This window comes from Uloborus diversus, chromosome 3 (assembly GCF_026930045.1).
Source record: "Uloborus diversus isolate 005 chromosome 3, Udiv.v.3.1, whole genome shotgun sequence".
NCBI classification, from domain to species: domain Eukaryota; kingdom Metazoa; phylum Arthropoda; class Arachnida; order Araneae; family Uloboridae; genus Uloborus; species Uloborus diversus.
Window position 1 is genome coordinate 122,415,559 of NC_072733.1, and position 114,114 is coordinate 122,529,672.

General features: G+C 32.0%; 1 long non-coding RNA gene across 1 annotated transcript; it reads right to left on the reverse strand.

Annotated features, from left to right (window-relative positions):
- Positions 1-28,347: 28,347 nt before the first annotated feature.
- Positions 28,348-94,018, reverse strand: LOC129218307 (uncharacterized). Its single transcript, XR_008580313.1, has 3 exons — positions 93,935-94,018; positions 45,733-45,803; positions 28,348-28,444 (listed from the first exon to the last, which is right to left on the reverse strand). It is a non-coding gene; the product is annotated as an uncharacterized LOC129218307 (long non-coding RNA).
- Positions 94,019-114,114: the final 20,096 nt, after the last annotated feature.

The following is a 114,114-nucleotide window of genomic DNA, read 5'->3' on the forward strand; positions in this document are numbered from 1 at the left end:
ATTTGTCAAAATAATCGTCAATTATTATAAGTGTTGCAGCTTAATGTAAAGCTCGTTTAGCGTATATTTTCATTCATATACTTGCCCAAATGGTTTTCAGTCCAAAATAGTGAATTTAGACACGTTTTTAGCACTCCAGGGACAACTGTTTTATTTGTATTTTAAGTTCGTTTTTTTTTTTCCTTTTCTTTTCTCCCGTCAGAAAAGGACATTCGCTTTTTTCTCTTCATTTACATTAAACTGTTCAATAAAAAAAGGCATGATTTTTTTGTTTTAAGATTTTGGAAGATATGTTGTTACTATATAAAGTTTTCCCAAAACTGGGGCGCATTGCCCCCCATGTCTCCCCTTATAAATCCACCCATACCCTTCTGAAATATTCAAAAGAGAAAAAAAAATATATTTTTTTAATTTTTGGAAGATGTGTTGTTACTACATTAAGTCCTCCCAAAACTGGGGGGCATTGCCCCCCTCTGCCCCCTCCCCCATAAATCCGCCCATGGATGAAGTTAAATCAGCAGCGCAAGAGGCCTTACAGGAGGTTGCGAAAAATGTCTTCCAGGAGTGCTTCTAAAAGCTATACGAACGTTGGCAGAAGTGCATAGTCGTTCAAGGTGACTATTTTGTCGATAGATATACATACTTCGGTAATGTGAACTATTCAGGGTAAGGTTTTATACAGTTTATCCTCTAACTTTTAGATCATACTATGTACGTATGAGTTTTCAACTTACTAGTTCATAACGATTTTGAGTGACCTAAGTTTACGCGCATGAAGACATCACAAGACAATTTGCGATAATTAACTGAGGAAGCGTTCAAAATGGATATTCCGATCATCTATATGTTCTTAGGTACATATGCATGTACAGTGCCGAAAAAACTTGTGAAGTTTTAATTGGGTGATCGCAAAATAGAAATTTAGGTCAAAATCTGATTTTTTTTTTTTTTGTGATTACAATTCCTTATTCGTAGAAAGGAAATAAAGTGAAATGAATCAATGATCCTTTAAGTCCCTGACAATTTTATCAATTTATTTCTGTTTGATTTTTTTTTTTTGCCATCGGCCAACGGCATCGGCCATCGGCCATCGGCAATCGGCCATTTTCAGAAAAACAATCGGCCATCGGCCATCGGCCATCTTTGAACAATCGGCCAACAATCGGCATCGGCCCATCGGCCAAAAAATGCCATCGGTCGAGCCCTAATATTTAGTGCATCAAATTAAATATATCATAAATTTAATGGCTGTCCTTCAGTGGACCCTAGCAGGGGTGGCTAAACTGTGCCGAAGAAAGTAAAAATGTGTCATGTTTGAGGCCTTCTATTTCCATGTACTGAAGTTCAACCATAGCTTTTGCGAGCAATTTGTGTAGTGATATATATACATTATTAAAAAGGCTCATTAATGGCATTATTAATGTTCACTGCTGCGAAAAAATAGCAGTTTTGTCATCAAATTATTATAAAAAGTGTACTTTTTAGGGGGCTTTATCTCAGTGCACTGAGGGTCAATGTGGAACTTACTGCCTGCATTTTATACTAGAGTATGTGTATTTTCACAATCAAGTGACAGAACTATGGGCAAATTCTATTCAAGAACACAATACGTATTTCAAAACAGTAAAATGAACTATTTAGTTTTCAATTCAGTCAACATATCCGGGTTTAAACTTTCCTCCGAGGATTTCCAGATACTATTTATAAAACTAGTATGATGAAACATTTACCTTAAAAGAAGTATAGACTTGCAAATAGACTGATTATGCTTACTCGCATACTTTATAATATGATAACTGGAAACAAAGTGAAAAAAAAAAAAAAAAAAAAAAGGTTGTTATTACGGTAAAAACGTAAGTTATTTGTAAGACAATTTTTGAAGGTTTTTTAGGTATATTTGTAATTATTTTTATTAAGATAGCGTTTTATCGTTTGTACTGTACATTATAGTTCGTTGCCTTCGTTTAGGCTGTACATTATAGTGACAAAAATATTTTCTCTGCCCTAAACTACCATGATATCAAACAATTACTAAGTCATATTTGATTATTTATGATAAAAGCAATATTATGCCATTATAAAACAAGGATATAGTAGCCTAACTGACTAGTGGGACAGTAAGAAAATGCAAGACAAATCATTGTAGCTTGAGTACAACTAACTGGATGCGTCGTTAACTCTTATGCGATTTCCTTATATTGAATTTCCTTTTATGAGCCTGTAGAACCATTGCCCATTGTTATGTCACTTGTTTGTGAAAAGACATACACTCTTCGTTTGAAATTTAGGCATCAAGTTATATACTATCCCTCAGTGATTGGAGATACAAACCCCTAAAAAGTACATCTTTTAAACAGATTTTGATGTTTTTCTTTCACTTTGCTTCTAGTTGTCACATTATATATAATGCGAGTAAGCATAATCTGTCTATTTGCAAGTTTATAACTCTTTTATGGTAAGTTTTTGATCATACTAGTTTTTAAAATAGATCTGGAAGTCCCTGGAGGAAAGTTTAAACCCGGATATGTTGACTGAATTGAAAACTGAATAGTCCATTTTACTCTTTTGAAATACGTACTGTGTTCTTGAAAAGAATTAGCCCATAGTTCCGTCACTTGTTTGTGAAAATATACACACTCTCGTTTTAAAAGCAGACATCTGGTTCTACACCGATCCTCAGTGCAATGAGATAAAGACTCATGAAAACATCACTTTTTAGCATTTTTCGATACAAAACTACAATTTTTTGGCAGGGCAGAGGATGAGTCCCGCAACTAATGAAGGTATTGAATAATTTTTATATATATATATATATATATATATATATATATATATATATATATATATATATATATATATATATATATATATATATAAAACCAGAGGGCCTCAAACATGGCACTTTTTCATCTTTTTTGACAAAGTTTGGCTACTCCTCAAAGGATGTACTGAAGGTCAGTCACAAAACATACGATATATTTCAATTTAGGTACTAAATGTCATACTGTCAACACAAGATTTTTTTTGGCTGATGCTTAATACACAGAATTAATCGGATCTAAAAAAAAACGCCGATTTGGAAAAACCTCTACGTTGGGCTCCAATTTTTACAGGCCCCCAAAAATGTTTTTGGAGGAAAAGAAAAAATACATGATTTCGAAAATCTTAAAAAGAATCCGCCATAAAAATTTGAGCAAAATCAAAAATGGTGTATATTCGAACACCCCATTTCTGCCTGGTTCTTATAAATACTCATCAAACTGATCAAACATGCAATTTTCGCGTTTTAAGCACGACGTTTTAACCAATTGAGTTTCAGGCTTCACTCGTGCCGCGTTCTACATAAAAGTAATGCGTAATATAAATCAGAACAAACCTGGCTTTTTTTTTTTTTTTTTTTTGAAAAACAGCTACAAAGTTAGTTTTGTGTTCATATTTTATTTCAAGTTCATCTGACCTTTCTTGGTAAGAGTACTACACCGAGTACATGCTACCACTCCGCAAACAAAAAAGGAACTTTACGGGTTCTTTTGATAGCGTTTCATAGTGAGCCACATGGAACTGCATTGGCTTCTCCAGATGTGTGCTTGTGCTGAAATACACCATTTTGAGCTTTACAGATTAATGAGGCTCATTTTCGGCAAGTACAGTTTTGTTCAACGCGATCAAACAAAAGTACATTTGACGATTTTTATTTTTAGCATTTCCTCGCGAAAGATGACGATGATGTTGCAAAACTTTGTAATTCACTTTTTCCCGTATTCCTTACTGCTTTGGATAAAATTACGCCAACTTCTAAGTTTGCCATAAGGTGGCCCTGTAAGTGGTTTCCTCGCGTAGTGCAATGCAACATTAATACATAAACACCATTTTTTTACAACGATAGTCTTGCCGTTCGGATAATATTGGGATATTAGGTGGCAACGGATATATATATATATATATATATATATATATATATATATATATATATATATATATATATATATATATATATATATATATATATATATATATAAACTTCTCGACATTGAAAATGCAACACCAAGAAGGAGTGGTTCGGAAGGAGTGAAATTTGGAAAAAAGATAGACAGCAAGGAGCAATAAGTGATCTTTGTTTCGAACCGATATTTAAATTACAAAACGACAACAGCGTCGAATCACTATTCAGTAGAACCACCGCGAACGGTGATGCACGAAGAAAAACGTCTAGGTACAGAGTCAATAAGATATTGGATGATTTCCTTCATTCCCTGTCAACCATTTGTCAAAGAGTTTGCAAACGGCGTCCATTCTCATCCCACATGTGTTCGATTGGTGGCAGATTAGGAGAGTACGGTGCCCACGGAAGCATTTAAACACATTGTAGTGCATGTTCTAAGATGCAAGCAATGCGTGGTCTGGTATTATCCTGCTGAAAAATTACACAGGGCTCCCCCTGAAGGTAAAGGAGTTGCCACCGGCTGCCGATTCTGCACGCATCGTTCGACCGTCATAGTGCCCTGAATATGAACTAGAGGTGACGTGGCATGATACGCAATAGCGCCCTAAACCATGATAACCCGTTGTCGAGCGGTAGGGTGCTCCACAGTTGTTGCCGGATTAGACCTGTCTCCACGTCGACGCCACACTTGTATGCGGCGACTATAACAGGAAAAACAAAAAAGTGACTCATCTGAGATCAGGACGTTCCGTCATTCCGCCATCCAAGTCGCTCTAGCACGGCACCATTTCAAGCATTAACGTCTATGCTGTGGGGTCAATTGCAGTCTTCTGAACAGACGCTGTGGGTGCAAGTCGCTTGCAACCAATCGACTGGAAATAGTTCTGGGCGATATGAGATGTTATCAGAATGGAGACACACGTGGCTTGCGGGGCTGCCCATCACTTGTTAGTGAATGTGTCGATCCACGCGTGCTGACGTCACTCTGGCTGCACCTGCAACCCTCAAACTTGCCACATTTCCTTGCTCCAACAATTTTCGCCACAGCCGATGCACCGTGAACGCATCCATGTTGGTATCAGCTGCAGTTTGACATAAGGTCCAACCTGCCAATCTCAGTCCAATCACCATACCTCTCGTAAAATCATCTGCTTACTGGAAGTGCTTCCGTGGGACGGCCTGGCATTATCTCCTAATACACGTATTCTCCGAGACAAAAAAAATGTTTTTTTTTTCGATGCCTCGTCTGGCAGAATTAACGGCACGAATATTGCCCGTTCTTCAAGTTCCTTATTTTATATTATATATAGTTGGAAACCTGCGAATTTCACATCATTTGCTTGTCATTTCATGCAAAATCAACAAATTTTTAGAAATTTTCGTGCCGTACCATTTTTGATATTGATGAAATTTGGTAGGTAATGTGTACCAATATTCTGTACTCCCAAACTGTTATATTTTTTTTCCTGGATTTTTTTCCCCTGAGACATGCTATTTTTTTTTTTAGCTCCGCGGATGAGTAAAATTTCGCATTTTAGATCCTTTTCAAAAAAGCTCTAGAAAATTTATTTAAATTAGTAAGAAGATCAAACACATCTTATTTTAAAGGTGAAAGAATAATCTTTTATTTGTGCATAAAAATAAAAATAAATAAATTAAGCCTAATTAGAAATCTTTGGTTGTCAATTCATTTGTGAAAAAATCCCGTTTCCGTCACTTCGAGCCTAAAAACGTCGACGAGGGACTTTCAGTAGAAAGGTAATTTTTTTTCCTCTTGTAGTTAGTTTTACTTACTAGAAGCGCAGAAAAATAGGTTGATACAAATAGTCCTTCATTTGGAAAAAATTGCTTAAACTTAAGTAAAAATGAAAAATGGGCTTTTTCACAGTAAAAAACTAGATGTTTGTAAGGTGATGAAAATTTGAAAATGCTAAAGTAAGAAGCCGTTACATTGCCTTTTAAAACGAAACAAAAAGTGTCTTGTTTTTTTTAGGTGTAGAAGAGATATAAACCTTTAAATAAAACATTTGTTTTTGGTAATTAACATTGAAAGCTATTTGTTGTTTAAAACTTCATTTTGCAAATGTATTTCAATGAAACATGGTTATATATTATTTTAAAGGTATTTATCCAGTCAACTTGGCCTCTTTTATGTAATGTGCAAAGTTATTATCGTATTACTTTAAAGACTTATATCTCTAGTACACTCTAGAAAAACAAGACAGTTTTTGTTTTGTTTTAAACGGCGATGTAACTGCTTCTTACCCTAGCATTTTCAAATTTTTATCATCTACCTCGCAAATCGCTTTTGGGGAGTAAAAAAAACCCATTTTTTCAGTTTTTCTTAAGTTTGAGCAATTTTTTCATGACTGGACTACCAATAACGGATTTTTTTTCTGTACTTCTAGTATGCATAATCAACTGCAGCGGGGAAAAAAAAGTTTCCTACAGTAAGCCCATTATCGGTTTTTTTTAGGCTCGAAAGGACAAAAACGGCACTCTTTCAAGTTTTATTTTGTTATTTTTTTCTAGTTAAAAAACTAGAAAAAAAATAATAAGTCGTCATTTCCAACCTAAAAAAGCCGATGATGAATTTACTATAGGAAACTATTTTTTTTTCTTGTTGTAGTTGAATGTGCTTACTAGAAGTACAAAAAAAAAACAAGCTGATACTAGCAATCCTTCATTACGAAATAAATTCTTAAACTTAAAAAAAAACTGAAAAAACGTTTTTTTTTCACACCTCAAAAGCGACTTGTGGGGTAGGTGATAAAAAGTTGAAAATGCTAGGATAAGAAGCCGTTACACCGCCCTTTAAAATAAAACAAAAACTGTCTTGTTTTTCTCGTCCGTAGAGAGATATAAGCCTTTAAAATAGGGTAGATCGGGGGATCGCCGCCTACCCTGATAAGGGTAGATCGGGGGATCGCCGCCTACCCTGATATTTGAGTCAAGGAAAGCGGATAGCCGGCCCGACAGCTCCTGACCTGTAGCAATAGATGCTACAACCAATGCCCCAAGTCGATGGCAGCCATGCACGCGTTGTTTTTTTCTTATAGTGTCGAACGTTGTTTTGAAGAAGTTTGATGTTATTTTTCTACTTTAAATAAAAGCTGTGAAATGTGGATCATTCCATGTCAAGTGATCCAAAATTTGAGAACTTTTTTAACTCAAGCTTTTGTATTTCTTTGAAATTAGGCTTATCGATTGTACCCTTCAAGGTCATTGAAAGTCCAAATTGTTAGATTTTTATTTCTTATTTTTTGTTTATGAGACTTTGAATTTTAGAAAAACCCTCTTTTTTTCATGGATGCTTGAACATAAAATTGACTATAATTCAACACCAAATATAGATAGAAAGATTTGGTAAAACGCATTTTAAAGTACATTATTTCCTGTTTAATATGGCATGCAACCTGACTAATTTTATTAAAAAAATATTTTTAAAATTTTAAATTAAATTTAAATTTCTCAAAAACATATAATGAATTTAAAAAAAATCTCAACAAATTTTGGGTCTTTTGTCCTCATTTGAGCAAAATTTCAAGTAGAGATCTCAATAGGATCATATTTTTATGAGTTTTTGAATAAAATTTAACTTAAGAAATAATGATATTTTTCAAATTTTATTTAGTTAAATATGGGATTCTCTTGCTAGGTGATGGTCAATAGAGTAGCAAGTAAACATGACTATGCTATGCTTAAAATGAACTGGCATGAACTTGAAGATTGGCAAGCCCCTCCCCCCCCCCCAAACCATCACCACTTCTATTCTTTTTTTTTTTTAAGTTTTCAAAGTGTAAAAAAAAATAAAATAAAGAAAAACAAAACAGTTAACAATTTAACATTAAACTTATTAAAAGGTGGTAAATGTTCTTTAAAACAAGACGAAGTATATCCCCCAACCCTCCCACGCACCCAAACATACGATTAACACTATACTAGTATCACGCCTCACCTGAGGATTGAATTAAGAATTATTTTTACCTCAAATGTTTTCTTCTTTTCTCAGACCAAATCTTTCTTCTAAGATCATAACTTCAGAAAGTGTACTTCATTAAATCAATATCTGATAAGGAAAGTTATTATTCATTTCATCCCCTACCCCAGCACCAACCTTCAATTTTGGAAGAAGAAAAATAGTTAGCCACAAGATCAAAGCAAAATAGTGTTTTTTGCATGTTGTTTTAATGTTTTTCATTCTTTTCAAGCAAAACTACAAATAAATCAAAGTATCAGACCATATGTCTGTTCACATATAACTGTCTTTCTACAACATTTGGAGTGCAGCTGTTTTATTTTCTTGTCTTTATTGATTGTTTTCTTTTTAATTTCTGCTGTAAAAGAGATTAATACAACGAGATATATCTATACATGCATTAAAAGCAGTTAAAGATCAAACTAACTTTGCGCTTTCGAGCATAACCTTTCATGTTGTTAAGAGTTATTTCAGATCACTCCCCTCCCCCCTCACACTACCATCACACTTTCCGAAAAAAAAAAAAAAAAAAACATTGCTTCAAATGAGTGGTTCTATTCAGTGATGTTCAATATGTGTATGCATCATATACATAATATGTATAAAAATTGTTAGAGAGTATACGACGTATATGGAGCTTGCCCCTGGTTCTATTTGTCTGTTAAAGTTTTCCCGAATTTTAGTGTTTGTAATTCCCTCCATCTCCCCTATATAAGCCTCGGCCAATACTGATGTTTGGCAGTGTTTGTTATGCTTATTACTCTTACCCACCAGCTTTTTTTTTATTTTGAAAACAACTTTGAAAAAAAAAATATAAATTGGTGGTTCGGGGGGGAGGGGGGTCACCAATCTACAAGTTCATGTCAGCTCATTTCAAGCGTAGTCATGCTTACTTGCTTACTTACTACTCACTAGATGATCACCCCCCAGTAAGAGAACTCCATATTTAACTAAATAGAATCAGAAAAATATCATTATTTCTTGTGAGTCAAATTTTATTCAAAAATTCATAAAAATATGATCTCATTGAGATAACAACTTAAAAATGTGCACAAATAAAGACAAAAAGTTTTGAAAATTGAAAAAAAAAAATCATACATATTCTGAAAAATTTAAATTTTAAATTTAAATTAAATTTTTTAAAAATATTTTTTTATAAAATTAGTCATGTTGCATATCTTATTAAACAGTAACTAATGTACTTTAAAATGCTTTTTACTAAATTTTTCTATCTATATTTGGTGCGGAGTTATGATCCATTTTATGTTCAAGCATCCGTGAAAAAAAGGTTTTTTTCTAAAAATCTAAGTATCATAAATAAAAAAATAAAAGAGATAAAAATCTAAAAATTTGACCTTTTGATAACCTTGAACAGTACAATCGATGAGCCAAATTTCAAAGAAACACAAAAATGTGGTGGAAACACTTTGGATCACTTGACATGGATTGACCCATGTAACTTTAGATACTACACTGTCAAAAAAAATCCCTTTTTATACGCTAAATTTTCCCTCATTTTGCGACGAAAAATATCTGTCTTTCGAAAAACCGTATTTATCTGTCATTTCTCGCAAAAAGACAGAAACTTTCTCTCAAGGCGGCGCGCATGCGTAGTTGACACTTTTATCGTTCTTCACCGTCTAGCCCGCCAAAGCCAAACGCCTGCCGAAGAGCTGATGCTGTAATCGGCAATGTAAATTCGGGACTTCAAAAATAATCTTCAGCAGGACTAATTTATCCGTATGGTTATTGGGTGAGTACTTATTTTAGAATTTGATTCCATAAATATGTATTGTTCCTCTTTACTTGAAAGCAGTACGTAATATAGATTGAAAACAAAAAAAAAGTTTCTTAAATTCGAAGATGAGTTTACACCGCCATATTTGAATTTGTATTAAAACAAAGCTTCTATTTGTATTGTGCAGGAACATAACAGGGCTTATGCGAAGCTTCAAACGTACTTTTATTTGGGCTTACTGAAAAAGATTTGCATTAAACCTCTTAAGGATTGTTTTGGTAGTCAAATCGGGGTTGAGACCACGGCATTTCGATATTAAGAGTTCTTACGTAAATTGATTTTACAGTAGCGAGACAAAAATGTTCCTTCTGTTAACTTTCCAATAAGCCTTGAGAAAGGTTTTTGTTGAAAAATTTTAATAAAAACAGTGTAATTTCGTTTTATTAAAAAGTTGTCATTGTTGAAAATGATAGTAGAAATTCGTATGCTAGTGAGAATAATTCTTTGTTTCTATTACTTGAAATAATCTATAAATTAAATTATTCAAATTGAATTGTTCAAATATTAATTCTTTATTTGAAATAATTTATATTTGAACGAAACTTTTAAATTTCTCTATCGATGAAGATATTTTCCTTATGTTATGAAATTTAAAATATTCTGTATCATAGAATTTGATTATTTTCATTTTTAATTCACAGGCCTGGATCTACAGTGGCTCCCAAAAGTCTTCGTACACCTACGACTTTCAACGAAATAGGCCCCAATCCATTGGTTAGAATTATTATTTCGGAATAGGTATTTAATTATAAGATCTATGATCAACTTTTAACGAAACTACATGAAAAGTTTTTAAAAAATATTAAAACTTAATTTTTTAAAAATCAAAAACCAAAAAGTGCCGGAAATTTTATCTCACAAAACTCTTCGTACACTTTATAAAATGTCTATATATTATTGAATAATCTAACTTTTAATTAAGTTATTGATTAGTAGAATATCATATAGTATTCATAACACTTTTTAAACGTCTGGGAATAGATTTCAATCTTTTTCTTTCTTTTTTTTTTTGCGTAATTTCTGAGTAAGTGTTCAACCACACTTGAGTCTAGCTGTTTCTAGCTCTATTTTCGTCTTAAAGCCCTATTTTCGTAATCTAGCCTCCAGATATCCCTAAATACGTTACATTAAGTTAAAAACTGGAGATTGAGGGCGTATTTTCTAAACTTATAAGGACAATTTTTGAGGCACTAGACGCAAACGTTGAAAACCGTGTGCTTCTTATCGTTATCTTGATAAAAAACAAAGTTGTTTGAAATAACCAAATTTTTGGCTAAGAGTTCAAAATTGGTTTTTAAAATATTTAAAGGAACAGCATGATTCATTATTTCATCAAAAAATTACAAACTACCAAGTCCTGATGCTGATATGCACCCTCACACTAGAACACCTCCACCGTCCTGATTAACTGATCCAAATAAGTTCTTAAGATTAAGTTCCTAATTTTTTCTTCTACTTACAGTTATACAACAATTTAAACAAAATGTTGAATTAATGTTTATCTGTAAGTAAGACATGATTCTAAAACGATTTTACTTATTTATCATTGATTTTGCGACGAAAAGCGTAAGCTTTCTGTTTTAAGTACGACGAAGAAAATTTCTGCGGGAAGAGGTCCCATTTATTCCAACTATTCAGAGAACTTGGCGAACAATTTTAGGTGAAAATTAAATGTAAAATGTTTCATTTAACTCTGCAGAAACTTTTACAGCACTCAAATGTGTATTTTTCATAATTTTTTTAACTTTAAATCTTCGATCATGTTTTGTTAACTTTGCTGATTGACGTTTTCTTACTTTGTTTTCGGTCCGATTCCTTTCTTTAAAGCATTTTATCAAGCACTTTACTATACAAACAAATAAATTAACTAATTTAGAGATAATTCAAACCAATTTACCACTACTGTGGGAAAAAAATTCAAATTTTGAATGGTGTTTGCGGTTTTTTACGAATACCAGCCTTTTTACAGTAATAAGCACAATATTAAGAAATAAATAAACAAAAAAAATTAAAGCCAAATGACTTATGAGGGTCAACACAATGCAAAAAATATTAATAAAACGACATATGATAATTTTAATCATGAATTTATTCGAAAATATTTGAGTGTACGATGACTTTTGTGGCGTGTTATTTCTTTGTCTCTTCGTTTTCTGACCGATTTTAAAAAGAAGATCCGTCAATATTTTGAAAAAAAACCAATGGGTTGTATTTAGAATGACATAGGAATGATGTGAAAAAATATTGGACTTCATATTCGAATTCAGTTTCGAGTTATTTTGGTTTTACTAAAAAATTTCAAAGTGCACGAACACTTTTGGGAGCCACTGTATAAATTTTGGGCCGCAATGCCAAAAATCTGTAGGGCTCCCTAACCGCCCACTAAGTTGCTCTATTCCCCCCCCCCTCCAAGAGTGATAATTGTACGTTTTTAACTGCTTCATTATTTCTACTTAAATTTCAAATTCATTTATTTAAATGTTTTATTTATTATTATTATTGTTAAAATGTTTTTAGCTTGTTTAAATGCTTTTGGGTAGCTGTGTGGAGTTTTTATCCAGATTTTTAGAAACTCATTTTATTAATAAGTTATATCAGCAAGAAAACAAGTGTGTCATAACTTTACATTGCCCCACTCCCCCACCGTCCTTGCTTATATGCTTTAGTAAGATGTGATGAGTTTAAATTTTTCTCACATTTGTACCAAAACATTGAAAAATATATTGAACTGTTAAAACACTTTATCTCAGATTTTAATAATTTATATTTTTATTTATTTGGTTTCTTGGGATGTGGTTTCCTCTGAGACGTGCCCCCGCCCCTCCTCCTCCCCCCCCCCTTGCTGTGGGATCTATAGGTAGATAGATCCGGGCCTGGCAATTCAAGCGAGGGTGTTATTTTTTAAACTATAGACTTGCTGAAAATGAATATAGCTAATACAAATGTCGTTTTCTGTTTGTGATAGAGGCTTTAACAAGAGAAACTTTCTGTTTTTAATATTTTTTTTTATATAGGATAGAATAAATATAATTCTTATTTTGGTGCGCTTTCAGAGCTAGATGCCATCAACACTTAATATTTTTGCCTCAATAGCAACTAATATTTTCGTGTCATAGTAAAATTGCAGTTGGAAATCAAACAGGATATTAATTTGAAATGAATTGAATTCAGTTCAAATGAATTAAATTTCATTTAGCATTATATTTGGTTTCAAAACTTGGTTTCAGAAATTTGCGTGTAAAACAAATATGCATATGTAGGTGAAAGCTCAAATTAGCGATAATTGTTTAAGTAATCGAATGATGTGATAATTAGAATAGAAATACTACTTACTAGAATGTTAGATAGCATTTTAAATAAAAATCAAAATGTAGCTAAAACAGTTAGAAAAGGTCCATTTCAGCCAACAATTCCACTGTGTTATAAAACATTACTATTTTTGGCTTCCTTAACTGGTTTTCCATCTCCAGCTTAGTCACTTTCTTATGCCGGGCTGATGAGTGCTAATAAGCACGAAACTGCAGTCCTCGGCTGGAAATGACTGAGCTGGCGGTGTATTTCATGTATTATTACTATTTGTGTCAGTGATACTTTTTCAGAATGTTAGGGGGAAATTTTTATGGGGTTAATATCCAAACCCCTTTTTGGCCACATGTTGGTTATTGATTTTTGCATTGAAGTACTTTGCTAGCTTTTTTAATATTCAAATTTATGGAAAAACCAGGTAATGTAATGTTGAAACAGCATCAACTGAATATTTATAATTTTAGCATCCTTATAGATTTTTAACTAGGGAGGCACCAAATACTCGATTTTAGTCTAACAACCCATTGATATTACATTAACTTTACTATAACTAATTCATTTAAAAATGAAATATTAACCAGAAAAAAATAAGTTTGTATCATACTATTAACTGTTCAAAAGTCAATTTAACTGCTAATTTTGTCTATTAAATGTGCTACCGAAAATACCTCCATTTCGTAAATAGTAGAAAAATTGATCAATAATATTTGGAAGGAAACATTAAATGTTGCAGTATTTTAATTTTTGAAGTTTTAGTCATAGGAAATATTAAGTAGAGATGCACCAAATATCGTTTTGGTAGGGTACAGAGTACTCGACCAATTATGTTTTGAATGAACCATTGACATAGGACTCGATAAATTTTGAACTCATATGAATAGCTATATAGACCTCCACATAATAGTTTTCAAAACAAATTCCAGCTAAAATTCGATTTTATTTAAAATGTTATGTTTATGTCAAATTTTACGAAAAAGTTTTTTTTTTTTTGATTAAAAACAAATAAAAGGTATGGTTAATAAAGTTGGAATTAATACAAATTATATGAATCTATTATAGTTCTAGTCGTCCGCCAAACATGAATAATGTTTTTAAGCAATTAAAACAATGTGTAATATAAAGTAAACAACAAATAAACATTTGTATTTTTAAACACAAATGTTCAGGAGCACTGCTGACACATGTTTCGGTGTCACAAGCAATGGTTTTTTTAATTCACAAACGGTAATCTTATCGATGTAAAGACATCCATCTTTTTTTTTTTTTTTTTTTTTTTTTTTGTCGTTAAAAATACTTTGTACTTTTTCATTCATTGAAATATGTGTATTGAACAATATTTAATTTTTTACAACTACCTGGTATTGACCAAGTCAGTGGCATACATAGCACCCTCGCAAGGGAAGGGTGCACGCTCTAAAATAAAATAACACTATGTTAAAAATTTTAAAAATTCATACAGAACCGGAGGGGGGGGGGTCAAAGAAATCTATGTACTCTACTGAGCCGGGTACATCATCAACATCAAAATTTGGCCAAGTATGAGTATTTGGTGAATTGGCCAAGTACTCGGTACGTCTCATTAAAAACTCAAAATTATCTTAGAAAAAAAGGTCTATTATTTTTTAAACAATTAAATATTGAAATGAAACTATCAAGAACAATTTGTGCTAAAAAGTTGATTATTTACATATTGATATTCTGTGTTTTAGATTTTCCCGACATTGATGATGTGTAAAATTGTGTGTGTATCCTGTTAACACCTTTCTTCTTAGGACCTTTTGGTAAGCTCATATTATATTTAAGTTGGAACTCAGCACCGAAGTTGGACAATGTCTGAAAATAAATGCCCACAACATGAATGGACCATGAGCAAATATGCCAATGGGGTCGCTTCCGAAATTTTAAAAATATTTTTTCTAAAAGAGCATGCTAAAAGCATAGGAACTGACCATTTTTTAAATACATAATTTCAAAGTTTAATATTTAAAAAAATATTTTAACCAGTGCGCAGATTCAATTTCAGTTTTTTCGCTTCTGTTCATAACATCACAAATGATGAAATGCTGTTCACTGATGCCATTAGCGCAGAGCGCAATATATCGTTCACATCTTTACTCACATACTGATATGGTTGAAAAGCAAGCATAGAGAGCAATATTCAATTAACTTCTGAATTATCATAACCTGAAAATGAAGTCGACGGCAAGCATCAGCATTCAGTACGCCACTGGAGTACGTGTCAAATTTGATCATTCGGGACATCATAAAGATCATGCCTTGTTTGAAAAATCGTACCTTTTATTTTAAAAAAGTGGAAAATTAACCGTTTTGTAAATAAGATTTTCCTTGTTCCATTTTTTTTTTGCTCATTCTATCAACTTCAGTGGCAAAACGTATTACTTTTGACTGATGGAAACAACCCCATTCCGAAATTTATTTTCGGAGTTAGTGCGTTTAAATTTCCTCAATCACAATCATGCAAATTGATAGTGACCCAAGTCTGACTTCATATTTAAAAGATGGGTGAAATACTCCTTACATTTCTAACTAAGCCAAATCGATGTCAGAAAAGTCATTTTTAACTCTAAGGTATTTGAGTTAAATTTTCACTTTAACGATGTCTATTGAATATTTACAGTTAGAAAAGCATGTTCAATTGTCCATAGTGAGAAATTTTGTTCTAATGTGACTTAATTTTATTCTTCTGTGAGCCAGGGTTGGCTTTCTGCCGGCAGAAACTGGTAAAAACTGGCAGAAACTTCCAAAAACTAAAAAGCATCTTTAATTACTTAAGTGATTGCTAAATGATATTCGTTTAAGTAAACTAAAATATTAAACTTCATTTCATCATTTAAAAAAAATAAAATCCTATGCTAATGCCCTTCATTTTGTTCGAGAAGGGAACTTTTCAATTGCAGATGCTCGTAATGTTTGGATTAATCTAACAAAGGACGAAAAAATCATATAGGTGCTCATGAAAGAGGAGCGACATACAAAATTAAAAGGCATTTCTGATTTTAATTTGTTCACTTATATGCTTCATCTAAATTGTTTGTGATTGAAATTATCACGTGCTTCAAGAAGAAAGTGCCAGCATTGTACTTGCCAAATATTAACATAGATTTTGTACCTAATGTCACAGCTTTGCAAAGCAAATTGGCCCTACTTCTCGAAACTTATTTTTCCTATTGAATTTCTCCCACTACCCCAGTTACTACATGGTGGACCAGTTAAAAAAAATATACAATAGATGAAAGCTTCACGAACATTGCTTGTTCCTTCATGCATTGCTTGCTAGCTCTTCTGTTGCAGGAATACTCTAAAGTTTCTCATTTGTACATATTAGATTGAGAAACTGTTTAGATTTTAGAAACCACCTTTTCTAAGAAGCAAATGCAGGGTCCAAACAATGTAACGTTTGATTTTAAATTGTGGTAATATCGTAATTAAATTGTGCTTTGGTTAATAATTATTTTTTCCATACACTTCCTATTGCATGTCAATAATTTAATTGTTTTTCATTTTGTGAGTTTTTGCCAGTTTATGCCACAAATGTGGCAGAAAGTGGTTTTTGCCATGCCGGTTTTAACCGGTTTCTACCAGTGGTTTTAACCGCCTCGGCAGAAACTTGCCAACCCTGTCTGTGACTGAAATTCATATGAGCTCAATAAATAACTTCAAGAAATTTCGTCAATAGTTTTGTCAAAAGTGTTTCTGGGTTGGGCCACAACTTGCTGTTTTTTTAATTTCAATTTTGATATCACAAATAGTTAATACATCATACTTTTTTAGTCTTCTAGAGTCCTTAGAGATGAGGGATTGCTTTTTTTTTTCTTATCCACACTGATTTTCCCTTCTGTTATTCTTCTTCTTCTTCTTCATCAGCACAACAGCCTGGTGCAGGCCAAGGCTTTCTCTGTCTGCTTCCTCCAGGCGGTACGACACGTTGCCAGGTTTCTCCACCTGTTCCCTTCTGCTATTAACTTGTCTCAATTATGAATGTTTGGGTGTTTCGCCAATCTTCCAAGAATAAAATTAGACTTGGATCACCACTCATTTTCCGGATCGCGAATTTATCAAATTCAAATGCACCGATTCTGAAATAATGTAAATTTTCGGACTCGGAGCATTTGTCAATGATCCATTTGTGTTATAAGCAATGTTTTTAAACATTGTCGGATTTCCCAGTTGGTTACAACCCCAGTAGCAGAAACTTTCTAGCCAGTCTGCGACATTATTTTGAGCAGTTAAATAATCTGCAGCATTATTATCAGTTTTATTTTAAGTTTTCATAAAATACACAAGTAAAGGTCCAGACTCAGTAATTTTCCATCTGGCCACTGGCCGCTAGACCTGAAAAACTTAGTGGCCACCACTGTCGCCGAGTTTTAAAAGTGCAAAAGAAAAAAAAGAGGGGGGGGGGCAGTTTTCACTACTCTCACAAAAATATATAGAACTCTGCGCATTATGAAAATCAATTATTCAATACATATTTATTTAAATGTGGAAAATTTAAGTAAAAATAGGTTTTTGAATTTTTTTCAAAAAATGAATAAATTAATTTGTAAATTAGAAGTTGGCAGGAAACTACATTTTAGATGAATGTTTTTAAGTTTTTAGGAAAGCTTTTAAAGCAAATACAATTGTGCAGGTAATAATTCAAATTTTTTATGAAAATCATTTTAAATGAAACATGATTTATTGTATATTTTATAAAATCTTCAATAGTTTCTGTGAGGTAAATGTCAAATTCTGTTTTTGGAAACTTAGGAAAGTAAAAGTCTCGTCTATTTCAATCTTGCAAATGACAGAACATGAAAAATTCATGATTCTAAATATATTTTTGAATTTGTTACATAAAAGTAGAAATAAATTCAAAATCCTTAAAAAACTACAATTTAGATGAAATAGTCAGTTTTTAGCACATTAGCCTCTAAAGCAATGAAGATAAGATAATATTCTAAAGATAAAACTTTGCAGTTTTCAAGACAATAACTAAGAATTATCCGAAAAAATGGCACATTTTTCATAATTTTCAACCCCCCCCCCCCCCAGTTTGCATTGCAATAAACATCTCATTCCGTTCATGAAAACATAGGCACTTGAAATGTCTTGCTTACCAACATTTTGGGAATGGTTAAACATAGCGACTACACCGAAAATTTGAACTTGTTGCAAAAAATAATTTAAAAAAAAAGATCTTCATGAGATTACACTTTAGTTAAAGTGTTTAGCGCTTTTGCGTCCAAAGCAATGAGGATAAGGTGAAATTTTAAATATAAAACTTTTCATTTCTCAAGGAAATTACTTAAAACATTTAAAAAAAAACGATTTACTGCACATTTTAAGTTATTTTCATTAATTTGCAGTTAAATAAAACATCCAATTCTGCTTTGTTTTTGAAAACTTATTCACTTAAGTATCTTACCTAATTCGATCTGGTGAATGGTCAAATATGGTGACTATGTTTCTAGCTGAAAGCATCGATCGCCTTTCCAGTCAAAAAACGATCTCTAAACCATGTTTGCCAAGTTGTATTTCATTCTTTTTTTCTTTTATTTATATTGGTAAAAAGGAAGAATTCAATTCAGGGTTAGAAATAAATATCATTGTTGCGAGTTCATCCTATGTATATGGCAGTTCAAAGCTAGATAGACTTAAGAAGAAATTATGAATGTATTTTCTTTCTTTTTTTTTTTGATAAATGCTAATGCATCTTAATTTTTTAAAACGGCTCTCATACACCCTGCATGAAGTGGATAGAACATGTGTATTATGCATGCGCTGATCAAAAATCTGTTTATTTGGGCCCTAGTCTACATGACATTCAGTTTTTAAAGATATATACTTTTTGCTATAATTCTCTTCTGCCAAAAATATATAAAAATAAAATAGTAAAGGAAATAAAAACAGCTGTGCAGCAATTGTTTGCAGAAAAAGAGGTAGGGGTAAGGAATAGAATATGATATTTTTGATTTTTCCCCTTTCAAAAGAAATGAAAAATATGTCAACCGGGGGGGGGGAGTATTCCCTCCTCCTCTCAAATTGCAGTTCTGTGGTCCGGGGGGGGGGGGTGAAGGGTATCATAGCTTATTGAAATAAAATAACTACAATGAGTTGAGTTAGAATCCAACTATACACACTTGTATCAAAAAATATATTTAGAGCAAAACTTAAATAGGTTGTCCCCAGGAGGGAAGTAATTTTATTTTTATAGTCCTTAACTTGAGTTGTGGTCTGAGCATTACCTTGTTCTTTCGATACTAAGAGTCAGTTTGCTTTGTGTTTTTGTTCAGTGAAGTTGGATTAATTCTTGCACATATAATTTTTAAATTTAATCACTAACTTTTTGCTTTAAAATTGTAAATAGTAATTTGTTTTATTTAAATGCCACGGAAAAGGAAATTCTCTTCCTTGTGGTTCACACAAAAATGCATGCAAGATCAGCACAGATGCCATTCAGAAAAGGATCAATTTAAAGCATTTTGTTCTGTTTGTACACTATCTTTCCAATATTGATAATCAAGAATTTTCACAGATACAGTCTCATGCTGATGTGGCGAGACATAAGAGGTTGAAAGTAGCTTGAAAAATCAAACTGTATTTTAAATTCGTCCTCTACTAAAAACAAGTTAGTTGCAATGAAGCAATCCAAAGTTTTTGTGCCAAATTCACTCCAATATAAAATTTTTAAAGCTGAGGTTTTCTTAGTTTTGGTTGCCGTAAAAAACAATTATTCATTTCATCTTTAAATGATTTGTCTGTTATTTACAGCTATATTTTTGATGATTCTGAGATGGCAAAAAAAGTATCAAACTATCTGATAAAAGTTAAGTACACAATAAATTTTTGACTTGCACCCTACTTTAAATCCCTCCTTATTAAGGATATTTCTTTCTCATTCTTTAATTCATTTTGATGAAACAATAACAAGGTAAGTAAAGAAGCACTTGGACATACATTTATTCTACTGATATACTATGTTTCTACTTCATGATGTGTCACTCTGTTAGATAATAAAAGATTGAATGCATTCTGTTGTAGTTTTCAAGAATTTGAAAGGTTTTATCATCCACTACGAAAATCAAGCCAATGAATTACGTTTAAATGTTAAAAAACTTGATATTTGTTGTCATAAAAATATACTAAAATTGTATCAAAATTGTGTCCTAAAACTTTTGAAATCACCACTTGTATAATTTTAACAAAATACATTTTTTGTTTGTTTAAAGAGGACGTTATTAAAATACAGAAGAGTTTTTAATATTTTTGGATGGAAAGCATCAATACATGCAAGTAATATATTTTCTGCATTAGTTCATTCAGCGGTATGTTGTTATTGTCATGCATGTGTGACTTAATTTTAATAACTTAAGTAAGTTATAGTTAATATTTGGGTATGTTTGTTTGGAAAGTATTTACCAAAAACCCATCAAAAAAAAAAAAAACACTTTTCTAGTAAAAGAAAAGCATTCTTCAAGTATGCATTTAACATTTATTTAAAAAAGAAATTTGCAATCGTGTTTTGTTGAAAGAGGTTGATAAAAAAAAAACTTCTGTCCAGTAGAACTTTATCTACGTGTTCTAGCCCGTCATTGTCTCTTACGGAACAGTTTTTCAATCTCCTAGCACATCTTTATTACTATTACAGGTGTAGGAATTGTTCTAATTAAAAAAAAATCATATAATTCTTAATATCTTGAAATTTATACTAAATATACTAAAATTTTCATAACTTTACCTCACATTTTTTCAAAAAAAAAAAAAAAAAAGGAAAATTACCTGCATTAAATTGTTTCAAACTTTTTTATTAGTCTTGTTTACAGTCGAAAGTTGCATGTGGTATGATGTAACTTCAGAAGATTAATCACTGGCATATGAAACCTCAAATGGGAGACTTTAGAATTCAAGTTTTTAGACAGTGCCAAATTGACTTGCAAAAAATCTAGAAATATGTTTGAGTGATCTCAGTACCAGTTTGACTACATGAACATTCAAGTAAATTAATGACAATGTCTCCCCCCCCCCTTTTTTAGTAAATTTAGATTTTTCACTTTTGCAATTTGTTCTAAGGTGAATGGTGGGGCACCTATGAACAACATCTAAGGGAACATGTGAGTAGTTCCCATATCCTGTCCATAATGTTAATATTACTGTAGCATACTGTAAGTATTTTTAAAAAATGCATAGGTAAATACAACAAAATTACATCACTTTTGGAATGATGATTATTTATGGATGGTTGCAACTATGTTAACATTTTTTACCTTCAATTTTTTTGTCACTTAAAATAGAAGCTAATTTTTTAAAATATTTTTTTCTTATTTTTAAATAGAATGCTCACTTTTAATTGACTCAAGGTATGGAAAAGGGCAAGAATTCATTAAACAAATAACAGGCATAGTTCTGCACCCTTCTCAGTTTAGTTTTATTGTCTTGTGATAATTTCTTTTCTTTTCTTTCAGTGTTTTGCAGAAATAAACCGGGAAAGAAGAACCAAGAGCCCAGAAAAATTAAGCATTCTTTGGACTTTTACTAATGTTTTATTTTTATGCTATGTCTTTAAAGTTCAGTATATTCTCATATATCTGGAAAACCTTAATATGATGAAAAATTATTTTCCCCCTTGATTTTACGTATTTATCTAATGTTATTTTTTATTCTTATGTCGAAGAGTTTTTAATCAAAACCTTGTTATGATGAATATTTTTCCAAGTCAAATATGATTTTTCTGGAAAAACCGCAGTTTATTGTTTTGAAGTCACTAGAGGAATGTTTCGAAAAATTTGTCACCCCCTTCATTATTTCTCTCAGGGGTTAGGAATGATTCAGAGAAGCTTATCTACTGTCACTTTCATTGTACAGCCTGGGGGATTCAGGAAATTTAAGTCCTAAGAAGCCCAAGAAATGTACCCAAAACATTTCGCCCCCTTCTCACGCCATTTCGTTGGACCTTTTTACCGTATTTTCACCTCCATAAAAAGGGGAGATGAACTTTGAAACCATTCTGTAACTTAGTAATTCAAATCTTTGATCAGTTAAGTCATGGTAAATCACTACATTTTGCTACTTCTTAAGAGAGTTCTTTTTTCTCTATTATTTTTGGCTCATTTAAAACAAAAAAAAATTGTTATTGTATTAAGACTTTTTTTTAACTTTCATTACATATTTCTCCTTATTTTTAACTATAGTGACTAATTTTTAAAATTTTTTTTATTATGATTATGACCTTGTTATCTTGAAAACTCGATATCTCGAACTGTTTTACCTTGCAAATCATGCATTTTTTAAAAAAAAATTACAGCATTAAAAAAATATTCTTAGTGGCACAGAACTCACAAAAATATTTGAGGTTTTACACAAGACCCTAAGTTTTTTTTTTAAATAGGTTTTTCTTGCTTAAACAAGCATTATGTTCCCTGCTGAAACTAATAAAATTGGAAGAAAAATGGATTCGGCTAAAATATAATTGAAATGAATAAACATTGATGTCAGAAGTCGCTATCTAAATGCTAATTTTGCTAAATTGAAAATTATTGCTGATAATTATGTATTACTTTACAGTTTATTATGGGATTAGCTTTATTTTAATTACCTGCTATTACAACTAAAACTACATTATTGGTTCAAAGGTAATGGATGCATAATACTTTTAATACTTTAAATTACTCTTCAACATGTATTATCTCCAATTTGTTGCTTTGTGAAAAGAAATTCAGCTGCACAGAAAACTACAGTGATAAAGATTCAAACTATATGGGCGGTATTGTCATATCACTATAAAGCTAAAAACAATATAAAACCGAAGTATAGATCAAAGGTACTTTACTAGAAATATTTTGCTCAAACAAGCAAGCAAAGAAAAAAGTGCCTGGTCATTTTTATACTTTGCTCTCGCCTATTTTTCAAAATTGTAATATTTTTGCATAATCTTCGGGATGTCTTAATTAGAAATTTGGCTATTCTCCTGTTTCATTATTCAGAAAATTATGTATAGAAGCTTACATTTATGTTGTAAACTTTAATTTCAGAAATTAATATTTTAATTAATTAAATTAAGCTTTATTATTTATCTAGTTTGTTGAATTTTTTTCATTGAAAAATAATGTAAAATGACTTTATCATATTTTGAACAAAATCTACAACATACTCTTTGAACAAATAAAAGAAAGTCTAGAAACTATCTTCTTATTTGGGGTGTAAACCCATTTATAAATTATCTAGCTTCAATTTTTTTTAACAGAATTAAATCAATTAAATTGTTATCATATAATGCCAATTTCAATTCTTTATTTTAGTCAATTGTTCATATCCATAAAGGTGGTAGTCGATGCAAGAATATAAATAAAATTAATTGAATTTGAAGAGATTTTATTTTTTACTCACTTGCAAAAGATAAATTTTCCAATGAAATGAAATTGTTGCTGCTGTTGTTAATATTATCTGTATGTATAAATGCCTATGAAAAATAAAGTTAATTCTACTTTCTCTTACTATAAATCCATTCTTTTTGTATTTTACTGAGTGATACTACACAAATCTCTTAATCTTCTTCCAATGCTAAGCTTAGCTTTTTGTTGAGATTCTTTATGTTTTACAGCGTGCATTCTATAGGTTCTTATTTAAGAACTTCAGGAAAATACCAGAGTGAGTAAATCTCAAGTTTACCAAGCATCGAATCAATTTTTCATAATTTTGTTTCCAGCATCTGAAAGTGGTTATCTCATTACAGGAAATGGCCGTTTTTCACAAACTAATTTTCATATTCTTAAAATTTTTATGAAGTTGATGAAAATTTGAAACTTTCACCATTTGTTGTCTTTCATGAAAGAAACCTGCATTTTGAAAAATGACCACAAAGTAATAAGATACCTGCTTTCAGGTGATAAAAATATACTTTGGCTAAATATATTTAGCAATGAGGAATCAATCTAATTGTGAACTTTCTTGTGGAATTTTTAGGCGTATTTGTGATTCGAAAATTTTGGGTTGCTGTTTCCGACAATTTTGAGCTGACAACATACTAAAACTAAAAAATTAAAAGTTTTTTTCAAATAAGTTTTATAATGATTTCAATGATTTTTGTATGCATATTTGGAGTTTTTGCTGTAACAGAAACAAAAAAAAAAGGGGCGGGGGGGGGGGGGGTTCTTCAAACAACGAAATAAATTATTCATGGGACAAACAAAAATAACGAGCGTTTCTTCAAATAACGAAAAGTTGACTTCCATGTAACAAAAACGACCATAACGGACGTTTCTTTAAATAACAGACAATTTTCCTTCTATAACGAAAAAAAAATAAGAAGGACGTTCCTTCATTTGACAGGAGAACATAGAAACGGAAATCCGTTAAATATCGTGAAAGGTCCGGCAGCAATGCAGCCAAGAGAATTTCCGTCAATTGAAGGAAGAATTTTTTAAAGTGTACAGTGGCAGCTTTTGCTATGAACAATCTTTAAATAGATATTTTAGCCTACATATTACTCACCAATATTGATCACTTCCGTTTGTTTTGATGTCTTTAATCTACATTTCTACCATCTTGTCGGATCGGGGTTATGAACCCACATCTAAGGGGGTAATGCCGCCATGGTGGCGACATTAACTCTGGAAGCATATATCCACTATATAGGTCAAAAGCAACTTTTTCAAAGGAACGAAAATACGCTCTCGTAAAATGTGCTTAGTAAAAGGACTTAGTTAACAGAAGTTAGTCTTAAAAGAAGAAACTGGTGAAGAAAATAATATTGTAAATGCGAGCAATACGTCTGAAGGTGAGTTTCTGGATGTAGCACCTTGCTCATTAAAGCCCGTTCAGAAAGTGCTTCAAAAAACATTTCTTCAATCTCAAGAAAAGTTTTCACCAATTCCAAAATTGGCAGCACAAAGAGTAGAGGACATTCTTAAAGTAAAGGCCTCTCGTCAATTCTAATGGGAACCCCAATGAATGCAGTTTTGGAAGAAAGAGTAGCTAAAAGAAAGGAAAAGACATTGGAAAAGAAACAAGACGAAAGAAAATCTGCAGCAAAGGTTTTGGGAATGTATATCAAAACTGAATCCAAATGCACAGAAAGAGAAAGCAGTGACAACACGGCAAAAGAAAATGAAAAGAATCTGTTAAGAAAAGGTGCAAGCGGTTTTTTAGTTTGGAACACTCTTCAGACGAGGAGGACATTGACGTCAAAATTTTCGTGGCGACGACGAAATTGATGACCTTTTTGATCGAAGCGATCCAAACTTTGTGCTATATGCATTAAATATGGAACGAACGAACTGTGATACAGATGCACTTGCTGTGGCAAGTGGGTGCATTCTGAGTAGCGATGCTGAAACAGCTGTAAACTACATTTGTGATTTTTATAAATTATACGAAAGCAGATGAATTCAAAATACTGTTTTTTCACTCGTATAAACTAAAAATATCATTTCTTTTGTTTTTCAATTCTTATATTGTAATGCTAATTGCATATAGGATTTTCAATAAATTTTCCTTCTTAGTCTTTTAGTCACATTGCTTAGTTGCGGGATTATCCCAGGTCCGTGGCGGGATTACTTCAGCTCCCTTGGTAATACCGCCACAGTGCAGCGGTTGACAAATGGATGGTTGATGACTATTTCTTTTGTAGATTTATTAATAACAAATTTTGTATACATTCTTCAGATGGAGTACAATAATCCAAAATATTGATCTAGCTCATAAATTATTTTTGATGTGTTCAAAATTAAAGATAGCGGCATTCCCCCGGTCTACCCTTATACCATAATAGCTTTTTCACATTATTAAAAGGAGGCCAAGTAGACTGGATAAAAATCTTACAAAATACCATATAACCATCGCCATATAACCATTTTTCATTGAAATACATTTGCCAAATGTAGTTTTAAAAAACAAACAGCTTTCAATTTTTATTAACTATATTTACAAAACATATTGTTTTACCAAAAGCAAATGTTTTATTTAAAGTTTTATATCTCTTCTACATCTAAAAAAACAGGACAGTTTTTGTTTCGTTTTATAAAGCAATGTAACAGCTTCTTAATCTATCGTTTTCAAATTTTTATCACCTAAAAAACATCCCGTTTTTAGATAGTGAAAAAACTCATTTTAATTTTTTCCTAAGTTTAAGCAATTTTTTCGCCATGAAGAACTACTTTTTTTTTTTTTTTTGTGCTTCTAGCAAAAAAAAAAAAAAAAAGCTTTATCTCAGAAATCAAAATTTTCCAAGAAAAAAAATATAGCAGTTTAGGGGTGCAGAATATTAATACATATTACCTACCAAATTTAATCAAAATCAAAAATGATGCGGCAAGGCCCATTTACTGACTTAATATGCAAGAATTAAGGACGAGACGGTTTTTTCAAGATAACTTTGTACAAAAGCTTTATAAATCAACACATTTAATACCGTAAGATCCCCAATACGTAAGGACATGTGTAATGTATATATAAGCAACACTTACTAAAAGAGAAATCAGAGGGATAAAAAGAAGCTTTATTGAAAAAGTAGCATGGAGCGCAATGCGACTGAAGGCCGAAACATCCCTGTGATGGGTGTCCAGCAAGAAACATCCGGTCTTTAGTAGGGGATATGATCTCCCCTGACTGCTAGGCAGGTTTCACAGCGTCTGCCCATGCTGAGAATGAGGGTGTCAATGAGTTGTTGAGGCATTGCTGCCCATTCGTCTTGCAGCGCCAATCGAAGCTCCCGAATCGTTACTGGTGGTATGGTACGAGCTGCCAAGCGTCTGCCTAGAAAATCCCATGCATGCTCGATGGGATTGAGATCCGGAGATCGTGCCGGCCAATCCATACGTTCAATATCCTCACTCTCTAAGAGCTGTTCGGCAGCTACTGTGCGATGACATGGTGCATTGTCGTCCATGAAAAGGAACTGCGGACCCAATGCGCCTCTAAAAAGACGCACATATGGAAGAAGAATCTCGTTACAATAACGGGTCCCATTGACTGAACGTGCGTCGAAGATGTGAAGATCTGTACGACTACCAAGCATGATTCCTCCCCAAACGAGAACACCGCGACCTCCATACCTGTCCCTTTCAATGACTTTCGAGGGATGATTGCGGCTTCTCCGCTCTCTCCAGATGAGTATGCGATGAGAATCGCCACTCAGACTGAATCTGCTCTCATCTGTAAAGAGTACTCGTCCCCATTCATTGTCTCTCCAATTCCGGTGTTCCCAGCACCCACAGAGAACGCTTTCTCCGATGGGCAGGCGTTAGAGGTACACACCGTATAGGGCGTCGTGCAAACAGACCACTACCGTGCAGTCTTCTGTCCACGGTAAAACGCGATATCGGTCGTCCAGTCGGCTGTGTCGTGTGTCTAGCGACTTCTCCCGCTGTCTGCTGCCTGTTTCTTCTGGCCTGTAAGACAATATACCGGTCATCTGCGGGTGTGGTTCCTCGTGGTCGACCACTACTGAACCCCCGGATAGCTGTTCCTGTAGTTTGAAATTGTCTCCAAAGTCGTGAAACGATGCTGTGAGCAATTCCGAACTCTGCAGCCACACTTGTCACACTGCGGCCTTGCTCCAACTTCCCAATGATTCGACCTCGGGTAAAAGCATCCAGATGTCGTCTAACAGATTGATTATTCGCCATTTCTCGTTGAGGCAGCAACTCGGTGTGATTTTAACTGCTATACGGCGTGCAATCTCTTTGCCAGAAATACTGATCTTACACCGACAACATGCTTTATACTACTCACACACTCCCCCATTACGTCTGCCTGCATATCTGCGCATGTGCTACCGTACATCACCTTACTTAATCTCCTGATTGGTCTTTCTGTCCGCTCTGCCTCTTCGTTCAGCTGATATGCTAATTTTTCGACTTCGTCCTTAATTTTTGCACACCAGTGTATATATATATATATATACGCAAAATTTTAATTAAGTCTGCTATTCAAACGTTGATTTCAAACGTTGGAACTACCGTATTTATTATTGTCATTATAATTTTGAAAAATGATTAATAGCAGCATAATCCTAGTAATTGATTGTTTATCAAATACAAACATTGATTTTGAAACGACATTAAGTACAACAAGGTTCAAAGAACACAACATTGCTATTTCTTTCTTTTTTTACAAAAACCGTCATCTCGGAAACAACTTGATATTTTCGTCCCTACATATTATCTCTCTTTATTCTCCTGCAATAAAATTCAGCAATATCAAGCTGTTTAGACTCGACGAAATCAAATATTGCTGGAAAGATAAAGCGTACTCTAAAAGAGAATATTTCCAATATATTTTCTGCTTACCATATCTATTAGCTATGAAATCAACCGCTTCTATGAAAACTTCTTCAAGAATTTCATTATCGTCTTGGGATACTAGCTCTTGTAAAGAGGAAATTTCTTCTGGCGGTTCCTTTTTTAGTTTGATATTGTGCCTAGGGAATAAAATGAGAACATCATTCATCCAAAACAGGTTTCCACTTCAGTAAGCTTTAATATTTTAAACAATATTTACAAAAGGAAAAAAAAAAACATCATTTCGTACTCAAACAAAATGCTTTACATATTTTAAAAATATTTCGTACATACATTTTTATTGATACCTAAAGCTTGTGCTCCGGAAAAATGAAACAAATGTGTAAAAATAAATTTTTACTCTATCAGGTATATCTGTTTGCTTTTTTTTTTTTGCATTTTTATAATGCTTGAAGTAGAAAAAGATGATTTAAAAGATAGTTCAGTACTTACACTGAAAATTGAATCTAATTTAGAAACCTTTACTATAATAATATATTAATCACAAATATACAAACTGCTATAATATTCTACTTTCTAAATCATCTGACGTATTGTTATAGCAATGCTGAGTTTACACTTTTGATCATTTTAAGAAGATAAATACAAGTAAAAAAAAATTAATACATGAAATAACGCAAATAAATAATTCAGTATAGAAATAAAAATAAAAAGACATAAATCTGAAAAATAGTGCTTTGTTTTATAAGCATATGTTTACTGTGAAGAAAATATACATTAAGTATTTTAATAATATTTGCTTGAATAATTGAACACGTTGGCTAGCTAATTAGTAAATAAATTAATAAATTAGCGGAATTAAATATTTTTTCTTTAAGGGATGTTAGGGCTTGTAGGAAATAGGAGCGTATTGAACTAGTCCGAGTTATTTAAATATTATTTTTTTATTTTTAGTTATGGCCAACATATCAGGTCTGGTGGGGGAAAGTGGTCAATGGGGCAAAGTGGTCATAAATCAAATAAAGAGCTATATATTTGTAATAAATGAAAGAATGGGGTAATTTTTTTTTAATTTAGATTTTAACTATTAAAAACGATATTCCGAATTTAAAATTTAGAAATTGACAGCATTTTATTTCGTTAAAAAAATTGTTTAGCTTGCATATAAAATATTTTAAAATCTGAACACCTCTTTTAACATGTTTGTAATACTTTTTTTATTTAAGTTTTTCCAAATTGGTTGTGCAGGCAGCTTCTCGGATGTCTCTAGAACACGTCTGAATAAACGGCTAAGCTGTATTCCTTTTATCTCATCAAAAACAACCCTCTTGTAAAAATTTCCACGGCAAGAAAACCTTTTAACTTTTCCGCACAAAAAAGAAAACCTGCATCCTAATCTCAAAAACCCTCAGCCTTAAAAAGTTATAATATCTAGTTTGTCCACCGAGTATCTACCAAAATATCATCCTCCCTCTTCTCTTTCATCACAGCTACTTCCATTAGAACCTCTTAACACCTTCAACTCCTCAGAAATGTGGGCGGGAAGCTTTTTGCTCACCAAGCAACCACTTCACTTTGAAAAGCTTCCCGCCAAACAAGATAAACAATTTAAAAGATCTATCCATATTTCTGAGAAGTTGAAGGTGGGATGAGGTTCTAATGGAAGTAGCTGTGATGAAAGAGAAGAGGGAGGATGATAGTTTGGCAGATACTTGGCGGACAAACTAGATATCATAACTTTTTAAGACTGAGAGTTTTTGGGTTTAGAATGCAGGTTTTCTTTTTATGCGGAAAAGTTAAAGGTTTTCTTGTTGGGAAAATTTTTACATGGCGGGTTGTTTTTGATGAGATATCACATCTTTTTGCATTGATATTATTACTTTGTCTATATTTTTAGAAATCAGAACTTCAAGTCAGAAAACTTTCAACTGAAACAACGCTGTTTTGTGTTTTTAAGGAACAATAGTGGTTAGCCTAATTTTACGTCAAGTTATTTTCTGACCATTAAGATTCTATGTTCGTTTTGCGAGAATTGGGCGGTATAAATTTTATTGCAATCCTTGTATATTCTCTGTTGCAAGGAAAACTTCTTGGATAATAAAATAATATTTATTTTAAATTATATTGTTTTCGAGTATTTTACAACTTCGCAATAAATTCTATTACAGTTTCTTTATTTGACAGATTATTCAATATTTTCATGAAGGTTTCTTTAAATGTTTTACAGCTTGAGGGCTATTTTAATCTAGCTTTTCACTTTTTCTTTAATTACATTTTTTCTTAAATCGTGGATTATTTTACGTTTTATGGGATAATTTTAATTGTTCGGTGGTTTATCTTTTTCTTGATAGAAGTCTTTGTCTTGTTTAATACCTAGTTTTGTTTAAAAGTTCATTAAAAAAAACAAAATAACGCATGTTATCAACAAGCAAAAAAAAAAAAAAACTAAGACATTAAATATTTTAAATGTGAATGTGTCAGAAGATCTGTACAACTACTCGACGTCAAATCGCGAATATCCCAAATTTGCCATAGCGAATGCGCATGATGCGCGCGGACTAAGTTCATAAGTCTTGCTGAAATTAATTGCAAAATTTTTTTCAGCTAACAAATTACAGCAAAGCACGGATATCCACACACGTATTTCATATATTTTCAATTCATTATGTGTTGTTTTTGAAAAATCCATTAATTTAGAAAATAAGCAAAACAATAAAAAAAGGTGCTATTTTTCGCTTTCAATTAAAAAGTTATATGTGCCGTATTCATATGCGTACAGTTTCATATAATTTGTCACGCGAAATATTGTAATGGTTTAACCCCAGTTTCGCGCCGACATTTAAAATTTTTTCCCCCATTAAATATATCAAAACTGAAAAACAGGGGAAAGGACATTTCGTATCGGCAAAACTTGGGTGGGGGGAGGGGAGGACAGCACGATAATCTCATTCAATAATTTGTTTCTCTGCGTAAGTATAAACAAACAACATGGAATCTGAAAACAGAAAACCCAATGAGCTAACAAACAACATGGAATCTTCAAACAGAAAGCCCAATGAGCCAAGTCCACGCGCATGCACAAATTTTTGATATCCGCGATTTAACATCTAGTTTCAACTGTTGGATATGTTTTAGTCTTGATTGAATTTCATTTCCTAAGACAACTTTGAAATAACTGTTAGATCTGTTCTAAACTGGCAATTGCAGTCCGAGATAAACAAACAGTATGAGCTAAGAGTAAGTACATAAGAAATTAGGGATTTTCAATTTTTAATTAGTCCGGCTTATGATATCCCTGGGGGTTGAATTTTTGTATATGTACTCAATGGCCCCCCAAGAATATGTATACAAAAAATCATTACCATAGTCCCCCGGGGGTTTGTGATAGAACCCCGGGAAACTACAATTTGGGAGGTAAAAACGAGGGGGAAGAGGAGGGGGTCGAAATGGCACAAAAGGCACATCAGTAGGGCACAGGGAATGTGTGTGCGAAATTTCAGCTTGATTCCTTTTTTCGCCTGGGTTGTAACCCTGTCAAAGAAAGCGAAAACGTTTTGAACAGCGATTTTCTAACTTAAATTCCTCCTCCCCCTGATGGTCCATGGTATTGTATTTTGGTTTACGTCGTCAGGGGCCACTAGAGATTGAGTATACCAAAAATCAACTCCGGGGGTCTTCATGGGGCTGAGATACAGAGGGGAGAACAACCCAGAAAACCGCAACTTGTTTTGTTGTGTAAACTTGTTCTTGGTCGCTTTTATTTTATTTCGTCTTTGGCGGTGAATTTGCTTTTGTTGGCTGCTGACGTTTGTTTTCCTTGGCGGCCGGGACGCTCCCGCGTCCCGTGATATAGTATTTTAGATATCTTAAGTAAGATGGGGTAAAGTGGTTATAGATTAGGTTTAACAGATATTCTTCATCTAAATTCATTTAATCTTCACTTAAAAGGCAGGTATCAGTTAAATATTAAATATAGGGTTGGTTACGGGAATAAGGTCTCTGGGGTTAGCGGGTCACCCCCCTAAAACTGAAATACGAATTAAGTTTACAAGCTTTTTTGCATTTGCGAGTTTAAGCAACATTTTTCAAAGAAGTGTTTCCAGGCTAGCCTTTTTTTTAATGATAATTAATTTTTCACGTGTAGTTTAACTTACTACTCACGTGTAGTTAACTTCATACAGCAACAAGAACTTTTGTATAAAATATTATTAATAGGTGTTAAAATAGAGGCGTCTCACGTACCCCGCAAAGGTTTGCTGTAAGGGGTAAGTGGGTCCCCTATTATAATGGGGATTTCAAAATCAAAAGCAACTATGCTTAATATTTGTATTGCTGAAATACAAGACAACTATGATGACTTAGTAGAAGTTGATAGTTCAGCTACAAAAACTGCAAAAGCTGGTGATTATGTATTTTTGTGAAACATATATGAAAGAAAATCATTAAGATTTAGGTAGGTCTAATGTTTAAAGTTGGTGTTGCAAATTGAAAAATACTGTTGAGCAAGAACGAATAGAAATGGTGACACTTTATTGGTATGGTGCATATGATATTGAAATAATTACTAAGGATGAAGTCCAGTATGATATTAGTTCTTCCTTAGCACACTTTAAACAGACGCATCCATTTAGTGTTTACAATTTCTTTTTCAGCTTATAGTTTTAATGAATTTACCAAAATCATAATATAGCTCGTAAATAGGTGCGTTTGCAAAAAAATAATTATATGCTTGATTGAAATTTAAATAAAGGGGGGGGGGGAGGCTGACCCTCTTACCTTTTATTATAGGGTAAGTGAGACACCCATCTGATTTTAGTAAAAATACAATCGTTAAGAGTATTTAAAAAAATATTTTAGAAAAATATGATGAACTATAGTTATTTTTTAATGTCCAAGATAAAATAAGTCTATAAGTTTAATGTTTTTTGTTTCAAAACTTTTGTATTATATTTCAAAAACGAACTGTTCTCAAAAGGGGTCCCACTTATTCCACCAACCTCAATTTTAAATATCGAAATAACTATGGTCTTGCTTTCTTTTTTTTTTTTTTTCATAAATTTAATGCAACTTCTGAGCTTTCTTATTATTTAGGGGTTCCACTGCCTACTCGTTTTGATCGCAACCCCGTTCGCTACCTACAGTGATTCAACGCCGTCTGCAGCGGGTGACAATCTTTTAACCCCTGGATGTCTTCATAACATCCTGGGCTCCAGGAACTTTATCTTCGGCCCCTTAAGCAAAACTATAATGTAGATATAAACTTACCCTGACGTTCTGCATGAAATTTTCAAATAAATTGTTCTAATTGCAGTTCTCCTGATTCTATAGGGAGTCCTACTCGTACATTTTCGCCTTTAAAACACTAAACTGAGATATCTTGTTAATACAATCATACCAGAGATTGGTTGATATTCTTGTTCCAAAAAGAAACTTATTAGTATGAAATTTCAGGATGACGAAATGCTCTAAATCAATCAAAGTTGTTTTATTTTAATGTTTTATGATTTCAATATCCATAATTAAATGATTAAGCATCAGAAAGCCCATATAGGGGTGATCCGCCTGTAATTGAACATTTAGTGGAAGATTTTACTACTTCTATTCAGTCTCAGAAGAAAAAAACAAAATGTGTAAAAGTCAATAAAACTATCAGTATTAAAAATTATTAATTCTTTTTTATCTCGTGCTACCTACTTTTCAAGTTATTTTCCATAGTAAAAAAAAATCATAATAATAAATGTAGAGGTTGAAATTTATTTTAATTCTTTTAATTGCTAACTTCAAAGATCATGCGCCACGTTATTGCATATATATATATATATATATATATATATATATATATATATATATATATATATATATATATATATATATAATTTAATAATCGCAAAATTGATATCGATATTTTTATGAGTAACGTACTTCAGAGCTAAAGCGAGCTCCCCGCAACTAATACGAGATTTTTCGAAGCCAAGCGCAAGTATCGGCTTCGTTATTGGCTACTAAATATTGGCTCCGTGATTTGACATTCATCCCTTTAGAACCACTGGAGGCGAAAGTTCCCCACTGACCGCATCAGTTTGAACCTTGTTTTGTTGGCGTGTATGAATAACAGCTCGGTCTTCTCCATTTATTTTATTTTTCTTTATAATTATACGGATAATTTAATACATTAGCATCTAGGCGCGCTTCTTCTTCTATAGCTGGGGAAGGAGAGACGAGAAAGTTAAAGAAAGATTTTGTGCATAATACGACTATTTTATGCTGAACAACAGTTTTTTTTTAAATCTTTAAACTACAATAAAAGTTTAGTTTTTTTTTTTTTTTGCTTCGTTTTACAAAAAAGGAAGTATTGTTTTCGCGAAAAAATTTTCACTAAAAAATAGACCTTAATTTCCATTTTACTCACTCCCGAATAAATATTGAGTTTTTTTTTTTTTTTTTTTTCGACTCGACCATACGTGGACGCCTAAGAACGTATAGACACGCGAAATATTCATAATAACGATTCCCGAGTTAATTACAACGAATTTTTTCGTGACGTCTGTATGTACGTATGTATGTCGCATAACTCAAGAACGGTAAGTCCTAGAAAGTTGAAATTTGGTAGGTGGACTCCTAGTGAGGTCTAGTTGTGCACCTCTCCTTGTGTTTGCATTCGGGTGTTTCTAAAGGGGTCTTTTGTCCCTTTTTGGGGGATACCATTGTTAATTTCAATGTAAACTCAAGTGGTGTTATAATTTGGCGGACACTTGGCGATATATCACTATTCTTCTGGCTGCCAAGTTTTGTCGCCAAATTGGCGACAAATTTGGCGATTTTTTTAAAAATCGTTTCAATTTGGCTAATGTTAGTGATACTTAGGGAGTAAACTATTGAATCGCATTAAATTGCCAGTATCGGTGAAATGACATTAAATTGGAGTAAAAGGAAGTCATGTGATGCACACATCAGCTCTTTTTTTTTGGTCACAGACTAACAAATAATGAAAATATGGTTTATGACAGTTTGAGGAATATTAAACTGTCTTCCGCGAGGAAGCTTTGAGCGCATTACTCACGTTAAGTCAGGACTCCCCATGTTTATCCTTTTATATTATTTCTGTAGACTGTTTTTGATTTCTACGCGAGATCTTCCTCAATTCTTGATCGATTTCTTTGATTTAACCTTATTTTAAAGCTAATAGTGCAGGCTACTGACGAAAAATAGACCCACGGCCTAAAAATTGCTTTTTTCTGTCAAAAAAAAACGGTTTTAAAGAACCAGAATGAAGTTTTTGGTTAAATTTATAACTTTAATTTGCAGTGAGACCGACGGAGCTGAATAGCTTGATTGGCACAGCGTTCGACTGGCAACCAGGAGAATGAGTGTTCGGGCCTACGTCCAAACAATCTGCATCAAAAAATTAGATAAATATCGCGCATTACACGAACACTTAATATCAAAGAATAACAAATATGAGGGAGTAGAATAAATGATGGAAACGGTCCTTGCTGTTATGAAAACTTGATGCAACATTAAGCTAAATTGATTCTTAATTGTATGGCTTTTTTTTATACAAGCTTTGGCTCCGGTAAGAAAATTAAAGCATAATGTAAGCGAATATATAAGTATCAGGTTTAAGATTTCAGACTACAATGGAAATTGTTTTTTGTTCAGAAAAAAAAAATAAAATGTATATAGAAATATAGATTCTTCTAATGAATTTTTGACTCTTTGCACAAGTAAAAAAATTACTACCTCAATTTGAAGGGTAAACTACATTTTTTTTCTTCTTTTTGTAAAAAGCAAATAGCCTATCACATTTTTACTACATTCCAAAAGCTATGCTTAAAAAAAAACTTAGTTCAAATATTTTTGCATTTTAACCGTGCTGTTAAATGATGAACACGTGCTGCCATCTAAATCATAACGGTTCAAGCAGCCTGCGATAACAAATTGTAAAAAATTTCAAAAATAAAAACACTTCTCTTCAGTATCTTATCTTATATATTATTCGCCGCTCATTTTAAAATTTATCAGGTCAGCTAATGACGAAAAGTAGACTTAGGTCGAAAAATCAAGTTTTCGGAAACGCCCCTTGCTGTTGTAAAACCTTGATGCAGCCTGAAGCTCTTATGCAGATTTTTTATTTTTTTAAGCAAAGTTCTAATATAATTTTGCAGTTTTTTGCGTCGCTTTCGCCAAGAAAAAAAAAATTAACCTGTGTGTGTGTGTGTGTATGTTTTTAAATAAAGCTTAAAAGCACTGAACTTAGTTGTTCGGTTAAATTGATAAGTTTTTTTCGGTAGAGTTTTCGGCTATAAACTAACTGAATTTCGGGCAAGCTCGGGCTGTCCGACATAATAGCAAATTTAGATTAATATTACGCATTGCATGTACTCATAACATCAACAGATAACACACGTAATAAAATAAATGCAATGGGGTTAATCGAAGGGTGTTCTTCCTTTTTTTTAAAGCTTTGACACCGTCCATACCACTAAGCATATTGTAAGCATAAAAATGTATTAGATTTACCTCAAGGGAATCCTTTTTGTGCGGAAAAACATTTTCATTGTATGTTGAAATGTAGATTTTTCTAATAGCAGTGTTCGACATTTTGAACAAATGAAAAAATAATACGCTAAATTGAAACTACGAGTTTCACCCAGTAAACATTTAATTTTTGATTCGAATACGATATAAAACATTGAAATTATTATCAGATTCATTAGTAAGAAATCATTTTCTACTCCTCTGCTTTCGGCTGAAAAAAAAAAAAAAAAAAAAAAAACATTTGTCTAAGTTCGAAAAATTACACTTAAAAAACGGACTCAGTTCAACTGGTTTTGGTTTTGAATTTTAAGTGTTCGATTAAAAGCGAAACATGTGCGGGCATTTAAGCTGGAACGGTTAAAGCAGCCTGCTGCGGAAAATAGTTCAATATTCAAAAATAAAAACACTTATTTTCAATCTAATTTATTACTTCTCTAGAATATTTGTTTCAATTGCTACGTGAGATCTTCCTCATTCTTTAACCAAATGCCATGCTTTACGAATAATTTTAAATCGTACCATGTTGGCTAATGACAAAACATAGACGAATGATATTATTATTATTATTTTATTTTTTTTTGGCAAAAAGCTTTTTTGCTGTTTTTTCTACGCATTCCTTCAATGAATAGCGTTCGAAAAGGAAGGCGCAATTGCTAGGTTTGTTGGAGTGTCGTGCTGTTAATCAGAATGGCGCCAGTTCGAATCCGTGCCAATAATGTTTCTTTTTTTCCCGTCAGATGCTCACATGGGCAGGACTGTATTTGCCACACCCTGTTTTTTCTTATGCACAATTACTGCTTTTTCACGAGTCACTCAGCCACACTTTTAATGATATTTATGTTTGCATTGAAAATATGTACAATCAAAAGGTGAGCGATGATCAAATTATCACAACGTTGTATTTTACGAGGTTTTGTTACTGATGTCTTCAAATTTCATTCTTCTCTTCTGCGCTTACGTTTTTCCGTTTACTTTTTTTGGTTCTTCTTTATAATGTTCTTTCTGAAATTTTTAAAGAGCGAAATGCCTTATGAAACGATTTGAAGCACAGTGCGGAGTTCCGCACGGGTCGACTAGTATGAGTATTCGCTAGTTTTAGACCTTACAACAGCATTAACTTATGCAGTGTAATATTTACACATTTATTTGTAATTTATTGCAAATATTGCTTAATGTGCACGCATAATAACTTATTTACACGTTAACTGATGTTTCTATAGAAGACGCCTATATTCCAGGCGTTCTTGAATTAATTTAATAACGCAATTGCACATGGCAGATATAAATAATTTAGTATCAATATTAATAAGACTTACCTTGATGAATGTATCCATGGCAAGTTATCTAAAGGTTTCCATTGATAAATCAAATCTGTTATTCTGTAATAGATTTCCTAGACTATTTATTCGTTCGTTCTCTTCTAAAATTAAGACTCTATTCAGAATTCCCTTTGCTGATAACGAGCGCAAGTTTAATTGTCTACGGAACTGGGTCAGCAGTAAATTGAGCAGAAAGTGAATATTTCTAAAGCGAGAAAGCCGCAGATGGGGGTCTTGAAACTCGAGATATTAACAACTTGCGTTATGTAGCAGCAGACAATATGCTTTTAATCCAATTACTACCTTGTTGTATGGTACATATTAAAGTAATGTTTGACGCAAAATGATTCATACTTCTTGTTTTGTAATTTGATTATTTATTTTATATATTTAAAAGAGAGATTTACTCTATTGCAATGGTTTGTAAATTTGATTCTAAAGCGTTTTAATTTTACGAAATTGTTTTTGTTTGTTTTAATAGCGTGGATTTTTCATGAAATTTTAATAATTGCAGACATTCATTCAGTAGTAAATTTCTCTAAAATTTAACGTTTTTCAAGTATGAAAGCCTAAGCCGGGGAAAGGAAACAAGAACAGAAAATATACTATTTTGTTTCACAACAATCGTGTAAGGTTTGCTCTAAAATTGTGTTACACCGTATAACGCTTCATGCTTCTTATTGTGTAATCAAATCAATTTACATATTTTAAGCTAGTAGGATTTATGTAGTATGTATTTAAATAATGAGTGCAAAAAATAGCAAAATGTTTTAAGTATTAATATTTTGATTAATCGTAAAAATATTACTCTTCACAAGATTTTTTCAACTTAATATTTTTACTTTTTTTATTTTGCATTTTTTTTTGTTATTTTTATTTACTATCTGTGAACTGGCATTTATGAATGATTTGGAACTATATGAGATAACATTATTCTTTTACACAAACTCAATACTTTAAATATGGGGTTTAAACATTTTAAAAAGTGCAAGTATTTATTATTTCTGCAGCATTAATCATAGAAACTGCATTATGTTTTCTGTAATGATGAAAAACACTTTAGTAAATAGACATGAGTGTAACAAAGTGCTTCTCAAACTCTGAATCTTTCTGAAACGTCACAGAAATTATGGTACTATTAATTTACAAACGGTGGATTGTAAAAGAATAAAATGCTTCTGTCTCAAAAATATTAATCAGTGATTGCAAGTACAGTAAACTCCCTATTATCGGCTGTTGGATTATCTACGGGTCATTTCACATTTTTTTTCCATCACGATTATTATTTTTATTAACTATGATTTTGTTTTTTTTTCGCTTTAAGCTTTTATTAATATTTTTTACATCCATTGTTAGTAGATGCACTAGTAGTTGTAGCAATATTTTTAGCTACAACTTAAATCAGCGTGTGAGCATTATTTATATTGTTTACCAATTGTGTACACTAGTATGGTTTTTTACCTATTATTCGGATTATACACGGTTGTCCCATATCCGTAATTACTGTGCCACCTATTCCGGAGGATAATATAATCGGGAGTTTACTACATGTGTAAACTGCTTGGCTATTATTCTAAGGCATTTATCATTACTGTGCGGATTCCATTCCAGTGCTAATGAACTTACATATCAAGTCATCTGGAAATTAAGTGTTCCCCAGCTCGTTGAAATAAACAAGACACAAACACTGGGAGAGATTTATTGCAAATTTACAACAGCGTACTAGTCGTTCAAATTTTATCAAAGTGTTATAGTAGAAGTATGCGGAATAAGCGTATCACAGATGCTTGGTCGATTTTCTCTGTGGAAAGGTGGTGCCCAGACAGGAGTTATTTCATATTCAAAAACTGGCAGACTATGCTAGAAATATCAGTAGTCATACTCTTACAGCGAAAATTATATAGCAGATGTAGAAATCATTGTATGTTAGCGGACAAATAAGGCTCGCTAGCTCCATTCTTAGGTGGTAAAATTCTATGATACAGACCCACAAAATATTCGCCATATGACAAGTTCACAATTCCGTTAATTCTAACTTTGAAATCTAGCTGAAATATCACTGTATTTTTTCTAATAAATATGTCAAGCTTATTAGGTTTCATTTCGTTTAATGGGTCATGGTAATCTTATTTTTCAGATGACCCTTGTAGTAACGTACTCCTCAGTACTCCAAAATTATCACTAAACACCACTAGCCTACAAATGACAGGGTAGATTTTCGATGTTGTTCTGCAACGTCAACTTCTATCTTATTTTTGTGACATCACAATAGAGTCATTATCCATTGGTTAAGCAGGGAAATAGTCTGCGTGAGTAGTCTTCAAAGGTTGATATGTAAGGAACCATCCTCCGAGATCAAAACCTTTCTAAATGTTTCAATCGAATGCCTCAATCTTAATGATTGCAACAGATCAGTAAATGCTTGTGAAGAATGTCATTCTTCATTGTAAAGGGACTTTTAATCCTGTCTTTGCCTCAATTAAAACGTCACTTAAGTTTCGAAGCTAATTGCTTACGAAAAGATAAGTATTGCAAATCCATTCATCCATCGCTACATGAAAGCTCAAACTAGTTTTAAGGGCGCTCATACTGTCAAGTGCCCCCCCCCCCCCGCCCTTAAAGAATTTCAAGTACGTGTACATCACAAGAGCGGGAAGACCATTGATGAGTTACAGTGATGAAGAGTCACGTAACTACATCCGATGAAGAGCTTCAAAGTAGTAGTTGCTCAAGTATTTTCCGAATTTTGTTAAAGGCATGATCAAGTGTACTCTTATAATAAGTGTAGTTTAGTTTATTTATACACTGTAAAAAACTTCCGGAACTTTGCTGATTATTTTAGTTGAACATTTCGGGATTTTACAGGTTTTCACCAATTTCCACTGAAAAGTAATATTATTTGTCTATAGTTTAATATTAGTGTTATAATATTATAGTTTTCTGAATTACTACAAGTTTCACGAATGTAGCCTTTTTAATCTAGTTACAAATATTTTTAACTACCAGTTGGAAGATTTTCTCAGCATATTTATTTAGTGTATCAGCTTTCACTCAAATACTAAGCTAACAATGATAGCAAATAACTCTCTGGATGCCGCAGCTTTGCGCAAGAATTGCTGACAAGTGAGTTGAAGCTTTCTTGAAGGATCAAGAAAAAGTACAAAGATCTTCCTTAAACCTCCCTAAGTTTTCTCTGAATGTTTCAAAAACATGTTTGGCTTTAACCGGGGAGATCTCTGTATTATTTAGAAATATTCAAGGAAAATTTCAGGCAGGTTGCTGGCTTTTAGCGAAAAATGTTCCTGTTTTTTGAAAGATATGTTACTTACATAAATTGGGCACGGTAGCTGCCCATTATTTTCTCGTAACGTTTCTAAACTGTTTTTACAGTGTAGTTTTCTAATAAAAAATATAATGATCTTGTGTGTATTTCGTAGCATTTTCTCATCAAAATTTTCATGAAGGCCGTTATGCATACAGCTTTCTGAATACTTATTTTTATGATACAAACTTCTAGTGGTATAACACCAAGAAAAAAAGCGCGGAAACTTAATAAACACCTACTTTCAGTTCGCCGGAAGGCAAACAGTAGAGAGCCGAGCAAAAATTATTTTTACCGCCTTATTTGCATATTTTAATGTTCAAAAATGTTTAAGTGTTACCAAACTTGATTAAATAAATTTTTAATCGCATTAATGCCTAACCCAACAACTCTCTATGCGCCACCACAGAAATATTTCAATATTTGGGTCAGGCCATGAAGACAACTCTTTCTTTTTGATCCAGACCCGGAGCAGAAAAACTCCTGATTCAGAATCCTTGCAGGAATTGATTTGTTGGAACGCTTTTTGACCAAGATAGAATACTTACGTATAGTAGGGTAGACCGCGGCACGTTAAAGTGGATTTTTTTCAATGAATTTTCTAAATTTTATATTTTAACTTAGGAAATTTTAGGCATTGCGGTTTCATGAAGTTAATGGAGTCAAAATCTGTACATTCATTTGTTGCTCAGTTTGTGTTTTTAACCGTAAAAAAAAATATTTTTCAGTCCAAGTTGATTGCATAAACTTTCCTCGGACACTGGGCACGTTTACTCATATTTATTTTGACACCTAACACGGCTCTGTTAGTATTTTGTACATTATGTCTTACCATCGCTAAAATAAAGCAAATGTATTACAGACTGAATAGTGTATAAAGTAAAAGCTGAACGGGCATGAAGACAGCATTACATGATTGCAAGCTATAAGATACAAATTTGGAACTCAATTTAAACTTAAATGGTGATTTTTAAAATTAAATAGCCTGAAAATAGTAAAAAAGTTTTGAAATAGTTCGGAGCGAAAAAAGCGTCAGGGCACGTTCAGAAGTAAAGACACTGTAAGATCGTGCGTAAAGGTGCTCCCCCCAGACGTCAAAGCGTAAGTTTGCCCAGTCGCCAAGTTTGGATTTGCTTTTAACGCAAAAAAAAATTAATAATATTTCAGTTCATACAAATATAATTCTCAAAAAATAAAAAAAAAGATTAAAGCTCTGTTAATTTTTTTATATTTGTTCTTACTTAACTAAGTATTATTTATTCACAAGAAGCTTCAAAACGTTCAACTCAAAATTTACTCGACTCGGTATAAAACAGATTATTCTCTCTCTACATGCTAGACCGAAGCTCGACTGATGCTCAAAAACTTGTGAGGATATTTGATAGTGAGCAGCATCAATATGTTATGACAGTTGGCTCTCCAGTTATAATTCCTTTTGTAAAAAAGGCTTTGCGTAAACGTGCCCCATGCATAAACGTACCCCGGTCTACCCTACCCATTAGTAAATAAGTATTTGTGCTGTTTCATTTTTTAATTAAGTATTAATAAATAATTAGTTTTTAAAAATGATGAGATTATATTTCTACCACTAATTAAAGGTAAGCATATGGTTTATAAGTGGAAGAAATGAATCATTTAGCTGGTCTCTATTTATTAATCGTGAGCTATAAATTAAATGCTTGCATTTATTTCGAAAATTAAATTTTGAATATTTTAGCCAGTTTTTCGATTTACAAATACTTTGTCCATTAAATCAGCTGAAAAATGAGGCAGTGAGAAGCAAAAGGATGTAAGTGGACATTTTCCAGTTTTGAGAGTAAAACGCGTTTAAAGGTAACATCTTAGGTAGACTTTCACTGAAATTTGTTTCTAAATCATGCTGTATAGCAGCAGCTACCAGTGCTACTAGTACCATCTCTTGCCCCAAAACAGAAGAGAGGTTCACCTACCATTCGTACTGGTTATCTCCAAATTTTTAATTTTTCCCTTTGCTTCTGAGTCTCTCAAATATCATAAGGATATTACCATATAAAGTGAACTACAAACATGAATTCTCCATTCAACTTTATTTTGGTTTCGCTGACTGAAAACTTTCCGCGCATTCTGATTTTACAAAAATATTTACGATGAAAGGAAAGGCAACTTTTAAAAATAATTCTTGCATTCACAAGTGAATCAAGTGCTAATGAGGTACCAGTTTGTCTCGTTAACGCTTTTGCTTAAGTTGCGTTTTTCTCTAAAAACTGTTATCACTATATTGCGTATTAAAAAACCTAGTGTAACAACACAAATAAAATAACTATTTTAGATTGGAGAAAATATTTCTAAGTGTAGTTGCATTGACTAAAATGCTATCAACAAGCTCATTTATTGTTACGAAATCATGCATTTCACGTGTGAATCGTCTTTTGCAGTTCCTTAAACAAGCATCTCTATTTGTAGGACAGTAACTCAAACTCATATTTTAGTACAAAGAATCTTTCAAATAATAAGATAATAATAAACCACTTCTTGTTTAAATTTTTCCACTTTAGGAAGAAACTTCTACAAATCTCTAGTGTTTCACTTTCTCAACAAAAATAAGAACAACGAAGGTACAATAGTCTTACTAAAACTAAGATCATACAGCAGTTTAGTAATTTGTTAAACGCAATACGTTTCTTGCAAAACAAAATTGGATTGTAAGGTTGCCTAATTTACTACGCCGGAGTGTATACCGTGACATGCATAAACCTATTCGCCCCAAAAAATCGCTAAGATTTTTCTGAGAACAATTTATTGATCATCCTGATGTATAAAATGCTCATTTCTAACGCACATACATTAACTAAAATGGGTTTGCATAAACGTAAGAAACTATCGGCTTTGATGAAAATGCAAGAAAAGAAAAGTTGAAGAGTAACTTTGAACGTCATTTTATTTTTAACGAGTTTGAAACAAGGACATTTTCTTCACTAATGCTAGCAATTAGTGAAATCAGTATCTGCTCTTAAAAATGTAATTTTCTTCGTCCCACAGAAGTATCTTACTTAATGAAACCTTAATTTTGTTCAATGGCAAAATCAGTTCAAAAAACTAGAAATAAGCTTTCGATCTTACTATTATCTTTCTTATAATGAATCCATTTGATTCCTAATTATATGCACTATATATGTTTTCATCAGCGTTTTAAACATTATTTGCCAAGACATTAACTACACGCTTTAATGATTTATAGAGGCCTAAGAGTTCATACATATTTTTTATTTTTTTTAACTTGTAGCGGAATGTAGGGCAAAGTGAAATAGCGGGGCAAAGTGAAATGGTGAAATGTTTACTCTGCTTTTAGCGCCACTTATCAAGTAATATGTCGTCAACACATGTCGTCTATTCCTATCAAGAAATAAAAAACCCTCTGAAAATCAAAGAATTTGATAATACAAGCATGTTTAAAAAACTGATACGTATTTTGTAATATTTTTTGTGAGTCAAAAATTATTTTTGGTATTATTAAACGATAAACTTCTTTTCATTAACACTGAAATACTGATTAAGACCTACTTATATTCAGTGCAGTGTTTATTTGCTTAATATTAAGCTTATTTTTATTGTAAATAATGCAATGCCAATGCATGGATGGGGCAATAAATGCGAAAAATGCAATTCCTAGTAAATGGATGGGGCAAAGTGAAAAAGTTCATATCATTTACTGATTCGGTCTTTTATGAAATCACTTACGTATTCATTTATGAAGTCGTTTACATTGCTTCGTTTATTAATTCCTTTATTTATTCATTTATTGACTTATTTTCTTAATAATTCGCTATTTTACTGACTCATTTATTATATTTATTTTCGTTTATTCCTTCATTTTCTTTTCATTAATCAATTCATTCTTTTATTTACACATTATCATTGACAAAAAATAATCTTTAATGGTCGAATAAAATAAAAAAAAGAGAGAGAAATATTTCATTTTTCACTTTTCCCTACGGAGAAAAAAGATAAAAAATGAATACTTTTTTTTTCTGAGGCACAAACTTGCTGCCAAAAATAAAAATAATAATTACTTAATTCGAATTATATTGTTAAATATATACTTCTTCCTTTATGTACCGTAATTTTCAGAACAAATATTTAATTTGTTCATTTTGAAAAAAATAAGTTATCTTAACTATTTTAGTCTGTCCCACATTTCTCTACTGTAAATTAAGATTAAGGACTTAATCAAATCACACGTAGTACTCACTTGTGCTTTGACGATGAATTGCTACATAATTTTTTAAAAAAAAATGCGTCTACTACTTACTTGAGTGCCGTCCAAAGTGAAGGATCTTTACTAAGAAGAATCTTTTTTAGACTAATCCATAGCAGGTTGGCCTTAAACAAAAATAAAATTGAAGAAAATTAGAACTGCATGCAACAACGACGAAACTAACATCAAGTTTTATATTATACTTAAAACTAAATATTTCTAAATTATTTATAAATAACTATTAAAAATGAACCATTTTAGAGGTATAGATTTCTACAGTTTTATCGAGTTTTACTTTCCCCATTTTAGTGTAAATGAGTTTGCAATTCTTTATTCAAAGGAAATGATTTTAAAAAATGGAAAATCGAAAAAAAAATAAATAAAAAACTGATTAGTTTAATTAGCTCTGCTTATTTCCTTCCAGTGTGAATTAGGGAGCTGTTGTCAGAAAATAATCCTGCAGTTGTGTTAAATCTACAGTATGAACAACTAGTTCGAGTTCCGTTTATGTCATTTGAAACAGTAAGAATCAAAGGGATGTAAGTGGGTTTTAAAGTTTCGAGTAAAACGCGTTTTAAGTTCATATCTTAGGCAGGCTTTCATTGATAGTTTCCCTAAAGCATGCTGTACAGCAGCATCTACAAGACCTATGAGAAAAATCTCTTGCGCTAAAACAGAGAAGAGTTTCTCCTACCATTTGTCTGATTGTCTCCAAATTTAAATTTTGGCACTTACATCGTTTTGCTTCTCATTGCCCTATTTGTGATCAATTCCGTTCTTTTCTGTTTAAGTGTATTCAAAAGGTCTTTATTTTTGTCTCAACGGACTATAAAATAAAGTAAGACAAAACAACGTTAGAAGAAGCACAAATTTGCAAATTACAGCAGACACGTATTTCGGCGTTACAGAACACCTTTACCTTTTTCAATGCAAAAAATAATGAGCTTATGGATGAAAAGACATCCGACAAAAGCCAAGAGCAGATAAGCATGCAGCTTAAAATATAAAAACAGCGGATTAGCCAAACACCAATGACAAAGTTATAAACCGATCAGGAACCAATAGGAATGCAAGCAAAGGCCAAGAGCTTTCTCTTAGGTACGAACCCAGAAAGAAAGAATTCAATTGGACAAAAATTAAGCCGAAGCTTAAACAAAAAGAAAAGAAATCGTCAGTAACCGTGAACCGCAAGAAAGGAAAAGCTGAATAGAAAACCATGAAATAAAATAAACAGAAACAAAAAATATTCAAAAAATGGAAAATAAAGATAAGTAGAAGAAAATTTAGGGGGGGGGATGTCAATCAAGACAAGAAGGTAAAAATAAACAGAGGAAGATAGATAAAAATGAATGGGAAAAAAAGGGGGGGGGATGGGGAAAGGACAGTATTAAAGATATGGGAGCCAAATGTTGGAAAAATATGGAACTGCACGAAGATCGTTAACCAAGTTAGAACTGTTCCTCAAAATATGAAAGGATTCCCAAAAGTCAAGATCTGATGAATTGGGGCATTTTTGGACTATAAAATACTTTTTATGTTACTGAAAATAATGAAAAATAATTGCAACAGCCTAACGATGCAATGAACATTTCTCAAAAAGAGAAAACTATCTTATCAAGTAGTTAGAGATCTTTAAAAAAGAGGGGGGGGTGAATTATAGTAGGAAATATGTTATTCGTATCATCTTAGTTCAATTATTATTTTTTCTATTTGAAGAATATTTGGGCAGTTTGTTGTTTATCAAATAACGTAAGATTCTGCACTTCTAAATGAACGTTAAAGTTACTTTTACTGTAAGAGTTGGATTTTCTTTATAAAAATCTATCATGATTATATTTTGATATAAAATACTAGAGAAAGACTAGGTTTTTGTCAATTGCAATGCTTATTTGTGAATGATAAAAACTCCATCTACGAAGAAAATTAATTTTTTTGATTCAAAAATAAAGCTTAGCACAAAAAATATTACTTTCACTTAAAGAACTGGAAGGAAAAATGCAGATGTTTACTTTTTCAATTGCATCAATTTCTTGATTTTTTTCTCAAATTATAATCCGTTTTTAAAACGTCTTTGTTTAGCAATGATTGAATATTAAAATGAATTTAATCACAATTCGTAAAACAGGACTCAGGGGACGAGTGGTCTGAGTAATCACATTGAAATAGCAGTTTTACCCGTGTCTTTGTTACGTATGTCTTTTTTTGTTTTTGTTTTTTTTTGTTTGTGTTGCAAGTTCTTTCATGTGTTGTGTATAGCTGGGATTGTAATTTGCGCACAGTTTGCCAATAATGAAAACAGGAGTGAGATGCTATAATCGCTCTTCTCTGACATATCTGTGAAGATGGATAGCTTGTTGCATGTTATAACAGTACTTTCAAATTTGAACTGAACGTGAAATATTTTCTTTCCCAATTGTAAAATGTAGTTACTAAAAGTGCCATTACTCAGTAAAGTTTTAAAAGAAATATTTGCCTTTATTTTGTTTACGTTCACTTTTTTTTAAATTTAAATCTGCTTGTTTTTTAACTATTGATTTTTTTTACTTCTCTTTTGTCTTACTTTCTTGAGCAATTACGTTTTCTTTTACCATTTTATGCACTTATGTTTTTGCTTTTATATGCTTTGAAGAAAAAAAAGGAAACGTCCATTTTTCCTCGAAAAACCAATAATAATAAAAATTGTTTGTGTTATGACTCTTAATAGATTAATGGAATGAATTTCATAAAATTTTCAGAATGGTCAATGGCGTAACTTGTTTTTCTTGAAAGAGCGCTATGCAATTCTTACTTTGCTTTCTATTCTGAAGTAATAATTTTAAACGGTAAAGTGAACCTGTAAAATTACTTAACCAAAGACTTGTAATATGTAATGTCCCAATGTCTACTGAAAGTTTGATTTAACTCGCTAGAACCCAATTTTGAAGAGGTACACCATGCAGTTTTTTTATGCTCTTGAAAATTTCAAAATTAAATTAGAGGTTATGCATGTTATCGTAAGTATTTCGAGTTAGTTATGTTTAAATGCTATGTGTCAATATAAAACACATAGCATTTAAACATAACTAACTATTTTGACTACATGCATGTGATTTTTATATTGACTACATGCATGTTTTTCAAAATACAAATCATTGCGCTGTATAAGCACTATTTTGTACAATACAAAATGTTTATGTTATTTCTCACTCTGAGTATTACGAAATTTAAATGAAACATGTTCTTTTATTGAACTTGCAGTGTACAGCAGAAACTCATATTTAAAAATTATATAATATCAACTCCTATGAAAACTTACCTAAATTTCTGCCTCCGTAAGTTAGATATATCTCTTAAAAAAAAAACTCACCTTAAAAATCCAACTTAATGATACACTTCATCACTAAACAAAAATAAAACTAGATTTTGGAAAATAAATACACACATAAATGACCCTTCAGTTAGATTTAGAGACTACATGTATGTAATAAAGTTGACATGTATGTACTAAACTTTGAAGTGGATTTTTATTTACTGTCAACGTATTAGCAAAGTTACCCATTTTTTGTATATTTAAAATTAAGTCATTGAAAACTATTTTTCCCATATGAAAGGTACAATAGCTATGCTAAATTTCCTAAAAATTACTATTTTTTTATGTTTCTCTTATTTTGTATTTGATGTAGCAATGTTAATAAGGTAGTACAATGATGGGATCGGTGTAAAGAACATAGTATATCACTACTACATGAGCCTATTATTCAATAAACCCTGTTTTCTTCCATGACGCATATTCTCAAACTCTGTTGTACACGCACACATGTTCAAAAAAAAAAAAAAAGAAAGAAAGAAAGAAAGAAAACAGGAAGTTATGAAATAAAAATATATTTTCCCCTACTTCTAAAACTTACGAGTTTGTTATTTATTTGGTTTCATAATTGTAGCAAACCCCATATTAAAGAAAAAGTATTAAATATATGGATAACGCTCGAATGCATACAAAAGTATTATTATGCTAATTCTGAGAGTACTTTAATCTAGCAGTGGTCAGTAAAAGAAAACAATTTTACACTTTCGTAAACTAATGTTAAATGTGCCTCGTTTTACAGAGCGGTTAAAAACAAACTGATGGAACTCAGAAACTCGTGCATCCTGTTATGATGAGCAAATTCGCAATAAAATGCATGTGCTATATAAATCACGCAGCTGAGATTTTTGCATTACAAATCGTTGGAAATGCCAACACCGGGTGCGTTTCAACGATAAAAAGCAAAGCTGTCCGTAAAAAAAATCTCAACAAATAACGAAATAATTTCATTTACTTACACACCTGTTTTCTCTATCTACATCATTGGCCACAGAACAACACCTGAGAAAGTACCACTGCTTTATCAACGGTAGCACACCACATAAATTGGGAAAAAGATGTAAGTACACAAAGCCTGTTGACCACTTCATTACTTACACGTATTTCAGAAACGTGATCGTTGACATAATCCCGAAGCGAGATGTCATAAGAGCCGTTGCTGGCCCGAATGATAAGAAAGTAGTCCAAATGACATTTTGTTTAGGAAAGTTAGCTTGGATAAGTATTTACACGGCTCGCTGTATGAGCAGTTGCACCATCTTACGTGACCAACAAACAACATCTTTGCCTTAACAGCGTAAAGGCAAGATGATGTTTCAGTTGACTTTTGTGGTGGACCATTTTTGACTCTCCGCTCATCGAATCCTGCTCATTGTGTTTTTCTCGCAGAATTAGAAAACCAAAACAAAATTGTACGTGACTTTTACACCAATGTATGAAGAAGGCAGCTGCGCTCTTTACAGCATAAATGGATCGACCACATATTTAAACTATTTCTGCTGTACTAACAATGAAACTGGAAATGATTAAATTACAGTAGAAGAATAAGGATTTTGATACTAGAAACATTATATTTCCTTTAAAAAAGGAGTGTGGGGTTCACCTAATTAGCATTTTGTAAAAACAAATGCTCCAGGTGTAGTAAACGATTGACTGATAATTTTTTTTACAAACTTTTTCAGAGCTTCATCTCTTTTCAAAATTTATATTAGATGTTCATCAGCTTCAGTATATAGGACCGCATAAACTTCTTCCCCTACGGGGCAAATACAGGAAATATACATAACAAAAAGGAGGAAATAACCCCCCGGGCACCAGTCGATATGGAACCCACGAGATTTGGCATACGAAACGAAGCTTCTACTGATGTCACAAAGGTTCCAAAGGATTAAGTTACAGAATTATGTAAAGAATATTTGATTGCACTTTGCGCATAAATGGGGCCATACAATATTTTTCCAACTGTACTGGAAAATGAAGGATATCATTTATTCACCAAAGTTTACCCACCGAGAAAGATACTGTTAAACATACATTGTTATCTGATTATGTATAATATTTTTTTGAATTGACTCCAATTTTTTATCAGCAAAAATAGTTCATTTCAACTATAATTTCCCTTCGGCGATAATTTCTCAAAAGTTTTATGCCTGAAGGACCGCAGCGCACACATCCGATTTGCAACGTTAAAACCTATTTTAAAGTAACGGGGTTGAGCCTTAGTATTCGTAATGTTTCATTTAAAGTGGCCCAGATTATGAACTATTTCTATTTATTTTAAGATACCTTTCTTCATCAAGTTGAAAATATACTCAAAGAAACCTCCACACCACGCAAGTGATAAAGTATACAATAAATACTTATATACACACTTACAAGTACGCGTATTTGAATAGTGCTATATATTTCAACACTTCAATGTCAAGTAAACCATTGACATTTTTTATTACAAACTTTGTAAAATATCCATATTGATGAAAAATACTAAATGGAGTATATGTATTTCTGTAACAATCAAGTAAGTATTTTGCTTCATTTTATGCGTTTAAGTTTCATGTACACTTATTTAAGCTTATCGATATGGGTAAATATTATACAATTTTATCAAAAACTAATTATTTAATGCAATAAAACTTGGTATTTTAGCTTGTGAAAGTATATTAAAATTTAATCTTCAGAAAATTGCGTCTTTTTAAAATTCTCTAGATGATTTATAATCTTATGTTGGTATTAATTAAAACCTTTCCAGCTTGTTTATTACGCGATTACCTCCATAAGAATAAGTTTGAATATTTCAATTATAAAAACTTTATCCGGTAAAAGATGCTCCCATAATAATTTTCCTAATAGAAAAAATAGTTGGATATTTTTATATCCCCCCCTCCCCAAAAAGGTGACATATTTTAAAGGTTTAATATCTGGTTTTAGTTCTTAATTAAATTTCAGAAATAGCTTTGTTACAGCGTAATTTTGGTCAGAAAGAATAATTACATTTCTTTAAAGTAATCAAAGATATATGATTAACTTTCCAGCTTTTAAAGACCCTAGAGCACAAAAGATATAGTTTTATTTTCTTTGCATTTTTATTACAGAACTCCTGAGTAATTACTTTGCGAATATTCATTAAGTTTTGTTTACAGAAGACAAACTGTCTGAAAGAATGATACTGAGAATTTATAAATACTAGGGGGCTATCGCCCCCTGCTCGCTATCGCTCGCCAACCCCCGGAACTGCTTACGCAGTTCCCTGTGGATCGCTTCGCGATCCATGCTCGCTTCGCTCGCTCGCTGTATGCCAATACATTAGCCTAGCTAAAATTTTCCGTAAAAATTAAAGTTGGTAATTGCATTTAGGTCACCATCCATTTAACCAATATGAAAATTACGTTCATAATGTTAATTTGTCTGCTTTAGCCAGATTTTCGACAGTTTAACTTTGCTGTATGTAAGATGACTGCCTTGGCAATGTGCACAACTTTACCATTATAGATACAAAAGTGTCTGTCATTGCTTTGGAGAGATTGCACTTCTACCTGTTGGTCCGCGGAAGGTATTTTATTTCCCTTCTACCACCCATTGGAAAACCAATGAAGGCATTCCCCTATCCGCCACCTGGGGACGCGCCCTCTAGGGGTTACAGGCTCCCCCGAGGGATGTATTTACATTATTTACACTCTTATATATATTTACATATTTACACTCTTATATATTCTAATCTGAGAAAACTTCCTCATATACACAATTAAAAATGTCCCGTTTGGGAGCCACAACTGACACTGCTTCAAAAGATCTTGTTCTTGATAATGCCACATAGAGCTGGCCATGACTAAAAAACTCGCCAAGGCTACTTTGCTTGCACAATACTAAAACTACTATAACCCTAAACAAATTTGGCGAAACCTTTCAGCTGAGAATAAAAGGAATAAAGTAAATTCTTTCTCGGTTATTCATTTTGAACTGAACTGTCGTACTGAAGCAGAGAATAGACGACGCTCAAAGCGCCTACGCGTTCAAAACAACATTGCCGATGAACATGATTGTGGAGCAATGTGTGAAGAATGCGAATTTTGTGGTGCTCTTTATTGGCAGAAAGAGCGTAATACTGCAAATAAATATACTAAATGTTGCCATGACGGAAAGGTGCGGTTACCGGCATTGTGTGACGCACCTGATCTGTTGAAGGAACTGCTGACTGAAAATTCCCCAGCCGCTAAAAATTATCGGCAGCGAATCAGAGAATACAACTCTGGAAATGGCTCGTCTTAAATTGGATTCAAGAACGGTTTCCTGCCTTCTTTGAGCTTTTCTTTGCTGATTAAGGTTGAAATGGGCCACAGCCCGACTCAAACTCATCTCAAAAAAAAAAAGTTCGTTGAGTATTCTGTGATTCAAGATTTCAAAACAACGTAGAAGTTTGTTTACATGATTTATCGGCGAAGTGTTGCCAACAGAGGTTTAGAAATTCACCCCTTCATTTGCCGGCACGTAAGAGAATTATATATATAGATAATTAATCTTGAAATAGGATTCTTGATTAAATATATTAAATCAAGAAACTATTTCAAGGTGTTTTAAATATCCCTTAGTTTGGTAGGACGTGAGTTAAACTTCCAAATGTTGTGCAGCGAAAGTATCATCTAGAGTGACGTTATAAACGTTAGCTGTCGGAGTAGCTCTTTAATTCTTCTTGCAAAATCTTCAAGTGTCGGTTTTTGGAGATTTTAGTATTTTACTTCCGAAGCTGTTTTTTTTAAATCAAAACGAATTTCTTTATATAATACTTAAGCAAGTCAGCACAAAAACTTCCGATCGGGATTTAAAATTGGACTTGCCGCACTCTTCTTGAAATATCTTACCACCATGCAGTCAGAGCTTGCTTCGCTTTATGAATATTTACTATATATATTTCTGCATTATACATTAAAAATATAAGTACATAAATTGTAATGTAAGTATTAATAAATATATAAATCGGACAACTTATAAAAAATGTGTTAACTTTCAATATTTTGTTTTTATTAATTATAATATCTCGTCGTGAAATTCATTAAGAAACAGTATTAATTTAAAAAACATATATCGGCCATTCCACGGGTAACTGACTGACATTTTTAGAGCAAAACAGTAAGTATTTTGTACCAATCAACCCAAAATATACGTTGTGCAAACGTTTTTTTCTCCTAGACTATTGTATTTTTTCAGCTGAATTCAATGGCATGATTGAGTTCTCGAAATACATTTTGGATGGTTGAAAAAAAAATATATCAAACTCATGATAACTGTTTTTTTTTTTTTTTTTAACCATCCAAAATGTATTTCGAGAATTCAATTAAACCTTTTAATTCATCTTTAAAAATACAATAATCCAGGAGAAAATATTACTTGCACAACGTATGTATTTTGCGTTCAAAGTTACAAAATACTTACTATTTTGCTCTAAAATGTCAGTTACCTGTGGAATCGCCCATACATATTGTTTACGCTTATATGAGCAAGTACACCATTTTTAAAAATACGTTTTAAAAAGGAACTTTATAGATTTAAGTAAGCAAATGATTACATGATGGAAAAAAAATCATCAATTACAGGAAAAAACTCAAATTGATTGACGTTTTATTATTGCCTTGCGCCACCTCTAACAGGAATACACGAGGCAATGCTGCTTAATGAAATTTAAAAACTGTTTCACCAAAAGTAAAACAATCACTGAGTTGTTTAGGTTCGTGTCTGCTTTCTTTGTTTTTTTCTGCCTAGTTACTTCGTCGTTTTATTACAACTAAAATCCTCAACTTCATATATAAAAGTATAACATTTTACAAAATAGTATAGTAATTAGAGCAAGGGGAATGTGTGTAGTTTAATCAAGATAGAATGTTATTTTTTGGAGAAATATATTTCATGCTTTTGTTTAAACTTTTTTTATATGCTTAGAAAGAGTAAAAGTAATAAAATCTCGAAAATATTAGAGTTACACTTTGAGCAAATTTAACTTCGGTTTTGTGGAAATTAGAGATACCTAGTCTTTTGCTTTATACAGGCCAACGATTTTATAACACTAAATCAAATTAATTCCCTTTTGTACCATGGAAAATGCTTACGTTTGTTTAAAACATCCTTTCCTTTGGACACAGTTATTTTTCGGTGTGTTTCAAAAGTAATGCTTTGTCATTTGTTCTAATATTGAAATTAAATTTTGGGTTATTCAACCAATAACATTTTATGCTTGTACAATGAATATTTTTCACGCACGATATTCCACGTTTCATTAAACGCGAATTCCTGTGAGATCATAATGCAAAATAGGATTTTTTTTTTTAAATCTAAAACTGAAAATAAAAATTACATCCGACAGCCCCTATCAAACATTAAAATATTTCGAATAAACATTTCTAGATTGAAATCTCCGTTTAAAAATTATATTATCATTGAGAAATATGATTTTATTTTAATCGGTTAATAAGGAAAAGAGTCTGTTTTAATCAGTTTTGAACTGGAAAGCTGAAAAATTCAGAATGTATGAATAAATAGAGATCAGTGAAATGTATATTTTTTAATTCCTTCTATAAATTAAATTATTAATTATTAAATTGATTTGTTCAAAATATTTTTTTTAATGTAACTCTTAATTGAAAGAATATTCCTTTAAACAGAATTTAGTTTTGTATAGTGTACTAATCTGGGAATCGACAGTGTCCCCTTCAAGCCAAGCAAAAGCAAAATAAGTCGAGACAAATTAAAGCATAGCCGTACCATTCTTTTCTCGAAGCAACTCACGACACTTTTGACCCTCATTTAACTTCGTTGCGGATAAAGCTAGAAGCCAACATTTTTAGTGACTAAGAGAAAATGCAATAGCAAGTTGTATTAGATAATTTCGTTACATTTTTACTTATAGTTTACGATTATTGCCACTCGAAGTTCTTGAGTTTTGTCAATGGACTGATGATATCACGAACAGGATCATCGAAAATCTAAGGCACGTCTAACAGTCACACAAATATTAAATAGTTAGTATTTAGCATGTGACGGAAGGAAAATTTTGAACATTCTGAACTTTCAGTCACGTGGTTCCACAGTACAAAGTTGTAAGATTTCATGTGAAACCCAGTCATTTGCTTTAATATCTTGGGAAGCACTGATTTAAGAACTTTGTCGTATTTTTTCTCACTAAGTTACGGTGCAATATTTATTAGTGACCATATGACTATTAGACATATTTATATCTGTAAAAAACTGTAGTGATTTGGCAATTGCACGGCAACATTCTAACATATCAATAACTGGTACTTATCCGTTTCGCTGGCGCAGGTGTCGCCATATATGATACAACCAATGTCAAGCGAAATATCCGTCCTAGCAACCCTTAAATTTGAGAATTCAAAATCTATATATGTTTTTTTACGCGTAGCTTGAATGTTGTCACGAATCAAGTCTGTTTGACGAGTTCTATTAGCGTGAAATGGTAAAGCTGAATGGAATATGTTATTTAGTGGTAGTAAGCCTAATTTACGCAATATGTAAGCAGGCACAAAAAAAAAGCGTTCAAATCGCTGTTATATGCGATTATGATATATGCAATTGACAAGTCAATATATTTATTATATAAATAAAGAGTTATAAGAACTAATAAGGTCACTATAAACATTGCACAGTAACTATTGTAGAAGACAATTTATAGCTAATTGTTAAATAGGCGTTTCCCACTAAAACAATTGACTTCGTTTCTCATAAGATCTCACACTTTTTTTATGGCGGAAGCGAGACTTGCATTTTTGCACATTTTATAGTTATTGGTGGAACGATCTAAACAACAGACTTCAGAACTTAATTTCATATTTTAACTATAGAAAGACTTAGTAGATGTTATTTATTAGCTTATGTGATATTATGGCAGGAAAATAGTGCAATGGGGTATTATAAAAGACCTATGGCTGTATATAAGTAAATAATAGAACTGTGCGAAAATTCTTCCGACACCCAATAGTTATAAATATACTTTAGATTTTTTCAGAAAGTCGTTTCTCCAATCACTCATGTACGTTTATTATTTTGACTATACAAACATTTCCTTTTAGAAAATGGGGGTCCGTTTCCAGATTTTTAAATTTATTTTTTTCTGAAAGAACGTGCTTAAAAACATAAGATTTGATCGTTTTTTAAAAAAAATAATTTGACAAAGTTTAATATTTAAAAAAAATAATTTTAATCGGTGCATAGATTCAATTTTTTTTCTACTCCTCTGCACATGACATCACAAGTGGTGAAATGCCATTCATTGATGCCATTAAAGCAGAGCGCAACATTTAATTCGCTTCTTTACCTCACATGTACTGGCAAAGATATGGTTGATAGCAAGAGTAGAGCGCAATATTTCATTCGCTTCTGTCATTCGCTATTATCATAACCTGGAAACGCGGTAGACAGCAAAAGTAAACATTCAGCTCGCCAGTGGAATGTGCGCCAAAGTTCATCACTTGTGACGTCATAAAGAACACGCCTTATTTGAAGAATTGGACATTTTAAAAGATGAATTAAAAATTAAAAGTTTTTAAAATAAAAGATTTTCCTCGCTCCATGTTTTTTTTTTTTTTTTGAGCAATCACGATTGCTTATTGTTCTCATTTGACAGTTTTGAATTCCTATCATTTTATTTTCCCACCAGCACCCTCTGACAGCACCACCGTCACGTCGCGTCGGCCGGCCTCATGATGCTGCTCCTCTTGCGAAAACCGTCTCCAGGTTGCGTCCACATCCTACACGCATACATACACACACACACGCCTACACACAGATACACACACTCATGCCTGCACACAGACACAAACACATATGCCTACATACACGAACGCCTACACACACACACACAGCACTGCATACACAACATGCATTACACATGCATACATACACACACACACACGCACCCACACATATGCGCCTACACAAACACACACACATGCGCCTACACAACACACATGCGCATTCATACACACACGCTCGTGATAGCGAAAAACATAATTTGAATTCAAGACGCCAAAAATTCAAATTAAAAACTTTTTTTGCTCATTCTATCAACTTCAATGACTAATAGTAGTACTTTTGACTGATGGAAACAACACCTTTATGTTTGAAAAACATTACTCACTTGAATTTACGTAGAAAACTAAAGTGACTAGGTAAGGAAGTTCTTAAAATTTATTATGTTACATAATTATGAACAAATATTCTTGGGCAGCTGATTTTTCATAGTTTTGGCATTTTCTATATCTAAACAAAGTGGATTGATTTTTCTAACTAAATAAATTTGAATTTTTTTTGAATTTTCAGCTCATAAAGTGAAAAGATAATGTTTTTGTGATTGACAAACAAAGCATCACAAACATACTTCATATGTCGTCCCATTAAAAAAAATACATGAAAAGGCCCCGATAATACCTTAATGGTACAAATGTACCAGTACCCTTTCCATTTATCAACTTATATATATTTCAAGTCATAGGCAGCGAATACAGATTTTATTTTACTTATTATCAATTTCTCATGTAAACATGTACCTTTGCCGAAAATAGCCTTCGCCTTTTTGACATTTTCTGAGCAATAACTCAGAATTTGGAGGTATGAAATTTGCTCCTGAAGTATGATTTTCCGCCTCAAGTTTTATCAGCATCTGGCATTCTTCTGACAAAAATCACATTCCTGACATTTCTGAATAATCAACGTCAAGCGTATGAAACTGAAATAAAACAAAATAAATAGAATGGTGGCTCCATTTTCATTTGGTTTTAAAAAGTCTGTCAAAAATGCTTGAAACTTCTGGCGCTTCAAACTAAAGAAGCTGGAAACTCATAAGTCTAAGTGTTAGAGAGAATTTGAAACTCCTGTCAGTAGGAAGAAGGAATCGGATTTGATGAATTTAAGACTATTAAAAGAGTGACTTTTTATACTTGAAAAATAAAAGTAAAATATAATCTTTAGGGTTTTTTAAAATTAATAATCAAAAATTTAAGACATCGTTTCAATGGCTTATGTCTTGATATATGTATTTAAAAATACTGTGAGAAACGTATTGCTGTTTTCGGTTTTGCATTTAAAACCTCAAACAACCCGATGAAAATAAGTTTCCAGCACTTGAATTCAATGAAAACTTAATTTAATACTAAATTTTAAATAGTAAAATATTTTATGGCTTTCATTTGAAATAATTTCATTAATATGTTTAATATCAAACATATTCGCGTTTTTATAAACAAAAAATTCTTTACAATTGTCAAAATAACATTAAAAAAGAAAGAAGTTAAAATAACTGTCTTATTTATTAAGTAGGGAAACATGGGGCAAAGTGAAAAAGCGGGGCAAAGTGAAAGGCTGAAATATTTACTATACTTTTAGCGCCACCTTTCCAGTAATGTTTTAACTATGTAGTCGAACGTGTAGTTTATTGCAGTCGGGAAAAAATATTGCTAAAGATTAAAACATTTGGTAATACAGAAAATTTAAAGAAATTGATAATCATATTGTAATATTTTGTGGTAGGTCAAAAATTATTTTGTTTCTATGAAATGGTGAAGTTCTTGTATTTAGCATTTTAAATATTAATTGAGATCTCCAAACATTCAATGCAGCATTAATTTAGCTAGTATTAAACTTATTTGTATTTTAAATAAATTGTACAATTAGTCAAGTACAAACGGGGCAAAGTAAAATAGTTTGTTTCATTTTACTTTCAACTCAAAATAAAGTTCTATAAAATGTTGTAAATAAGTTAAATGCTTAGAAATAGTTTTTGGCACAAATATCAACTGCTATTTACAAAAGTTGAAAATTACGAATTGTTACATGACTTTCAGTATAAAACATAAATAAGTGTTTTAACTTATTATAGGTATTTGCGAACAAATGAAAAGTGTAGGGAAAGGTTGGGAATAATGGAGAATCGCGATATTTTCTACAATTCATGCTACATTGTATTGACTGTTGTCTCAAATTATGCGGGTGAAAGCCACCATTAGCGTGTTTAAATATGTTAAACCATGTTTAGATATGCTGAGGAACCATGCTCAGATATTTATATTTTTTTCAGTTTTTTTTGCCCTCTTTAAGAAATTAATTGCTTTGAACTAGATTGCATTAGTAAAGTCACTACAATTAGTTATTACATTTTTTTTTTGCAAAGAGGCCACTTTAAACTTCGAAAATCTGTGCAAAAACAATACGTAATGTTATTACTTTTGGCTGTATCGGTGGCTTTGTGTTATGACGTCAAAACAGGAAGAGTATGTGCATACCTGTTTGTTTTTGATCGTTGAAAAAAACGTGAATAATTAAGTACATTGGAATACATATAGTAAAAGATGCGTACATTTAGTTAGGTTGGGTTTTAATAAAATAACCATGCCCTTTTTTTCGAATATGATCATTAATTCTATTGCTGCTGAGTATGAATTCGCTCAACACAGAGTTCGGAACACCCTGCAATGTAGGCTCTAGATGTTTGGAGTTGCTTTCTAAAGAGTTAAGATCGTGTTGTAAACTTTTTGAAAGCCTTAAATGAGAGAGATTTTTGATTTAAATCCAAATTAACCGATTTTTCTGCAAATATTTCAAGCATTACATTAAAAATTACAGAATACCCGCTTATTTCCTGAATCATTGACTTAATGCTACTTTTTTTTTACAATTTTGTTTTTTATTTTCACAAAAGACCTTTCTAAAATATTAAAACAATAATTGTAAAATAAACTTTTAATACAAAGTGTCCCTCACTAAATCCGATTTCTCGCAAGCAAAATTAGCGAATGTAACTCATAAACTTGAGAAAGTCTTCCTAAAGGAAAAGAAACCACGAAGAAAAATCTTCGGAAAATCCAATCACCTAAGGATATCACGCTTACCTTATTTTAAGTACCATGTAGATGGAGAGCGTGGAGTTAAGCCCCGTCAGCGATTTTTTTCGTCATTTGAAAGAACATCGCATTGCTGCAGTCACGGACACCTCAAGAACTGCCATTTCTTGATTAAGTAATAAATAATTAGAAAGGGGAACTATTTTAATTCTCTTTTTTAATGTAGATTCTCTGGATTTGACGTTTATGAGATTACTTTTTATGGCGTTGGCTATTACAATTAATTACCATTTACTGATGTTTATCATTTCTTTCTTTAGTTTATATATATATATATATATATATATATATATATATATATATATATATATATATATATATATATATATATAATTTTAGATCTTAAAACTAAGAGACTAACATTTTTCACGCTAGTGTTTCAATTGCAGTTCTTGAAAAACAATTTCAATAGTGAAACATTTCAAATAATAGCAAAATTCTACTTTTACTACCCCCCGCCCCTTTCCGTGTTAAACATTTTTTCAAATCACATTATATATATGCAAAATTATTCGATATGTGTTTTTCAAATACTGGAAGACTCCTAGTGGTATTTTTTAAAAATTGTTTTAAATTGGTCACATTTGCCGTGTAGGGGTGTTGCACATGTTAACAAGCCTAGGGCACATATGAAAAAGGTTAAAACTGCAGAACAAATATTTTAGTTCAAATAAAAACTCTTAGTAAATATAAAATATATATGTTACCGTTAAAGTATATAATGCTGTTATTTTATAGAATACCTACTTATTCCATGAAATAACTGATCGTGTCCGTTAAAGTGTGTAATATGTTATTAATTTGACATTTTAACTAGTTATTCTATGAACTAACTAGGTAGTCTATAAATCAACTAATGAGAGACAGTTAAAGTGTAAAATAAACAATTTATCTAAAATGAAAAATCTAGGTATTCTATAAATTAACTAATGATAGACACTTAAAATTAAAAAGAAGCAATTTATCTTATTTATGCAGCGTATAAATGGTATTTATGGAAACTTACCATAAAATCATTTGTTACAACAAGAATTACTAAAATGACACTTGGAATTACAAAGAACATTATGTCTAAAACAAAAACATTTTTTGTTAACACACTGGTTTTTACACAAACATTTTGGGGGTAACACAGGGGTGGAAGGTAAATGTATTTGTCGTGCAAGATATATGATATAGATTATTTTACACTTTAACGGGCTGCAGATCGTTATTCTATGAAATAACTATTTAAACCATGAAATACAAGAGAGTTTCACACTTTAACGGACACGATCAATTATTTCATGAAATAACTAGGTATTGTATAAAATAACGGATTTCATTCTTTAACGGTAACATATACATATACAAATTACATTGAAGGATTTGTAGCCTGTACTGCATCAATTGAAATTGTTGAATATCGTTGTCATTAAGAAAATATTTTCCCCCAAATATATAACTCTGCTTACATTTAAACTTTAAAGCATCATAGCATATTCTGATTACTCGATAGACAAGAAAAAAGCAGATAAGACTACATAGCACAAATGTTATGTTATTATGTAAATAATATTTTTATTACATATTTATTTTAAGCCTAATACACGACGTATTTAAATATTATTTATAACTTCAGTTACTAATTAGATGAAACAAAATTGTCTTTTTTTGTCTGTAAGTATTATAGAACACTAAATTATTGACCAACTCTGAAGCAACAAGGAAAAAATATAAATACATAAATAAAAATTTTATAACAACTGTGTTCACAAATGTCCTTTCATCTACCTAAAAACTAAGTTGCAACAAAAAAGAGAGTAATAAGTAAGTTTTAATAAAAAGTATTACCACTATAAACATAATACGTTTTCACTGAAGGTTTCTAGGTTTCTATGTTAGTTCAGAAACGTGACTGGCTTCGATTGGGATGGTTTCTGAATTCTTTAGAAGGATTCCATGTGAATTTCCAAAAGGTTACTGACTTTTAAGTTGAAACTTTACTGTTATTTACTAGATACATTACTGACAGGTACTAGGCAAATTATATGCCCTTTCTTTTCTAGGAAAGTTTTTTTTTTCTTATTTTTTTTACAGTATAAAAGCTTAAAAACTTCTACACCAATAATATTAATCTGCGGTTCGCAGGCTGAAAGTCACCCGTTGAATCGTCTAAAAGGAAAATTAATTTAAAAAGAAAGAAAAAACCTTCATTTGGAAAGGGCAGATATGCCACAGCATATTTTGAGTTCTAGATGCGAAATATACAATTAATTCTGCATTCCAGCAAAATATTTTCAATGGAGACGAAAAAAGGACTCCTTTTAATATGTTATCTTATAGAAACGTTAGCTTTTAATGGAGATAAATGTGTTCTTTGAACATAACAAACAAAGAGCCTTCCTTATATTTGTTACTTGCCAACATTAGTGGAGAGTATAACCTAAAAACGATGGCTATTGTTAAAATTAAATATTTTTGGAACTTAAAATTAATGTCACTTTTATTGGTTAAATTCTAATTCCGTAGAAAATTTAGAGTGACCTCTAAAATGATTGACGGGTGATGGAAAGCTTTGGACTAGAATGTGGCAAGGACTAGCAACAACAACAACAACCACTTTGAACAATCTATTCGTCAGCAAGAAAGTCCATCAAAAATAATAGACTTATTCCATAAGTCTGTAGGGTCTGGTGGGGGAAAGTGGTCAATGGAGTAAAGTGGTCATACATCAAATAAATGGCTATAGCTTGGAAATAAATGTTCGAATGAATGTGAAAATTTTATTTTAGAGTAAGACAGTTAGAAACTACATTTTGAATACAAAATTTTACAACTGGCGAAAATTTATTCGCTAAAAAAATATTTTGTGTGAACATGAAAAATTTTAAAATCTAAACACCTATTTTAACATCCTTGGGAAATTTTGTTTGTTATAATTAGGAATAGATTGACTGTACAGGAAGCTTCCTACATGTCTCAAGAACTCCTACTCATTAGCAGTTATATGAATCTATTTTAGATAATTTTTTAGAACAATTTAAGTAAGATGGGGTAAAGTGGTCATAATATTAAGCTTAACGAATATTGTTCTTCTAATGTCACTTAATCTTTAGGTATAAGGCAGATACAAATTAAATATTAATTTTATTTTATATGTATTGTTTTTACAGTAAATGGGGTTAAATATACGAGTATATGCGTATATATACGCATATATACTCGTGTAGACATGTACATAGACGCATTCACATAAATGCGCCAATAATGGCCTATATGGGTATCTGCAAGTATTTTTTATCCATACAGCTATGCATTCTACTATACACGTATATACTCGCTTATACTCGTATATATAGGAACACTTATATACTCTGGTAGACACGTATATACGCGTACGTACTCGAGTTAACACTTACATACAAGCATATGATATAAAAGTATTTAGGGTGAGTTTACATTCTTGAGCAAATTATTAAAAGGTGTTAGAGGAAAGGATAAGAAGTAAGAATCAATAAGGAACATATGGTCACAAACACAATGCTGACGCGCTACATGCACGCAAAGTGAGAAATTGATGGAGGCAAAAAAAGTCACAAATATATATATATATATATATATATATATATATATATATATATATATATACATATATATATATATATATATATATATATATATATATATATATATATATCACAGAAATACAATTTTACACAAAATTTTAGGACTTAAGCAAGTTTTAAAGCGATTGATGAAATTTGCGGCCTTCAGCTGTAATACATGCGTCGCATTCACAGATCTCTCTCTGCTGCAATAAAGAGACTTTTTAAAAACTTTCATCAGCCGCTGCGCCTTTGTTGCGATGCGTGTATTACAGCTACTACAGACCATAACTTTCAACAACTGCTCTAAATATTTCTTAAAAACTAAAATGTTAGGTAAAAACATCTTTGTGCAATAAATTTGTGCCCTGCTTTGCATCCATCAGTTTCTGGCTTTGTGTGCATGTAGTGCGTCAGTGATTATAACTTCTTTATGATTCTTTGCTTCTTATCCTCCCCTCTCACATCCCTTTGATTTTTTCCCTAGAGCTTAGATTCACTCTGTAGGCCGACATGTATATAAGCGTATATTCTCCTGTATACATACATGTACTGGTGTATACACGTAAAATTACGTATATACGTTTATACAGGTGTGTTTACAATCGTGTTTACACGTATACATGCGTATATACTAGTGCTTCCATATTATATATACGTGAGTAGACATGTACAAAGACGCACTGGATGTATCCACGAATTAACTCGTGTATAACCGTATATGTATGTATGTACACTTATATATGCGTATATACGTCTACTACACACATATATACTCAAGTATGCACGTATTTTATCGAGATACAAGTGCATACGCGCATATGATGTTCGTTTATACGTGTATGTACTCGTATATACTCGTGACACGTATATACATGTGACAAGTATGTACTCATCTAGACATGTATACACTCCTGTAGGTAATCACGTCTACATGCTTATATACACGTATATACACGTATATACTTGAGTAGGCACGTGCATGCATGCATCTGATGTATACATGTATCTACTCATATAGGAACGTGTTTACTCGTGTATAACACGACACGTATATATTCGTGTATACACGCATGTACTCGTGGATATACTTGTAACTAAACAACTGAAATATACAAGTATTAGGGTTCTTCATAATGGTTTTGCATCCATTTTTAACTATGACCACTTTACCCCCTGCTATGACCACTTTCCCCCACCCCATGGGGTAAAGTGGTCATAAAAACATAGGGAAAAGAGAGTTCTATAAAACTACTAAAATCAATATTTTTCTTCCTAAAACTCAATGTACTGTGTTCTTAAATAATGCAATGTAAAATATCAACAAAAAAATATGAAGTATTTAAAGAATTTGTTGCATTTACTATCTACCTAAGTTGAAAACCTACGATTTTATGACCACTTTACCCCACCAGACCCTATTATTTTAGTTAGTACGAAGGCTATTCAAAAAGTAAGGAAAGTTTTTGGTATTTAAAAAAACAAAATAAGAGATAAATATTATATACATCTGACAGAACGACTAAATGTCTACTTTTCTACATAGTCACCACCTATCTGAGGCACGTATTATAGCAGAGGATTATAGGGTGGGCCGAAAAAACGTAATTTTCGAGAAGCAACTTCTAATAGCAAAAGAAAGTTGTGTATTGCCATCCTAAACATGGGAAAAATAATGAAAAAAAATAATAATAATGTCTTCAAATCGCGCAGTGGCAGTAAAAAATAAATAAAAAAATAAATGGTCAATTTTCAAATATTTTTTATAAAAATCCAAATGTTCAAAATTTTCGCTCTAACACCGTTTACATGCTTCCTGTTAATACTTTCTTCACATATATTTGAAAATATTTACATTCCTTTGCAGTTTTTAGTTCGCGCATAAGCCGCGAAGTTACGTGAAATTGACCAAAAATTAACGTTTTTAGCTTATTTTGAACATTGCAGTATTTCTTCTTTTGTATCCCAGTTATACTTTTTTAACACTACATGTGCATTAAACAGCTCTTGGTTGGAAATGCAATTGTATTTTATTGCATTAAAAACCCAGAACCCACCACAAGTAGATGGTTGCACTTTGTGTTCCACCCTGCTTTTCCCCTGGACTAATATATTTGTAAAGTAACTTACATTCACAATAACTATATGATTTGAAACAATTTTCTACGTTTTGAGCAAGATTGAACTTGAACTTACGACTCAGTTTTGGCATTGATATTTCCAAATAAAAAAGTTTTTCAGATAAATCCATCTCTTGCGTCTAATACCTCAAATGAATTTCTACTGATTCACTGACCAGTTCTACAATCCTTTTACAGGCCCGAGTGTGAAATGGGAATTTTAAAAACGCATACTTAAGCAAATGTATAATTTCTTACACATCATCACTGAAGTGGATGAATATAAATAAGTTGATCAATTATTTAACTGTTATATTTCGATGCTTCAAATCTTAATATTGGTGGATGAAATTCTCTTATAACTATAGAAGTCTTTTGTGATGGGTAATCTTTTGTGTTGTGTAACATGCTGTAATCCAATTCCTTTATGTTTCGCCTTTTGTATGTACCATGACCAATAACAATTTCTCAAAAATAGCAAAGTACGCATTTCTTTGAATCACCAGATCTATGATGTTCAAAGGATCATCAAGCACCTGACTTGTAGATTTTTTAGCATTAAATAAGTGTATAGGTCCATGTTTCACGGACGTTTGTTCTCTAAATTTTAACTTGATCGAACTTTATCGTAAATTAAGATATAATTTACAAGTGTTCTCATTACGTTAGTAGTTTAGTTTGAAATATATACAAACCTAGTACTCCGTTAGCACTTGTTAACGAATGTAAATGACTGAAAGATCTTGGTTTTGAGAGATCGAGTTCAATATCACATTTTCATTTTTGTATTAGATTGAAAATATACTTTTGCTCGCTTTTTAAGGGGGTCCGGGACACATTTTGAAATTTTTTTTATTATATACTTTAGAGTTTTGAAATTTTTTGCACTGATTCACCATTTATTTAATAAGCAAAATCATAACATAAATATGAAAAAAAGAAAATTTTTTATTTAAATTTAATTAGCTTTTTCATAAAAAATGGGGTTGCTTTAAATTGCTATAACTCAAAATATTCTTAAACAATTTTCAATTTTTTTTCAATGAATTACGCACAAATATCTAAGCTTTAATTTTTATTCGGCGATTTTAAAAATATTGATTCAATAAAAAATAAAAAATATTTAAAGAAAAATTTCGAAAAATTCGAAGATACTTTTTTTTTAAAATATCGTAATTTTTGTAGTAAACGTTTTTTTCAAATTCGACGAATAAAATTTAAAGTAAACTGTTTGAAAAAGATATGCTCCAAGTTTCATTACTTTATCTTTATCGGTTCCTGACTTATAAGAGTTTGAATGCAAGAAATCGGGAAAAATTGCATCATGGAGAAAAACGCGTTTAAAGTTTTAAAGTTAAGTACACATTAGTTAGGTGCATGAAACAAAAATAGTTATATCTTTCGTTCTATTTAAGATAGAAACAAGATTCAAACCTCCTCTTAAGCAGAAAAACACGGAGTAATTTTTTACATGATAAAAAAAAATTGCAAAATTTGACGATTTTTGTGTCCCGGACCCCCTTAAGTCGGTAAAAAAATTTCTATTTCTTCCGACCGAGTTACATCTAAGTTAAGTGTATATAATTATACAAAAACGTTTGAACTTTACCCATAATTCAGTTTTTGGTCCTCTTTTACACTCCGGCTGTTGAAAGGGTAATTTAACTAATTAATGAGTCAGTAGGTAGTTTATTTTGGGATGAGACATGATATGGATTAATGAGAAAAACTACTCGCGATCATCAATGCAAAAATGAGTCACAAGTCCAACTTCAAACCTTGATCAAAACTTATAAACTTGTTCAAAATAGTATAGTTATTGTGAATGTTTTTTTTTTCAAATGTATAAGCTCTGTAAATAATTATAGAGTCTTCTTGGAAATGGCAGAGGGGAACAAGATGCAGCCACCAACTTGTGGTGGGTTCTGGGTAAATTTCAGTAAAATATAACTGCATTTCCAACAAAGAGTTGTATACTGAACATTTATTGTATAAAAAATTTTAACTGGAATCTAAAAGAAGAAATACCGCATTGCGCAAAATAAATTAAAAACGTCGGTTTTTGATTAATTTCACGAAGTTTTGCGGCTTACGCGGGAACTAAAAACTGCAAATGAATGTAAATATTTTCAATGATATAGGAAGAAAATTTAAAAGGGAAGCATAAAAATGGTATTAGAATAAAATTTTCTCACATTTGGATTTTTATAAAAATATTTGAAAATTGACCATTTTTAACCTTTTTTTCTAACTTTGCTGCCAATGCGCGATCTGAAGACATGAATATTATATTTTTTATTATTATTCCCATGGTTACGATGGCAATACACAACTTCTTTTTGCTATTAGAAGTTAATTCTAGAAAATTTCCCTTTTTCGACCCAGCCTAGTGGATAAGCTTTAAAATTCCTTCGTCATAAAATTATGCCGCCTGTGATCTCAGTCCTTTAATGTTGCGCACCCAAAGCTCTCCAAAACAGTTCTTCATTCGTGGAAAAAAGTGAAAATCACTGGGTGCAAAATGGGGGCCATATAGCGGATGAGGGAATCCTCCTACCCTTAACCTCCCTACATTGAGGTTTTAGGTTTTTTGTGCAAATTACACTCGATCGGAGCGCCTAGCGACGTGAGATGGTAGTGTTTTTTACTTTCTGAATAGCCTTATTGCAATGATAATATTCTTTTGTATCTTTGGTACCAAATAAAAGTATTCAGTTATGCAAAAATAGCAAATATTTGTTTACAAAACTTTTATTACAACGATTTTTAACGGTAAAAAATAATTTCGCTGTACACTGTTAAAAAAAAGTGTTAGGTCACTAGTATTAATGGGTGTAACGTTCCACAAATTCTGAAATGTGTAGTATCATTGTTTTAAAAATTCAAATTGTTCCAGGTACCTTGCACTACGGTTTCAGTAGAATTCAAAACGCATGCGTAAAGATCAAAATCGGCGCAGAGCTGGTAAACTCTTGTTAGCGAAATGAAAACCAACCTTTGTGGTGGAGCAGTAAAATATGTTGCTTTGCGACCGGTCTGTGAAATTCGCGTTGGGGGTTCACACACCAATCAAGATATATCCTCTCTTAGTGCAATAAAAAGGACTTGGTTTGTATATTAAAATAAATAAGTTGGGTATACTGGTTGAGAAAAAGCATGAACTTGATAAATATTGAATAAAGGAATAATTAAGAGTAAAGAAGGACGATTTCTAGGAAGATTTTTTTAATACTTTTATAATGAAATTTTAGGTATCATAATCTACTAATTTATTTTTGTACTTTCAATTTAAAACGTTTAGAAATAAATTATTTCTTGATCAATTAATGTATCTACATAATTTAAACTATCGAACAGTTAACTTGAAGTCTTAGCTTACTTACAAGAAAAATGAGTACCCGTTCAAGAATGTCAGATGAAAGTTTAATTTTTGCTAATGAGTTACCTTTCAAGCAACTTCTCTGTATGCATACAGAAAATTCTGGTGTAAAGCATGCGCAGATGTTAGTGCGACGTTACGCTATGGTTACATTACCATGGTGTAACCTTCTACAAGCAATGTGTAACTTTACAACAGTTATTTCAGTTAAGTTACTCCACAGCAGTGGAGGCAGCTAAGTTACCACCGATTCTATGGAGTACGGTTATGATTTTTTTTTTTACAGTGTAGGTAGAATCAACAGCACACGCACGTCACACAGTATTTAAAGAAAATTTTTAGGATACTTTTAGGTACAGATTAAGCCACTACCTTTGATACAAAAAATGTAATGACGGTGATTTAACAAGGATGACTTTCATAAACTCTTTTTGAAAATCATGTTTAATTGCAATATAATTCTTCTTGAGTTTAGAAATACTAGATCTCAATTCGTCACATCTTTCAAGCTAGATGCGTTGGGTTTTAAACAACATATCAAACATTTCAACTTATTTTTAGCTATAACAGTAAAACACTTGTTCCATGTTTTTTTTCAACCATTTTTGTTTAAATTGATATTCATACACACCTAAAAGAACTTAAATGTGTTTTTTTAATAAAGCATCTACGATAAATAGTAATTATTACTCAAAGTTGAAAAAAAAATTAACTAACCTAAACAATCTACTACACGTAAATATAAGCACAGTAACAGTGGTTAAAATTACATCGCGTTTTTTTTTTCCTTTTATAGCCCTGATTTATGTATTCGAAGACATTTTATATTTTTTTATTGGAACAGCATTTTATCCATCTTAGTAAGACACACCCAAAATTTAGTACTACTGTGTCGCCGTGTCTTTGTTCTTGTCATTCTATTATGTTACGTTATATAAGAAATCGATACTGCTTTGATTCATTATAGAACACACCTGAAAAGATCGATTCATCAAAGGAAAAACCTGGAAAACAACATTTTGATGGAGGAGCCTCTCTCTGTAACAGAATCACCTGGCGCCACTACAAATTACGTTGCAAAAAAGAGTTGCATTACATGGAGACTAGAGCTTTGCGTATGATATATAGCCTTTCTTTGAAATAATTGTAGTCATATTATAATAAATTTATATTAAAATTAAGATTAAAAAATGTCTCAAGGCACAGAATGTACGTAAGATATCTCCGGAGTATAAAATTTTTTTATCAAGTAAACGGTTTCAGTTAGATCAGGAGCTTTAATTTTGAAGAAATGAATAGCACATCACACTTTATGTACACTAATTGCCGCTTAACTTTTCGAAGCTAGGTAGAGAGCAAGCACTAGATACTCGATCCAACAGCAAGTAGATAAGGAGGCCAAAGGTTATTTCAAGGCTTACAAAAAGCTCCGATTTGACGCCATGAGGACTTTTGTTCTGGGTAAATGTCCAGAATTCTGTTTACAGAGAAAAAGATTTAGAATATAAACAGTCTCCGTACAAAGGGTAGTCTCTTTTTGTAGCAATACACACTTCAAGCATACTGACCAGAATATGGAGAGTGATTTATAAACGTTTGCATATGTGCCGCGTCACAAACAGGTCACATATTGAAATTAAAGAAATATTTATATTTTAATAAATTATCCCTTGAGTACATATGAATAAAATTTACAGCCATGTAAAAAAATATAAGAACAAGTAGAAAAATGACTGCTATCTATGAAAGAAATCATCAACTGCAGATAAAATCAAGCATAATTTACTACTTGTAAATAGGAAACATGAGAAACCTGTTAGTACAAAATTAAATTACAATACAATTGTTAAATCACAACCTAACACAGATGTATTAGGTGAAACATGGAACAAAGTATAAGGACATTAACAAACGTGTCCTGAAAAAAATTAATATTCCACAAAATCACTTTTTTTTCAATTGTCCTTATCAATCGTCCAATCAGTGACTCAGAAAGTTTAGTTAAAGTTTATTTAGAAATGTTTTTAAGCGCTAATTCAATGGATGACATCCGTTCGTCTTTATTTGCAGATTATGTCCCATCCTTAGACACATTTCTAGTTGAAATGCCCCACATATTCTCTATAGGGTTTAAATAAAGACTTATTTTGAGCCAGTCCAGAATTTTCACTGAATTGGCCTCAAACCATGAATATGATTCACAAGACACAAACTGCAAAAAATAATTGTTGTTTTCATAGTAATATACTGCTCTACTAAATAACAGAGACAAACTGTAAAAATGTTTTAGATTGCGCAAAACGATTCGCAAAAGATGTTTCCTTTCATACGGGAAGATAAACTAATGAATTCAAGGTATCGACAGCCATTTTTGATGATATTTCGGCTGTGCTGAGGCAGGACTGCTCATTTGTAATCCAAGTTAAAGGTAAGTGCTAGTTATATTATTCATTCCCTTTTCCTCAAAATGTAGTTTTCTTTATCATCGAGAATGTATGTAAATTAACAGTGTTCATTTAGAAATCGTAATTCGTATCCCAATACTCGTTGATGTTGACTTAGCAATTTCTTTTAGTTAAGTTGTAGCAATTGCTTTATAGCAAAAATCTGAGTAGTTGTTGTGATTCTGAATATTTTACTGCACGTGTGATAGTTTTTAAACATTTTCTGAAACTCAAATTTGATTTGAAAAGGAATCAATTCCCTCCGTGATCGTATTTAAAGTTATTAGAACATTAGACTTTGTTTACGATTATATTTTGTGTTATATAGGATGTGAGTACTTAAAATTTAAATTCTTATGTTTTCTAGTAAATTTTTATCGTATCGCGATTGACTTCTTTCTTCTGTTTTCCTTTTTTAAATTCTGTTTTAAATTCTTTAACAGTTTGCATTTAACCATTTTATTGATAAACTTTACGTTACAGCGTCAGTAAACTTTTATAACATGTACATTATTCGATGAATAAAATGTAAATAAATAAAATAACAACGTGACCGAGAGACATGCAAACAGGATCAAGTGTACTGATATATATTTTTTAAGAATTTGCTACTCTGGAAATACAATACTCTAATGTCTGAACGACTCAAAATTCTCTGAAATCTGGAGCCAGCTTTCATACTTATCGATCAAAACTAAAATAATGATAATTAAAAAAAATCATCAATGAAGCACTCCAAAAAAAAAAAAAAAAAAACAATAAAAATTAAGCATCTTTAGATACAAACACGAAACCCTTGTGTTTTAAAAGTTTTACATTTGCGTCGGCAGGAAATTAAAATTTTACTTCAGGAAAAATGCACTAGTACCATTGAAACTTGTGAACATAAAAATAATTTTAGAAACTGTATCCAAAAACACTCGATGGGAGGTCACGGGAAGTCTTTATGACCTTTCCAAAATTGCCATATTGGAAAAATTTTATCTCATGATTCGGCAAATTTGCGGACATAATCGTAATATTGCATTTTTTTAATTCTCGAATGTCCAAATTTCATTAGATATTGTACTTAATTGTGCGTACTTAACGTGTGCACGCACCACTATTTTATTAATCTGCAAATATGTAAGTTCCATTCGACAAATTGAGATTATACGCCTTCCCAACATATTTAAGTAAGTTCAGGCCATGCCTGGCTATATTCTTAAAATTTTCAGCTTTTCATTTATGATCTGGCAGTGTTGCGTTCTCGTCTAAATTACTGCTTTTTAATTTAAAGTAGAATATTTACATTATTATGCATTGTTTGTCATATTTTATTCGCCTTGAAGGACATGCTCATTTAGAAAAGTAGATGAATCGAGAACTACAAAAGAATTTGAGACTTTTGTAACCTTGAACTCATCAGTTTCCTTACATTTTAACTTTTAGAACCCTTTGAGTCTTAAAGTTTGGCATCAACGTGTTTATGATGAAGGCAAAAACTATATCATAAATACTGAAAAGTGTGGTTTTGTACTTCATTGTCTTTCACTGCATATAAAAAGTAAAAATATGTCAAATTGTTATTCGTGTAAAATAAAAAAAATCGGAGAATTTTGTTTAAACCTGTAACGGAGATTCAAGCCAAAGCCAGGTAAAATCTTTTGCATTTAAATGCGATGGGTTCCTTAGCAGTTGAGTTCTTTAGGGGGGATTATTTTCACAATAATAGACGATTTTTCAAGAAAGTCTTCGGTTTATTTCTTAAAGAAGAAAAGTGAGGTTTTCGAATACTTTGTCGGGTTTCAAAAGAGAACAGAGATATTTGCGGAAAAGATCCGGTAACAGAAAGGAATTTCTGAACCCCCGGGTTTGAAATTTACCTTAGCGACCAAAGCATAAGAATCGAAAAAAAATAACAAATTCTCCAGTTGACAAAGTAGCGTCATAGAACAACATAACTCAACATTAATGAATGGAATTAGGACACTTTTAAATGAAACGGGTTTGCCTTAGCAGTTTTGAGCCGAAGCAGCTATGTGCTTCCACTACTTACGGACTAGAGCGGTTTTAAAAGGAAAAATCAAAACGTTTTTTTGAGCTATTTCGGGGAAGAAAGCCATCTATTAAAAATTCACTTGTTTTTTTTTTTTTTTTTTTTTTTTTTTTTTTTTTTTTTTTTTTTTTTTTTTTTTTTTAAATCTGTATTTCTTACATTGGACTTCCAAAACAGAAAATAAACATATTGGATATGAGAGCTAAACAGGGAGTCATGGTAGGATGTGCGTTTCATACGAAAAGTTATAGAATTTGGGATTCCGAAAATCGCGAAGTGACAGAAACGCTGAATGTTAAATTCGATGAAAATAAATTCTAGATGGGGGGGGGGGACAGGAACGGGAAACAAAGGAATACAGTTTTATTTCACTACTGAGTAAATCTGAAGTAGAAGAAGAATATCCTGAAAATCATAAAATAGAATATTGAGAATTATATTGGATAAAAATTCAAAGGCAAAGTAGAGAATGCAGGGATATGTATTATTCTACTGACACGACGGTTCTAAATTCCGAATTGCGAAGCCGAGGATTATTGTTCTGAAAATAACATTGAATGTGACCCAAAATAGTTCGATTTCACTTGTGATGATAATTCACGAAAAGTATCAGATTCTGATGAAGATAGGGGGGGGGGGGAGATAGTTCAAGTAAGCTAGAAGCTAGCATTTCCGAAGATGTAATTCCTTCGAATCTGAAACAAAGTTTGAGAACGCCAGAAAGTGAAGATTGGCAAAACACAGCAGAACAGATAAGCAGAACGAAATAATGCGCTTCAAGGCCAGACTGGTTATTTTAGGTAACCACCAGGTATGGGGGGGGGGGTACTTTTTGCAAGTGTTCTCTCCAGCAATTTCCTTTTTTTTTATTGATGTTTTCTTTTCAATTTTTGAGTATAAGCTACATTGGGTCCATTTCCAAACTAATGTTTGCCATGCGTATCTATATGCGGGTATAAAAAAGGAGATTTGTGAGACAAGCTGAAGGGTTTGTCGATCCCTGAAATCTAAATTTTGTCTGTAAATTGAATAAATTATTGTCATTCTGATATAGACTACGCCTCGAATCACGACGACCGGATTTCAATGGCGGAGGGAGGGAGAGGGGGGGGGTCTAGCGTTTTTGTACAGGTTCAGATAATATGGTGTACATTCAAACAAAAATGCGTAACACTGTCAACGACAGAAGCGGAGTATATTTCAATTAGTGAACAATCTAAGGAAGTTATGTGTATCAAAAGAATTTTAAATGATTTGGCCACGAAAAGAGTTCAGAATTTTAGATTGATTAATAAAACTCTGTATTGTGACATTCTAGTTGCGATCGGTTTTTCTAGATTTGCAATAGAAAGTTCTTTAGCTGATTGTTTCACAAAACCTTTTTTTAGGGAAAATTTACGTAAAGTTTGAATTGCAATGACATATTTTTTAGATTTTTTTATTTTTTTTTAATGTTTCAATCATTCCATTAAGTCACACAAACGGATAGCCTGTAATATATTTTTTATTCATTTATTAAAGTATTTCTTTTTTTTCCGTGTGCTGCCGTGCCAAGAAGGGGGGAATTAGCTAGCGAATATTTTGTTCCTTTCCCCCCTGCGCACGGAGAAAATAAAATTGTAGTTGATTTCATTTTGAATTTGTGCCCGGTGATATGGTTGCGGTTTGGTATTTCAAAAAAAAATAATAATAAACTACAAATTTTATTCTAGCCACCTGAATTTTTCATTTCAATTTATTCACTAATGCAATATTATTTTTTTGAGTTTAGTGGTATGCAAATGTAAAGAACTTCCTTAACTTGTGACCAGAACTGAATGGAATAATGGTTTGTGTCATTTTATCAAGATGGCAGTTCGCGGTTAGGTTCCGCTTGGAATTTCAAAAAAGTCCCTAGTCTGAACGATACTGCGATGATTCACTTAGCAACATGAATGCCGGCAATGGAAGTTCATAAGTACCTTTTTAATTTTTATTTTTGTGTTTTCGGACGTAATTTGTAATCACAAATGCTTTTGAGTGTTAGAGCGTTCTTAGCCACTGAAGCCTATTCTACGGTCTGCGTGCCATATTGGGTCCCTTGAAGCTGATTTTTGTGAACCTTTGTCAGGTTCTATGCTACAATCAAGAACTAGGGATTGGAACAAGATAAACTGAATTTTATTTTGTTTTGATTGAAATGTGATCGGGCATACTATTCATTCAAGTCTGAGTTTTTTTAATTTGTAGTTCAATATTAGTTTTTACGGGTAGTTGAATATTATCACTTCAAGAATCACCGGAATATAGAAATTTCTGTTGCTAGGGCGAAATTAGACGTACATTTCTTTATTTTTTTTTTTTTAATTTTTCAGTAAATTTTGCAACAATGATTCTTTGTTTTTACATGTTATTAAAAACAAGGAACCAAAACAGAATGTTAAGTACTTTATTATTTATTGTACGTTTTTTTGTAAAAATTACAAGAACAAAATTAAAAGCCAACTTCATAATGAGAGCAACAATAAAGATTAAAGTTTAAAGTACGATATATTACAGCGTATTTCTTCGCATATTCAGACTTGTGTGACACTTATCAAACAAAATTATTGATTATTTTTACTGCAATGTGAATAAAAAGCAGTTATTTTGCAAATAGAGTATGTTTAAATCTACGGGTAAAAAGTGGTGCGGTCTTCTGGCAAAGTATTTTCAAGAAGGGTACAATTGTTTACAACAAGGATGGCTGGCCAAATGTGGACTTAAAATTTCTTAATGATTGGAATTGGCACTACCAGATTTACTTAATTTTTCTATATGTTTGACGTTTTTTTCTTTTGTTAAAAACTTTCAACTTTTCTGACCGATTTTCATTTTTTACTGAATTGATCTGAACTAAGCCATCTTGATTTTGGGAATATAGAATTGCTTCTTCCGGGTTTCAGGTAAATTTTGAAAAACTTAAAGATAAATTGTCTAAATCCTATCAAAAGAAGTAGCACTTTAAAAAAAAGTCGCTGGTGGATTAAATGGGGACATCGATAGCTGTTCAAAACGGGGGGGGGGGGGGGGCGTCCACATTTTCAAAGACATAAAATATAAATGAAACATCTTAAATTATGCTTAAATATTAAGACAGATATAAGATAGAATGCTCTTACGGTATTATTTTATTTCAACTCAAATGATTTTTTTATGCAATTCCTTAGTACTTAGAAAAAAGCACCAAAAAATTAAATTTAAACAATATAATAACACAATTGTGGAATAAAATATATGAAAAATAATATTTTGAAAAATTATAAGTATGTAAAATATTTCATATTAAGTACATACAGAGTTTTAAGTAATTAAACGTAAAATTACTTTACGTCACACTTCGTTTTATATTCAGATTTCTAACGATGGGAAGCTGTCAAAGAAAAAGATGAAGCTGGTATCAGTTGAACATAATTTAAGCTGTTTAACAAGTGTTGGAAAGGAATATGGGTTACCAAAAAAAAAAAAGACAGAAAAACCATCTATATACGACCTTCAGTGCTACTATAGCAACTCTGGGGAGGGGGTACTAAAAGAGGCTAGATAGAGTATTCATTGTTTTAAATGAAATACCCCAATATTTCCCCAATTGGTTGTCTTAAACATCGACCTTGCTTCATTACCTAAAAAATATTTCTCTACCGCATCCTTATTATTGTTTTGAAGTAAACATATTGTAATCCGATAATCTGAAGCCTATTATAAGAAAAAACTAGATACAAGTTTTATCATTTTTAAAACATTTTATATAAGGAGGAGGGTTTATAGAAGGAGTTATTCTCCCGATCACTTCAGTTATCCGATCGAAAAAAATAAACATTATTCTTAATCAACAGTCTCATATGTATTACGAAATCCTTTAAAAATACCGAGTATTATAGGGATTTTTTTTTAATTGTACTTCAAAAACCAGTATAAGTGCATTTCTTTACATGGAAGATAAAATGTAAGATATTATTTTCTTTAATGTTTTCTTTTTTGAGTACTTATGTGAAGTATCCAGATTAGGTCTACTTTAACTAGACATTAATAACTACCGTTACAAATGCGTAATTTGCAAATTGCTGCCAAACAGTTTTTTTCTCCTTAAAACAACATATTTACGCTTAACTGGTTCCTGAAATAAACGGTTCAATTACAATTTAGGTATATGTTAAGCATTTTCAAAATAAAAACAACTCTCAAGGCAACCTTAATTTCAGATCATTCAAAGTCATAATTTTAATCATTTTAGGGCGTATTTTTAAAACCTACGTAATTTGATTTTTCCATGTATGTTTTTTGGTGTCCAAAAGTTTTATGAGATTCTAAAAATTTTTATTTTGACAGATGCTTTCATAATATAAGGCCTAATGATGGCTCCAAAGTCGGCAAAGATGTCACAAAGAAGAATCAAGTTCGTGATGTAAAGATGTTGACCTTGAAAGCATTTACATTCGATTTTAAATGAATTTCTGCAATTTAACTGTAATAATCTGTATTTATAGGTAATGTATACGAAATAAAATAATTTGGCGATTTTTAATGGTGTGAATGTTTCGTTTTTTCTCATGAAAACAGTAGAACAGAATATAAAGTTAAACTTTATATAAACCTGACAGATTTTATTATACCGAGTAAAAAATTGTTTCTGTTTAGTAGCTCTGGAATTCTGAACTGTCACATACTTATTGTTTTTATCTATGTAAACTTTAAAAGGTTAATAATATCAAGTATTATCTAATCTATAATACTATTCAGTTTACAATAAAAACCATTCTGTGCAGTTTAAATGCTGAATACTGCACATATGGTGTGAAATAACGTTTGTCAGTAGTATTTCTCAAATAAAGTAGGTACAAGTGCAACTTATAACATTAAAAAAAGAAGAAAACCATTAAAATAATTTGTCTTTCCAGAAAAGGAAAATAAACACAAGGAATTGTATGTATGAAGTTAAAAATAAACTTAAAGGTATAATGGATTACATACTGTAAAACATTTCCCATGTTATGCTGCTCATTTTAGCATTACAATAATGCTGAAAGTGAAAAAAGTACTTTCAGTGAAGATACGATGTAGTGTTTTCAGTTATATATATATATAAAGAAACTTTCCATTTTTACTACCTTCATGGATCAAAAAGTTTTGTTTTATGAACAGGCTATAATTGTTCTTAAAATAAAGCTTCAGACCATATCTTGCAATTTCCTTCTATTTGTAAATTTTTAAGTTGGCAATAAAAGATAAAAGTTTTTTGTAGAAATGAAAAAGCACTATTTTTCCTCCTTTAACAGATGTTTATAAAATATAAAGACGGGCATTGATTTATTTTGTGTACAATGAAATTAATATCAATAAAACATATATTTAGCAGCAGTTAATAATTTTTATGTAAAATGCTTTTATATTTATCTACTTGTTGCTTTTCATAGCCTAAAACATTTTTGTTGTTGAAAAACTTTAGAAAAGGAACAGATTTCGTATGTAGTTTTCAAGACTAATTTCGCGTAAAGTTAAATTGTTGTTTAATTCAGGATTCGGTAGGTTGTCAGTTACGTTATGTAGTTGTTTATAGGCGGCCCCGACTTCATAAGGTTATTAAAAATTAAGAGATCGTATATAATTAGGTATTTAAAACAATTCGTCGTATAGTAATTTAAATTAGTGTTTATTTTATAATTCGATGTTTAATTTGGTTGATTTTTGTACTGGAATTGTAAAATACATTTCATTTCTATGTTTTGGTAGGAAATAGAATGTAATTGTAATCAGTTACTTTTTGCTTTTTAGTTCCTGGGTATTTTTTGAAGGCGTTTTTTTTTTTAAATTTAAAAGTAATTGTTTAAAATATTTAAATCAAGAGCTTTCAAGCGTGACCGAATTCATGTTTCTATGTTTATTAAAGTTAACTCAATTTAAATATTAATGAGACAGGAATGGATCTAAATGTATGAACAATTTTACTTTCATACGCGATTTACTCAAAACGTCAATTTTAAAATGTCGTGTTCCTTTTCTAAAAAAACTACTTTATATATATTACTTTTAAATGTTAACCAATTTGTATTTATATGTTTTTAATTAAACTGAACTACATTATTTTCTTCTGGACTCACTTTTATATAAACAGCTGCTTTCATAGTCCAAAATGGCCTTTTTTTCATTTAAAAAGTGACTTATGGTTAGTATTTATTAAATTTCGAAGTAAACAGAACTGCCTTAGAATTTCACTTCAATAGTGTCTTAGATATCTCTTGAAAACACTGTGAAAACTATAAGTTTCTATCACTCAAACTTTTTGAGAAAAATTTACATAGATATTAGCAATTCAATTCAACATTACGCGTATACAAAGTACCAACCCCCCCCCCCCCCCCCCCCCCTTGATAGAAAAGCGTTTTCGTAAGTTTTTTTTTTTTTTAATTGCCAATTTTTTTTTTTTTTTACTATTTTATTTAAAACATATCATTGGTACAAATTGTGAAAAGTGCTAATAGTACCGTATACATTATTTGTACTTGCTGTATGCATAACAGTGTAAACTGAATGTAATTTAGAGATTAAGAGGTTTTTTGTTTTCGAATTCTTTTGACATTTCTTCCTAAAATGCACATACATTTGTGAAAAATATTTAGATGACGGTAAGAAACGAAAAAATAATTTACGTTCTTCACCTTAAATTTACTGAAGCTCAAGCAAAATTGCATAAGCTTGCAGGAGCGATAATGCGTGAAATTGGGCATCATTCAGAATCGATTAGTTTTAGAGCATCAAAGCTTAGGAAGCTGAAAATGAATTTGCCTATCTGGAGAAAATATTTTAGTACTGCATTCTTTACAAAAGAGGATAACCATTTAGTTGTAGAAAGTTATTGATGTTCTTAGTCCAACGAAAAGGCAATTTAATAGCCTATAAAGTGGAAATTAGAAAAATGATGCTGTTTTGGAGAAAATTGTTGGTTTTCATTCAGTGAGTAAACTAAGCAACAATTCAACCAAATTTTGATTGAGATTTTGAACGTGTTTTAAAAACGTTACAGCATGGAAATTTAATTAAAATATACTTTTACTAGTCGACCCGTGCGGAACTCCACACTGTTCTTCGAATCGTTTCATGTGGCATTTCACTCTTTAAAAATTTCAATAAAAGAACAATACGAAGAAGAATTGAAAAAGTTAACGAATTAAAGTAAACGGAAAAAAGTAAATGCAAAAAAGAAGGCACGTAATTTGAAGGCATCAGCAACAAAACCTCGTTAAATACAACGTTGTGATAATATGATCATCGCTCACTTTTTGGTTGTACATATTTTCAATGCAAACATAAATATCATTAAAAAGGTGACTGAGTGACTCGTGAAAAAGCAGTAATTGTGCATGTGAAAAACCGGTTGCGGCAAATACAGTCCTGCCTGTGTGAGCATCTGACGGAAAAAAAGAAACACTAAAGAGGTATTTATTGGCACAGCATTGAACTGGTGCCATTCTGATTAACAGCACGACACTCCAATTAACCGAACAGTTGTGCTTTCGTTTTCGAATGCTATTCATTGAAGCAATGTGTAGTAAAAAACAGCAAAAACGCGTTTTGCCAAAAAAAAAAGGACGATGCGTCTATGTTTTGTCATTAGCCAGCATGATACGCTTTACAATAAAACGTAAAACATGGAATTTGATTAAGGAATAAGGAAAATCTTGCGTAGCAATTAAAACTAACATTCTAGAGAAATAATAAATTAGATTGAAAATAAGTGTCTTTCTTTTTTAAAATTGATACCATTTCGCATAGCAGGCTGCTTTTACTGTTGCGGCTTGAATGCCAGCACATGTCTTTCTTTTAATTGAACATTTAAAATTCAAAACAAAAACCAGTTGAACTGAGTCCATTTTTTAAGAATAATATTTCGAATGTAGACAAAATGTATCGCTCCCCCAAGGAAGCAGATGAGTAGAACATGATTTCTTACTAATGAAGTTAATAATATTTTGAATGTTTTACATCGTATTCGCGCGAATAAATAGTTAAAGGTTTACTGGGTGAAACCCCTAATTTCAACTTAGCGTAGTATTTTTCATTTATACAAAAGGTCGAACACTCTGCTATGAGAAAAATATACATTTCAGTATACAATACAAATTATCTGCACAAAAAGGATTCCCTTGAGAACTGAATTTTTAAATCTAATACTTTTTTACGCTTACATTTTGCTTAGTGGTCTGAACGGAGTCAAAGCTTAAAAAAAAAAAAAAAAAAAAAAAAGAAAGAAAGAACACCCTTCGATTAATAGTCAACTTATCTGAATAATAACTGTAGCCTACATGAAGGAGTAAAACGCCAAGTAGCATTCCCGTCGTATTTATTTTATTGCCTTACGTGTGTTATTTGTTGTATGTTATGAGTACATGTAATGCGTAATATTAATCTAAATTAGCTATAATGTCGGACAGTCCGGGCGGGCACGAATTTCAGCTAGTTTATAGCCGACCGCTCTACCGGAAAAACTTATCAATTTAACCGAACAACTAAGTTTAGTGCTTTTAAGCTTTATTAAAAAAACAGGTTCATTGAATATTTTTTTTTCGCCGAAAGCGAAGCAAAAAATTGGAAAATTGTATTAAAATTTTGCCTAAAAAAAATCTGCATAATAACTACAGGCTGCATCAAGGTTTTGCAACAGCAAGAGGCGTTTCCGAAACATTGATTTTTAGACCTTAATTTTTCGTTATTAGCCCGCCCGATAAGCTTCAAAATGAGGGGGGAATTTCTTCAAAAAATAAGAAAGATCTCTCATACTGACAGAAAAATAATCCACAGAAATAATATATAAGATAAAATATTGAAGGAAAGTGTTTTTATTTTTGAAAATTTATACAATTTGTTATCGCAGGCTGATTGAACCGTTATGGCTTAGATGTCAGCACGTGTTCATCATTTAACCGAACGGTTAAAATACAAAATTAGTTGAACTAAGTTCGTGTTTTTAGCGTAGCTTTTCGAATGTAATAAAAATGTGACTTCCTATTTGTTTTTGCCTAAAGAAGAAAAAAAAATGGTATTTTACCCATCAAGACGTTAGCAATTTTTTATTGTTTACTTCGTATTCTAATAAATATTAATAATTTAACTAAATGAGAATCGTAATTTCAATTTGGTACATTTTTTTTTTTTTGTACAAAGGGTTAAAAAACTGATTAGAAGAATCTATATTTCAGTATACAATTTATTTTATTTTTTCTGAACAAAACTCTATTCTATTGTTGTCTGAAATCTTAAACCTGATACTTATATTTTCGCTAACATTATGCTTTAGCTTTCTGACCGGAGTCAAAGCTTTGAAAAATATATATATATATATGTATATATAATTAAGAATCGATATAGCTACATGTTGCATCAAGCTTTCGTAACAGCAAGGAGCGTATACACCTCATTTATTTCCTCATTTGTAGTATTTATTGTTTTTATGCAATCATGTAATGAGTGATATCTGTCAAATTTTTTGATGCCGATCGTCCGAGCGGGCCCGAACACTCGTTCTTCTGGTTACCAACCGAACGCTCTGCCGATCGAGCTATTCAGCTCTGTCGGTCCCAACGCAAGTTAAACTTATAAATTTAACCGAAAACTTCAATCCGGTTTTTTTTAAAACATGTTTTTTTTTTGTCAGAAAAAACAATTTTTAGACCGTGGGTCTATTTTTCGTCATCTTAGACTGCACGATAAGCTTTAAAATGAGATGTAAATGAAAAAAAATCAATCAAGAATTGAGGAAGATCTCGCGTAGGAACAAAAAAAAAAAAAAAGGCTACAGAAATAATATATAAGGATTAAACTGTTACAATACCGTAAATCGGAGCTACTTGAATCCATGAGAAAACGTTTTTAAAATCCGTCTTGGTCCTACAAAACTCAATGTATAGACTTAAAAAGCTTTCTCCTTAGTAGGTAGTAGTACTAGGCAGGAGCTGGTGAATGATTCAAAGTTTCTGCTATCCCCACCTTTTTCTGATTGAGGTTATGATTGCAAGTTGTCTAAACAGTTGTTTTTAGTGTCTGCAAACTTTCACATGTAAGTTCATGGAAACATCTGATATCATCAAGGTCAAAATAGTTTTATAATTGCATTCTATTTCTTGATAAAATAATAGTGTTTCAAGGTTATAGATATATATTTAACACAGTAACTAATGTAAATTAGTGAAAGTGCACTGGCTGCCTGAAAAGGGGGGCAAGCTGAACCCGGCGTTCAAGCAGATCCAGACTACACTCTATCACTAACAGTATTAATCACAATCGTGAATAATCCTTCAATGTTGCCACTGTTGAAGATAATCCGAGGATTCGCACGAACTCGTTATTCACAATCGCAAATGGAAGAAAATTCGAGCCTATCAGGTGCGGATTATGGCGGCTTAACTCCGCGATTATACTCTCCACCGCACGTTTAAATGCAGGTAAATATAGACAATATGGCGGATATGATGTAGCAAAATTATCGCTACTTGTCTTCAGGTAATTTGAACAATCTTCGTGACCTGCAGGAGCTCTAAAGAGTTGAAAGGAGGTTTTTTCTCCCATCTGTCATCTGTCTGCTTATTCGCCACAGCATTTGTCTTTTTGCATTCTAAAATACTCTTGTATTTATCAACTAAGGTCATTAATAGTTCGGTTCCTGCTCGAGAACAGAAAAGTTTGATTTTGTTTCTAACGCAGCTGCTATATTTTTTTCGATTACGCGAAACACGTGAACATCAGTGTTGGGCATTAATCGACTAAATCCTCTATCGACTAAAGTAATCTGACTCCCATTTAGTTCAGACTAATATTTTAAAAATTTAATTCAATTGCAGACGAAGATTAACGTTAGTTTAAACTAACTCGTTAGTTGACTAAAAAAACTAATTTAGTTCAGATTGATTTAGTTCAGATTAAATTAATCAGATTGAATTTAGTCAAAATAATTTAATCAGATTGATTTAGTCAACTAAAGTAATCAGATTAAATATCGTCAGATTAAAATTTATACTAAATCTAATCAGATTGAAAAATATCTACACTGTTAAAACTACAGATTGCGTTTGGATTCATTAAGGGGTTCCTTTCTCTTCTCCCCCCCAATGAATATTAAGTAGCTCCTAATGTGTTACGGGGGGGGGGACATTGGGGGTTGGAGGGCTGCCCCCCTTACCGATTTAAGACCGTAAACAATCAATAATATTTAAAACACCCCGTTTGAAGTGACGCAGTTTGCGACATGACCCACACTACCCCCCCCCCCATTTGGTACACAGTACTGCTTTTGGTCTTCCTTACCTTTATCTTCTTTATCTTTACTAATAATAAAGCTGAAAGTCTCTCTGTCGGGAGGATGTCAGTAGGATGTCTGGATCTCTGTGACGCGCATAGCGCCTAGACCGTTCGGCCGACTTTCATGAAATTTGGCACAAAGTTAGTTTGTTGCATAGTGGTGTGCACCTCGAAGCGATTTTTCAAAAATTCGATTTTGTTCTTTTTTCTATTCCAATTTTAAGCCCATTTTTCCCAGAAATTTAATAAAATGGGAAAGAATTTGTTCTGAAAATTATCTTTCTTTAGCTTTCTTTTCTTTACTTCTTTATCTTTCTCCTTTTCTTTTCTTTTTAAATAACAAACCTGAAAGTCTCTCTGTATGGATGTTTGGATCTCTGTGACGCGCATAGCGCCTAGACCGTTCAGCCGATTTTCATGAAATTTGACACACAATTAGTTTGCAGCATGGGGGTGTCCACCTCGAAGCGATTTTTCGAAAATTCCATTTTATTAATTTTCCATTAAAATTTTAAGCCCTTTTTCACAATCTTTAATAATAATAAAGCTGAAATTCTCTTTGTCCGGAGGATGTCATGATGTCTGGATCTTTGTGACGCGCATAGCGCCTAGACCGTTCGGCCGATTTTCATGAAATTTGGCACACAGTTTGTTGCATAGTGGTGTGCACCTTGAAGCAATTTTTCGAAAATTCGATGTGGTTATTTTTCTATTCCGATTTTAGGAACAAAATTATCATAAGATGGACGAGATTACCATAACGTGGAACCATAACATGGGCATAAGCCAATTGACGATAAAATTCACCATACATTATTTGTAAATATACAGGCGGACCAAAAGACCTTTTAATTTTCTATTACGGGAAAAGCCGTGCAGGTACCACTAGTACTGGAATAAAGGCTTGATTTTTTTCATATCCAGATAGCCGATGCTTATTCCCTATTGCAGTTACTTATATGAGGGGATGCCCCCCTCTCAAAAAGAAATTCACTCCACTCAAATTATGGGGGTGGTGGTAAAAAAACGCGAAAATTTTCCAAAAACAAACCTTAAAAGTTTGAAGTCTGCGCCACCCGCCCCACTAACACCCCCCCCCCCCGTAGGCCACACCGCTTCTGATCTTATTCGAATAAAATGCTTGATTTTTTTTATCCAGATGGCCGATGCTTGTTCTGTTTCAAAGTAAACTTACTTAAGGGGATATCCCCCTTAGATTGAACCCCCCTCAAATTACGGGGGAAGGGGGCTCCCCCCAAAAAAACATAAGTACAAATTGTTTTCAAAAACAAGCGCTAAAAATTTTAAGTTTGAACCAACCTCTCCACCAGACCACGCCCCCCCCCCCCCCCCCCCCCCCCCCCCCGTAGACCACACTGCTTTCTGGTTTTATTGGAATAAAATGTTTGATTTTTTAAAATCCAGATGGCTGATGCATGGTCTGTTTCGTGAGTAACTTACGTAAGGGGATACCCCTCCTTAAATAAGAAAGTCCCTCATTATTCTGGGGTCTCCCCAAACTTCAAAAAACCTATTAAAACACGAAAATTTTTCAAAAACAAACCTTACAAATTTGGAAGTCGGCGCCACGGACCCCGTTAGTCTGGATCACCGGATAATCCGGCTCGATCGATTTGACGGATTTCCCTTTACATTTAAAGAGCGATCGTCAAAATTCCATAATAATTATTTATTTAACCCTCTCACGGGCAAGACCGTGTTATGTCGTTGATTGAGTTCCCTTTTCTTCGCAACGCAACTTTTGAATCAATTTGTTTTTACTCGATAGGGAAAAAAATTGAACTGTCACAGGAGAAGATTACAGACTTTGTAAATAACAAAGTAGACATGTTTACTGTTTATTTGTAATTCTATGTGTTTCCTTTTAAGGTGATTTTCAGTGAGTATGTTTTATTTTGTTTTGTTTTTTTCATTCTCCGGATTTTCGATATTCCGGATTGGGTCGGATTCCAATTAATTCAAATTATCGAGGTTCTACAGTAATGCCCCCCCCCCCCCAAAAAAAAAATCAAAAATATTATTACATTTTCTCATGGTTTCGATATTTTTTTTGTATTTTTCAAGCAAACGTTCAAAATTTTCCCCGCGGTGTGTGTGTGGGGGGGGGGGGGCGAGTCCTTACCTTCATGACCCCTCTTTGTATCTGCAATTGACATACACTTGGACATAAAAATATACATCTGTACACCAATATACTCGGGATAACAAGTTACACTTATATACTCGTATATACACGTATTTACTTGTGTTTGCACGTACTTTTATGTACATACACGTGGCAAATACAAAATTAGTGTGTAAATGTATATACTCGGATTAATACGTTTACATACGTGTATACACGCACATACTCGTATATACACGTACTTACTCGTATATACACGCATTAACTCGTGTATGCATCATAAATATGTATTTTAACTTACAAATTACAAATGTACGTCTGTACACCGAGTATACTCGGGTTAAACAAGTATCTACACGCATATTCTCGTCTGTACACGTACATACTCGAAAATACAAGTATTTTTTTTATATGCACGCATGAATATATATATATACACGTTTAAAAAGCTAATTTACCTCTGTACACGAGTACACTTGGGGTAACACGTATCTATACGCATATTCTCGTGTGTACAAAGTACACACTCGTATATACACGTATTTACTCGTATAAAAATGCATAAATATGCATATACGCGTAGAAATACAAATGTACCATTGTACACGAGTATACTCAGATTAAACACGTATCTTTACGTCTTTTCTCGTGTGGAATCGCACTTACTCGTTTGTACACGTATTTTCTCGTATATGCATGCATAAATATGTATATAAACGTTTAAATACAAATTTACCTTTGTACGCGAGTTTAGTCGGGTTAACACGTATCCATACACAAATTCTAGTATGTACACGAACATACTCGTATATACAAGTAATTTACTCGTGTTTGCACACATAAATAAGTATACAGGATGTATCAGTACAGTGTTTACATACTTTCAGGGCAGATACAGTGCACCTAGACGCGATAGTGACGACACAAAGCGTAAGACAGGGAACGATTAAGAGGAGAAAACATGTTTATTATTTTTAATGCAGCAAAAATACTGGTAAGATTTGCCTGGTGCATACAACAGATGTTGCTTACGTAAAGCGAAGCATCAGATGACGGTGCATGCGCACACGTGGTTTAAGTTCCACCAGGAAGTCCGGGACCCCGCCCGGTATTTTTGCTAAATTTCGATATTACAGGCGGGGTCGTAATTTCGAACACCTTCTTTGATGATGATCGTTGGCCCCTTAATTTTCTTTTTCCTTAGTTTTTTGCGGTACTAAAGATTCTGAACATGTTCTCTTTTCTTATTCGTGTTTTGTCTTTTTGGTGACTGGTGTTGTCACTACCGCGCCAGGAAAGTGTTTCCGACCATACATTGCTATGTGTTTCCCCCCGTCTATGTGTACTCTATCTGCCCTGAAAGTCTGTAAAAGCTGTACTGATAAACATTGTGTACACTTAGAAGTTTGAATATAAATCCGTGCACTAATAGACTCGGGAAATACGTATTTATACGTAAAATTTCGTGCTTACACTTACGAACTCGTATATACACGTATATTACTTCTGTTTGCACGTAGAGATACAAAATTCCTGTAGACACGAATATACTCAGGTTAACACGTACAGCTCCGTATATACACGTACACACTCGTATATACACATACTTACTCGTATATACACATACTTACTCGTATATACACGTACTAACTCGTGTATGCACGCATAGATATGTATTTTAACCAAAAATACAAATGTACCTCTCTACTCGAGTATACTCGGGTAAACACGTATCTATACGCATATTCTTGTGTGTGCACGTACATACTCGTATATACTTGTATTTTCTCATGTATGCACGCATAAAAATGTCTATGCAATCTTAAATACAAATGTACCTCTACACACGAGTATACTCGGTGTAACATTTATCTATACGCATATACTCGTGTGAATACGTACATACTCGTATTCTCTTATATGCACGCATAAATATGTATATACAAAGCAAATTTCTCTGTACACGAGTATATTCGGGGTAACAAGTATCTATTACACATATTCTCTCGTGTGTTCACGTACATACTCGTTTATACACGCATTTATTTATGTATAAACGCACAAATATGCATATACACCTAGAAATACAAATGTACCATTGTACACGAGTATACTCGGGCTAAAAAAAGAACCTAGAAATCTATTCTCGCTTGTACACCGAACTTACTCGAATATACACGTATTTTCTCGTATATGCATGCATAAATATGTATATATACGTTTAAATACAAATTTTACCTCTGTTCACGAGTATACTCGGATTAACACGTATCCATACGTATATTCCTTTGTGTACACACAAATAAATTTGTACATACACTTAGAAATTAAACATATCTCCGTGCACGAATATACTCGGGATAGCACGTATTTATACGTATAAACTCGTGTTTACAAATATGTATCGTATATACACATATTTACTTGTGTTCACACGTACTTCTAGGTATATATATACACGTAGAAATAAAAAATTCCTGTATACACGAATATCGTCGAGGTCAACACGTATATACACGTATATGCACAAAAATACTCGTATATACACGTACTTACTCGTATATACACGTATAACTCGTGTATGCACACATAAATATGTATTTTAACGTACAAGTACAAATGTACCTCTGTACACGAGTATACTCGGGTTAAACACGTATCTATACGCATATTCTCGTGCGTACATGAACATACTCGTATATACTTGTCTTTTCTCGTATATGCAAGCATAAAAGTGCATGTACAAGATTAAATACGAATTCACCTCTGTACACGAGTATACTCGGGTTAACACGTATCTATATGCATATTCTCATGTGTACTCGAACATACTTGTATATACATGTACTTTCTCGTATATGCACGCTTAAATATGTATATAAAACGTAGAAATACAAATGTACCTCTTTACACGAGTATACTCGGGGTAACACATATCTATACGCATATTCTCATGTGTACACGTATATACACGTATCTTCGCTTGTGTGCACGCATAAATATGTATATACACAATTAAAAGCAAATTTACCTCTGTACACGAGTATACTCGGGGTAACACGTATCTATACGCATAATCGTGTGTACACGTACATACTCGTATATACACGTATTTACTCGTTTATAAACGCATAAATATGCACATACACGTAAAAATACAAATGTGCCATGTTACACGAGTATACTCGGTTTAAACACGTATCTATAAGACTATTATCATGTGTGCACGTACTTACTCGTATATGCACGTATTTTCTCGTATATGCATGCATCGATATGTAAATACACGTTTAAATAGAAATTTACCTCTGTACACGAGTATACTCGGGGGTAACACGTATGTATAAAGTATATTCTCGTGTGTACATGAACATACTTGTATATACACGTACCTTCTCGTATATGCACGCTTAAATATGTATATAAACGTAGAAATACAAAAGTACCTCTTTACACGAGTATACTCGGAGTAACACGTATCTATACGCATATTCTCATGTGTACACGTATATACACGTATCTTAGCTTGTTTGTACGCATAAATATGTATATACACAATTAAAAGCAAATTTACCTCTGTACACCAGTATACTCGGGGGTAACACGTATCTATACGCATAATCGTGTGTACACGTACATACTCGTATATACACGTATTTACTCGCTCATAAACGCATAAATATGCACATACACGTAGAAATACAAATGTGCCATCTTACACGAGTATACTCGGGTTAAAACACGTATCTATAAGCCTATTGTCGTGTGTGCACGTACTTACTCGTATATACACGTATTTTCTCGTATATGCCTGCATAAATATGTATATACACGTTTAAATAGAAATGTACCTCTTTACACGAGTATATTCGGGGTAACACATATCTATAAGCATATTCTCGTGTGTGCACGAACATACTTGTATATACACGTACTTTCTCGTATACGCACGCTGGAATATGACGTAGAAATACAAATGTACCTTTTTACACGAGTATACTCGGGGGTAACACGTATCTAGACGCATATTCTCATGTGTACACGTACATACTCTTACATACACGTACATACTCGTATATACAGGTATTTACTGGTGTATGCACACATAAATATGTATATTTACTTAAAATTTCAAATATACCTCCGTACACGAACATACGCGGGATAACACGTTTATATACGTATATACCCGCACGTAGTCGTATGTACACGCATTAACTCGTGTATGCTTGCATAAATATATATATACACGTAGAAATACAAATGTGCCTCTGTTCATGTGATATTTATATTTTACGAATTTAATCTGAATTAAAAAAATAATCAAATCAATTTGATTACTTTTAATCTGATTACTTTTAGTCTGACTAAATTCAATCTGATTAATTTAATTTGAACTAAATCAATCTGAACTAAATTAGTTTTTTTGAGGAACTAACGAGTTAGTTTAAACTAACGTTAATCTTCGTCTGCAATTGAATTAAACTTTTAAAATATTTGTCTGAACTAAATGGGAGTCGGATTACTTTAGTCAACTAATCAATCAATTACAAATTTAGTTGATTTTTTTAGTTGATGCCCAACACTGGTGAACATCAAGGGGAGAAAAAAGCGACTGGGAATGGTGGGAATGTAAACAACGTCACGTGACCTAACGCAGCCAATTAGAGAAGCTTTTACATCTGTGTCAGATTAATCGCTCGCTTCATCTATTCGAGGTTGATGAATAATAACAGCGACTTGATTCGAAACAGACGATAGATCAATCTGTGGATTATTCCGCAGCCAAGCCGTGATTGTGAATAAGACTGTAAATTATGTTAAGTAAGGTTTGTAATTTTTTAAAATAAAGAGACTATTTATACCGTTTGTTTGTATATCTGCGGATAAAAAGGGTTCGAAAGTAAAAGAGAAGTAGCAAATAATGCGGGTTATTAAGAGCAAAAATTACAATTGTGTCCAAATTCAATTAATTCCGGAGAAATGTCTTAGAAAGTGTCATCAGCCCATTTTTTACTTAAGTATATCAACTCTAAATATGTAATTAAAAGATCGTTCACAATAACAAGCCTGAGCATCATGTAGTATTAAACAGCGAGGAAGAGCAGGTATCAAATAATATCAGAGAAAATAAATCCACCCAAGCCAAAAAAGATATGAGATTTTATTCTTTCTAATGTTCAAAAATGAGCATTTCAATTGATTTTAGCTGTAGTTAGATTATATCTTTATTTGAGAAATTATGTTCGCCTAAAAGTTTGTTTTTATGTATATGTTGATTTTATATTAATTTATTAAAATAATTTGCACTTTATATAAATAGTTTGCTCACTAGAATGTACGTTTTGAGTTTTTTTTCAAAACCGTTGATCCTTCTTGATACCACCACCTGTCTTACAACTTTTTTTAATGGATTTGCTGAGTTGGAGCTAGTAGCCCCAGCGCGGGGGCTAATTGAACCCAATTTTTCAAAATAGGAAAAAAATATAAAGGGTTTAAATTGTTGTTTAAAAAAGGCTTTAAGTGGTAGCAGAACGTCGGAAAAGTGGTAAAAATAAGATTATCAGTGTGTACATTATTTGCTTAACTAAAAAGTCAGTGGTAAAACTCTCAAAAAAATTACATTTCGGTTTCAAGTAGCCCCCGTTTACAGTATGCTAAAATTGCTTAAGGAAGCTCTAAAAAACTCAAATGAATCATTTTTATGAATAAAACAGTTGAATCTTGAATTTATATCGGTTTCATTGTTCTGTTTTCACATGTCCCAAAATAAACTAAAACCATTAAACTACTAATTGGTCCATTTAATTATTCATATCTATTACTGCTATAATAGAATTACACTACAATCTTTGCTAAAAAATACAATCCCCTTAATTCAAAAAGTACTATCTATTTTCTCTGGCACACTTTCTACGCGGACTAAAAGCAACACTTTTAAAACATAAATTTTATCTTGGAAAATGGTGTATTAAATTCCCAATTCACTTACCGGTGGTGACGTGAGCACCCTGACAGCCGTTGCCAGCGTCTTCAAGCTCAAGTGTTCAGCATCTGATTCATTTTCCTCCTGGTGTTCTTCAGAAAGACTGAATAATTTACTTTTGTCACCCAATTTTTGACGGGAAGTGCTTGATTTTTTTTCTGGTACCTTCCCTGCTGTAGGAAGAGTAGAAGTAGCTCGATCCCCTGAGCAATGGAACGGACAGCCCATACCCATGATCGATTCTGGAAAGAAAATAATCATACGTTGTATCATTCTTTCTCGCTGATTTTTCAGTAACGAAAATTTAATAAATAAAAGAATCGAATCTTTCCCATTTTCATGCTTGTGTGGAAGGAACAATGAAGTGTATCTAGAAGATTTTTTATCTATGTTCAGTATTAAGAACAAAATATAAACTAAAATATATGTAAAGAAGGGGAAAAATAGTTAGATTAAAATTTAAAAAAAAAGTGTACAATGCATTCCAATCTTAAATACTTAAAAATTTGAACTGTCTTTTTTTCCTAACCCATTTAAAACTCTCTCTCTCTCTCTCTATATATATATATATATATATATAAATATATATACATATATATATACCATATATATATATACACATATATATATACACACACACACACATATATATATAATATATATATATATATATATATATATATATATACATATATATATATATACACATATATATATATACACACACACACACATATATATATATGTCACGGCTATTGAACTCCTCCGAAACAGCTCGACCTATTTTCATGAATTTTTTTTATATATATTTGTTACTTGTGAGAATAGGACATAGAGCATATTTCATATCGCTAGGTAATCAGGGTGTCCCTATCCAGAATTTTGTTTTGAAAATCATTGTAAAAAACAATGTTGAACCATTGTTGAAAATGATTGTAAAAGGCTTGCTTATATTAGTTCAAAACATTTCATTCGTAGACAAACTGAAGGACGGCAACAAAATTTTTTTAAATCTCTACATAGTATAAAATGAAGTCTCCAAAAAGCGTCTGTTTGTGTGAACGCGAAAAACTCGAGAACTACCCGGTCGATTTCGCTGAAATTTTCACGGAAAGGTTTTCAAACCAGTTCGAAAAAAAAATCGATGAGTAGTTCTTTTTAACACACTTTTATTAGCTTCATTTGCATTTTTGTGCGTAACTCTCCTGTGAACTAAGAGCTAGTGGCTTATTACTGTTAGTACATTCCACCACTTTATTAGCGTTCGTAGCCGAGCGGTCTAAGGCGCGGGTCTTCGCTGACCTCCACCTCCGGGAATCATTGGGCTTACGTTCTAATCCCGTCTACACCGAAATTAAATTTGTAATCTTGCAACTCAATTTTCGCTCACTTTTTGTGATCGGATTCTTTTAAAATTTGGGATGTAACCTCAGACCTTTGATAAAATGGTTTCGCCCACTTTTTGTGATCGGATTCTTTTAAAATTTGGGATGTAATCTCAGACCTTTGATAAAATGGCTGAATTCTTGAAATACGCAGTTCAATGGCAGAAACTTCAGGCTCATATTTCTGAGCTGAATGGTTTAAATGCAATGCAGCAATATTTTTCTTCCTCTTACTTTTCATCTTCTTTATACTCTTCAATCATTGTGGTAAAATTGTGATCGTATTTCAGGTTTTCCAATTTGGTTCATAGGAATTCCCGAGTACCGATTGTGAACATGTTCAGTATATAGGTAGATAATAACTAAACGAGGTTAAAAATAGCGTTCATAATACTTAGGTGTTCATATTATAGTGGGTTCAGAATACAGAGAGGTCAGCCTATGCTAAGTCTACGGAGTTTCTTTGGGACCGTCAAAATGTGTTCTGAATATCGGGGCGCTAACATTAGAGAGTGTTTAGATAGAGATAGTCCACTATATTTCATTTTTAACATTCTAATAAGAAATGAATGTAAAATAAATCAGTTTTGTTTTTGACAAAGTATATTTTAAAACAATATTGATGTTTTAAAATCTGAAATTTACATCTATATTGACTTCAGTAACATATCGCAAAAAAATTAATAAAATAAAATAAAATAAAAAATAAATAAATAAATAAAATAAAATAAAAATAAAAACATTTTTTTTTTAAATTTTATTTGTTTCTTGACTTTTGTATTCTTACCACTACATTATAAAGAATCCGAAATATCCGAACAATAATACTATGGAAATTTAATTTCCAATTCTTTAAAATAAAAAAAATAGAAGATTGAAAAAATAACTTTATGACGCCTATTTCTATAATCATGGTTTTTCTTCTTCTTACTATTTGCTTAAACTGTTGTATTTTTATGATACAGTTTGCAATATAAATTGATATTTTAACGTTCTGTGACACATTTAATATTCTTTTAAATTTGCACATAACATTTAACATTTACAACTTTATATGTTGTAAATGGTAAATTAATCTTTGCTCTTTAATATGTGATTTAATAACCTTATTGTAATTTCATTTCATATTAAAAAGTTTCTACCATTTCCCAATTACGAGTAGTCAATTATATTTGATTTTGTTAGTTGATGGTTACTTTCACATATGACACTCATTTTTCAACGTGTACATATAATTTTTTCCATGGTTGTAAAGAAAATTTGTATTAGTGATGCATTACATTCTATTTTGGTGCGTTAAATTGGTAAGAAAATAAAAATTCAAAACAAAAAACGTTTATCCTCTAAACCCGGTTTCTAATATCATTAATTTTAATAAGGTTAATACGGACATACTTTTCAGTTATGAAGTGCCACTTGCATAATTAATATGAAAAAAACATACTCTTAGTTCTCATAATGTTAGCTAAATACTATTGAAGGGAAATATAGATGTATCCTCTATGCTAGAGATAGGGTAAAAATATTGAGTCAAATTATAGAATAAAGAAATAAAATCAAAGAATTGAAGCTAAGTTATGCGAAAATGTTTTTTTAATGCGGGAAAACTGGATCACAACATGCCGATTACATAGGGAGTGTTTCTAGAACTAAATTTTTCATGAGCACGCAACAAGCCTACCTTCATTTTTGCTCATTCCTTTAATTATTTTTGGTATTTCATCTGAAAAATCAATAACTTTAATACAGTATCACTTTAAGATATTTAAACAGCATTTGTAAAACTTAAAAAAAAAATAATTAAAGAAAGCATTTTAAATACAGAAATATTTATTACTGATTTAAAATATAATCACTCTTAAAATTAGGTACGAAGGTTTAGTTTACCGTTGATTAACTAAAAAAAAATAAGGTGCAGCTAATGCTGAATGGAATGATGGGACTGTTAATGCTAAATCATTTTTGTTGATCATATACGCAACACTTAAGTTATACAGTTGGTACTTTTTTGAATGTTTCCGTTTCTTCAGTATCGTAGAAAACACAATTAGAAATTTAGGAGTAAGTAAGGGGTTGACTTAAGTAAAGGTAAACGGGAGTGAGGCGTTAATTTAAGTCAGGGGTGACGTAACAAGGACGTTAACTTTATAAAAAAAAATAACTTAAAGCTAACAAAAAAATCATACATAAATCACTCCAGGAGTGTGCTACATACTGAAGATTACTGGATAATAATACTCTAACTACTGATTTTTATGCTGTTTTAACCCAAAAATCTTCTTTTCTATAATTTTTTTTTTAATTTGGGCAATCATAGAAAAGATGGGCCATCGTTCCTTTAACAAGGCTCTTCTTAAATGATATTCCGTGGAACTGAAGCTTTCCACGGAGAACATTCAAGGGTTACTATGTAGCAACACAAGTAGTATATGGATCATTCCACGTCAAATCACCCAAATTAAATAGATAAGGAAGCAAATCGACACAAATGAGGTTTGAAAAAAGCTTTTAATCAATATTTTCCGAATGAAAAGCAAAAAATATGTAAAAAAAAAAAAATACGTATTAAAATTTACTTTATTTACGCGTATGTGTGGGAAACCAGGTTCAACAAGAAAATGAAGGAGAGATTTGCTAAACCTAACATGAAAAGGGAAGTTGTGTCCATAAAATTTTGCATTAAATAAATCTAAGATAAGAAAAAACAAATGCACCGCTCATCGATTCTAATTTCATTGCAACGGAATGTTTTAAGATATTTTAAGAACATGTGTGTAAGTTTTACCAAACAATAAAGATTATTTAAAGTATCAGTCATTTTCATTGGTAGTTTTTAGAACTCTGTCAATCAATTCAAACATGTTATCAAGTTAGATACATGTTATCAAGAGTTTCATTAAAACGCTAACGTACCAAACCGTTCTACTTTGCAAAGAAATTGAAACATTGCCTAATACACAGACCTACAGAAGCGAATACTGTTGCAGTCCGACACCAAAAAACACACCTGTGTGTTTCTTGGCCCTGTTTTTTGCTTTCCGTAAGTCATGAAATTCATCTTCAAATTGCGTGCAGATAAGAATTTTGATTTTTACTTGATTCACTTAATTTGCAGTATGTGACTTTACTGCACATTACGATATATGAATGAACAAGGGTGGCTATATTACAATAAAATACATATATTACATGCAATAAGTCGCGTGTGTTTACTTCTCATACACTGTTAAAAATTTTCCGGAAAATTTACGGTAATTGTTACTGGCATCCATGTTGCCAGTAACTATTACCGTAAAAATCAAATGTTACTGTAAAATTTTACGGTTTCCTCGGTAGGCCACAGCAACCAGTTGGCGCTGGGATTGCTTATTTCTCCGGTATAAATTACCGTAAAAATCAGCGATGCGTTGGCGATGCAATTTTACAGTAAAAATTACCAGAAAATCTTCCTGAATTTTTAACAGTGTATGCATAGACAATTGGCAGAGATCAATTAAATGTAATGTCGGGATATAGTGATAATGGCATTTTTAATTTCTAGTTTATTTTCAAAGGGCTGAATTTGCATGAAACAATAAATTTTCGAACTACAATGAAAGTCAATTTAAATAAAATAAAAAATAATGTTTAGGAGCGAGTGCATTCTGAGATTTGAAAAAACTTTATGCAACCATGAAAAATATAATCAGTTCCCGATTATCCGTGTAATAGGATGGCGCGTGACCGCGGATAAAATTTGCGAATTATCTGCAAAATAGTTAGCCAACGGTACTAGTGTAGGGTGGAATAATTAAAAAATGCAACAACGCTCACAATCTTTTAGTTTTCGATGAAAACAATAACAGTGAAATTAAAAAAATGTACAAAAAAGCAAAAAAAAAAAAAAAAAAGCTTGCCTATTACTTCAAACCAATTAAACCCATAAACGAGCGAATCGCGTAAACAGATAGATTGAAACAGATCAAGCTTGGTTACACAAAAAACGTACAAGAAAGGAAAGAGCCTCTTTTTTTCTTTTTTCTTTTTTTTTTTTTTGAACAAAACTTGTTTGATCACTCGTTTACGCGTGTAAGTTGCGCAGACCTGAAAATCAGTAAGGAGCGTAAATCAAAAATTTTAAGCTGTTAACTAGCGTAGGTCTAACAATAATTTTTCAACTGGATAAGGAAGACTAGATTTCAGGTTATAGTGTCCTTGGCAGGTTTGATACCGTTAAATGGGAGAATCAAGAAATAAACAATTTAATAAAATAAATTTTGCACTTGGTAAGTTAAAATGGTTGCAATGTCTTCAGATTCGATTATCATCAAAAAAAAATGAATAACCGTGGATAGTTCTCAACACGGATAAGCTGTCCGCGGATATTTGGGAATTTACTGTAGCATCACATATTCAACGTCTGTCTTTATTTCTAGTACATGAACTAGGCAAATTCTTAATCATTGGTGGACAGTGAGGAAAAACTGGATCAAAAATGGTGGGGGAGCTGTTAAAAAAAAACAAAGACTTTCTTCTTTTTTTAAAGAAAAACCCTTTAATTTAAAACATACGTATATATAAGGGTTGCCCAAATAAAAAGTGGACAAGTTGAATAAAAATAATACTTTTAATTTAAATAAAAAAAATCGACATGGACATTGAAGCACAGGTCCCAGCGTTACAGCAGCAGGTCGTTGTTTTTGCTGTAGAAAGATCAGGGCTGATTCCTGAGAGGAAGTCCTGCACGGCTTGCTTCACTTCATGTGGATGTCCGGACAAGTCCGGACTATACGGGGGTGCTTCAAAACTTCCCAAAAGAATTTGTTTAGGGTCGTCTGGATTTCCTGGGATGATTTTAGTGGATGATAATGTGAACCGTTCCTTTACTCAGGTTGAGATTGTCATACTGATTTCACGGGTCTGAATCCTTCGATTAGCTCGGATCATTTCACAAAGGAAGGCAATGGAATCATTGGTGATCTCGATGTTTGCTTGGCCCAGTCTCGGCAGATCCGATGTCATTTGCCGCCCTTAACAGTACTACCGCGCTTAGTTCCGATCTGAACGCATCCACGGATAGCACGACTTTCCTTTTGTACAATTTCCTCTACTGCTAACAGGTTTAAACACTGAACGGCATTTGAGACGCATACCTCATACTACCCTTTATATACTTGGCAGTGGAGCTCTAATTGAATCATTCATTCTGACTTATTGCACACGTCCACTTTCCGTTTGGGCAAACATTATACCTAGAAGGGGAATGTGGGGCAAAGTTAAATGGTGAAATATTTACTCTGCTTTGAGCACCACCTATCTAGTATTATTTTAACTGTGTAGTAACACAAGAAGTATATTCCAGTCAAGAAAGAATTAACTCTGAAAAAAAAATAAGGAAAACTCTTATTTTAATATTATTTGTAAGTCAAAAATTATTTTTGTAATTATTGAGTGATAATTGAATGTTATTAACATTTCAAACATTAATTGAGACCTACTTATATTCAGTGCAGTACTTATTTGTTCAATATTAAGCCTATTCGTATTTTAAATGCTTTGTAAAGTTAGTCAAGTGCATGCAAGGCAAAGTGGATGGGGCAAAGTGCTACAGTTCACTTCATTTACTTGTTCAATCTTTTATAAAATCACTTTCGTACTCATTAATTATGTATTTTACTTACATTCCTTCGTTTAATAATTCCCCAGTGTTTAATCAGTGTTCATTTATTTTCTTATTCATTCACTATTTTATTAACTGATTTATTTTCCCCGTTAGTTAGCATTTTTATTCGTTTGTTTATTCATTTATTGTTTCATTTCAATTTAATTTATTCATTTCTTCTTTTTTTAATCATTATTTGATCAAAACTATCTTTGATAATTGAATAAAAAATATTCCATTAGAAAAATATTTTATTTTTCACTTTGCCCCATGAAAAAAAGAAGTGCAAAATTTCTACCATTTTAGGACATACAAACTTACTGTCAAAAATTTAAAATACTGTTTAAATTCAAGCTTTGTAACAAAATATATTTTCCTACTTTTATGTACCGTTAGCTTTCAGAATCAATTTCCAAATTGTTCATTTTATAAAACATAAGTTTTTTCAACTATTTCACTTTGCCCCACATTCCCCTACATTGAGGGAACTGTAACCTATGCTGTGTCAGTTTAAATTGTACACTTATTGTTTCAATAAGATTTTTTTCCCACAAATTTACAGCCCATTCTAAAAAGTCTCGCAGCCAGGCACCTTGATCTTTGGATACACACAAGTAAAACGTATAAGATTAACGTTACAAAGAATTGCAAACATATGGCAATGGATTTAAAATATGTTTTTTATGCTTCTTTAATATAATACTATTGTTTTTATTTGGCAATCAAATATATTTTCTCCATTGAAAACTTTGAAAATAATATGGTAAAGTAACAAAACACTGTTTTTTTTAATAAAATGCATTTATTTAACTAGAGAAAAAAAGCCAAATATGTTTTCATAATCAGATGCCAATAGCCGGGTAAAAAGAGCATGAAAAATATTTCCAATTATGTCTCTAAATTTATTCATTTTTTTTTACTCAAAATGTCTGTAAAAGCTACCAAAATCCGAAGCTTGTATTTAAAATAGGTTCTAAGATGTACCGTAAAACGGTACAACTTTGTGCCAAGGGGGCAACATTGGGCTACCAATGCCATGGCCATTATTTTGCTCTCTAGTGGCCTCTTTTTCGAACTTACAAGCTCCAAAAAAAATTACCAGGTAGTGTAACCATTCAGATAGCTAACGACGCTTTATCAGAGATTGCCATTGTTTTTGTATGCCTTAGATAATTTAGTCGTTCTTAGTGCGTGATTCAACTCACTCGTGGAAGAGTCAAAAGTCTCCTTTGGGCAAATCACTTATACTGTTTTCCAAGATCTGGTAAGCCGTTTTTTGACTTAAAATGTTTCATAGTTTTTCACAAGCTCTCAACATTTATTGAAAATGGGAATGTTGGGGTGCAACAACGGGTCATCCATTTTTCACGTTTTTTAGTGGCTTGGAGATTCATTTTATTCTCTGTAGAGATGCTTTCGTCATATTTTGTATCATTTATTGTAAATAATGGCAAGAAAAGACAGAATAAAGCTTCGGGGTCGCCCTATCGCCCGTACTCATAGGAGTTTTTGAAGAAGGTACTGACTGAAATCTTTACCAAATACAATTGAGATAATCTTTAAAAATTATTTATTTTGATGAGATTTGGAATAAGAAATGTAATTTAGCATTTCAGTTTAAATTTTTTTATTTTTTGTCTCGTTTAAAATTTGTCAGACCTACGTATTTTCAGAGACCTAAGCCTAGCCTTTAGTTGGTACGATTTTTCTAGTTTTCAAATGTTTCTATGTCAAAACCTAGGCAGATAATAAAGAACGTTACCTACGTTTACCATGTTGAACTTTATTAATCACTCGAGGACGACAAGGGATGATTAAGTCTTAAAAAATTATAAACAAAAAGGTATATTATGGACTAAAAAAAATCTTTATACAGTTTCACAAAGAAGACAACGTGGAGTCTCAGACAATAATGGGCCAGATCAAGTTTTCAATGTGTTTTCTAGTTTAAAATGAGGTGATCCATTGTTGAACGAGATGTATAACTACCATTGCTTAAGTTCTCAAATTTTTAAATCAAAGATATAAACCGAATTTTTACTGAAAACATCAAAAAGTGGCCCATAGTTTGACCATTTTACGGTAGTTAGTTTGATAAAATTATATATATATATATATATATATATATATATATATATATATATATATATATATATATATATATATATATATATATATATATGTATATATAATTTTTTTATTGTATCATAAATTGCGCTTATTTCACTTATCAAAGTTTTATGATTTCGAAATCTTCTAAACATGCATCGAATAGGTGCAAAATAGTATTTGAAATAACCAGGAATATTTGACCTTTTCCATTGAGTTTGAAGTGATCTTAACGGCTTTTACTTTCAACAAGACAATAAACTTCCTAACTCCGAATTTACTCGCTCACCGGTACAAAATAAACTTAAACCCTTGTTATGTGCAAAGAAAATTACATACTCAAAAGTCAAAAGTTTTCATGAAATAAGAGATGGTTCCTTAGATAGGCTCCGAGGAAAATTGGATGGCTCAAATACCGCTGCCAACAATTAATCAGGAGCATTGTTAAAGTTTTATTTTTCTTCGTGAGAACATGAAATCCAGAAATTGTTGTTAACTTCAATTCAATGGCACTAGTCAATATAAACGAAATACTGGAATGTCAGAGAGAAACTGTTGCAGGGATTTAATCTGACACTTAAACGTGAAATTAATAGACTTCAATGACTATTGCGTTGATTTCATATCGAATAAAATTGAACACTATTAGTTTTCTGCCTTTGTACTACAACGAATCAATCAATTAAATTAGGATATTTACGAATTCGTTTCCTCTCCATAAACTATTATTTTTGAGCAAAAAAAAAAGAAAGAAAAACTCCACCTTGAACTGAATTTTAGGGTCATAAATATTTTTCTTTACTTTGAAAATCGCATTGCATTCATTAAAAAAACATAAACCTCGATGCTTCCAAATTCCAAATATCAAAGCGAGCCTGACTTTCCAAAATGAAAAAAAAAAAAAAATTTTGCACTTGAAAGTGGAATATAATTTGAAGTCTATATCGTTAGTTATTAAAGTTTAACTTGTGAAAATTTATGTCATCACTTTTGTTTTATTACTTCCTTGATTTACTACTACTGTAAACTATTCATCTTTAAGATTTGTAAAATTCAAACTTCTGTTATTATAATGATTTAACTTCGTTAGAACAGTTCTGCAATAATGAAGAAAGTAACATTTTATATAAAAGCATTCAGTTAATAATGACTTCAACACAAAACTGTAAATTATAAAATCTTAATAAAACTGGACTTTTATGGTATCAGTTCAAACAAAATTATTTCATCATAGTTATACAATAAATAGTTTATAAATCGATAGGAAAAAATGAGTAAGAGATTAACATTGCAGAAACTTTGGTTTTTAAACCATAATATCAATCCTTATGTGTTAGCTTATATGAATGTATTAGTTAGAGACCCTTCCCTTCAGAATACTATCAATGACTATGAATTGGTCAACACTTCTAAAAAGAGAAAAAAGAAAAGAAAAAGGAAGAAACTATTCACAAAATCCTCGACTGAAGATTTCTAACCCAAACATTGTATTTAGGAGAATGACAAAACGTTCATATTGCCTAGAGCTTCTGAAGAGACCTTTTGCAACCCCATAATATATATATATATATATATATATATATATATACATGAATACAGGGTGGTTATAAAATAACGCGTGGCCCTCACGCGCGCGAAGTGCTGGACGAAAGACTCAAATTTCACAGGTGCACATAGTAGACCGTGGGATTTCAATTTCTGAAATATAATAAAATAGTTTCAAAAATTTCCACCAGGGAAATTTTTGGCACTGTAAAAGGTGTATTCATGTACTGTGAATATACCGTCATATACTGTGAATATGGACGGATTCGATGCCAACTGCCAAAATATGATCTTTGTTCGAAACCAAAGAACGCGTTTATGCAAATTATTGCAGTCTATGAGGATAACCGTACCGCAATTTTCTTCGTGATAACTCTTAGTAGTTTTCTTTCTTTCTTCTTTTTTAATGAAAATTTACGACTATTATTTTAAACGTCATTTGTAAATAACAATAACTTTTTCTTGCCAAAATTGGTGTATGCAGCTTCTTTTCAAATTTAATCCTTCTGTATTCACAATAATACACTTTTACTGAAATAAAATATCCCCTGGTGGTGACGTTTAAAACTATTGTGTTTTAATATATATATATATATATATATATATATACAGTCGAGCCCCTTTAATAAAATAGGAAATTTGCCAGGAAAAATTATTCTAATAAGCGGGATATTCTATTATCCGATATTCCATTAAGCGGGCTCGACTGTATATATATATATATATATATATACAGTCGAGTATACAGTCTTTTGTATGCTTAAAACTGTATATATATATATATATATATATATAAAATGCGTGTGTGTGCGTGTGCGCGCGCGCACATAAACTGTGCAAAATGTTTTTTGTATGCTTAAAACTGTAAGAACAAAACAAGACTGGAGATTCTAGGCAAAAAAAGTAAAAAAAATAAAATTAAAATTAATTTTGTGTTCCCTTTTTTTTGTTGTGAAACTAGAAAGTGTTCCAATTCATCCCTCTTTTTTGGTATTTCTTTCTATTTTGCGAGAGGGTAGACCGGGGCACATTTACGCCTTGGGAACGGTTACGCAGTGCTTTTTTTTCCAGAACGAGTTATAACTGGAGAGCCAACAGTCATATCAGAGTGATGCTGCTCTCTAGCCTATATTCTGACAAGTTTTTGAGCATCAGTAGAGCTTCAGTTTAGCATGCGGATAGGAAAATCTGTTTTCTAATAAGTTGAGTAAATTTTGTATTGAACGTTTTGAAGCTTATTGTGTGTAAATAATACACAGTTAAGAACAAATAAATATATATAAATTAGTAGAATTTTATCCTTTTTTGAGAATTGTATTTGTATGGACAGAAAAGTTATTAAATTTTCTTGCACCTTAAAAATAAATCCAAACTTGCCAACGGGGAACGCATACGCATTTTCATTGGGGCACATTACGCACGTTCTTACTGCGTCTTACTACTCTGTCTTACTTCTAAACGAGCCTCGGATGCTTTTTTCGCTCTGTACTGTTTCAAATCTTTAGTATTTTCAGGTTATTTAGTTTTGAAAATCACCATTCATTTTAAATTAAGTAAAATATTCGTATATACCCACTAAAAAGGATCTCAAAATTTTCTCTAGAAAGTGCCACTTTCTTGAGAAATTCTGCAGAAATCTGAAGATATTTTTAAGATTTTGTTTTGCCTCAAAAATATCTCAAGAATTTTTTGAAACATTTCAGAGTCATTCACAGCTTGCTAAATTTGAACAGAGGTCCTTTAATGCTCAGACATTTACGCAGGGGAAATCTCGGCTTGTGTGGACGGGGGGGGCGCCCCCCTCTTATTGGTATGTGTTTTTTTTACAATATCTGTTTTCGTCGGATCTTTTTTCCCAAATTTGGCACAGAGATCCTTTGATCAGGAACTCGCATAGGTGGGTTTTCGCCCATTTGTGGGGGGCGGGGGGGTCCCCCCACGGACCCCCCCATGGAGATTTTTTTAATACTAATCCACAGTTTGCATCGGATCATTGCTAAATTTGACACAGGCTCTTAATGCTCAGGAGTTTACATGAGGGGTTTTCGCCCCTTTGCGTGGGGGGGGGGGTAGTCCCTCCAGGGCGTTTCGCCAGAAAATTTGTGAAACGGAATGTTTATGCCTTTTTTTAAAATGGCTGAAAATTTGAGATTCTAAAAAAAAGTAAGCAATCCAATGTTATATAAATTTAAATTTTTAGTCATAAAATTGCCCTTTGTTTACAGTTTTTTTTCTTTTATTAAATGTTGATGTCGAATGGAGTTTTTGATGTTCAAGAAATTATTGTGAACAATAAGTGTCCTTTAGATTTTAAGAATAATCTAAGCAATTCACGACAATAAAAATTAATACAACACTAGTTCATATTCTGATATTTTGTCCAAAAGTGCTGTATTTTTGCCTTTTTAATTCGTTGTAGATTTTTAAAATTTAATGATTTATGAATCACGTTTTTTCATATTTTTTTTGCTCCAAACTAATCAGTTTCGGACATAAAGTGAAGAGAACTGGCTTCCAGCTTTACCGGCGATTGTTTACGTGTTTGTTTGTATGCCCTTCCATGCTTTCGCTCATTCGATTTTTCTTTTCGCTATTATTATAATTCTAATCTTTATTTTGTCTTTAAACTGTTTTTGCTCATATTAATTGAGCTAAGAGTTTTTTTTCTACAGGGTTTTTGTTGTCATGTGATTTCTTTACTACCGTATATCGCCAAATCGCTGGGCTCGTTATGTGCAACACGTGCTTCATTTGCTAGTTAATTCTTTAGATATTTTAATTGTCAGCTTTTTTCTTTGTTTTTGTTTAATGCAAATTGAGTCTTTGATGTTTCTACTGTGCTTTTATTTTCATATTAATGTGAGAAAAAAAAAAATCACACTTTCGCTCACGTGCAGCTTTTATTACATGTTTTGGTAGTTGTTGAAACGTTGTTAGTTTTTTTTTTTTTGATATGTTCGGGTTTTTTCTTTTTACTTTTATTATGATTATTTTTATTTATTGCGTTATTTGCACGAAATTGAAACTACAGTTGAATGTGAGTAAATGCATAGAAGTAACCTAGAGAAAAACAAATTTCTCATAATAAGACTCAAATATCGAATGTATGGATAAAAATAAATTGAGCCAGTAGACATAAGCATGGAAAGATAGACGCATATTACTTGAATAGTGAAAAATTTTAATGAAAACTTGAATAAAATAAGAAAATGTCTAATTAATAAGTAACCTGAACTTAAGAACAAAATGGAGAATGAGTGAAAGCGTGCAAGGCATACGTACTACACGTTAGCCGACACATTTACTATCAGGTCAGTATCCCTTGCTAGAAACCTGCTGCATACGTCTTTCATTTTTGGTCAATAAGTATTAAAAAAAGCTTAAAATCAAATTTTTTATCCTGTCCTGGATCCCATTGCCGAGGTAGCAACTATTTTCTTCCTCTGCGACAGTTGTTAAACTTTCCGAGATTGCCCCAAATGTTTTAATTTATTCCCCGCAGATGTGGATCGAGAAGGAGGGGGAGATTGATTTCAGATATTTACCCTTTTATAAATTTGCCAACCTCTGCCTTGTAACATCATGAAAGATCGTCTCAGATAAATTTTTAACTTCCATTTCTAAAAACTTACGTAATAGTATACTCCCTGCCCCCATCCCTTACCTTAAAGTCTTCAAAGGCAGGCCCGAATTAACATACCTGCCATGTGGGGAGGGGGGGGCACGCCTTTTAAAGGGCAGTGGCCATTAGTTTCATAGCATAATCTGGTGGACAGTTAGGGAGCCCAAAAGTTACAGATCCAGGCATGATAAAAGGTGTCCTATACAGTCGACTCTCTATAACACGAAGCCTTACATTTCGAACATTTCTTTATCTCGAAGTTTTCACTCAGTCCTAAAATAATTTAGTTTCTTCAACACAAAGTTCTCTATATTTCAAATAAACTCCTTTTAATTTGGAAAGTTCTACAAAAACTTTGTTTTTTCTAACGCGTTAAAATGCATTTAAAATTAGGGGAAAAAAAGATTTTCTTATCAGCTTGTGTGAGGGGGATAATTATTTTATATTAGTGCTCCTAAATGCACACAGTGCTGTGAAATCACTACATTTCAAGATTTTGCACAATTGCGGCAAGTACCGTGTGCAAAATTTATCCTAATGTTGACTAAACGGCAGCGGAGTTTGGAAATGCCAGGTTTTCAGGAATGGGATTTAACAACAGGTTTGCAAGCGAGTATTTTCACCCTACCCTATGTGATTCTGAGATGCTGCCAAGTTATCCAGTTCTAAGACTCTACTGTATCTCTTTTACATATGAATGCTTCTACTTTAGTGCATTTACTCCGTAACATTTCATTGCAAATTTTCATATTTATTTAAATTGTTTTGTCCAGATATGTACCAAAACCAGAGACTACATAATCAGAAGGGATTATCATAATTAATTATATCTTTCATTATATCTTTATGCACTCTTTTTCAATACACGAAAAGAGTTATTTTGAAAAATTTCACATTAGACGAGAACTTATTATTCACATAATAAGAAAAAACCTCAGGTATCACGCTTAAAATTCAAAAATATCTGCAGGAATGAAAAACAAGATGCAGTTGGTAGATGAAAATGTGTGACAATCCCATTAGCTTTTTTTCCAATTATATATCCATGACAGCAAAAGGAATTTTTTTTTCCATTAATTTACCTATTTTAAAGATAATGCTTTATGGATATTAGTTAACAATTATCAGGCAATGCACATATCTACAGCAAGTAGTGCACACAATATGTGCCTCAGTAAAATCTATGCATATTCCTTACGGAGGCTAGATTTAAAGAAAATACACTATTGCCACTTGCCTGTTTGGAACACTTAAAAATGTTCATAGAAAATGGGAAGCTCGGAGAATTCTCATCTAAAATTTTTCAAAAGAGCAAATATGTAGGTTACACAATATTGGGAATGTTTCAAATGTTTGTAGTTTATCCTAAAGTTTTGGTGATCATAGTTGGTAAGTTAATTTAATTGTTTATTTTTATTCTGATTATTTATTTATTTTATATGTTGATTCTGAACTTAATTTAGTAATTAATAAATTATTGATAATCACACATTTATATAACAAAAACTGCTAGTTTTTAAAAGAATGAAATCTTAGCTTTTTTTATTTTAAAAATAATATACCTTCAAAAGTAAATTTAAAAAAAAAGAAAGAAAAAAGTTTATGAAACCAGTTTAGCTGGTTGTTATATAGCGTTAAGTTAGAAGATTCCTTTGTTTTGAGAAATCAGTATTTTTAGGGATTGTGAAATTGTGTAATATATCAGATGTTTCAAGGAGAAAAATAATAAATTTGCTCTCATGAAAATTCCTACCTGTTTAAAGCTTTTGTATGATTTGTTGAAAACCGGAAAATGTTCTTGAAAATTTCATATTTATAAATGTATCCCCTTGGTTGCAAATTATTAAATTTCAACTCTAATTATTTCATGTATATCAGTATGTTAACTGTTTTTTAGTTACAATGTAGCCCAGCACATAACATTTTGCTTTAATTTTAATTAATGTGCTAAGTATAGATCATATGGTTGAAATTTTATTTTCACAAAACACTGAATTTCGGTATTCTTGTGAAATATGTATGTTTTTTCTGCTAAATTGCATCCCACGAGTCAAGGAAAGTTGCAACTAAAGTCATGGATTTCAAAACTCTAAATGTAGCAGCCTGCACTTGCATAATTTTCATGAGTACTCATCATCAAATTTTAAAACTTCATAAGGGAGCTTACTTTTTTTTTACAGTGGCAGTGCCTCTGTGTACAGAAAGACATGCAATTGCCCTACATAATTATTGTTTATCTTGTCTGATCTAATGATTTGATAAAAAGGTTATGATAAGAGACGTATCGAGTAACCTCGGCCTTTCACTACTCGACCGAGTACTGATTTCCATTTATGTTTTAAAAAGAACCATGACACACATGTGACGAATTTTGAACTCATTAGAATAGTAGTACAGACCTGCATGTCCAAAAAAAATTTTTTTAACATTATTCCAGCTGAAATTTAATTACACGTTATTGAAAAGACTTTGTTAGCATCAATTTTACAAATAAGTTATTTTTTAAGCTAAAAATAAACAAATACATAAAAGGTAGGATGAATCAAGTTGGAATTAAAACAAATTATATCAATCTATACTTCTGGTTTGCTAAACGTAAATAATTTTTAAAAGCAAATGAAACAACGTTAAAAGCACAAATGTGCAGGAGCACTGCAGACAATGTATTTCTGCATTACAAGGAACATCTTTTTCAGTGCATAAAATGTGAGGTAATGAATGTAAAAAAATCCGATTTTTTACCATGTCTTTAAATCCATAAGCTGACATTTTGTGCATTGAAAAAAGCATTCCTTGTAATGCCAAAACACGTGTCTGCAGTGTTCCTGCACATTTGTGCTTTTAACGTTTTATTTTTTAAGAAAAGGTATTTTTATGCTTTAAAAATCCATTTAATAATATAAAATTTTTAAATTTTCTGTATTTGCCTTTTCTGCCCCATTTTTAATAAATAAGTTTCATTAACTTTGGGGCATTAAAATATAAGATTTACTCCATTGAAGCATAAGAAACTTCATTATTGTCAACATTTGAATTTGACTTTTCAATTTGAATTGTATAAATGATTGCAGTATATTATATAGGCTTGCACTTTTTTATTAATTATAAAATCTGCTTTGAACAATATTAAATTTTTTACAACTACTCGGTATTGGCTGAGTACCAAATTTCGGAATAGGTATTATATTATAAGAAGTATGATCCATTTTTAACAAAACTACAAGAAAATTTTTAATAAAACATCAAAACATAGTTTTTAAAAAATCAAAAACCAAAAATTGCCGAAAATTTTATCTCACAAAAGTCTTTGTACACTTTGAAAAAATGTCAAAAAATTAGCAAATAATCTAACTTTTACAAAATTATTATTTAGTAGAATATCATGCAGTATCAACAACAGCTTTTATACGTCTTGGAAAAGATTTCATTGTTTTTTGTTTATTTTTTGTGCAATTTCTGAGTAAGTGTTCCGCTGCACTTCAAGTCTTACTATTTCTAGTTCGCTTTTCGTTTCAATGGTGTATTTTCGTAATCTACCTACCAGATATCTCCAAATATGTTCCGTTAAGTTTAAATCTGGCGTTTGAGGAGGTATTTCTAAGCTTAAGGACAATTTTTGAGGCACCAAACGCAAACGTGTCCTTCTTATCGTTATCTTGATAAAAAAACAAAGTTGTATCCGGTTGCCGAATTTTGGGATAATAGTTTAAAATTGTTTTTTAAAATATTTAAATGAACAGCATGATTCATTATTTCATCAAAAAATTCCAAGTTTCCAAGTCCTGATGCTGTAATGCACTCTCACACTGAAACACCTTCACCGTCCTGATTAACTGATCCAACTGAGTTTTTAAGATTCAATTCCTCATTTTTTCTTCTATTTACAATTATACAACAATTGAACCCAAAATGTTGAATTTATTTTCATCTATAAGTAAGACGTTGTTCCCAAACATTTTGAGCTTATTTATCATTGATATTACGACGGAAAGCGTGAGCTTATTGATTTTTACACGAATAAGAAAATTTCTGCTAGAAGATTTCCCATTTAATCCAGCTAATCAGAGAACTTAGCGAACAATTTTAGGTGAAAATTAAACGCAAAATGTTTCATTCAATTCTGCAGAAACTTTTTCAGCATTCAAGCGTGTATTTTTCGTAATTTTTTTAAACTGTAAACTTCTGATCATGAATTGTTAACTTTGCCAGTTGACCTTTTAGTACCTTGTTTCCGATCCGATTCTTGTCTTTAAAGCATTTTGTCAAGCACTTCACTATAGAATGGTATAAATTAACTAATTTAGAGACATTTCAAACCAATTTATGGCTACTGTGAGGGGAAAAAAATCAAATTTCGAATCAGGTTTGTTGTTTCCTACGCATACCTGCCATTTAAAAATAATAAGCACAATATTAGGGAATAAATAAACAAAAAATTGTCGGCAAATGACTTTACAGTGTCATTACAATGCAAAAATAATTAAAAAACCACATTTGATAATTTTAATCATGAATTTATTCGAAAATATTTCAGTGTACGATGACTTTTGTGGCGTATTTTTTCTCTTTCTCTTCGTTTTTTGACAAATTTCAAAAATAAAATCTAGCAATATTTAAAAAAAAAACTGCTGAGTTTTATTCAGAATGTCATAGGAATGGTGTGAAAAAAATTGAACTTCATATTCGAATTTAGTTTTGCGTTATTTTGGTTTTACTACAAAATTTCAAGGTGTATGAACACTTTTGGGAGCCACTGCATATACAGTGGAGCTTCATATCTCGCCATCCCAAGAGTACATGAAAACATGTTGAAGTGGATGTCAACTTACTGAGGTTCCATAAGTGTAATTTCTAAAGAGTTTCTGTATCACTTTCACTGACCTGGGCTGCGGAGTCGGAGACCGACAGATTTTAGGACAAAAGATTTAGATTCAGGAGTCGAAGATTTAAAATTTCAAGATTCAGTCAGTTATTTTCTCCCAAAGCCCACAACTCTGCGACTGCCAGCGGAGTCAGAGTCTAAGAATCTGAAATTCCCAGAGTAGGAGCCTGTCATTTTTTCTCCCTACTTCGCAGCCCTGTCACTTTCTAATGCATAACATTCACATCATGGAAACTAATTCCAGTATATGAATTTTCTTATTTTGAAAAGTACATAATAAATTACCAATATTTTTTAAATACTGCATGCAGAATAAATACATATTTTTTAAAAAGAGATGATAAAGATTCTTGTCAGTCAGGTCTGAACTCGACAGCCCAAGTTCACATGAAAACATGTCGAATGAAGAGGAAGTCAACTTACTGAGGTTCCATAATTATAATTCATAGCGTTTCTGTATCCCTTACCAGGGCTGCGGAGTCAATGACTGACATATTTTGGGGCAAAGGAGTCAAAGGTTTAAAATTTCAAGAATCTTGAGTCCTGTTATTTTCTCTCAAAAACCCACAACTCTGCCACTGCTAGGACCGTCAAAGTCTAAGGATCTAAAAGTCCCAGAATCAAAGCCAGTCATTTTTTTTCCTTGCGCTGCAACCCTGTCACTTAACATTAACATTTTGAAAATTCATTCCAGTAAATGAATTTCCTTATTTTAAAAAGTACATCATAAAATCACTATTATTTTTTGAAAAGAGATAAAAAAGATTCTTGTCAGTCAGGTCTGTTATGATAAAAAGTCCTGCTCACCCTTGTTTGAAAAACATGTCATGGTGCCATCTTTCTTTAGAGAACATTTATCCTAGCCTTTTAGAATTGCACTAACAGCACAGAGTGTAATGGCTGTTTCCCCTGAATAAAAATGGAATTCCTCTAAAATAACTTCCCAGAAAAGGATTGACTGACTGACCAAGAAATCACAGCGTAAGATTCTGAGAAAAAGTC